The sequence below is a fragment of the Physella acuta genome, unplaced genomic scaffold (assembly GCF_028476545.2).
Source record: "Physella acuta isolate Inbredline_101_S28 unplaced genomic scaffold, ASM2847654v3 ptg000064l, whole genome shotgun sequence".
Taxonomy (NCBI): domain Eukaryota; kingdom Metazoa; phylum Mollusca; class Gastropoda; family Physidae; genus Physella; species Physella acuta.
Genome location: NW_026731584.1, coordinates 53,558 through 197,736, shown reverse-complemented (window position 1 = coordinate 197,736; position 144,179 = coordinate 53,558). Strand labels below are relative to the sequence as shown.

Sequence of the window (144,179 nt, the reverse complement as noted above, 5' to 3'; positions counted from 1 at the left end):
GGACCTAGACACCCTTAATAAGACAGTGGAAAACCCCGGTAGTTGCACCATCACTCCATATAAGGTATTATACAATGTCAAAATAAAAATGGAACCTGACTCGACCTAAGTAGGTCACAGGGGACATTCATATATTGACATTCATAAGTAACCAATCTGGCAATGAAAATACAAAAAAATGTTTTACAAATGTAGGCAATCAAAATCTTAATACCAGATGAAAATATCCCTGAACATAAAAGGGAAGTAACTCAAACTTTTACAATTGGTGAAAGGGGAGTAACCCTTCAAAAAATAATCATACATCAAAATCCCTCAGAATAGGGGTATTACAATATTCCATGTGGATATTAAAAGTGGTAAACCCGCCAGGGTAAGACCTTTATTTCAATGACTAGCTACAATATCAACTGAGTCATATGAGACATATTATCATAAAAGATTACATATAATCAAAAACCACCTTTAATTAAGTTTCACCTGAAAATAAACAAAATATTCAACAGGATTGGAATTTTGAACAAATCAAAACTCATACCACTCATTTTCATGTGAAAACACAACACTTGTGTATGGTCTTAATGAACCACAAAACATGTCACATGATCAATGTGTGCAATAAGATTTTACATCCTTGACAAACAATCAGCCACAACATTATCACTACCCTTAATGTGTGAAATTTCCAGATTAAAATTTTGGAAATATAAACACCATCTCAATATTCTTTGATTTGTCTGTCCTAACTTAGAGGTAAATTTCAGGGGATCATGGTCAGAAAACACTCTGACTGGATTGGTTGAAGAAGAGACATAGACTTCAAAATGTTGTAATGACAAAACCAAAGCTAAAGCTTCTTTTTCAATAGTAGAGTAATTCTTTTGGTTTTCATTTAACTTCCTGGAAAAAAAGGCAATGGGATGGTCAATTCCCATGTTGTCTTCTTGAAATAGGACTGAGCCAATGGCTAAGTTGCTAGCATCAATGGCAAGTTTAAAGGGCTTGCTGAAATCTGGTGCAGCCATAACAGGAGCATTAGATAAAAATGACTTAATGGTTAAAAAAGCTTCTTGACATTTATTTGACCATTCAAACTCAACACCCTTTTTCAATAATGCAGTAAGAGGTTCAGCAATAGCTGAAAAGTTTTGACAGAACCGCCTATAGTAACCAGCCATCCCAAGGAACTTTTTGATTTCTTTACAATTTTTGGGAGGTGGCAACTTTACAATAGCATCTACTTTAGCTTCAATGGGCCGAACTTGGTTCGTTCCCACTTGATAACCCAAATAGGTAATTGAACCTTTACAGAAATCACTTTTATGCAAGTTTACAGTAAAATTAACTTCAGACAATTTTCTAAAAAGGTTAGTCAACTGAACAATATGTTCTTCAAAAGTATTAGAAAATACAACTATATCATCTATGTAGGCCTCACATTGGTCTATGTCAGCAATGACAGAGTTAATGACCCTCTGGAAAGTTTGACCAGCATTTCGCATACCAAAGGGCATACGTTTGTATCTATAAAAACCATTAGGGGTTACAAAAGCAGATATTTCTTTTGCACGGTCAGATAAGGGGATTTGCCAGTATCCTGAAAGTAAATCAATTTTGGAAATTATCTTAGCTTGACCAACTTTATCAATAACGTCTTCTATTCGAGGTAATGGATAGGAATCAGCTTTGGTGAGCGCATTTACTTTCCTAAAGTCGGTCACAAACCTGAAAGATCCACCGTCTTTCGGGACTAGGAGACATGGGGAACTCCAGTTGCTGAAACTGGGCTCAATGATATCATTCTTGAGCATATAATCAATTTCATCTTTTATCAAAACAGCTTTTTCCGGGTTAACTCTATAGGGTTGTTGTTTGATGGGTTTTGCGTCACCTACGTCTACATCATGAGGTGGAACCTTCGCTTCTTTGGGGACATCCCCAAAAATAGAGGGAAATGTCTCAAATAACTGAGACAATTTATGGCTTTCCTCTGTGGACAAATGCATGAGGTGGACATTCAAATTATCTAAAAAGGAAGAATTTACCAATTTTGGGGGTTTCAATTTATCATGTATCACATCATGAGAAACATTTGAACATACAGGTAAAGTAATCTTAGCTGTGGAATGAAAATTGTTACAATTATCATAATACTTTTTCAGTGAGTTAACATGATACACTGTCTGTTTCTTTCTTCTGTCGGGCGTATTGACAACATAGTTCAAATCACTTAATTTTGAATGCACAGTAAAGGGTCCACAATATCTCAAGGATAACGCATTGTTCAGATTAGGCACTAACACAAGAACTTTCTCGCCTGGATTGAATGTTCGTTTACGAGAACTCTTATCATACAGTCCTTTCATTCTCACTTGGGCCTTTCTTAAGTTCTTGTGAGCCATTTCGCACACGGCTTTCAGTCGAACGTGAAAATCGTCAAAGTTTTCCACTGGATGATCACTGGTACCTGTCCAACGTTCGTGGATCAGCTTCAGGGGACCACGGACAGAATGTCCAAACACAAGTTGAAAAGGAGAGTAGCCTAAAGAGTCCTGGACACAGTCCCTCGCGGCGAAAATAATCCAAGGAACAGTCTCATCCCATTGGGTGTTACTATTAGCGAATGTTCTTAGCATGGTTTTGAGGGTTTGGTGGAACCTCTCAAGTACGCCTTGAGACTGAGGGTGGTAGGCTGAGCTGGTGATGTGGGTAACGCCTAGCTTGGCTAGTGCTTCCTGAAAATGGTGACTGGTGAAGTTGCTGCCTTGATCTGTTTGCACGATTCTAGGTAATCCAAAGGTAGTGAAGAACCGGGTCATGGCTCTGACTACAGTCTTTGCCTTAATGTTCCGTAAGGGAATCGCCTCGGGAAAACGGGTACTTGAACACATAAAGGTAAGTAGGTACTCGTTGCCCGCCTTGGTTTTAGGCAAGGGACCTACACAGTCCATGACGATTTTAGAAAAGGGTTCTTCTAATACAGGAATCGGACTCAAAGGGGCCTTAGGAATTTTCTGGTTTGGCTTTTCGGCCAACTGACAGTTCGTGCAACTTTTACAGTAACGCGACACATCATTTCTCATTTTGGGCCAAAAGAACAGTTCTTTGATCTTCGCCGTCGTTTTAGTGACTCCTGGGTGCGCTGACATTGGATGGTCATGTGCCAGTTTCAGTATTTCATGCCGATAAGGTGGAGGGACCCACAGCTGGTTTTTACCCAACCATGGTTCGGCTGGTTAGGCATTCACTGGTAGAGAGCGACGAAAGAAGAGGCCGTTCTCGGAGAAATATTCCCCATCGTCAGATGAGAGAGATTTTTCGACCATTGCCTTGAGTTCCGCGTCGACTTGTTGAGCTTTAATGATGTCTTCCTGAGATATCCTCAGGGGTAAGCCCAGGCTTGTGTTCTCTGGAAGCATAGACTCCAGTTTGGGAGTCGAATTTCTTGACGATGATAGGTGTAGTTCAGACGTTGTGTCAGCCAATTGTTTGGTCTGGCTTCTTGTCACCACACATGCAGGATACAGTTCATTATCATTATCTGGAACTGTTGAGAAAGGGTTTGGAACCGTACAGGGGTATACTTTGCTTCCCGCAAGGTCATTCCCTAGAAGTAGGTGTATTCCTGGGACAGGAATACTATCTATCACACCTAAAATGACCTCACCTTCGACGAGATGATGTTTCAGGGCAAACTTGTGTAGAGGGACGACAGTAGATTTTGTCCCCACTCCCTGGATAATGGAAATATTTCCGGTGTTCGTCTCTGGTGTAATGTCCATTGAACTTTTCAAAAGAAGTGATTGTGACGCTCCTGTGTCTCTTAGGACGGTGATATTCCGCTGAGACAACGGATCACCTGGTTTGCTAATGATGGCTTCGGCAATAAAAGATGAAAAGTCAACTTTTCTCGATCCCTCGAGATCGGTAGACTCGGAAGAAACTGGATGGTGGCGAGAACAGTCAAAATGTGACTGCACATAATGTGTGGAGACTTGACTACCTTCTTGCGGACACTTAGGGTTAGAGTCCTTTAGAATTCTAGAGTTCATAGTTGAACTGGCTGCTTGAGGGGATAGAGCATAGTGCGCAGAAGTACGCACCACCTCTCTGTTATATTGACGACGTTTGTAACAGTCCTTGACAAGATGACCAGGTCTTTTGCAGAACTGGCATACTGCTCGACGATTGAGAGTTGATCTTGGTTTCTCTCTGGACTGTGATGTCTTCACGTGTTGGCCAACAGGAGGATTGCTGCCAAAAAGGGGAAGCACGGGGTTGAGGCGTTTTCCTGACACTGGTGGTTTCTTATGCACCAACATATATGTGTCAGCCGACTCAGCAGCCTTCTGGATGTCAGTTATCTTGTTATCCAGTATGTGAAGTCGTATCTCTTCAGGCAGGGACGTTAAGAATTCTTCCCTTAGGATAAGTGACCTGAGCTTCTCAAACTCAGAAACTTCCTCAGAGTGTAGCCACCTTGAGAATATTTTCTCCTTTTCAAAGAGAAATTCCACATATGATTGAGTGGGTAACTTGCGGAGTGCTCGGAATTTCATCCGATAGGCCTCGGGCGTCAGTTCGTAGGCCTTCAAAATGGCAGTCTTGACCAAACTATAGTTATTTTGAACGTCGTGAGAGAGTGCCTGGTATGTTTTTGCAGCTTTCCCAGTAAGGACCGAGCTCAATAAAGCAGTAATGGAAGTTTCGGGCCATTCACATGTCTTCGCTAAACTCTCAAATGAGTTAAAGAAAACGACCAAATCTGTTTCATCAAATTTAGGAACTAATTTCCCAAATTTGGCAATCACTTGCCCCACCGACAACTTTTTTGGATCTACCAGAGAAGTGACATCACTAACTTTACCAAATTCTGATTCCAACCTCCTCCTATCTAAAGCAATTTTAACCTCTAACTCCTGTTCTTTTAATGCCTTCTCTAAAGCAACTTTCTCCTCACGGAGTAACACACCAGCCAACAAACTTTCATCAAATACTCCTTCATTATTAAAATGAACAACAATTTTATCTCTCAACACCTCTGACTTCTGCGTAACAGAATAATCCAATTTCAATTCTTTAACAACACTAATCAAAACTTTTCTACTCAACTTTTCTACCTCCTCAAAAGTGGGATTAGCCAAAAAGATTCCATAACACTAACTTTCAAAATCACAACAAACCTAGGTTCTCTAAATTAACACTGAGCGTTGGGCCGTGTACTTGACCTCCTATCGTGACACGTCTGGCTTTTGACCTAGATACCTCTAGCCTTGCGCGCGTTGTAAGAACACGGCGCTACTGGATAGAAAAACAACTAAATCAAACCAAACTTAGTGTTTCACTGATATAACCAACAACTGGAACGACAGATTAAATCCCGGACGGGCCCCCACTTTGTAACGTTTACCTATCCACCAGCCAGATAGAAGGTGAACGTCCCCGGATTCTTTTTTCTGGGTTATATGCAAATGACTAACAGCCTAAATGAATGAATACTAACTCAACAACACACTAGGGCTCGAATTCGACGTCTAGTGAAAACTAGTGATACTATTGAAGTTAACACTCATCCAATCTGCATACAACCTTTAATAAGCGAACACAGTTGTGGCAGAACACAAGGTTAAACTAGATTAAATATTTAATTTATTAAATAACAAAACCCAACTTACAACGCGTAAGAAAAAACACTATCACAGATTTCAACACTGTATAAAAATAGCCACAGGTCACACAACAATGCTATAGCTTCAAGAATCACTTGGCGACAAGTAATATTATACTAGAAGACTAAATCAACTTAAGAAAGCATAGCACACACACAGGACTTAAGTTCTCTCACGTTCAAATGGTCAGAATCTATTGCCGGACAATATGGACGGCCTGGTCTTAATAGACCGTTTGATCAAAGTAGACTGCCACGTGTTGCGTGTGTCTGATCCAGTTAAAGACTTATGCAACAGGGGAGGTTATCCTCAACTCATGTAGTCATTGGTTGGGATGGTCATCTGATCAGAATTAATCAATCAGATCTTTATGGAAAATTTCTGGGACCTAGACACCCTTAATAAGACAGTGGAAAAACCCCGGTAGTTGCACCATCACTCCATATAAGGTATTATACAATGTCAAAATAAAAATGGAACCTGACTCGACCTAAGTAGGTCACAGGGGACATTCATATATTGGTGACATCCATTCATTTGTGACATGCATACATTTGTAACTTTCATACATTTGTGACATTCATACATTTTCGATAATCATACATTTGTGACATTCATACATTTGAAACATTCATACATTTGTGACAGTCATACATTTGTGACATTCATACATTGGTGACATTCATACATTTTTGAGATTCATACATTTGTGACATTCATACATTTGTGAGAATCATACATTGTGACATACATACATTGGTGACATTCATACATTGGTGACATTCATATATTTGTGACGTACATACATTTGTGACATTCATGCATTTGTTACATTCAGACATTGGTGACATCCATACATTGGTGACATACATACATTTGTGACATTCATACATTGGTGACATACATCTATCGTTGCCATTTTCTATTGGTGAAATTCATTCAGTGGTGATATAAAGTATCTAGTTACATCCACTTGCGGCCCCCTAGTGTTGATCTGTTTCAGAGTGTAACGCCACATGTGGGCCTCTAGTGTTGATCTGTTTCAGAGTGTAATGTGGACTCTAGTTAGTGTTGATCTGTTTCAGAGTGTAATGTGGACTCTAGTTAGTGTTGATCTGTTTCAGAGTGTAACGACACATGTGGGCCTATAGTGTTGATCTGTTTCAGAGTGTAATGTGGACTCTAGTTAGTGTTGACCTGTTTCAGAGTGTAATGTAGACTCTAGTTAGTGTTGACCTGTTTCAGAGTGTAATGTGGACTCTAGTTAGTGTTGATCTGTTTCAGAGTGTAATGTGGACTCTAGTTAGTGTTGATCTGGTTCAGAGTGTATCGCCACATGCGGGCCTCTAGTGTTGATCTGTTTCAGAGTGTAATGACACATGTGGGCCTATAGTCTTGATCTGTTTCAGAGTGTAACGCCACATGTGGGCCTCTAGTTAGTGTTGATCTGTTTCAGAGTGTAACGCCACATGTGGACCTCTAGTGTTGATCTGTTTTAGAGTGTAACGCCACATGTGGGCCTCTAGTTAGTGTTGATCTGTTTCAGAGTGTAACGCCACATGTGGGCCTCTAGTGTTGATCTGTTTCAGAGTGTAATGTGGACTCTAGTTAGTGTTGATCTGTTTCAGAGTGTAACGCCACATATGGGCCTCTAGTGTTGATCTGTTTCAGAGTGTAACGCCACATATATGTCTCTAGTGTTGATCTGTTTCAGAGTGTAACGACACATGTGGGTCTCTAGTGTTGATCTGTTTCAGAGTGTAACGACACATGCGGGGGAGATAAGCGATGCTCAAGATCCGAAGGTTTCTGCTTGGATGGCTGCAAGCCAGGATACTTCGGCCTCTATTGTGACAAACGTAGGTCTCTATCGTGTTTGGTTTGTATTGTGAAAAATGTAGGTCTCTATCGTGTTTTGATTATTTTGTGAAAGGTTTAGCCCCCCTATTTTGAATATAGTTTGATAATTTTGTGTCAGATGTACGTTTTATCGAGTTTTTTTTTAATATTGTGACAAATCTATGTCTAACTTGTTTGATGATATTGTGACAGAGTTGTATGTTTATATAGTTTGATAGTATTCCACCCCAGTTGTGACAAGTTTTATAACAAAAGCATATTTTTCAATCATTGTCTAGTTATAACTTTGTGATGAAATAAATGGTAAACTGTTTTATTGATGTTCAACCGACATGTATGGAACGGCGTGCTCGAATGGTAGAGTTACGACTGCTAAACCGAAACTCTGGAGTTCGGATCTCGGGCTCGTCTCTGTAGAACTTACCTGAGCCCATCCAGCTTTTATTGGTACCTAGATCAGGTTAAGGAAACAAATCAGGCTGAGCCTTGTGCCATCTAAATTATCCCCTCTCCTACCGATGTCAGTGAAACAGGTTAACTCTACTTCATGGTGTGTCCTTGGGACACACCTCCAATCCTAATGATTGTGTCCTTGGGACACACCTCCAAACTTAATGATTGTGTCCTTGGGACACACCTCCAAACTTAATGATTGTGTCCTTGGGACACACCTCCAATCCTAATGATTGTGTCCTTGGGACACACCTCCAATCCTAATGATTGTGTCCTTGGGACACACCTCCAATCCTAATGATTGTGTCCTTGGGACACACCTCCAATCCTAATGATTGTGTCCTTGGGACACACCTCCAATCCTAATGATTGTGTCCTTGGGACACACCTCCAATGCTAATGATTGTGATTGAGCATCACGAGAGGTGTTTAAACTGACATTTACGTTATAATTCTAATAAAAATATTTTTTTAATTGGAAAAACAGTGTGTCATCTAAGGTGTAGCCTACGTTTTTAAAAAAAGTATTTTAAAAAACAAAGAAAAACACAAATAATAAACAAAGCAATACATCACACGAAACAAAACACACAACACAACGTAACACATAATACAATAAAAACCTATACTCATACATGCATGTGAGGTAAAGGCAATGCGGGGACGTATGGATTGGTTGGTTTGGATCCCGCTTGGTAAAAACTGCTCTGTCTTTACTCGGGCTATATTGTGTACCTGAGTCTTGCCTTGGCGATAAAATAACACGCTCTGTCAATATTAAGCTAAGATTCATCTTTAGACCTAGCGATTCGTTAGGGCAGATGAAGTAGAGTTAATGTTTCTTGACCTCGGCATATGAAGGGATAATGTGGAAAGCACTATGCCCAGTCGCCTTTACTTTCCCTAACATGAGTTCGGTACCCATCAGAGCTGGGTGGACTCAGAGACGTGAAACTGATTTAAACCCAGATTCGAACTCGATGGTTTTGAGTTAGCAGCCTAGCTCTCTATCTCTAAGCCACGCCGTCCCGTCTGCCAATGTTGCTATTAAACAAAAAAACCAAACCTGTCTCCGTTTTCAGCATGTAATGGGAAATGCAATTCGAAGCTAAATTGTGACAGAGATCACGGCTACTGTGACGAGTGTCAAGATGGCTACCAAGGTTTAGAGTGCGACATTGGTACATATATGTCCTCTTTTCTAACATTCTTATTACTTTAATCATTTCAAACTGAAGCTAAAAAGCTTATTACTTTAATCATTTCAAACTGAAGCTAAAAAGCTTATTACTTTAATCATTTCAAACTGAAGCTAAAAAGCTTATTACTTTAATCATTTCAAACTGAAGCTAAAAAGCGTATTATGTTGCTCGTTTAAAACTAAACGTAAGAAACTTATTACTTTACTCATTTTAAACTCAAATTCAAATTTATTCAAAGTTATTTAAAAAAAACGGTTACAATTGTAGGCACGAAGGCCTTTTTTCACATTGGCCGTTTAAACAAATAAAACAATTCAATAATACATAGCAGTAACATAGCACTAAAAATGTGGAATAAAGAAATAATGTTACATAGTTATAATACAAAATGAGATAAAAAAAGAGAATATAATAGATGAATGAGAAATGTTACAATGAGTCAGTTAGAGAGGTCATTAAATAATTGTAGTTTTAGTTTAGATTTGAATATATTTTCAGATCTAGATAGCTATATTTTATTAGGAAGATTGTTCCACAAATTAGAACCAGAGTAGGCGAAGCTATGATTTTGGAAAAAAGTTGTATATGGGAACGGTAAATTAAGACGACGATTTAATTTTATGTTAAAAGAAAATAGATCTGATAAGTAAGAGGGGGCTGTTTCGTGGAATATTTTATATAAAAAAATTGATTTAGTATATATTATCTTTTTATTTAATGGAAGTATTTTAGTTGTAATAAAAGAATCCAGACTACTAGACAAGCCAGTAACCAGTTTTATAGCCCTTTTTTTGTAAAAATAGAAGAGAACGCTGCTTAGTTATAAAGCTGACGCTCCACACTACAGAAGCATAATCCAACCTAGATTGAATAAAAGCTTCATAAAAAACTAGCCTGCTCCTATAGTCCAGAAAGTTCTTTAACCTTGCTAATTGAAAAGTTGTCTTTAATAAGGACATTCTTAGTAAATGAATATGACCGGACCAAGTGAGGTTGTGATCTATAACCAATCCTAGGCATTTGTAACTGTCTACCTGTTCAATGTTTGAATTGTCTATAGTAATGCGTAATGCGGTGGATGGAAGACGAAGGCGTTTCTGATGAGTTGTAATTAACATTGACTTGGTTTTATCGGGGTGAAGTTTCATTTTGTTTAATTTTGTCCAAGTAGCAAGCTAAACAGCGAAAGATCGTGTTTTCACGACAACTACAATTACTTGTAAATAAGTACAGGTGTTGCTTTTGTTGTTGTTGCTTTCGTATGTCATTTTCTAACGTCCAGCAATTCACGTACCATTCTAAAAAGGCCCCATCTCTAACTGATAATAAACTGATATAGATAACATTCTTCCCTGTCGCTAGAATGCCCAGATATTTGTATGAATGGAACAAGGTGTCACCGGAAGTACGGGCACTGTATAGATCACTGCCGGGTTGGTTACTATGGAGAAGACTGCGCGACACGTAAGTTGGGTGTATTGGGAGGTACGGCGTGTGGAGGGTGTGTACATTTGGGAGGTGTGGATGTGTGGATTAGTCTTATGGGAGGTGTGGATGTGTGGATTAGTCTTATGGGAGGTGTGGACGTGTGTATTAGTCTTATGGGAGGTGTGGATGTTTGGATTAGTCTTACGGGAGGTGTGGATGTTTGGATTAGTCTTACGGGAGGTGTGGTTGTGTGGATTAGTCTTATCGGAGGTGTGGATGTGTGGATCAGTCTAATGGGAGGAGTGTATGTGTGGATTAGTCTTATGGGAGGTGTAGAGGGGTGGATTGGTCTTATGGGAGGTGTGTACATCTGGTTTGTTTGGGAGGTGTGGATGTGTGGATCAGTTTTTTGGGAGGTGTGGATGTTTGGATTAGTCTTATGGGAGGTGTTAATGTGTGGATTAGTCTTATGGTAGGTGTGTACATCTAGTTCCTTTGTATGGGAGGTGTCCACTTTTTGGCCAGTATAACGTGAGGTGTCGTCGTGTAGGCCAGTATGATGGGAGGTGTGTACCTAACGTAACGCCTGTACCTAACCGTTGCACGTGTTTGACTCTACCTCCACAGCATGCCCTACGGACTGTGCGTCCAACAAAAGCTGTGATCGTCACACTTCCGGCTGTGAGAACGGATGTCAAATAAAACTTCATGGATATTACTGTGAACTGCGTAGGCCCTATTTATCGAAGTCTGCATAACCATATGAACTTTCAAACACATTGTCTTACGCAAACACATAGTCACGTATTATATATATATATATATATATATGTATATATAAAGGCCTATATAAGTACATAAATATAGAATTTTTATATTTATTTATTTATATTTTTTCAATATTTATGCATGTATTATATAAACTGTTTCTGTAATAATGCTCAGAGTGTGCAGATACTTGCGGCGGAGACGGTTCGTGTCACCAAAACACTAGTTACTGTGATAAATGTGATTATAACAAATGGGGCAGGTACTGTGAAAAAGGTGAGTACGGCAAGTCATTTGTCTCCATTTCACCTGACGCGTACTGTTACATTTCTACACGTCACTACAGACTGTTACATTTCTACACGTCATTAAAGACTGTTACATTTCTACACGTCATTACAGACTGTTACATTTCTACACGTCATTACAGACTGTTACATTTCTACACGTCACTACAGACTGTTACATTTCAACACGTCACTACAGACTGTTACATTTCAACACGTCACTACAGACTGTTACATTTCTACACGTCACTACAGACTGTTACATTTCTACACGTCATTACAGACTGTTACATTTCTACACGTCACTACAGACTGTTACATTTCTATATGTCACTACAGACTGTTACATTTCTACACGTCATTACAGACTGTTACATTTCTACACGTCATTACAGACTGTTACATTTCTACACGTCACTACAGACTGTTACATTTCTACACGTCACTACAGACTGTTACATTTCAACACGTCACTACAGACTGTTACATTTCTACACGTCATTACAGACTGTTACATTTCTACACGTCATTACAGACTGTTACATTTCTACACGTCATTACAGACTGTTACATTTCTACACGTCACTACAGACTGTTACATTTCTACACGTCACTACAGACTGTTACATTTCTACACGTCACTACAGACTGTTACATTTCTACACGTCACTACAGACTGTTACATTTCTACACGTCACTACAGACTGTTACATTTCTATATGTCACTACACACTTTTATATTTCTATATGTCACTACACAAACTAACATTTCAACACGTCACTACAGACTGTTACATTTCTACACGTCACTACAGACTGTAATATACTGTTCCAGTGACCGAACACATTACCTCTAATTTCAGATTGGTCCCCAAACTGTGCCAGTCACCGAACACATTACCTATAATTTCAGATTGCTCCCCAAACGAACACATTACCTCTAATTTCAGAATGCTCTCCGAACTGTGCCAGTCACCGAACACATTACCTCTAATTTCAGATTGCTCCCCAAACGAACACATTACCTCTAATTTCAGATTGCTCCCCAAACGAACACATTACCTCTAATTTCAGAATGCTCCCCAAACTTTGCCAGTCACCGAACACATTACCTCTAATTTCAGATTGCTCCCCAAACGAACACATTACCTCTAATTTCAGAATGCTCCCCAAACTTTGCCAGTCACCGAACACATTACCTCTAATTTCAGAATGCTCCCCAAACTTTGCCAGTCACCGAACACATTACCTCTAATTTCAGAATGCTCCCCAAACTTTGCCAGTCACCGAACACATTACCTATAATTTCAGATTGCTCCCCAAACCGAACACATTACCTCTAATTTCAGAATGCTCCCCAAACTTTGCCAGTCACCGAACACATTACCTCTAATTTCAGATTGCTCCCCAAACCGAACACATTACCTATAATTTCAGATTGCTCCCCAAACCGAACACATTACCTCTAATTTCAGAATGCTCCCCAAACTTTGCCAGTCACCGAACACATTACCTCTAATTTCAGATTGCTCCCCAAACCGAACACATTACCTATAATTTCAGATTGCTCCCCAAACCGAACACATTACCTCTAATTTCAGAATGCTCCCCAAACTTTGCCAGTCACCGAACACATTACCTCTAATTTCAGATTGCTCCCCAAACCGAACACATTACCTATAATTTCAGATTGCTCCCCAAACCGAACACATTACCTCTAATTTCAGAATGCTCCCCAAACTTTGCCAGTCACCGAACACATTACCTCTAATTTCAGATTGCTCCCCAAACGAACACATTACCTCTAATTTCAGATTGCTCTCCAAACGAACACATTACCTCTAATTTCAGATTGCTCCCCAAACGAACACATTACCTATAATTTCAGAATGCTCTCCAAACTGTGCCAGTCACCGAACACATTACCTCTAATTTCAGAATGCTCCCCAAACTTTGCCAGTCACCGAACACATTACCTCTAATTTCAGAATGCTCCCCAAACTTTGCCAGTCACCGAACACATTACCTATAATTTCAGAATGCTCTCCAAACTTTGCCAGTCACCGAACACATTACCTATAATTTCAGAATGCTCTCCAAACTTTGCCAGTCACCGAACACATTACCTCTAATTTCAGAATGCTCTCCAAACTGTGCCAGTGACCGAACATGTCGTGACGAGGATGGAAAATGTTTCCACGGATGTCTATCAGGATACTATACAGCAACATGTGAAAAACGTAAGTTTGTATAGACTCGGGCTACATATTGACAGATCAAGAGATAGAGAGAAGGTGGGGAGGAGGCAATGAGACACATTTTAAACCTTGGGTTGAGTCAATGAGACACATTTTAAACCTTGGGTCGAGTCAATGAGACACATTTTAAACCTTGGGTCGAGTCCATGAGACAACTTAAAAACCTTGGGTCGAGTCAATGAGACACATTTTAAACCTTGGGTCGAGTCAATGAGACACATTTTAAACCTTGGATCGAGGCAATGAGACACATTTTAAACCTTGGGTCGAGTCAATGAGACACATTTTAAACCTTGGGTCGAGTCCATGAGACAACTTAAAAACCTTGGGTCGAGTCAATGAGACACATTTTAAACCTTGGGTCGAGTCAATGAGACACATTTTAAACCTTGGATTGAGGCAATGAGAAACATTTTAAACCTTGGGTCGAGTCAATGAGACACATTTTAAACCTTGGGTCGAGTCAATGAGACACATTTTAAACCTTGGGTCGAGTCAATGAGACACATTTGAAACCTTGGGTCGAGTCAATGAGACACATTTTAAACCTTGGGTCGAGTCAATGAGACAACTTTAAAACCTTATACATTATTTGAGATACAGTGTGTATAAACAATCTTACAGCTTGCCCTGAAGGGTGTGTAGCCTACATGTGTATAGATAGACATTTAAGAATGTAAATAAAATCTTATAGCTTGCCCTGAATGGTGGGTAGCCTACGTATGTATAGATAGACATTTAAGAATGTAATAAAATCTTACAGCTTGCCCTGAAGGGTGTAAAAGGGGAACACCTTGTGAGCATTTGTCGGGAGCTTGTCAGGCACCTTGTAGCCCAGGCAGATGGGGACTTTCGTGTTCAGAAGGTAAATATTTGGGACTTTTAGAAGGTAAATATATGAGATTTTCATGTTCAGAAGGTAACTATATGGCACTTTCATGCTCAAAAGGTAAATATTTGGGACATTCAGAAGGTAAATATATGGGACTTTCGTGTTCAGAAGGTAACTATATGGCACTTTCATGCTCAGAAGGTAAATATTTGGGACATTCAGAAGGTAAATATATGGGACTTTTGTGTTGAGAAAGTAAATATATTGGACTTTCATGCTCAGAAGGTAAATATTTGGGACATTCAGAAGGTAAATATATGAGACTTTCATGTTAGAAGGTAAATATATGGGACTTTCATGTTTAGAAAGTATATATAAGGGACTTGCGTGTTCAGAAGGTAAATATATGGGACATTCAAAAGGTAAATACATGGACTATGTTGGCCGATTTATATGCTGACATGCGTGACGTCATTTTAGGTGACGTCATTAAAGAATTACTACTTTCTCCTAAACATCGGGTTATACAATATGTTTTCAAATTGAGAGATGTACCTTGATCCATTCGTTCACAGTGTACTTTTAAAACAACACTGAGAGTGACACTAAAAATGTCATTAAAATTTACTTAGAATGTCATTAAAATGTACCTTAAAACAACACTGAGAGTGACACTAAAAATGTCATTAAAATTTACTTAGAATGTCATTAAAATGTACCTTAAAACAACACTGAGCGTGACACTAAAAATGTCATTAAAATTTACTTAAAATGTCATTAAAATTTACTTTTAACACAACTAGAGTGACAAAACATGTCATTAAAATGTACCTTAAAACAACACTGAGCGTGACACTAAAAATATCATTAAAATTTACTTAGAATGTCATTAAAATGTACCTTAAAACAACATTGAGAGTGACACTAAAAATGTCATTAAAATTTACTTAGAATGTCATTAAAATGTACCTTAAAACAACACTGAGCGTGTCACTAAAAATGTCATTAAAAATTGACTTAATAACAACTCTCTGTGTTCAGAGTGTAGTTCGCAATGTGGCGGTGACGGATCGTGTCACGAGGATGACGAGTTCTGTGTCTATGGCTGTGTGCCGGGCTACTATGGCGAGCTGTGTCAAAGGAGTGAGTGGCTAAGTGGCTAACTGGCTAAGTGGCTAAGTGGCTAATTATGTACTATATATCAAGTGGATGAATGCCAGTAAACTCTTATGTTTTACCTGAAGTTCAGAAAAGTTATTTACCTGTCTGGTGCTATAAACATTAGTTAAATCACATTGTATTATGGCTTGAGTTTGCCTGCTTTATTATTTAACATTTGATCAAGTAAAGTCGTATAATAACTTTTGTTTACCTGGCTCGTATGATGAAATGTGTGATACTTTATTAAAAATATAATATTTGTTATATTGCGTCTTCTTTCTGTACAACCCTTGTTTGTCTATCTCTATCCACTACTGTACAACCCTTCTTTGTCTATCTCTATCCACTACTGTACAACCCTTCTTTGTCTAGCTCTAACCACTAGTCTATCTGTGTACAACCCTTGTCTGTCTAGCTCTAACCACTAGTCTATCTGCTGTACAACACTAGTCTATCTGTATCTACTGCTATACAATACATTTCTCCCTTCAGGATGTACGGGTAAATGCGGCGGTGACGGAACTTGTGATGAAGATATGTGTGTATATGGTTGTCAACCCGGGTTTTTCACTACCTCCTGCACTGAACGTAAGTCAACCATAGATTCTGCCCCATCCCTCCCTCATGTTCTTCTCCTCCCCCTATGGAAGTCTACCCCCAGATACTTCACCACGTGTGTTAATCTACCCCAGATACTTCACCACGTGTGTTAATCTACCCCAGATACTTCACCACGTGTGTTAATCTACCCCAGATACTTCACCACGTGTGTTAATCTACCCCAGATACTTCACCACGTGTGTTAATCTACCCCAGATACTTCACCACGTGTGTTAATCTACCCCAGATACTTCACCACGTGTGTTAATCTACCCCAGATACTTCACCACGTGTGTTAATCTACCCCAAATACTTCACCACGTGTGTAAGAGTACCCCAGAACTTAGTTGAACTTAGTTGGACAAGATTTTCCTGTGTGCTTATTTGTTTGAACTTAGTTGGACAAGGTTTTCCTGTTTGCTTATTTGTTTGAACTTAGTTGGACAAGGTTTTCCTGTGTGCTTATTTGTTTGAACTTAGTTGGACAAGGTTTTCCTGTGTGCTTATTTGTTTGAACTTAATTGGACAAGGCTTTCCTGTGTGCTTATTTGTTTGAACTTAGTTGGACAAGGTTTTCCTGTGTGCTTATTTGTTTGAACTTAGTTGGACAAGGCTTTCCTGTGTGCTTATTTGTTTGAACTTAGTTGGACAAGGTTTTCCTGTGTGCTTATTTGTTTGAACTTAGTTGGACAAGGCTTTCCTGTGTGCTTATTTGTTTGAACTTAGTTGGACAAGGTTTTCCTGTGTGCTTATTTGTTTGAACTTAGTTGGACAAGGTTTTCCTGTGTGCTTATTTGTTTGAACTTAGTTGGACAAGGTTTTCCTGTGTGCTTATTTGTTTGAACTTAGTTGGACAAGGTTTTCTTGTGTACTTATTTGTTTGAACTTAGTTGGACAAGGTTTTCCTGTGTGCTTATTTGTTTCAACTTCGTTGGACAAGGTTTTCCTGTGTGCTTATTTGTTTGAACTTAGTTGGACAAGGTTTTCTTGTGTGCTTGTTTGTTTGAACTTAGTTGGACAAGGTTTTCCTGTGTGCTTATTTGTTTGAACTTAGTTGGACAAGGTTTTCTTGTGTGCTTATTTGTTTGAACTTAGTTGGACAAGGTTTTCCTGTGTGCTTATTTGTTTCAACTTCGTTGGACAAGGTTTTCCTGTGTGCTTATTTGTTTGAACTTAGTTGGACAAGGTTTTCTTGTGTGCTTGTTTGTTTGAACTTAGTTGGACAAGGTTTTCCTGTGTGCTTATTTGTTTGAACTTAGTTGGACAAGGTTTTCCTGTGTGCTTATTTGTTTGAACTTAGTTGGACAAGGTTTTCCTGTGTGCTTATTTGTTTGAACTTAGTTGGACAAGGTTTTCCTGTGTGCTTATTTGCTTGAACTTAGTTGGACAAGGTTTTCCTGTGTGCTTATTTGTTTGAACTTAGTTGGACAAGGTTTTCCTGTGTGCTTATTTGTTTGAACTTAGTTGGACAAGGTTTTCCTGTGTGCTTATTTGTTTGAACTTAGTTGGACAAGGTTTTCCTGTGTGCTTATTTGTTTGAACTTAGTTGGACAAGGTTTTCCTGTGTGCTTATTTGTTTGAACTTAGTTGGACAAGGTTTTCCTGTGTGCTTATTTGTTTGAACTTAGTTGGACAAGGTTTTCCTGTGTGCTTATTTGTTTGAACTTAGTTGGACAAGGTTTTCCTGTGTGCTTATTTGTTTCAACTTAGTTGGACAAGGTTTCCTGTGTGCTTATTTGTTTGAACTTAGTTGGGCAAGGTTTTCCTGTGTGCTTATTTGTTTGAACTTAGTTGGACAAGGTTTTCCTGTGTGCTTATTTGTTTGAACTTAGTTGGACAAGGTTTTCCTGTGTGCTTATTTGTTTGAACTTAGTTGGACAAGGTTTTCCTGTGTGCTTATTTGTTTGAACTTAGTTGGACAAGGTTTTCCTGTGTGCTTATTTGTTTGAACTTAGTTGGACAAGGTTTTCCTGTGTGCTTATTGGTTTGAACTTTGAACAAGGTTTTCCTGTTTGCTTTTGACAGCGTGTGAGAAAACGTGTGGGGGTAACAGGACCTGTCACCAGAGCAACGGGGTGTGTGCGGAGGGTTGTGTACCCGGCAGGACGGGAGCACATTGTCTTAGTGGCAAGTTTATGTTGTTGTCTTAGTGGCAAGTTTATGTTGTTGTCTTAGTGGCAAGTTTATGTTTTTTGTGTCAGTTGCAAGTTTATGTTATATTCGTTTAAAATCTAAAATATCTGCCCCTAATAGCCGTCACTAATTCGGTCCGGTTCTACGATTATACACATTCGGCGTGAACCACAGCTCACCAGACTAGTAGGGGGGGGTGGTAGCGGTATGGTCTGTTTCCCATGCCTGGAATGCGAGGGAGGGGTGCGTAGGCCCTACGTGGTTGAGGTGTCCCGAATGGTCCAACGTAGAGAATTATATATATACGAGCCGACCTGCGGCGTATCATACGCCGCTGTTTAGTTGTTTTTTTTTTCTACTTTTCAGTAATTCATAATTTGTGAATTCGACAGTACCAACGCTGCCACTTAAACATTTTGCTTTAAAACACTAAAACCCTCATTTCCCCCAAACCCAACCTCTACCCCTACCCCCACCCCACCCTCGTAAAAGCAGCCTCCTCTTAGTTACCTCCCCTAAGTTTAAAATCGTTTCAAACTAAATTATCTGCCCCTAATAGCCGTCACCAAATCCGTCTCTACGATTGTAAACATTTAGCGTGAACCACAGCTCACCAGACCATGTGGGGATGGGGGTGGTAGCGATATGCCTAAAGAGGAAGAGAGGGGTCTGCTAGGCGTGCTTACAGCTTGTTTTCTAGGGTCTCCAAGAAGAGAATTATATATAGATAGATAGATGTGAGACATTGTGTAAAATGTGTTAGACTGTAAAGGACTGGAGTTGATGTGTTACACTGTAAAGGGCTGGAGTTGATGTGTTAGACTGTAAAGGGCTGGAGTTGATGTGTTAGACTGTAAAGGGCTGGAGTTGATGTGTTAGACTGTAAAGGGCTGGAGTTGATGTGTTAGACTGTAAAGGGCTGGAGTTGATGTGTTAGACTATAAAGGGTTGATGTGTTAGACTGTAAAGGGCTGGAGTTGATGTGTTAGACTGTAAAGGGTTGATGTGTTAGACTGTAAAGGGCTGGCGTTGATGTGTTAGACTGTAAAGGGCTGGAGTTGATGTGTTAGACTGTAAAGGGCTGGAGATGATGTGTTAGACTGTAAAGGGCTGGAGACGATGTGTTAGACTGTAAAGGGCTGGAGTTGATGTGTTAGACTGTAAAGGGCTGGAGTTGATGTGCTAGACTGTAAAGGGCTGGAGTTGATGTGTTAGACTGTAAAGGGCTGGAGTTGATGTGTTAGACTGTAAAGGGCTGGAGTTGATGTGCTAGATTGTAAAGGGCTGGAGTTGATGTGTTAGACTGTAAAGGGCTGGAGTTGATGTGTTAGACTGTAAAGGGCTGGAGCTGATGTGTTAGACTATAAAGGGTTGATGTGTTAGACAGTAAAGCGCTGGAATTGATGTGTTAGACTGTAAAGGGCTCGCGTTGATGTGTTGGACTGTAAAGAGCTGGAGTTGATGTGTTAGACTGTAAAGGGTTGATGTGCTAGACTGTAAAGGGCTGGAGTTGATGTGTTAGACTGTAAAGGGCTGGAGTTGATGTGTTAGACTGTAAAGGGCTGGAGTTGATGTGTTAGACTATAAAGGGTTGATGTGTTAGACTGTAAAGGGCTGGAGTTGATGTGTTAGACTGTAAAGGGTTGATGTGTTAGACTGTAAAGGGCTGGCGTTGATGTGTTAGACTGTAAAGGGCTGGAGTTGATGTGTTAGACTGTAAAGGGCTGGAGATGATGTGTTAGACTGTAAAGGGCTGGAGACGATGTGTTAGACTGTAAAGGGCTGGAGTTGATGTGTTAGACTGTAAAGGGCTGGAGTTGATGTGCTAGACTGTAAAGGGCTGGAGTTGATGTGTTAGACTGTAAAGGGCTGGAGTTGATGTGTTAGACTGTAAAGGGCTGGAGTTGATGTGCTAGATTGTAAAGGGCTGGAGTTGATGTGTTAGACTGTAAAGGGCTGGAGTTGATGTGTTAGACTGTAAAGGGCTGGAGCTGATGTGTTAGACTATAAAGGGTTGATGTGTTAGACAGTAAAGCGCTGGAATTGATGTGTTAGACTGTAAAGGGCTCGCGTTGATGTGTTGGACTGTAAAGAGCTGGAGTTGATGTGTTAGACTGTAAAGGGTTGATGTGCTAGACTGTAAAGGGCTGGAGTTGATGTGTTAGACTGTAAAGGGCTGGAGTTGATGTGTTAGACTGTAAAGGGCTGGAGTTGATGTGTTTGACTGTAAAGGGTTGATGTGTTAGACTGTAAAGGGTTGATGTGTTAGACTGTAAAGGGCTAGAGTTGATGTGTTAGACTGTAAAGGGCTGGAGTTGATGTGTTAGACTGTAAAGGGCTGGAGTTGATGTGTTAGACTGTAAAGGGTTGATGTGTTAGACTGTAAAGGGCTGGAGTTGATGTGCTAGACTGTAAAGGGCTGGAGTTGATGTGTTAGACTGTAAAGGGCTGGAGTTGATGTGTTAGACTGTAAGGGCTAGAGTTGATGTGTTAGACTGTAAGGGCTTGATGTGTTAGACAGTAAAGGGCTGGAGTTGATGTGTTAGGCTGTAAAGGGCTGGAGTTGATGTGTTAGACTGTAAAGGCCTGGAGTTGATGTGTTAGACTGTAAAGGGCTGGAGCTGATGTGTTAGACTGTAAAGGGCTGGAGTTGATGTGTTAGACTGTAAAGGGCTGGAGTTGATGTGTTAGACTTTAAAGGGCTGGAGTTGATGTGTTAGTCTATAAAGGGTTGATGTGTTAGACTGCAAAGGGTTGATGTGTTAGACTGTAAAGGATTGATGTGTTAGACTGTAAAGGGCTGGAGTTGATGTGTTAGTCTATAAAGGGTTGATGTGTTAGACTGCAAAGGGTTGATGTGTTAGACTGTAAAGGATTGATGTGTTAGACTGTAAAGGGCTGGAGTTGATGTGTTAGACTGTAAAGGGCTGGAGTTGATGTGTTAGACTGTAAAGGGCTGGAGTTGATGTGTTAGACTGTAAAGGGCTGGAGTTGATGCGTTAGACTGTAAAGGGCTGGAGTTGATGTGTTAGACTGTAAAGGGCTGGAGTTGATGTGTTAGACTGTAAAGGGCTGGAGTTGATGTGTTAGACTTTAAAGGGCTGGAGTTGATGTGTTAGACTATAAAGGGTTGCCGTGTTAGACTGCAAAGGGTTGATGTGTTAGACTGTAAAGGGTTGATGTGTTCGACTGTAAAGGGCTGATGTGTTAGACTGTAAAGGGCTGGAGTTGATGTGTTGGACTGTAAAGGGCTGGAGTTGATGTGTTAGACTGTAAAGAGTTGATGTGTTAGACTGTAAAGGGCTGATGTGTTAGACTGTAAAGGGCTGGAGTTGATGTGTTAGACTGTAAAGGGCTGGAGTTGATGTGTTAGACTGTAAAGAGTTGATGTGTTAGACTGTAAAGGGCTGGAGTTGATGTGTTAGACTGTAAAGGGCTGGAGTTGATGTGTTAGACTATAAAGGGTTGATGTGTTAGACTTTAAAGGGCTGGAGTTGATGTGTTAGTCTATAAAGGGTTGATGTGTTAGACTGCAAAGGGTTGATGTGTTAGACTGTAAAGGATTGATGTGTTCGACTGTAAAGGGCTGATGTGTTAGACTGTAAAGGGCTGGAGTTGATGTGTTAGACTGTAAGGGCTAGAGTTGATGTGTTAGACTGTAAGGGCTTGATGTGTTAGACAGTAAAGGGCTGGAGTTGATGTGTTAGACTGTAAAGGGCTGGAGTTGATGTGTTAGACTGTAAAGGCCTGGAGTTGATGTGTTAGACTGTAAAGGGCTGGAGTTGATGTGCTAGACTGTAAAGGGCTGGAGTTGATGTGTTAGACTGTAAAGGGCTGGAGTTGATGTGTTAGACTGTAAGGGCTAGAGTTGATGTGTTAGACTGTAAGGGCTTGATGTGTTAGACAGTAAAGGGCTGGAGTTGATGTGTTAGACTGTAAAGGGCTGGAGTTGATGTGTTAGACTGTAAAGGCCTGGAGTTGATGTGTTAGACTGTAAAGGGCTGGAGCTGATGTGTTAGACTGTAAAGGGCTGGAGTTGATGTGTTAGACTGTAAAGGGCTGGAGTTGATGTGTTAGACTTTAAAGGGCTGGAGTTGATGTGTTAGTCTATAAAGGGTTGATGTGTTAGACTGCAAAGGGTTGATGTGTTAGACTGTAAAGGATTGATGTGTTAGACTGTAAAGGGCTGGAGTTGATGTGTTAGTCTATAAAGGGTTGATGTGTTAGACTGCAAAGGGTTGATGTGTTAGACTGTAAAGGATTGATGTGTTAGACTGTAAAGGGCTGGAGTTGATGTGTTAGACTGTAAAGGGCTGGAGTTGATGTGTTAGACTGTAAAGGGCTGGAGTTGATGTGTTAGACTGTAAAGGGCTGGAGTTGATGCGTTAGACTGTAAAGGGCTGGAGTTGATGTGTTAGACTGTAAAGGGCTGGAGTTGATGTGTTAGACTGTAAAGGGCTGGAGTTGATGTGTTAGACTTTAAAGGGCTGGAGTTGATGTGTTAGACTATAAAGGGTTGCCGTTTTAGACTGCAAAGGGTTGATGTGTTAGACTGTAAAGGGTTGATGTGTTCGACTGTAAAGGGCTGATGTGTTAGACTGTAAAGGGCTGGAGTTGATGTGTTGGACTGTAAAGGGCTGGAGTTGATGTGTTAGACTGTAAAGAGTTGATGTGTTAGACTGTAAAGGGCTGATGTGTTAGACTGTAAAGGGCTGGAGTTGATGTGTTAGACTGTAAAGGGCTGGAGTTGATGTGTTAGACTATAAAGGGTTGATGTGTTAGACTTTAAAGGGCTGGAGTTGATGTGTTAGTCTATAAAGGGTTGATGTGTTAGACTGCAAAGGGTTGATGTGTTAGACTGTAAAGGATTGATGTGTTCGACTGTAAAGGGCTGATGTGTTAGACTGTAAAGGGCTGGAGTTGATGTGTTAGACTGTAAGGGCTAGAGTTGATGTGTTAGACTGTAAGGGCTTGATGTGTTAGACAGTAAAGGGCTGGAGTTGATGTGTTAGACTGTAAAGGGCTGGAGTTGATGTGTTAGACTGTAAAGGCCTGGAGTTGATGTGTTAGACTGTAAAGGGCTGGAGTTGATGTGCTAGACTGTAAAGGGCTGGAGTTGATGTGTTAGACTGTAAAGGGCTGGAGTTGATGTGTTAGACTGTAAGGGCTAGAGTTGATGTGTTAGACTGTAAGGGCTTGATGTGTTAGACAGTAAAGGGCTGGAGTTGATGTGTTAGACTGTAAAGGGCTGGAGTTGATGTGTTAGACTGTAAAGGGCTGGAGCTGATGTGTTAGACTGTAAAGGGCTGGAGTTGATGTGTTAGACTGTAAAGGGCTGGAGTTGATGTGTTAGACTTTAAAGGGCTGGAGTTGATGTGTTAGTCTATAAAGGGTTGATGTGTTAGACTGCAAAGGGTTGATGTGTTAGACTGTAAAGGATTGATGTGTTAGACTGTAAAGGGCTGGAGTTGATGTGTTAGTCTATAAAGGGTTGATGTGTTAGACTGCAAAGGGTTGATGTGTTAGACTGTAAAGGATTGATGTGTTAGACTGTAAAGGGCTGGAGTTGATGTGTTAGACTGTAAAGGGCTGGAGTTGATGTGTTAGACTGTAAAGGGCTGGAGTTGATGTGTTAGACTGTAAAGGGCTGGAGTTGATGCGTTAGACTGTAAAGGGCTGGAGTTGATGTGTTAGACTGTAAAGGGCTGGAGTTGATGTGTTAGACTGTAAAGGGCTGGAGTTGATGTGTTAGACTTTAAAGGGCTGGAGTTGATGTGTTAGACTATAAAGGGTTGCCGTTTTAGACTGCAAAGGGTTGATGTGTTAGACTGTAAAGGGTTGATGTGTTCGACTGTAAAGGGCTGATGTGTTAGACTGTAAAGGGCTGGAGTTGATGTGTTGGACTGTAAAGGGCTGGAGTTGATGTGTTAGACTGTAAAGAGTTGATGTGTTAGACTGTAAAGGGCTGATGTGTTAGACTGTAAAGGGCTGGAGTTGATGTGTTAGACTGTAAAGGGCTGGAGTTGATGTGTTAGACTATAAAGGGTTGATGTGTTAGACTTTAAAGGGCTGGAGTTGATGTGTTAGTCTATAAAGGGTTGATGTGTTAGACTGCAAAGGGTTGATGTGTTAGACTGTAAAGGATTGATGTGTTCGACTGTAAAGGGCTGATGTGTTAGACTGTAAAGGGCTGGAGTTGATGTGTTAGACTGTAAGGGCTAGAGTTGATGTGTTAGACTGTAAGGGCTTGATGTGTTAGACAGTAAAGGGCTGGAGTTGATGTGTTAGACTGTAAAGGGCTGGAGTTGATGTGTTAGACTGTAAAGGCCTGGAGTTGATGTGTTAGACTGTAAAGGGCTGGAGTTGATGTGCTAGACTGTAAAGGGCTGGAGTTGATGTGTTAGACTGTAAAGGGCTGGAGTTGATGTGTTAGACTGTAAGGGCTAGAGTTGATGTGTTAGACTGTAAGGGCTTGATGTGTTAGACAGTAAAGGGCTGGAGTTGATGTGTTAGACTGTAAAGGGCTGGAGTTGATGTGTTAGACTGTAAAGGCCTGGAGTTGATGTGTTAGACTGTAAAGGGCTGGAGCTGATGTGTTAGACTGTAAAGGGCTGGAGTTGATGTGTTAGACTGTAAAGGGCTGGAGTTGATGTGTTAGACTTTAAAGGGCTGGAGTTGATGTGTTAGTCTATAAAGGGTTGATGTGTTAGACTGCAAAGGGTTGATGTGTTAGACTGTAAAGGATTGATGTGTTAGACTGTAAAGGGCTGGAGTTGATGTGTTAGTCTATAAAGGGTTGATGTGTTAGACTGCAAAGGGTTGATGTGTTAGACTGTAAAGGATTGATGTGTTAGACTGTAAAGGGCTGGAGTTGATGTGTTAGACTGTAAAGGGCTGGAGTTGATGTGTTAGACTGTAAAGGGCTGGAGTTGATGTGTTAGACTGTAAAGGGCTGGAGTTGATGCGTTAGACTGTAAAGGGCTGGAGTTGATGTGTTAGACTGTAAAGGGCTGGAGTTGATGTGTTAGACTGTAAAGGGCTGGAGTTGATGTGTTAGACTGTAAAGAGTTGATGTGTTAGACTGTAAAGGGCTGGAGTTGATGTGTTAGACTGTAAAGGGCTGGAGTTGATGTGTTAGACTGTAAAGGGCTGGAGTTGATGTGCTAGACTGTAAAGGGCTGGAGTTGATGTGTTAGACTGTAAAGGGCTGGAGTTGATATGTTAGACTGTAAAGGGCTGGAGTTGATGTGTTAGACTTTAAAGGGCTGGAGTTGATGTGTTAGTCTATAAAGGGTTGATGTGTTAGACTGCAAAGGGTTGATGTGTTAGACTGTAAAGGATTGATGTGTTAGACTGTAAAAGGCTGGTGTTGATGTCTGACTCTGGAACTTCTCTCTCCCTGCCCCAGACTGCCAGAACTGTGCAGGGGACGGCAGCTGCAGTCAGTTCACACGGGAGTGCAACAAAGGCTGTATTCCAGGCTTTGTTGGTGACACCTGCGCTGAAAGTAAGTTTAATGGGGTGAATGGTGACACCTGCAATGATAGAAAGTTAATGGGGTGAATGGTGATACCTGATATGATAGAAAGTTAATGGGGTGAATGGTGATACCTGATATGATAGAAAGTTAATGGGGGGTTAGTTTTATCGCCTGTGGTGAAAGAAAGTTTAAAGGGTTAGTGATGATACCTACTGTGATAGAACGTTTAGCGGGATTGATGTTGACATGCGATGTGAGAATGTTTCGTGCCGACACTGGCGTTGAATCTTTAACAGGTTTAAGGGTGACACCTGCATTAAAAGTAGGTTTAACGGGCGGTGTTAGTGGTGACGCCTGCATTAAAAGTAGGTTTAACGGGCGGGGTTAGTGGTGACACCTGCATTAAAAGTAGGTTTAACAGGCGGGGTTAGTGGTGACACCTGCATTAAAAGTAGGTTTAACGGGCGGGGTTAGTTGTGACGCCTGCGGTGACAGTAAGTGTAACGGGAGTTATTGGTAGTTATTGTTTACTTATAAGTACATGCTGTACGTATCCCAGAACACATACATATATATATATATATATATATATATATATATATATATATATATATATATATTATATATATATATATATATATATATATATATATATATATATATATATATATATATATATATATATATATATATATATATATATATATATATATATATATATATATATATATATATTCTAACGGTGTGTAGCGGATGAGATCTCGTGGTTTCCTGCATTTGTTGCCATGCTAGTCATCATCTCTGTGGTAGTTGTGTGTGGAGAGTTCTGTATAGCAAGGACCAAGAAGAAGAAACCAAAGAACCCCGACACGGAGCCATTGGCTGAGGCCACTGAGGGTCCCCAGGCGAGGATAGAACACAAACATGAACCGGAGTCAGATGAATAGAGCTGCTCGCTCTATTTCACTCCAAAAAACTGTTATCTTTGATTTTTATCTTGTTTACTGCTTAACAAGTATTGCTATGATTGCTTCTTGGTTTTATTTTTTATATTTAATCTTTAATTTAAAAATTCTTTGTAAATATACAAAGGCCTTTTTACTTTGACCTTTTCACAGTCAAACTTTGTTATCCCTGAATTCTAAACACCAAGAAGACATTTTGTTTCTCTAATGTGTTGTGTTCATTCTGAACACAACACAATATTTCATATTATAGTAAACGAGCCGACCCGCGGCATATCATACGCGGCTATTTAGTTTTTTTATTTTCTACTTTTCAGTAATTCATAATTTGTGAATTCGACAGTACCAATGCTGCCACTGAAAATATTTGCTTTAAAACACTATCAGTAGGTCGTTAAGGACGATACTACCCCCACCCTCCTTTCCACCAACCTCTACCCAACCCCTCCCCCCCCCCCGTGAAAGCAGCCTCCTCTTAGTTACCTCCCCTAAGTTTCAAACTAAATTATCTGCCCCTAGTAACCGTCACTAAACCCGGCTTTACGATTGTAAACATTTAGAGTGAACCAAAGCTTACCAGACCATGTAGGGGTGGGGTGGTAGGGAGCGCGCTTACAGCTTGTTTTCTAGCGTCTCCAAGAAGAGAATTATATATATAGATATAGTTGTATGGATAAGTTACCAGAGCTGTCGTTTTGATTGCGAGATACCCAGCGACCCTCTGGAATTCATTACGCTAGATTGTCCCACCATAATTAAAGTTAAGTCTTAATAGTTGATTTTTCTATTACACAATAGTAATGAGGTTGTTCTTAGAAGATCTAGTTTTAATTAGTTGTTACGTATTCTTTAAGAATTATTTTTACTGACGTTGTACATTAGTTAACTAGTTTCTAATACCAAATGGTGATCAAAATTCACATACAATTTCTGTAAACAATGAGTTGAGTAATCTCATTCCACTCTGTAAACAGATGCAACTCATGTGATTGTTCCTTGTTGTGTTGACGATGGCTAAGTGTAGCTGTTGTTTTTTTTTTAATTTTCTATAACTTCTGAATGAATAAAATTACGGATTTTTTAATCAAAACTGAAACTTATTGATTATTTCATGGAATCACTTGAAACAAAATGATCTGTTATATTGTTTTGTCTATGAAAGTTCTTTATTTGATGTGTTTAGTTGTGTATGATTGGATTTATTACGTGAGAATTGCTTTACAGTGGAGTAGTAATCTTCCGTCGAGATACGACTCAGCTTTATAGATATAACTTGACTTTGTGCTCTTTACTTCTATTGAATGCAAAGGACTTCAACCATACTCTTCCACTGTGTGCGGTCCCCAGCTGTGTGTGTTGCATTCTCTCTAGACATCCCTGCAGTTTATTGTTCTTTGAGAAGATTCCGTGTCCAGGTCCTGCGCGCCTTACTGCAGGTTTGACGCATTGCGTCATAAGTCTCCTATGTGGAGCCTTGGTTCTTCCGAAGACTGGGGCCAATTCAGATCTAGTTTCTGTGATAATACTTTGTTTTAAGTATTTTGTTTTTCTTACTTTGTTTTAAATATTTTGTTTTTCTTACTTTGTTTTAAGTATTTTATTTTTCTTACTTTGTTTTAAGTATTTTGTTTTTCTTACTTTGTTTTAAGTATTTTGTATTTCTTACTTTGTTTTAAGTATTTTGTTTTTCTTACTTTGTTTTAAGTATTTTATTTTTCTTACTTTGTTTTAAGTATTTTGTTTTTCTTACTTTGTTTTAAGTATTTTCTTTTTCTTACTTTGTTTTAAGTATTTTGTTTTTCTTACTTTGTTTTAAGTATTTTCTTTTTCTTACTTTGTTTTAAGTATTTTGTTTTTCTTACTTTGTTTTAAGTATTTTATTTTTCTTACTTTGTTTTAAGTATTTTGTTTTTCTTACTTTGTTTTAAGTATTTTCTTTTTCTTACTTTGTTTTAAGTATTTTGTTTTTCTTACTTTGTTTTAAGTATTTTCTTTTTCTTACTTTGTTTTAAGTATTTTGTTTTTCTTACTTTGTTTTAAATATTTTGTTTTTCTTACTTTGTTTTAAATATTTTGTTTTTCTTACTTTGTTTTAAATATTTTGTTTTTCTTACTTTGTTTTAAATATTTTGTTTTATGTGGACGAGTCGTTAGCCCATGGCACAACCTCGAAGTTGGAGGACAGAGCACAATGTTATGGCCCCCTCCTAAAGGACCAAAGCACAATGTTATGACCCCTACCCACAGGACCAGAGCACACTGTTATGGCCCCTACCCACAGGACCAGAGCACAATGTTATGGTCCCTACCCACAGGACCAGGGCACACGTCTGGTCCCTACCCACACACCTGCTTGAAGCACTAGGTTCCCCCCTGCACACAAGCCATCGCAACACGCCAAGGCGGTGTGCTATTAAGGTTGACGTTTAATGATACAGAAAACAAAACTATTTTTATCCGGAGTTTAAAAAGACGAGTCAGACACAAACTGGAGTTTCTGGAACGAAGAGCATGTAGGAAGAGTTGAGGGAGGTGGGTCTAAAAACTGTGACGTGGTGTTTTGTTGGTATTCGTTGCGTATGGTACAACCTCGTACCCATAGGGTGGGAGTTGGATCAATTAGCCTAACGTCGTTTATGGAAGACACTTTACTAACTAGTTGTTTAACCATATGAAAAAGTGTTACATTGTCGTTGATAAAAAGAATAACCCAACACAATAAATTACACTATAGTAATCTACACTTTCAAACAATCTAACCTAACTAACCAAACAATATAACCTAACTAACCAAACAGATCTAGATTTGGCCATCGAACTACATAAATCAAGCCACACAACGAACATAGATCTAGCTCTAACAATATTTCACAACAAAAATTACAATATAAAATAACAAATGTATTTTATATAATCATCCATACAAAAGTGATCACAGACGTACAATCAGATATAGATGTATATAATAAGAAAAGTATCCTTGTAGAGTCTGACATAAATACGGCAGGTGAAGTAGAGTTCACCTGTTGTTAATATTCATCGCATATCTTCGTCTAGCTAAAGATACATCTAATACAAGAAGTGATCGTAAACAGGGCTATTTAAAACAAGTATTGAGATATTGCAGACAATCATACAGTGAGTTCAAGCAGATCTGTACTCTAGATCTGTACACAGGCAGGTAGTTTGATCCAGGTGTATCTGTACATTGATCTGTCTTGTAGTTGAATATAGTCTCTAGAGGTACGTAGATGGGTTTGACATACCCTGAATTTCGATGCCTTTGAAAACAAAGGAAACTAATTATAGAATGACAATCTTTTTAATAATAATGTCGATATATTTACATGTTTTCATCATACCACCTACTTTACCATACATTTAATGCATATAAATCACAAATACCGAGTAAATGACTGTTGTCTTTTATTTTATGACAAACGTATATTTATAGATATTGTAAACTAGGTGTTGATTTTTCAAGCAGATAGTGTAGTTAGAATATTGTTTGGGTTACAACTGAGGTTTAGGTTAAGTATGTTTATGCCTAAATTTTGATGCGTTATTGTAGACGAAATATGCTCAATATATCATATCTGGTTCAATAGTTCTGTTATAAATATAGATTTTTTATCTTTTCAGCATGTCTTGACGTGTTTTAGAACTCAACTAATTGATACATCACAGGTAATAGAATTTAGCAATTATGTAAAGACGTTTTCCAAACTCTCGTTAAATTACAAAAATCTATGCATGGGAAAAGGAATATAAAACTTATTTGAGTCTATCAATTTATAATGTAAAACTTCTTAATTTATATCATCTTTAAAATAAATAGGATATTTTTGAAAAACTTGACACAAATCTGACCTATAAATTATTTTTAAGTTAAATATTATAGAAAACTAAAATATGCTTCAACTTTCACGAAGTAGTAGTGTACTTATAATCTTAAAATAGACATTAATACGCTAAAGCTAAACATAACGAGATGGAGAAATTTCTATTTTACATCGGCAAGTGTCGTTTTACTTTGTGAATCAAGCTACGATTTGTGTTTGTTGAAAAATAAACCTGCCGCAAGTTGCCTAGTAAGAACAAGTGGCTGAGCGAGACCCACTTCAGAAAAGAAATGTCGATGAAATGAATAAGCTAAAAATATGCAATGCTAAAAACCTTTTATAAATAAGAACTATGCCCAGAGGCGTTGCGAGGCTGGGGAGGGGGTGACACCAATTGGTGTGGGTGGGTTGGGGTGATACCAAGGCAAATAAAATAGCAAAATATATAGAAGAAAAATGCTTTCTGAAAGGTTGCATTGTTAATTTTGAACTCGAATAATGTGTTGACAAATTCACGTAATTTGTCAAAATGGGGGGGGGGGGTGTGGGGGGGGGGGGGGCGACACCAATGGTATATATATATATATATATATATATATATATATATATATATATATATATATATATATATAGCCTATAATTTTTTTTATTTGGTGTGGAGGGAAGGGAGTGACACCATGAGGTGCCGCACCGGGTGTCTCCACTGACTATGCCAAGTTAACAAATATTACAAGCAAATATATTAAACTAGCTGTAACCAAACCTAATAATTTTGGAAACGTGGAGATTCGTACCTGAAATTCCATCCTGAGCCGAACCTGACCGCCAGGTGACAACCTGCGCATGGCTGGTTATTGCTACTGCAGGTGTGGTGGCTACTGCAGGTGTGGGACTCGGGGGAGTCAGCTCTTCGTTGTAATCTTTCACCAGCTTTGGTATTCTGACAGCGTCAATCAGCCAGCCAATACCTAAGAATCCTAGGGTAAAGATGTACAACACCCCCCAACCAGGGCGGTTTAAATAGAAGTTGTGAGCGCCCAGTAATCCAAGCGTCAACCATAGAAGGTAAGCTTCCTCGAGTACCAGCGTCTCTGGGGATCTCTTGCCTATAATCTCATCGTTAGCACGGGATACCAGCCAAGGCATGCGGATCAGATCGAGCACCCAACCTAGTCCAAAAACGCCCAGAGAGAGTTGATAACCTACCGACCAAGGACTACGGTTCAAATACCAATGATGAATCCCAAAAAAGCCTCCGGTTATACAATAAAGATAAGCGGTGTAAATATTTTTCTTCGTTCGCCTCAGTATAAGTTCATCTTCGTTTTTCATTTTCACTAATGTTGGTATTTGGTACAGATCTCTAATCCACGCTATTCCCAAACCGCCCAAACTAAATGTATACCGAATAGCCGTGCGTCCGTTACCCAAATAGTACTGGTGAAACCCAAGTAACCCAAATGGCAGCCATAACATGTAAGCTTCTGAAACCTTCCATAATTGTTTTCTTTTATGTGGGTAATTATACTCTCTGACCAGCTCTGGGATACGGAACCAGTCGACGAAATAACCAACTCCTAGAAGTCCAAGTGTGCACGCATAAAGTTTACCCCATATGCGGCGCTTCAGGTAAAAATGATGCGCTCCCAGCAAACCAAGGGGAGATAACGCTAACACATAGGCTAAAAATAAACTTTTTTTCTTGATAGGTGGACTGTAGCGAACTAGGGACTCAGGCAGGGGAGAAAATTGGTTTTGTCCATGGTGGTCTGCATTAGGATATGCAATGGTGTTTTCTGGTATATGTCTGAAAATATAAGTTATTATTTATGCATAGAATTTGCCCAATAAATTTTTGTGACTGTTTATCCTACAACATACCTACCACGACAGTGAAACAAAAATGCCGTCACAGTATAATTAATCTACCACTATAGTATATAAAATCTACCACCAAAAAAAAAAAAAAAAAAAAAAAAAAAAAAAAAAAAAAAATCTACACCCTGTAACCCTGTGACAGACCTACCACCACAGTATCCTATAACCAGTGTTTATTCCAGACATTTTTCTCCGGGGAGGGGGCACTTGAAATTTTCGGGGGGCGGTAGACTTTCTTCGGGGGGGGGGGTAGATTTTCTTCGGGGAGCCTCTACCCCCTTAAGAGATGCCTGGAAGAAACACTGCCTATAACCCAAAAATAAACAATGGGCACCTAACTAATAGCATTGCGAGGTCTTATTTGGCTGCCCACAACAAGTAATTTCATACCTTATGCTTAACAATTTCACCATTGTTTAAACAACGTCGCTTGTCAAGGGCAGTGAAGAATTTTTCTCTGAATTAAAACTCTCTCAATATCTGTAGCAACAATAATTAGTGTGTGTAATTTTGAACATACATACAGAGGCGTAGCGACCCTCCCAGCTCCCGGGGCGAACTTTCAGTTTAGCGCCCCCATATATATATGTATATATATATATATATATATATATATATATATATATATATATATATATATATATATATATATATATTTATAACTACTCTTACCTTTGGTTTGGATTCTAGAAATATGTTTCGTACACAGACCATCTACACGTCTTGGAATGCTCCATATTCTAGAAATGAGTCTGGCAATTGTTCTAGTTACACCACGTTCAAGTTTCAATTATATTTTGATACGTCTAACAGCATAACAATGATTTTAACGTGCCCAGTACAAGAATGCCGCGCTAGACTGAATATTTCGGTCAAACAATCCAACCAGGAAGTTACCCTTAGCAAAACAAATGACGCAAGCGTCTGCAGTCGCATTTGTCATCACTGTTGCAGGGAGATCATGTGATTGAGCCATCATTCCTGCGAGGTTAGCCAGTAGTGCCGGTATAAAAAGTCGTGACAGTAAGGAAACGCCATAATGTTATTTCTCTCGGGAAAAATCCCCTTAGCCAGTACACAAAGTATTCACGGTTAGCCTCTTGACTAACCAGAGATGATCGCCATGAATTGAATCAACAAAAATTTACAAGCTTTTATTTAGTTCGCAACGTCTGTTCGTTCGTTTGTTTGTGGGTTTGTGGCAAATCTTGTAACTTAATTTTGACCCACTTCGAATGCTGCGATTTTGTTCAAAATTTCCAGATACGTTCGACTTCGATGACAATACAAGTCTATTTTTTTTTATTTAATTATAAGTTCAATTAGTCATTAAATATAATTTAACGGTTTCAAAAGTAAGGAGAGATAACAAAATTAAATAACTCGATAGATTACTAATTTCAATAACAGAAGGGGAGATAAAAAAGCAAGACGCTATCAGGGTAATAGTCTGATAAACTGTGGTTCACGAAAATGTTTACAATCGTAAAGCCGTTCGATCTGGTGAAGGCTGTTAGGGGCAGATAACTTAAGTTTTTAAGTTATTTGAAACTAAGGGGGGAGGGGGTGGAGGGTAATAAAATCCACTTGATCTAATTGCTGTAGTCTGTTAACTGTCGTCACAGACAGCTGCTTTCACTAAGGGGGGGGGGGCTTCTTTCACGAGCTACTGATAGTGTTTTAAAGCAAATATTTTTAGTTACAGCATTGGTAGAGTAGAATTCATAGATTATGAATGACTAAAAAGTAGAAAATAAAATATGTAATAATTATCATTAAAAAAGTTTTTTAAAAACCCACGTTTTCTGATTGAACTAAAAGGTAGAAAATAAATGCTATACATCACAATAATGCAAGCGATCACTCTACTATAAGCGATCGCAAACTGCGTGCGCATTATGACAAAAAATGAAAAACGTGGTGCGCCGAAGTAAAAGTTTTTTTATCGGTCATTGTTAATATAAGATGTAAAAGTTATATTACTATTGATTAGATAATACTATTGAGTTTTATTAGGGAGCTTGTAGAGAGTCAACAGTATTAAAAACTGTAAGAAAATCACGGCGCCCCTCGTTTTTCATTTTTCTTCCCTGAAAATTTCAGCGCGCTAGCTAACTGGGAAATGCCCGAAATTTCGATCGCAAGATTTGATGGAAAAACAAACAGACGCGAAAGCAAGTTAAAGAAAACGTGGGAAAAAGATCTCATGAGCAACCGAAGCTTTTATGAAAGAAAGAAAATTAGTTTTATTTTCTTATTTTCAGTGCATTTAATTAAAAAGCTTGCAATTAGACATTTTTTTTATATTTGTTTCATAATTGTTTTCTTTAAACGTACAAAAATATTCTAAAACTACACAATAGTCGTAGAAATGATCTTTTACTAAAATTCACGTAAATTCAAACATTTTTTTTAAAAACGATGTAACAATCTTGAAACTTCACATATATGACAGAACATAGTATAGAATGTTCAAGCATATTAAGTAATTCATACTTCACATCACCACAGCATTGTAGGATACATTCAGTGGCTGACTATGAATAGACAGTTTTTAGCTTGTCTGTACTGTAAACCTTTGTATAGTCTGGTAGTTTTAATCCATCCATCACTGTCTGTACTGTAAACCTTTGCATAGTCTGGTCGTTTTAATCCATCCATCACTGTCTGTACTGTAAACCTTTGTATAGTCTGATAGTTTTAATCCATCCATTACTGTCTGTACTGTAAACCTTTGTATAGTCTGGTAGTTTTAATCCATCCATTAATGTCTGTACTGTGATCACGTCGAATGGCCATGTAGCTTAATACAGTAACTCGAATGACGTGGATGGGTTTGACATACCTTGAGTTTCAATGCCTTAAAAAATCAAACAAAAAAGTTATAAAGTGAAAATAATATCGATCTTTTAATTATTCAGTCCTATTTTCGTGAGTTTTCGTCATGTCTTTAAATCAACATTCATTCGATGCACATAGATCATTGGTACAAGAGTCAATAATTCTTATCTTTATCCTAAGACAAACTTGTAAGTGCGGAAATAGTAAATAAAAACATTTACAAGCAATTAATGTAGTTATAACATCGATGGGGTCACAAGTTCAGGTTTTTAAGAAAGATTAGAGTGCAGGTCAAAATTTCTATACTGATATAAGCGTTGCTATCAAAGAAACACATAGTTATCGCTATTAGTTCAGTGCCATGTATATATATATATATATATATATATATATATATATATATATATATATATATATATATATATATATATATATATATATATATATATATATATATATGTATATATATATATATGTATATATATATATAAATATATATATATATATATATATATATATATATATATATATATATATATATATATATATATATATATATATATATATATATATATATATATATATATATATATGCTGAAATTTCTCTGCACGTCTTAACGCGTTTTAGTAATAAAGTAATAGATATCTAAATTACATAAAACTGAACAATTTCTTTATTGGTGCGTTCTTAAAAGTATTAACTTGACACTGCATAATACAAGAATCTTTTGATATACGATCTGTCGAGCGAACGATATTTAGCTTTTAAGTTAAATGGAAATGAGCGGATTCTTTAAAAACAATCACCCCGACAACAATGTCCATCGGAGCTATGAAATTACATTGTCCTAACTCATTTCCACAACATTTTAAAACGATTTAGTAAAGAATACTGAACAGCAGCATATAACGTAAATTATATTCATAAAATTTAGTACTATTCCATAAAAGAATGGATAAAATGTATCATAGACGAATGTAAATGGTACTTGAATTAAAAAACGTAGAGAGATAAGCAGCTAGAAGTTGAACGAAATGAAGCTCATTCATCGTAAACCTCCACTACCATCTTCCGAAATCTTAAATCGGTTGATCTCCAAAGTAAATACATATTATAAAACATTTTTAATGCTCCTTTATTATGTTTTTATACATGACACATAGATGACATTGTGTCATGTATAAATACTTTTCTTATTAGAACAAGATGTGAAATAAAACAATTCTGGGATTCTTTTGGGGCTGGAACGGATTAACAGCATTTCACATAATTCCAATGGAGAGAAGAATTCTTTGACATACAGCAATTGGACGTGCGGCAAGGTAACGGCAGAAACTATATTCGTATCTCGAGGTACCCACTATACTCGTTAAAAATAACACTAATCTAAATATTAGTAGTCCCTGTGCACAGAAATGCCATTTAAAACCGTTCCAGATATATAATGTAAAACTTGATAAATATTATGTGTATTAAAAAATATCGATAAGTAAAATAAAAAGGAGTATTTCTGGAAAACAAATGACATACGTAAGAGTGCTTATATTTTAGGCTTTTAACAAACAAGGATCTGTGAGCCTTAACTAGAAATTATCTGTTAGTTAAGTAATATAAACTAATACAATAAAATATCCGAATTTACGTGAAGAAATAGTGTATTTAAAATTAAAGTATACAAATATTTAAACAACAAAACTACATCTATGGGGCTTAGGAAAACGACTCTTCAGTTTTCAAACCCGAGACGCACCACATCGTGAATGTTCTCGGTCTGTGTGGATGAAACTTCACCTACTCGCTTTTTGAATCTTACATCAAGTGAGCAGGCTAGCACTTACTAGTGTATAAGAGAGAATTATGTATGTGTTACAGTATTATATTGGCGAAGTTTTTAAATTATTTTTTTTGGTAAGAATTATGCTCAAGTAACAGGTATTACAGGTGAAAGCTATGGCAATTTATAAATTATTATACGTGAGTACCATTAGAAGCTTTTAAATATTAATGCGGAGCTAGATGTGGCAAAGCGTGATAAGGAGGGTAACATGGACGAGATTCTTACCTGAAATTTCATCTTGTGCAGAAAGCGACTGCCATGTGAATACCTGTGAAAAGCTTGTTGTTGCTACTGTAGGTATGGGGGCTACTGTAGCTATGGGGGCTACTGTATGTGTTGGGGCTACAGTAGGTGTGGGGGCTACAGTAGGTGTGGGGGCTACATTAAGTGTGGGGGCTACTGTATGTGTGGGGTCTACCGTATGTGTGGTGTCTACTGCATGTGTGGGCGCTACTGTAGAAATGGGGGCCTCTGAGGGACTTCGATATGCAAGCTTTTTGTTAAAATCCTCAACCAAATATGGCAATCGCACAAAGTCAACCAACCAACCGATGCCCAGGATACCGAGGGTAAAAAAGTAAAGGATCCCCCAGCACACACGATTCAAATAAAAGTGATGAAAGCCCAGCAAGCCAAAAAAAAACCAGAGCTGGTAGGCATCTACGATACACGCTGTGCCGGGTAATCTCTTCCCACTAATCTCATCGTTTGCATGCGACACTAACGATGGTATGCGGAAAAAATCCAGCACGCATCCCAGTCCCAGAAACCCCAGCGTTATTTGGTAAAGTATTGACCAAGCGGAACGCTTCAAATACCAGTGGTGAATCCCAAAAATACCGCCTGTTATATAAAGAAGATAAGCGATGTAAATGCTTTTCTTTTTATATTTTCGAACAATTTTCGGTGTATTTTTAGTTTTCACTAAAATGGGTATTTTGAAGAGATCTCTGATACAAGCAAATCCACAAAGTCCAAAGGTTAATGCATACGTTATACCCCGACTGTAATGACCCAAATAGAAACGATGAAACCCAAGTAACCCAAATGGCAGCCATAAAATGTAAGCTTCTGAAACCTTCCATAATTGTTTTCTTTTATGTGGGTAATTATATTCTCTGACCAGCCATGGGATACGGAACCAGTCGACGAAATAACCAACTCCCAGAAGTCCAAGTGTGCAGGCATAAAGTTTACCCCATATGCGGCGCTTCAGGTAAAAATGATGCGCTCCCAGCAAGCCAAGGGGAGATAACGCTAACACATAGGCTAAAAATAAACTTTTTTTCTTGGCAGGTGGACAGTAGCTAGTTAGGGACTCGGGCAGAGGTGAAAACTTGTCTCGCACATAGTAGGTTGAAGCAGGGAATGGGGGAGTGGCATTAGTTGTTCCTGGTTCTTCGGTGATGCTCGGTGGCGGCTCCCTGAAACCATACAATATGTTATTATTTTAATATGTGCTGTAAGGGATTGATGGGACGGAGTAGAGAGCTGGACTGCTGACCCGTAAGTCTAGAGTTCGAATCCTGGTTCAAGTCTGTAGACCGTCCCTCTCAGTGTTTCTTCCAGACTTTTTTCTCCGGGGGGGGGGGCACTTTAAATTTTCGGGGGGGGGGGAGGGGCGGTAAACTTTCTTCGGTAAAAAAATTTTGGGGGGGCTTTGCCCCCCCTTCCTCCCCGAAGAGATGCCTGGAAGAAACTCTGGTCCCTCTGATGGATACCTAACTCACGTTAGGGAAAGTAAAGGCGGCTGGGCATAGTGCTGACCACACTATCTCTTCATATGCCGGGGTCAGAGAAACAGGTGAACTCTACTTCACTTGCCCCATAGACCGTAAGGTTTGAAAGGGAAACTTTACTTACTATAAGGGATTGATTGTGCTATCTGCGAGCTGGGATATAAGTAACGAATCCACTTTAGATCTAGTGATCTATTGGGCTGATGAGGTAGAGTTCATGTGTTTATTGATCTCGGCATATAAAGGGAAGGTGTGGTCAGCAATATGCCCACCCGCCTTTACTTTCCCTGAGTTAAGTACCCGTCAGAGCTGGGTGGACTCAGGGACGTTCTATTGGCTCGGACCCTACTTCGAACTCGAGACTTTCGGGTTAGCAGCCAGCGCTCTACCTAAGCGGCCACACCGTCCCACAAGCGCTGGGGCACACAACTTAAAATTTAAAAATGAGACTACGTTATGCCGATGAAATTTAATTTAATGTCATAATTTCTTAAAGTGCTAATTTTAAATTTTATATAAATACATGCATGAAGAGCCCCCAACCAATAAATAAAACAGCATTCAGTAAATAAAAAAGCATTTGGTGTAACCAATAGACTTCATTTAGCATACAAGTAAAACTCGAACGGTCGCTAGTCATGTCATGCCTTCCTGTATGAATTGCGAGCTTGGACCCTAACGCAGACCTCCAGAGAAGAAGCCAGGCCCTGGATAGGAGATGTCTACGTAGACTTCTAGCTATCTTATACAGAGACCAAATAACTAATGAAGAAATCAGTAAAGTTATCACTAATGCGATTGGTCCATTTGAGAGGCTACTGATCACAGTCATAACAATAAAATTGAGTGCTATGGGCATGTCATTGTCGCACGAGCCAATGGCATGTCCCAAACAATAATGCAGGGTATTGTGCAAGTAAGGACAAGGATTTGAAGTAAACGACATCAAAGTTTGGACTAGGCTGCCCGTTACAGAACTAATCAGAGCAGTTGAAGAACGAGACAGATGGTGCAAAATTAAAAGGAAAAACAGCTGAGGTTCCCAAACTACTGAAGGTTAAGGGATGATTGAGTGACAAATTAACAAATATCAAATGTAGAAAAAGATTTTTAACGATGAGGTCAATAGCTCTTTAACAATAAATGTTAGCGCTATCGTGGAACGTGCTAAAAATAAGGACACCTAATTTATTTTCCTATTGGTAACAAGTTCTAACGTGTCTATAGATACATCAAAACAATACTGCACTAGACATGACAGCCAGGGTGACTTCAATACATTTACCAGAATTATCACACCTGTCTCAGTGTCAACAAGTTCTTACCTTATGTTAGACCATTGCGCCATCTCAACTATAATATCCAGCCAGGTTACGTAATGAGCTGTTGCATTAAAAACATCGTCTTCTCAACATCTAAACCAATTAAGTAATATATATATATATATATATATATATATATATATATATATATATATATATATATAGTCTTATATATATAGTCTTATATATATAGTCTTATATATATATATATATATATATATATATATATATATATATATATATATATATATATATATATATATATATATATATATATATATATATATATATATATATACTATATCTTACCTTGACTTAAATGCTTCCTTAACTTTTCCTACCCAACTAGCCAGCTATCATGTAACTGTGCTAGAAAGACGACATCCAACCTTAATGTTGCCCCACTGAATCCGCAAGTACTTAGCATTAATATTAATAAGCATACGTGCTACGCTTTGATGGATAATTCGGCCGGTCGATCAAACACGGATGTTGTGTAAGCAAAACATACGACGTGTGTAGAATAAATTCTTCTGTGACCGTTGGAGCGAGACGGCATGGTTGAGTGATAGCGGGTGTACATTTAGCTGACAAAAAAAGTTCCCATTCGTATCTGACAGTCTATGGGGCAGATAAAGCAGTGGCGTAGCGAGGAGGGGGCGGGGGTGCGAACTACACCGCTTGACACCATTTAGAGGGGGTGCCACCAAGGCAAAAAATAGCAAAATTTATAGAGAAAAATGATAATTCCACTTAATTAAGTGATTAATTCGAGTGTTAAATAGTCTTTTAAGAGCAAATTTGACAAACCCCGACAAGGGTGGATGTGGGGGTGTAAATCGAAAGTTTGAGGGGGGGAGGGGACGAATCGAAAGTTTAAGGGGGAGGGTGCAAATGGAAAATTGAAACTTTGTCCCCGGGCGCCGGGAAGGGTTGCTACGCCTCGGGGGGGGGGGGGTGACACCATTAAGTGCCGCACCGGGTGACACCCGACCTCGCAACGCCACTGAGATGAAGTAAGTAACATCAGGGTTGGACTCATGGACGTGATATGACTCTAACCAGAGAGATCCGAACTTAAGATTTTCGGGTTAGCAGTTGAATGCTCTACCATTTGACCACGCCGTTCCATCTCAAGCTGGACCTATAAGCGTTATGTCATTATGAAGGATACGTGATAACAATGAATTCCAGCAATGGGTATAGCTTTCTAATTATGCTGCTTAATTGGTCGCAATTAATGACATATTAATATTACAATGCTTGTAATTTCTATCAATGCAAAATAAAATAAACTCACAAATTACTTTATTATAGAAAGATAATTTTCTTTTAATGTAACGTGTTTTTGCTATGTTTTAAATTGTATAACAAGAGTTGCCACCATTTTTAATCCCTTTTCCGCCTTGTAACACATAGCCTCAAAAGTGAATCAGCCCCCCTGTGGTGGTGTAATGTGTATGAAAGGTGAATACGTGGAACGGATCACTGCGTGTGTGTATGTATCATGTAGTGAGACGCGAGGCTGGGTGTGTTGACGTGTATGTTGTTGTACGGAGTGAACGAGGGTACAAGGGAAGCGACTGGTCGGGTGACAGTGGCTGTGGTTAAGTTAGAGTCGATGATGTTGATCTATCAATTTTATTATATTATGTCCCCTCCATGGACATTGGTCACTGGCAAGAGATTTCCAGTGTTGCCAGCAGTGTTTTTTTCGGACATTTTTCAGATGAGTTTCAGTTGCCATACTCCTCACCCCCTCCGTCTTCCCCCCCCCCCCCCCTACCACAACAGATGAAAAGAACCAGATACTTTATGGGCGGTGTGTTAGGCGGTCGCTGATTAAATTATATATTTTCTACACAATTTCTATACATTTTTCTATTCTTCTCTGGTGCGGGGAGAGGGGACTTTGTCTCCAGGTCTTCCGTTTTTAAAGAAACCCTATTTATTTGAGAACCGCTGACTCAAATTCAACTTATTTCCGTGAAGGGAAATCACTCTAACTATTAATAGATCTTAGTCAAAACCGAAAGTGTACACAAACATTTTAATCTAAAATTCTAGGACTAAGATCTATTAATATTTGTATGAAGTAGGCCTAGTGTAGTATTTTGTTGTCGTTTAATACTCAGGAAAGTATTTATTATAAGTATAAGTTAATGAGACATAAAAAGGCTATGGAATTTTAAGCAGGCCTAGCTCACTGTTGAGTGATTGTTGGTTGACTGACTGTGTTCTCATTTGGCGATTTGGCAATGAAAGTTTTTCAGTTTTGTGTTTTGGTATGCGGAATTGCAGGTAGGCCATGGCCATAGAATCTAGATCTACTCCATAGGGCCTACTTTTTTAAGGCTTAGTTTATATCTAGATAGGGACGGAGTGGTCTAGCGGTAGAGAGCTGGACTGCTAACCCGTAAGTCTCGACCGAGTTTGAATCCGGGTTAAAGTCAGTAGACCGTCCCTGAGTCCACCCAACTCTGATGGGTACCTAACCCATGTTAGGGAAAGTAAAGGCGACTGTGCATAGTGCTGACCACACTATCTCTTCATATGCCGAGGTCACAGAAACAAGTGAACTCTACTTCACTTGCCCCATAGACCGTCAGGTTTGAAAGGGAAACTTTACTTTACTTTTATATCTAGATCTGGTAAAACTCCATTTTAGCGTATTTTATCCTCTGCTTCTTGTTTACCTCCAGTTGAGCGTATTTTTATTATAACCCAAAACACACCAAAACATTAGGAAAACACGATTTATTTATTTGTATTGTATTTTTGTTTTAACAAATGAAAAAAATGAATAAAAAAAAAGAGACTGGCTTTTTTTGGATTTTGATAATTTACTTTTGTTAAAACTTGAGAAAAATCCAAATTTAGAATATTGAATGTGCAATGTTCGTGTGTCAATTAGAATGTTCATGGCAAAGGGTGAAGTACGTAAACTTAACTCACAATTGCAAGGCTGTTAAATTTGTATTGCTACAAGTATCTTCCAGGCATGATACTATAAATAAACATTAATGTATGAACTTACAATGACCCCAAAACTGAGGCCAACATAATTTCAAACAGCTATTGCCCGAGCTATGACAATTGCTGATAATTAAAGTCAATGTAAACTCACGGTGAACCCGCAACCATGTAAGGATTTTTCTCCTGCTGATGATCACACGATATTTAATTGGAACAGTTCTAATGCTTTTTTATGTTGTTTTTTTCCCTTTTCTAATTAAAAATCACATTCATAAAAAAATAAGTAGATCTAGTGTTTTCCTAACGTTTTTGTGTGTTTCGGTTGTGTTTATAATAAAATACGCTCAACTGGAGGTGAACGTGAAGTGGGGAATAAAATATGCTAAAATGGAGTTTTCCCTAGATCTAGTTATTATTCATTATTTTTATTCAGTTAAGTAGCTAGATTGTCACTAGATTAAGTAGATTTGACCAAGAGACCAAGATTAATTATAATTTATTTTAAGAATAAGATCATTATCATTAGGCCTAACTTCATTAATTAAGTAAGTGATTAAAGTTAAGATGGTAAAGTAGTTAAAAGTAGAGTCAGAGTGTAGACTGTAGACCTAACTGTAGACCATTTGATGGAGATTTTCATATTTGTCAGTTGTATAAATTTAATTTAACAATCTTTGTATTTTCTTGTTGAAGCTGAACTCCAAGATCAGTTGAGATATTTTGAGGTCCTCAACCATGTAGACATCAAGGTCAGGAAGAAGAGGAGTATAGATAACCCTGGTAAAGAAAATAAAGATGTCAGCTTTTCTGCTTTTGGGAAGTGAGTATTCAAATTTGATTTTTACAAATAATTAATGATGAATAATTAATTATTAACAGGGTGTACTACTTGCTACGTACTTGTGCATATGTTGCAGAGTCCTGTTTTACATTAGCATATCAGTCTAAACTTCCTATGCAATTCCTATAATTTTATAATAATTTATATTTGTTGAACAATTTCCTACAAAACTCTAATATTATATACTTTATATACATATCAATTCTTGGAAAAATAAACTATGTCATTTGTTTTGTATGCCCCTTGACATCGCTACCATTGTATTTTAATGTTTGCTGTGCTGATAACACTTGTGTTTCCCACAGGAAATTTGACTTGGTCCTCAGTCCTGGCTCTCCTGCTATAGCTGGAGACTTCAGCGCTAAACTGGTCTACAAAGATGGGTCGTCCTCTCCGCTTTATGTCAATCAGAACGATTTTTACACTGGGCATTTATTAGGTTGGTCGGGCTGTGTACTGTCATAAAGAGTTTTCAAGTTTTATTTTAAGCTAATTTGTTTTCTTTTTAGTAACGAGCCGACCCGCGGCATAACATACGCCGCTATTTAGTTGTTTTTTTTTTCTACTTTTCAGTAATTCATAATTTGTGAATTCGACAGTACCACTGCTGTCACTGAAAATATGTGCTTTAAAACACTAACCCCCCCCCCCCGTGAAAACAGCCTCCTCTTAGTTACCTCCTCTAATTTTAAAATCGTTTCAAACTAAATTATCTGCCCCTAATAGCCGTCACCAAACCCGGCTCTATGATTGTAAAATGTAAACATTTAGAGTGAACTACAACTCTCCAGGCCATGTAGGGGTGGTGGTGGGGGGTGGGGGGGTAGCGATAGAGAGGAGGAGAGGGGACTGCAAAGGCGCGCTTTCAGCTTGTTTTCTAACGGCTCCCAGAAGAGAATTATATATATAGATTGTACATGTGTAAATCATATAAGTTAGTAGTTTTTTGTAAAGTTAATTTTTACACAAATAAAAACAGTAGACTGAAGTGAAATGGTAAAATGATTTTAGAGATAGATGCTCAAAGGTGTTTAACTCATTGCTTTCATTCACTAGGAAACAAAGATATAAAAGCAGATGCTTATACAGAAGATGGAATATGGAGTGCTAATGTTTATGAAAAAGATGAAATTTATTCTTTAGAAGTAAGAATTGGATGTTTAAGATCACTTCATTTGAGAGAGAAATAAGTAAATATTGCAATAATATTTACCCATTGTTTTATTTTGCTTATTCATTCATACTTAATCTATGTCATTTTGATTAATACTTCAAATAATGCTAATAAAGTTTGACAAAAATAAATTAAAATAGTTTAGTTTCTAATATAACTTTCATTAATCATATATAAACTGTTAACCTGTAATGATTTAAAATGACCTTTCCTTTGTTGTCTAGCCATCGTGGCGGCATCTTCCACCTTCAGACAACCACAGCATGATTGTGTACCGTACATCTGACATCAAATGGAACAACATCTTCCCAGATATAGATAAAAGCCCTAACAAAACGTATGTGCAATTATTTTAGCTTAGACTTGATAAATCTTAATGAGATATTTCATAATTGGATGCATATATTAAGATCAAATATTTTTTATGATAGAATTAATCTAATAAAATAATTTAGTTTTTAATTTTAGTTGAGTTTGTACATCAAATGGTTTAGATCTCCCATATTAGCCCATACATGTAGGTTAATTCTTTTAGCACATTATATATTTTAATTAGTAGTCTTTTTCTTCTTAAAATTCTTAGAATCATAAATATATGTGCATATACTGTAATGTTATGTGTTCAATGGCAGTGTGAAAATCAGGGTGTATTGTAATGTTACATATTTACTATGAGGGTGTATTAGGGTTTATTTTAATGTTATGTTTACTGACAAGGAATATTGTCATGTTATGTGTTTACTGTCATGATGTATTGTAATATTATGTATTTTTACTGACAAGGTGGAAATCATTGTGTGTTACTGTCATGGTGTATTGTAATGTTATGTGATTACTATCAGGGTATATTGTTAATTTTTGTGTTTACTGTCAGAGTGTATTGTAATGTTATGTGTCACTGTCATGATGTATTGTAATTTGCTGTGTTTAATGTCATGTCATGTTATATTGTAATGTCATGTGTTTACTGTCATGTATTGTAATGTCATGTGTCTACTGACAGGGTAAAAATCTGCCAATCAGCCCATGCTGAAGATGACCCTGAGTATGTGTCAGTCACTGAGGAACTCTTAGAACAAGAAAGGGAAAACAGAAAACGTAAGACTCATTAGATAAACTTGGGTTTGAAATCATACCATGAATGAGATAGCTTTTATTCATAAGATTTTCTTGGTCTCCGTTTAAAAGAAAAAAATGGATATTTTATTTCAAAATATCGGGCTGCTCTTTTGGCTGTATGTTTATAAAACTATAAATTATTTTATTCACCTATTTTTACATACCTCTCTTATTTATCAAGTATTAAATTTTTCATTTGCTAATGCATTCCTAGATACACTAGAATTCATTAACATGAAATCAGTTAGACAACATAAAAATATTGGTATTTTATATGCATCAAAAAAAAATATTTTGTTTCCTACATGTTAAAAAATTTCTTCTAAATATTATTCCTGTATATATTCTAATGTTTGTTTATATCATTAATGTTATATTATATCTAGATATACCAAGACGTGAGCGTGCGTCAGTTGCACAGGACACATGCCCCATCATTGCAGTAGCAGACTACACATTCTTCACTGGGCCTGGGGGTGGCTTCCCTCATAGGACAGCAAATTACATTGTAAGTGCCTGAGTCTTTATCTGGTTTTCTTATTTTTTTGTAATTTAAATAGTTTACATAAGTAGTTATTTCAAATACCACAATCAATAGTTGAAAACGTCCATTTTGTGAGTTTTCTTATTGTTTTGTAATTTAAATAGTTTATATCAGTAGTTATTTCAAATACCACAATCAATAGTTGTAAACGTCCATTTTGTGAGTTTTCTTATTGTTTTGTAATTTAAATAGTTTATATCAGTAGTTATTTCAAATACCACAATCAATAGTTGTAAACGTCCATTTTGTGAGTTTTCTTATTGTTTTGTAATTTAAATAGTTTATATCAGTAGTTATTTCAAATACCACAATCAATAGTTGTAAACGTCCATTTTGTAAGTTTTCTTAAAAGATTGTATCCAGCTGCCTTCTGTAATATGTTGATTAACTAGAATCACTCCAGGTTGTTGATGCTGATGCCAAACAGTAAATATTAAGTAAATTTCTGTTTTTGAACCGGATGGGCCATGGGGCAAGTGAATTAGAGTTCTATTTTTTTCGACCTTCAAATATGAAGGAATATTGTGGTCAGCACCATGCCCAACAGCCTTCACTTTTCTTAATGTGAGTTAGGAATCTATCAGAGCTGGATGGACTTGGGGACGTTATACTGACTTGAACCTGGCTTCGAACTTGAGATTTTTAGGTTATTTGTCTAGCTCTCTACCTTTAGGCAATGCTGTCCCCCATTATTCTTAAAAAATGTGTAATGTTCTGTGTGAGTTTTTAAATATATTTTTTAGATCCAAGCTATTCAAGCTCTCTACCTTTAGGCAATGCTGTGCCCCCCCCATTATTTTAAAAAAATGTGAAATGTTCTATGTGTGAGTTTTTAAAAATATATTCTTTAGATCCAAGCTATTCAAAAAGTGAACGCAATTTACAGGAGGACAGTGTGGAATGATGAGTTGCAACTTAAAGGCTATGGTTTCCAAATCAAAGAGGTAGGCTGCCATTTCTTTCTGTTTGTTACAATTTCTTCTTGTTTGCTACCATTTCTTTCTGTTTGTTACAATTTTTTCTTGTGTGTTGCCATTTCTTTCTGTTTGCTACAATTTCTTCTTGTTTCTTACAATTTCTTTCCTGTTTGTAACAATTAGATTAGGCACATTAGCCCACATCCAGTTAAAAAAGCTGACAAATGCCAACAGATAGAAATCAAACATAATTTAAAAGAATTGACTATAACACTTCACACATCTGTTTTACAACACTCACCATCTTTAAAGATCATCTGGGTTAGAATGGTTCTCTGCATATGTTTTTAACTGAATTTTCAATAAATTGTTGTATTGGTTGTAAAATTAAATGTAAGTGTTAAAATTTTGTTCTGACATTCATTGAATGTTTCCTTACTTGTTAATAAATTTTGTAAAACATGCAGATATTTTACCTCTAAATTTAGACTATCAGTTTTCAAGGTAGTTGCCTTACCTTTATTGTGTAAATCTTTTGTAAACGAGTACTGAATGTTGTCTACAGCTGAGGATCCACCCAGAGCTGACAGATGCGAGTCAGTACCACTCCAATGGGCAGCACTACAACATGAAAAATGGCACATGGCCTGACAACGATTTGCTAACGGTAACTAAACATTGGGTGTGCTAGTTTTAGGTAACTAAACATTGGGTGTGCTAGTTTTACGTAACTAAACATTGGGTGTGCTAGTTTTAGGTAACTAAACATTGGGTGTGCTAGTTTTAGGTAACTAAACATTAGGTGTGCTAGTTTTAGGTAAATAAACATTAGGTGTGCTAGTTTTAGGTAAATAAACATTGGGTGTGCTAGTTTTAGGTAACTAAATATTGGGTGTGCTAGTTTTAGGTAACTAAACATTGGGTCTGCTAGTTTTAGGTAAATAAACATTGGGTGTGCTAGTTTTAATTCAGTCGCTGTGAATGTTTATAAGGTGGTTCAGATGGAGAAGAGTCTGTTTCCACAACTACATGATGTATTGGAATGAAGTAGCCAGCAAAAATATGTCTCCAATACATTGGTCTCTATTTCTAGAATGTATAAAGTGGCAATCTCTATTACTAAATCTTTTCCCTATCTTGCTGTACATGTAGAGAACTGTATTTGCTCATTTATATCTTAACTGCTACATTTTATATATTCACATTTAGTTTATGTATGTTTTAAATTAAAATTTTAATTATTATCCAATTGATACCAGCAATTTGGTTTGGATAAAGATTTCCATAACTTTTGCTTGGCACATCTCTTTACACATCGTCCTTTTGCTGGTGGAGTTCTTGGCCTTGCCTATATTGCTTCACCCCGCAAGTATGCAAACGGTGGAATTTGTTCATTGATACGTAAGCATTGCCTATCAAAACATTCTTGAAATTACTTTCAATAAAAAATGTTCTCACTTTTTAAAACTTTGAGCTTGAACTTGTAATTCTTGAAAAATAGAAGCATATTTAGTATTTGGTGATTAAATTGTTTGGAACAATTAAAATGACTTCCTTAAATACATTCTTTTATTGATTGTTTTATTTCTTTTTAGGAAATAACCCAAGGGCATATAACACTGGTTTTAGCTCTACCATGAATACCAAGGGAAGCAATCTGTTGACACAGGAAGCAGTGCTGGTTACTGCTCATGGTGGGTTAACAAAATATGTTTTACATTGAAAATACGCAAATCTTTTTTTTTTTTATTATTTATTTTCAACAGTAAACTTTTAAATTTTTATTGTAAAACCTAAATAGAATTCTTTAATGTATATTTAAATGCTTTGTTAAAAAAATTTAATATAAAAAAGTTTAAAAAAGAATTTTTTTACAGTTTCTTTTAAAATAGAATTAGCTAATACATGTATAAACAAATTGGAACAGTATAAATACATTTATTTTCCTTTGTTTCATATTCCTCGATAGAATTTGGTAAGTAACTTTTACATAACTAATAATATTTTTAGATTTTATTTTACTAAGGAGGATAAAATTGATAAAATTTTGCTGAAGAGAGTCCTATAGTTAATAAATATAATCATTATGCAGACACTACTAAAATATAATATCAACTATAGGCCACAACTGGGGAGCTGAGCATGACGCAGACACTAATGAATGTGCCCCTAGTTCTTTCAACAAGGGAAGATTTCTCATGTACCCTTATGCTGTCAGTGGCTACGATGAAAACAACGATGTATGTTCACATTTCTTTCAACCTTTCCAACATTCATCTAAGTATTATCTAGTGTCATATTCTTGATTTACTTTTTTTTACGTCAATGTATATCTGATGTTAAACTTTTAAAATTACCTTTACTTGTGTCCAATGCTTCCATTATTTCCAAATGTTTGTGGGTTGTTTCTTCTTTCTTCTTCGTTCTTAATTGAGAATATGGTGGAGGATTTAGACAACAAGTCCAACTTCGTGAATGAACCAGACTGTGGTCTCCAGATCAGCAGGTGCCCCATATAATTTTTCCCTGAGTGGGGTGTGTAGGGGCCAGTCTGACTCGCGCCTGGCTATATAAAGAACATTCCTGAAGGACGTGCTCCGTATTTTCCGGGGCCTTGCCACAATTTTTAGATTTTTATGCATGTGTTGATTTAGTCTGTTATGGCCTGTTCTGAGTCGAAAGATTATGTATTGTTGTTTTCGTGTCAACTTGTATTATCCATCATCTTTTGTGGGTTTTTTTTTTTTTTTTTTATATCTTAAAATTTTTCCTTGTTAGGACTTCTCACCTTGCAGTAAAAGGTACATCACCTCAGTTCTTCAGACAAGATCTAGCTCATGCTTTAGAGGTAAGGATTTCTGTCATGTTTTTCTTAAACTTTCAGAAAAAAAAATCATTATTATATTAATCTGCTTAAATAAACAAAATAATTTTTTTTTTATTTTAAAATTGTTTTAAAAAAATGATTTAGTTAAGGAAATAGTTGATATAAAATAAAATTTGTTCAGATATATCGGCAATTAATAATTTTAGATACTATAAAAAAGTGCTATTAGTACATTTATGTTTAACAACAATTTATGTTGTATATTTGATATATTTTCTTCATAATAAAGATCTTAAAATTAAATTACTTAAAAGCCCTACTTGGGTAGATTTACAAATAAATTTATGTATATGTGTCTCCAATATCACCTTTTTTTCTGTTTGGTCACTGTTTACCAACCCTCAAAAACCTGGCCAGTGTGGCTTATCTCCCCTCACTATAAATGAGTTATAAATATTTTTCCTGGGGAGCTTGGCTGCAAACTTAACAAAAAAATAATTTCCTGTTCAGTTTTTTAAAAAGTTGTCTATTAAAATAAACATTTTAAATAAAAATTTATATTTAAGTAAAAAATGTATTTAAAAATAAATCTTTTGATTTTCTTTAAAAAGAAAAAACCATAAATTTAGACGATAATGGCAGCTGTTATTATTTTTTAATTCAAACAATTCTGGGTAGTTTGTATACATACTATTATAAACTTTCTTGGAAAGTTGCTTTTCTATAATACTATTTTCTTTGTATTTAATTGCTTTTAAAATAATAATAAATCAGTTAATTTTTGTCATGATAACTGTTGTATAGATGTCGATATCTCTGGATTGTTTTCATAATAACTATGTAAATCTTCTAATTTAACCAATGAACACAACTAGACTCTATTAGAGTCTACACACCTTGATGTAGATTAGACTAATCAATTTCTAAATAACTAATTAAACTAATTAGTTAGCTAGAGCCACCTAAGTAAACATTTGATATGTTGCATATTGAACAACTTAATTAGTTTTTGTTAATTAAAATAGATAATTTATGATGTTCAATCTTTAGCAATTTAAATATTATTTAACTGTTACAATTTTGTGGATGACAATTTAAACTCTCTTTATTATCCATTAAAAAGAATAAAAAAAAGTTTATGAATTGTACTAAGTTAAATTTTAAAATATCTTGTTCAGTATTTACTAGGACTAGGTAAATGGTTGAGAGATTTCTTTTTATTTTCAGAGAAAAATTAAAAGTTTACATTTTGAATAACAAGTAGCAGAATGTTAAAAGTAATCAAATGTTGTTTAATGTTTTTCTTTTGTCTTTTTTGTTTCAAGTTTTAAAAAGTTGAGTGGTTTAATTCAATTTAAATTGTAATATTATATTGGTTCCTAGTTTTTGCTTGATTTTAGCAATTTGGATTCTCTGTTTTAAGCAAATATTATCATTATCTATCCATTAATTAAATCTATCAATATTCTGTTACTCATTTGCATTTGCTAAAAATCAGATTGTAATTAGTTTAGCTTTTAATTTATTTAAAATACTATCAAAATAATACACCACGAAAACATTGACATAAACTTAAACATAATAAATTTTTCAACAATATTTTAATATGTAAGGCTAATGCTTCTGCTTATAAAAGCATGTAGCTCCTAATAGTTGTTAATTGTTAAGTAAGTAATAAAAATTAAAAGTATTTTGAAAAATAAATAAAAACGTAAATAATAAAAAAGATAAGTAAACTTCCCACTCAAGAAAAATTAAATAGTCAATAATTGTCTGCAATTGTTAGTGAAATAAATAAAGAGCAAATAATATTTAAATTGTGAACATTAGTAGCTAGTACACTTGTGTATTCAGCCATAGGTTCAGTAGAGGAAGCATGGCAACAATCACTCATGTTTGACCAATAAAAACCAGTTTAGCAATTGCTATTCAGTGTCCTGGGTTCTCACTGGCCAAACATTAAAACACAAAGTCTTGCCTTTAAAATATATAAATAAATATAACAACAACAATGATATAAACTTAAATTCTTTTACAATAAAAGTTATTTACAAAACAACCAAGATGCAGCGATCTTTAAAAAAATGAAACACTTAGCTGTTAGGAGTGACACTGGTACTTGTGTAAACCTTTTATTCATTGAATTTTTTCTTTGACACTTTGCCTTGTTGGTGTCCCCTGCAGAACCAGAGACGCAAAGTGACAGTAAGTGGCAGACGTTCCCTTTCTCCATCACTCACATCATTCATTTTCTTTGACAGCCTTTTAAGGTGGTTTCATTCATTCAGCACCAAATTTGTTGCCACATTTTCATTGGCTGGCTGTTCATTTACAAGCAATGTGGCCATTCTTTTTTTTTAATTTTAAATACCATGGTGTGTTATATTTACTAAATTTTGTTTTCCCATGCTTGGAAATACATTTTTTCACATTTAAAAAAAAAATTTAAGGTAGTGGTTTTTTAATACTTTTAAAATTGTACAACCTGTAATCAATAATTGGAATTAGCCTGTCCTTAAAAAGCTGTCTTGGAGCTGCCTTGGCTGTATAGTTTTTGCTTTAAGCATTACCTTTATCTAGCATTCTAATATGTAAACCCCACCATTATTTACCTGTCTATACAGTTACAGAGTTTTATAAGTACTTTTTGTTTTATTAATGAGGAATTTTTTTATGTGTTAACTTAATTTTAAAATTTTGAATTATGTAAAGTCCTGGGTCATCAACGTATGAAATCACACAAAAAATAGACAAATTTAAAGTAATAGTAATTTTGGGTTAATGATTTTTTAGTTGCAATCCTTTAGTATCTAGTACTATTGTAAAGTAGATATGAAAGTAATAGAATGTTCCAATTAACATAATATCTAATTAAATGTGTCTGACTTTTCAGGTTAATGAGGTTTAGGTTAATTATTGTAGGGGTAGATTTGTAAACTAAAAATATATAATTTTTTTTTAGATTTATTTATTTAGGTAGTTAGGGAATAAACAATGGAGAGAAGTGTCATAAGTCGTGAGAAAAAATAGTGTACACTTTTGAGGGGAGTGGGGGTATTTCAAAGATGGGTTGGCGGAACTGGGCTGTGCTATTTCAACAGCTTATGTTAATATTGGTATACAATTATGTGTGCTTTTATATGCAGATGACCACGCTAAACACAGTTAAATGCTTACAAAGAAAACCCATTGCCAATATTACTAAAGCCACTTCCAGCAGTAATTCATTAATATCTTGTTCAATTTCCCTGGTTAGAAAATGTTTTTTTTTACTTTTCTGGTAGTTTTTTTGCTTAGTCCTGCTAATTTCTGACCAAGTTTACATTTCTTCATTCTGCATGATGTAATTGTCTCCTAATTAACTCTGTTTCATAATTACAGGTGGACAATTTTTATGCTGTGAATTTATTCAGCAGTTTTAAGCTTGTTTTTTTTTGTCCAAGTAATGTAAAGGAATTGAAGACTTTGCTCTGAAAATATAAAAGATAATCCTTGGTTTATTTGTATTGAACTGTTTGAACCTAGATTAGTGTTTGAATAATAATTGCAGTGTCCTTGATGCCTTGTAATGCATTTAGGTTGCTGTTTGACTGGATTTTTTTACATTTTTTAGGCCTGCAAAGTAAGAAAGACACCAATCAAAATATCTATGAATCATTATTGGAATGTTATTTTAGAGCATCAAAGAGCTGATCAATTACAAATAAATCAAATCCAAATCAAAATATTGTTCTCATTAATTTTTATTTCCACTGATTAACCCAACTCTATTTTCTAAAATAATCAACACATATTAAAAAATTTAATTTTGTTACAGAACTTTTATCTATATTGATCAACATATTTTTATATTTAGACAAATTCCCTTTTTTCCCCAAATATATGATTGTATCTCATCACTGGTTTACATTTAAACATATCTGTTTATCAGATATTTGGCCTTCATTTTTTTTCTTCTAACAGCTTGAATAACATTGTCGACAGAGCATTGCCTTCATCATTAATCAAATCATCTCTACTCCTTATTATTAACCTTATTTACAACCTAATTATGTTTTAATTTCAGATGTTTTGGTTGACCTCTTATGCACACACCAAAAAAAAAAAAAATCACCATGTATAATTTCTGCTTTAATGTGTATACTAGGTCACCATGTTGAAATATGGCTTACATATTCTAAAAAATCTGGATACCTTGCTTCTCCATTGTATGTGTATAATCCAAATTAGGATATAGACTAGTATATTGCTTCAGGCATAATAACCTATGAAATTTATCATTTAATAATCTTATTTTTTAGCCACAACAAAATATAAAAGCATAATGGTGAAAAAAATATTTAGTCTCACCTATATGCCATCAATATTCTTAAAACTATAACTTTAGCAATATTTTCTATAAACTTAAATTCAACTTTTAAAACTACACTCTATATTTTTTTTAAATACTTGAACCCCACCCCCTTTCATTTTTGTATACAATGAAGTTTCTAAATTTTAAGTAATAAACTGTCTCTGGAACATTTCTGGATCTGACTGTTATTTTGTCTTTTATCTGTTGTAAATGCAGCTTCTAGGAATTATCTCCTATTTTTAAATTTTGAATAGTTAAAGTTTGACATTTCAACCTAAATTTCCCCTATTTTATTATGAACTAATAGTTATATTAATATTATTATGTTATTTGTTTTACTGAAGCTATATAATTTTAATTTTTTTCTGTCTAACCCGTCTGTTTTCTATCTATTTCATTCACATGGCCTGTACTATTTGTCTGTGTCTGATGAATTTTCTGACTTCTCTGATGACTTGTCTGTGTCTGCCTCTCCCAGGATACACAGCTAATGTCCCCATGTGTGGCAATGGCATCATTGACAAGGGAGAGGACTGCGACAGTGGTGGCCTTGGTTTAACTGACAGAGACCCTTGCTGTTCCTCTCAGTGCAAGTTTAAAGGCAGCGCCACTTGCAGGTAGGGGACTGTACTCTAAGTAGTTCAGCTAAGTTTCTTGTCTTCAACTTGTAGATAGGGGGGTTTACCCTCACTAGTTTGGCTAGAGTTCAGTTATGTCAAGTATCACATACCAGCAAATGTAAACATGTTAAATTGTATTTGAATCCAAACTTTTAGTTGCATTACAATATTACATGCAATAATATTTGAAGTCAAGTAGAAACATGATACTTTCAGTTAATGTTTTAAAAACAATGTAGGGGACATTATTGTTGCTGAATATACATTTTAAAATGTACAGGCACACAAAACACTTTGTTTAATTAACCAAATTAATTGAAAAGTCTAGTGAAACTATGTTTTAGTCAAATCATACAAGAAAAAAATAGTGTTCAACTGAAAACATAGGAACAAAAGTTTGGATGAATATGTTGTTTATTGGGAGTAAGTTACCATTACTATCAAAATGTACACACATCACTGACTATCAAATAAATTTACCATAAAAATGTGCACACATAATTGATTACCAAATAACTTTATATTACACACGTAATTGAGTATTAAGTTACCATTACCATCAAAATGTACACATAATTAACTATTAAATTTCCTTTACCAACAAAATATATACACAGAACTAACAGACTGACTATCAAACTACCATTACTAACAAAATCTATACATCAAACTACTATGTAAAATTGTTTTAAACTCTTTCAGCTCAACCAACTTTGAGTGCTGTGAGAACTGTCAGATGGCACCTCCAGGCGTCATGTGTCGGGGTCGGAGTGTAGAGCAGTGCCAGGAAGCTGCCTATTGCTCGTATCCTTTTACTGATGGCCTGCGTATACGTGGGACTTGTATGGGCATGGAAATTTGTTGTTGATGGTCCTACCACTTGCCTACATATACATGGGAGTTGTATGGGCTCGTTCAAGCTTGGCATGGTATTATGTTGTTGGTGGTCCTACTGCTGGCCTGCATATACGTGGGAGTTGTATGGGTTCGTTTAAGTTGGGCATAGAATTATGTTGTTGGTGGTCCTACTGCTGGCCTGCATATACGTGGGAGTTGTATGGGTTCGTTTAAGTTGGGCATAGAATTATGTTGTTGGTGGTCCTACTGCTGGCCTACATATACGTGGGATTTGTATGGGCTCATTTAAGCTGAGTATGGAATTATGTTGGTTGTAGTCCTACTGCTTGCCTACATATACTTAGGAGTTGTATGGGCTCATTTAAGCTGAGCATGGAATTTTATGGGAGAATGTTGTTTTTTCTATTCCTGGTCGAATATAATATAGTAGATGTAATTTGAATGGATTTTTTTAGAGAATGTTTTATTGAAACCCTCATTAGATATTCTTTGCTAAAATGTTAGGAATAGGTTTTTGGCTAGAATGATGCAGTTTGGTTGTTCCACCAGTAGTCTGATAAATTAAATGTAGCTGTTAAAACGTGATTAAAGCTGATTTGTGTATATAATTACTTGCGTCAACCAAACAGAGAAATTCTTTAACCAGACTGTAGTGGTCTTAGCCTGGATTGTCCACTTTCACCCCCAATAGCAGACTCACCTGTCACTAAATGTATAGATGAGTAAGTACAATAATTTTTTTATTTACCACTACTACATTATATATTATGGTCAAATAACAGATGAACTCTACTTTATGTATGAAATGGCGGCTTAACTTTTATACCAACATAGTGTAATTTGGATAGTTGTTTAACTAGTTATGCCAAGTTTTTAAACTGTATGTTTTTTGAACTATATAATCTGGTGTTACACAGGTTCAAACATCATGTATATTTAATGGTTGCTATACCATGTCAAACATGTATTTGTAGCTGTATAAACACCTTTTTTTAATGTTTGTTATACCATGTCAGACATATATTTTGCTAGTTTGTATAAACACCATAGTTTGATGTGCTTGTCTCCCCTCCCACAGAGGCTACTGTAAAGGGGGACGATGCTTGGACTATTGTGAGAGACAGCAGATAGGGCTACAGCCCTGCTTGTGTACTGAATCTGGTGACTATGCAACATTTATTGCTTTTGGAATTCAATAGGATAAACCTCTGTAAAATTGTTGGCTTTATGTATATGCCAGAAACAATTAATTAAGTCGATTAATTAAGTCGCATAGATAACTGTTTTAATGAAAACACAATCTTGCAAGTTGGGACGGGTGTAAGCTAGGATGGTGGTAACACCCTTCTTTAGTTAACTGTGAAATATGTTTGCCCACTTGAATTTTGGTGATAATTGTTGAGGAATAGTTATTTGTGTACAACAACCATTTCTTGCCTCTTAAATGGATGCCATAGGTTATTTCTTTTTAAACTTATACAGTGAGCTATTTCCCTTTTTATATATTCTATGAATTATTTCCCCTTTAACTTATGCTGTCAGTTTTTTTTGTTTTAACATATACCAATGAGTTATTTCCCTTTTAAATAATTTAGTGAGCTATTTCCTTTTGAACTTACGTCATGAGTTGTTTCCCTGTTAGCTAATTTAGTGAGTAAATTCCCTTTGAACTTATGCCATGATTTATTTTCCTAGGTCATGAGTGCTTTAGGTGCTGTAGGTCCTCTAATGGTACTTGCAGAAGTTATGGGGATGGAAAGGATCATTTGGCTGATGGTAGACCCTGTTCATTTGGATATTGTGTGGTAAGGTTTGAAAACAACTGACAGTAATCTCCCTTTGGATATTGTGTGGTAAGGTTTGAAAACAACTGACAGTAATCTCCCTTTGGATATTGTGTGGTAAGGTTTGAAAACACCTGACAGTAATCTCCCTTTGGATATTATGTGGTAAGGTTTGAAAACAACTGACAGTAATCTCCCTTTGGATATTATGTGGTAAGGTTTGAAAACAACTGACAGTAATCTCCCTTTGGATATTATGTGGTAAGGTTTGAAAACAACTGACAGTAATCTCCCTTTGGATATTATGTGGTAAGGTTTGAAAACAACTGACAGTAATCTCCCTTTGGATATTGTGTGGTAAGGTTTGAAAACAACTGACAGTAATCTCCCTTTGCATATTGTGTGGTAAGGTTTGAAAACAACTAACAGTAATCTCCCTTTGGATATTGTGTGGTAAGGTTTGAAAACAACTGACAGTAATGTGTGAATTTGACTTTAAACCTTGCCATTTTCAAATTTTAAATCTCTGCATTAATTCTGTTAGATTACAATGAGCTAATGTTTAAAGTAATTTTTATCTCTGAAGTGAATATGTTAGAAAAATTATTCTTTTTCAGGCTGGGAAATGCCAAAAGGGTAAAGCTAATATGATCCAGAGATTGTTTTCTTTCATAGAACAACTTGACACTAGTACACTAGGTAAGAGCTGTTTCTTAATTTTACTTTTCTTCTTCACAAACTTGTATGAACTCTACATGCAACATTATAATGTCATTGCATACATCCTTATCAATGGTTCTTATGTTATTTCTCTTAGAACTACATGCAACATTATAATGCTGTTGTCAGTGTCTTATCAGTGGTGCTACATGCAACATTAGTGTTGTCATAAGTGCTTCTCAGTCTATTCTTGTCTGTCTCTTGCACACTACTTACATTAACATCAAGCCTTCATACATTCTACTGCTTCTATGTCCATCACTTCAAATTTAACAATTCTGCTACAGCAGTGAAGAGATTTATTTGCAAGGCAAATGTATGTACAAGGCAGAAACTGGATACATTTTACATAGGCTGATAGAACTACACTCTGATAGAGTGGCATATGTAAAGCTGCAACAAAAATATTTTTTTTATATAATTAAACATTTCATTAGTAGGGTAAAAGCTATTTTGATTTCTGACTGCAATTTTCCCCCTTTTCTGACATGTTTGCTCTCCCTTAGTTGCCTTCATGAAGAGCAATATTGTTGGGACAATCATAGTGTTCTCCCTTGTTATTTGGATACCTGCCAGTTGGACTGTCAGCTGCATTGTAAGTGTTTTTACTTTATTTGCTGTATTGTAAGGTTTTTAATTTATTTAATTGGTACTATTGCAAGAGTTTTAATTAATTTTTTTTGCCCTATTGTAAGGTTTTTAATTTATTTTATTTGTACTATTGTAAGGTTTTTAACTTATGTTATTTGCTTTATTGTAAGTTTTTAATTTATTTTACTTGCAGTATGGTAATAGTTTAAATTTATTTTTATTTGCAATATTGTAAGGTTTTTAATTTATTCTATTTTTGATATTGTAAGATTTCAAATTTATTTTATTAGTGGTATTGTAAGATTTTAAATTTATTTTACTATTTATATATAATATTGTAATATGTAATTGTTTTTATTTATTTTGGGTATTGTACGATTTTTTATTTATTTTCTTTGCATTATTAAATTGTAACATATTAAATTTATTTTAATTGTGGTATTGTAAAATTTCTACAATCTAAATTTATTTTTTTAGCTTTATTGGAAGATCTTTTCTTTTTAATTTATTTATTAGCAGTATTGTAAAAAAAATTTCTTTAAAACATTTTAAATTAGCTGTATTGTTAATTATTACATTTTTGTTAGCTTTTTTATTCAAAAATATATAGGTTGTTTTATTTGAATCAATTAATTTTCTAAAAACCGAAATCCTCATTAACAATACTTTCAGTTCAGAGTTTAAGCAAAGGTTAGGCTTTATGGTTATGGTACTTTCTAACTTTTATTGTATTTTGGTACTTCCTAACTCTATATGTTTTTTAGTACTTCCTAACTCTATATGTTTTTTCTGTACTTCCTAATTCTATGTTTTCTGGTACTTTCTAACTCTAAATTTTTTATCTGTACTTCCTAATTCTATATGTTTTTTTATACTTCTTAACTTTATGTTTTTTGCCAATTGATGAGTACCAAACTGTTTTTTTTCCCCAGGACAAGCGTCATGTCAAGAAGACAAGGGTCTATGAGAACCGCTGGGTTAGTAACGAGGCACTTCTCAATCTCTCCATACAGGTTTGCTTGCTTATTGTCATGTAGCCCTTTCTTTTCTAACAACCACTACTGTAAACTTCATTCTTGCATGGTCATTTTATTCAAAACTAAAGACATATCACTAAAGTTCCAAACATTGTGAAATTGTACATTCATTTAGAGGATCTTTATAAATTTTAGTTTACGATGAAGTGCAACCATAAATGCGCTTTAAAGATTTTGAATAAGAGAAAGAATAAGGTTTACAGTATCCATAATACAATGGCACATAAGTGCGAGTGTTTCTGATATTTTTTGTTACCAAGGTTAGACTTTAAAAAAATAATAGTTTAACCATTGCAAGATATTGGCAAAATTTAATGGCTAATTAGTCATCAAACAGTGTATAAGTACAATCTATTCCATCTGTTTTATTTATAAAGAAAACAAACAGCTTTTCATTTGATGAACTTTGACCTTTAAAGTAAATATATTTTGGAAAAGTTTATAGTTCAATCTATAAATACAGTACCATTGTATTATTTTGTACTCTATTTTGTAAGTTTTCAGTAAAAATGGCATTAAGAAGAGTCATGTTAAATTCATTTCCTTTGTGTTGGTTTAAACTAAACCAGTTTAAAACAGAAAATGAAATAAATGAATTATAAAGTATTATTTATAAAATTACAGGGCAAGGCCATTTTTACTTGACTGCTGAATATTTTTTAATCAGTCACACATCTTTTTTTATCATAAAAAAAAACATAAAACAGGTTCAAAAATAGTTATCTTAAAATAAAAAAGTATGTATATTTTTATAAAGCTCAGTAAAGTCATTTTTTGGTAATCTATCGTTTTGGGTACGTAAAATCGCCCGCGGCTATTTATGTACGAAAACGTTACCTCATTGTCAAGGCTTTAATAGAAGTATATTGTCATATGTTTGTGTCAAATATTATAGATAAATGAATAATAAACCTAAATCAATGGCTAAATATATCGATATAGTCCAGAAATTAACTTTAAACAGCAGTGTCTGAGAGCAAGATTTGCTATATAATGTAATATAAACAGCAGCCATTTGTAAAATAGAGTGGCTTCCCCCTGAATCTGGCGCTAAAAGCTTATAAAAGTAAAACTTAGACAAGATGGCTGCTATAGTAAATGAGCATGGTTGCATCTGTTGGAAACATCGCTAGTCTTCATTTATTACGGAAAAGTTTTAATTCAATTGTTTAAAAAAAGGTACATAAATGAATCAAGGAAACATTATTGAATTTTTTAAAACAAAAATCCTCCTCAAAATGTGAAATAATTATTAAAATTTAAGGAGTCACCTGTTTTTCACACTACAAATCGCGGGCGATTTTACGTACCCAAAACGATAGATTACCCATTTTTTATTTGGATGTCTTAAAATAATCCTGATTTACACTTTAATTTGTTAAAAAATTGTTTCAGAAATTAAGTCAAAACAATTATTTTTTTTTAAAACTTATATCAGACCTCCATAGCTTAAGCAAATAAATGTGCCACTTAAATCATGCATGTCAAGCTTAACAACGCTGAACTGTATTTTATTATCTCCTGTTTGGCCAGCTTGTGACTCCCACTAATTTTAAAAACCTTTCCTTGTTCACAAATTTTTTTATTTCCATTAGCCAATAGAGGCATACAAGGTTGTTTTATCCTTTTTTCTACTTTCAAATTTAAAGTTTTTGAAACTTAATAACTTATTTGTTACAAGTGCATATGCTTGGTAATCTAGGTATTTATATGGAATACTTAAGGTAGGTTTTCTAAAAGGATTACACTAATTCTATTGGAATTCTTTTGTGTATATATGTACATAACTAACTTATTTCTTTTATAGTCTAGGATTTTTTGTTTTTTTCTACATCTTTTTTTATTATATTGGTGTAGGTATTTCTCAGTGTACTCATTTTAAACCAAACACTTACAATGTCCATTCTTTTTTTCTATGCTTTCTTAAAATAATTGTATTTTGTGGAAAGACATAGGGCTATAAGTGTATTTTTTTTTTTCAGAATTTATTTTAGTTCAAATTATGTATTTATTTTCTATTTATTCTTCAGTTATAGTAAGGCATGCATTTTTGAGTTTATTGAATGAAAATAGTCTGTTTATTGTTTTTTAGAATAGCTTTAAAAATGCAGGTTCTGTTTATAAAATATAAAAACATTATATAAGATGTCAGTAGCTGTATACTTTGTTACTTTATATACATATTTAAAGTATTTTAACTTTTTAAAAATTTTCTATAATTGAAAACTAAATCAGTAGACATTGCAACAACTACATTGTTTTGTTAATGAAACTAGAATTACTTTTAACCATTTATAATAACTTGGCTGTCTAGAAAAACTAGTAGAATCTCCTAACTACAGTACCAGATTAGAAAACAAAACTAACAAAGCAGGTGTTGAAATAATGCTCATGCCAAAATTATTTTAAATATTTTTAAAAGTTTGTACAGCATAAGTACTGGTGACATAGCTCAGGGGTTATGTACATATTATATAACACAAAACAGGACATTTTATCACACTATTGAAGGTGTGTCCTGCAGTTAACAGAATTGTCCTGCAAAATCACCCAAAATCTTTGTTTCGCTATTTAACATTCATCCCAGTTGTTTTAGCTGTATATTTATATTATCATGAAAATATATTTAAGAATGGATCGAAATGTATGAAAAGAGATTGAAAATTTCCATGTTTGCTATTTCTCATTGCAAAATTAGATCGTAACACATAGCGTTAGCAAAGAAAGCTAAAGAATCTAAAGAAATTTTAGCATTAAACAGGAAACAAGAATTGAAAATTGGAAAAAAAAGAAGAAAAAATTGTTACATAATGAAAGCTCTTGACCACAACCCACCTGATATAATGTTATTATTATAAGAAAATGATAAAATCCTACCCCACCCCTCTGTGTTATATAATATGGGCATGGTTCACTTACATATTGAGCACATTAAATATTAATCTCTGTTTAATTAATTTAAAAATCAAAGAAATGCGGTATGGAAAAGTTTAATGTATCACTAAATATTTCATAATTAAATGTAAGGAATTATTGGGAGCTTAACAATCTAAAATTAGAATTTCCAATCATAATATAATTTTTTGACTGGCCAATCTACAGAACACACTACTGGCCAACCAGTACAAAAACTACAACGTCAAGGAGGCAACACACAGACGGGTGGAGCCTTACCCAGGGCAGAGGGGGGCCAGGCCAGACAAGGCCAGGTTACCCTTACTGCAGTCAGTGGCGCCCCCACCTCATCGTGTCCAGCCACCAGAGCCTAAAGTGACCACTACCTACAAGTTCAAGGAGCAACAAGAGTTTGAGACCAGTATTTGACCATGTAAGTTGGGGCCAGTATTTGATCATGTAAGTTGGGACCAGTATTTGATCATGTAAGTTGGGACCAGTATTTGATCATGTAAGTTGATCTGTTGGGACCAGTATTTGACCATGTAAGTTGGGACCAGTAAGAGTATTTGATCATGTTAATGTAAGTTGGGACCAGTATTTGACCACATAAGTTGGGACCAGTATTTGATCATGTAAGTTGATCTGTTGGGACCAGTATTTGACCATGTAAGTTGGGACCAGTAGGAGTATTTGATCATGTAAGTTGAGACCATCATTTGATCATGTAAGTTGATCTGTTGGGACCAGTATTTGATCATGTAAGTTGGGACCAGTAGGAGTATTTGATCACATAAGTTGGGACCAGTATTTGATCATGTAAATGTAAGTTGAGACCAGTATTTGACCACGTAAGTTGGGGCCAGTATTTGACCACGTAAGTTGATCTGTTGAGACCAGTAATTGACCACGTTAGTTGAGACCAGTAGGAGTATTTGATCACATAAGTTGGGACCAGTATTTGATCATGTAAATGTAAGTTGGGACCAGTATTTGATCATGTAAGTTGGGACCAGTATTTGATCATGTAAGTTGGGACCAGTGTTTGATCATGTAAATGTAAGTTGGGACCAGTATTTGATCATGTAAGTTGGGACCAGTATTTGATCACATAAGTTGGGACCAGTATTTGATCATGTAAATGTAAGTTGGGACCAGTATTCGATCAAGTAAGTTGATCTGTTGAGACCAGTATTCGACCACATAAGTTGGGACCAGTAGGAGTATTTGATCATGTAAGTTGATCTGTTGAGACCAGTATTATGGAGTGATCAGTTCTCGATACAGTTTTCATTCCAAAATATTTTTTTATATTTTTATCAAAATGCATACCTGTAGTTAATACATTTTATGGTACCATCCATATTAATATTTTCTCAGCTAGTGAATACTGGATTAAAATATGACTTTTAAATTTTAATTTGTCGTGGACTTTTTCAATGACCTTGTATGGCTGTTCTGAATTGTATTTTATTCCGTATTTTCTTTCATCAGTTTTGTCAATCCTGAATTTTAATTTCCTCATCAGGTTACCAGGCTAGCACTACGGTAGCTTAGGATCAAGTATTGCATGATTTTCTGAATCAAACATTCTTCAATTGATGATGCCCTATGCTTCAAGTTCAGTCAGTTCCATTATTACAATTTGTGCGTCCATTTTACTAGTTTATTTCTATTATTTTAAATTATTTAATCTTGATACCCATTTCATAGATAAAAAGAATATGTTGTTTTGACTTCTAATTATTTTTTAAATAATTTTTTACAATCTGTTATTAATGGTACACAATTCTGATTTTCACTTTGTTTACAATGTAATTCTTTGATTTTTAATGTAACTTTCACCTGTGACCTTTCATCATAAAATGTCAGCTGTATGCTTTTTTGTGACTTTACAGTGTAACCATTGCACAAGACCTCTCATAGTGACCTTTCATTGTAACTAGTTCAATAGACCTCTCATAGTGACCTTTCATTGTAACTAGTTCAATAGACCTCTCATAGTGACCTTTCATTGTAACTAGTTCAATAGACCTCTCATAGTGACCTTTCATTGTAACTAGTTCAATAGACCTCTCATAGTGACCTTTCATTGTAACTAGTTCAATAGACCTCTCATAATGACCTTTCATTTTAACTAGTCCAATGTACCTCTCATAGTGACCTTTCATTGTAACTAGTTCAATAGACCTCTCATAATGACCTTTCATTGTAACCAGTTCAATAGACCTCTCATAGTGACCTTTCAATGTAGCTAATTTAACTGACCTCTCATTAATCTCCTTACTGAATATTGCTCAAATCAGCATTGTTATTAAATGTTATGTTTTTTACCTAATGTTATTCTTGATGTCATAATGTAAGATGATCGTATGTCGTTGTTTGGTGTCAAGCTTAAAAATAATGTCTTCTTTCTATAACTTTTGTCAGTGAAATTCATAATGTAAACATTCCTCACAAATTCATTAATGACATTTGACAGTATAGATCTATGGTAAACTTGACGTTAACCCAGTATCTAAGTACATTTAATGTTGATGATGTTCTTTTCAACAGTGTTTGATCATTTACATGACATGATGGTATACTTCATTTAACATAATCTCCTTGTGAAATTGACATTAACAACATCTCATATAGATAACATTAACTTCTGGTGGTAAAATTGACATGTATGGTAAACTTGACACTTTTTTTTGTAATTTTGACATTTCTGGTGTAGTTTTACATTGGCCGCACCTTTTGGTATCTCAGTGTATGTCAGCCGTCACCAGCATTAACTTTCATGTCAGCATGATGTAACACTGTTTGTTGAAACCTAGCTGGTGTTTAATTACTCCAGTAGTTTCTTTTACCATTGCCATAATCCAAATTTAGCTCTGAAAATAATCAATATTTTATACCATATGTTCTAATAATAGGCCTTATTATTGTTTTTCCAATTTTTCATACTTAATTTAGTTCTATAAATAACTAATATTTTTTAGATTCTACTTCTGTTTTATAGCTTTCATTATAAAAATTGATTTTATAATGTCTTGCACTGAATCATATTTACTGTTCATGCAATTTTTTTTATACTTCCTAGACTATATAAATTTTGTTGCTAGACTATTATTATAATAATTTTTATAATTCTAATTAATCAATCAAATATATGATAAGCTCTGCAGCTTTTGTATTTTGTTGTGTACTTTAATTTCCATGTATTTAAATATTCAGGTTTTTTAGGGTTGTGAATTTTCCTTTACACGTATATATAATATGAGTTTGCACTTATAACTGAACTTAACACAGTAAAATATTTCAGCATTGCTCTTGTGTTTTAACCTAACCTTTTCCATTGAGACTTTAAAAAAATAATAGTTTAACCATTGCAAGATATTGGCAAAAATTAATGGCTAGTCATCAAACAGTGTATAAGTACAATCTATTCCATCTGTTTTATTTATAAAGAAAACAAACAGCTTTTCATTTGATGAACTTTGACCTTTAAAGTAAATATATTTTGGAAAAGTTTATAGTTCAATCTATTGTGTCTAATTCATGATGAATTATTTAATTATTGTATAGATTTTCACTGAGTCAGTATATTTAATGCCAATAGTAATAACTGTTACTTTATAGGTTAGAATAAATCTAATGTTCATTGGTGGAACTGAGATTTAATTGGGGATCAGTTTTTAACTGGTAATTTGCATTTGTTTACCTCAATGCAATGAGAGCTCTACCATTCTCCTTCACTGATTGGTTAACATTCCCCCATGTGATCTCATGTGCCACATGGTTGCTGATAGTTTTTTGTTCTGCTGTGTTCTATTTATGTTTGGTTGACACCATTAGTCCTAGCTTTAACCCTTGTTTTACCTGCCATGTATTAATTGTGTGCACAAACCACAATCACAGCCAGAGGCGTAGCGACCCTTCCCGGCGCCAGGGGACAAACTTTCAATTTGGCGCCCCCCTCCCATACATTTTTTATATTTATAATCCAAAACTGAAGCTAAAATGAGCTTTTAATTATTTTTTTTCAACCCATTTTGGCGCCCCCTAGGGTCGGCGCCCTGGGACATATGTACACCCCCCCCCCCGTCTTGTTGCTACGCCTCTGGTCACAGCTATCCTTTGTGGGAGTAGCCTATATTGCTTCTCTAGAACCAGACTTGTAACTCCAGTTTTCAAAAATGTTCACTTAAATTCTTTCATGTTTTACTTTTTATTGTTAGTTTCTATATTAAGAAATGGAATTGCCATATAATAATGGGGACTGATATGCCCCATGCTTAAAACATTTAGAACTGTTTATAAATCTAGTTAAAATTGAAAAATGGAGTTAAACCTATTTGACTCCAGAAAGTGATATTCTAACTTAACATTTTAAATATTTAACTCCTGGAGAATGTGCATGTAGTCTTTGAATGTAATAATCTGTGGACTGTGACTAACTTAAACAAGCATGTTATTTAACATTCTAGATTTATTTTTAAATCCTCAACTGGTTTTACTAAAAAATGGCTCTAGCATGCTTTTATACCAATTATATTTTACATTGTATGTGCTTTGTTATTTATTATATGACAGTTTATTAAATTTTATCTAACAATTTATACCATTATCTCATTTTACTGAAGTTTCACTTGCACTTTCATTACTAACTCTTTTGAAGCCTTATTCAAATTATTTTTTTATATACGAAGTTTTACCATAATTTCTTTAAATTTACTATTAATTAAATTCTTTAACCAACATCAGTTACAACAACCTATTTTAAAATAAGTTTGAATATATCATATTCTATTTTTAGATTTTATCAGCATGTCTTTATAAATAGAATAGTTAATGATTTCTTTAGCCTGACAAAGCTAGGATAATAATGTGACATAAATAAAAACTAAGCAATGTTTATAATCCTAAGTAAAAGTGAAATCAGCTCCAGTCAAAAATCTAAATGTTCTGCTGTGTTGTAATCAAGATGTCTTTTTAAAAAATATATTAGATTGTGCCTCTGTATGTTTTAATTACATCTGTATGTTCAGATAATGAACCTAAGCAATAATTAAAGAAATGATTACTATATGTGTCTTGCTGCTTTTGTCTCTATTTTTATGTTATAGTAGTAATGTTGAACACTATAACTATATTAGTGTTGTTTGATCAATAATTTTAAAACTAAAAACCTAAAATGAATTTCTGAGCTAGAAAGAATACTCATAACATTAGGTAGAAATATCCAATATAAGACCACTATCTTTGAATTAAAACTTAATGCTAAAAGCAGCTATATTTATGAGCATTAGACACCAAAGCTGAATCTAACAGTTTAGCTCAGTTCATTTTCATTAAGTCCATAGAGGAGGTGAAGTTAGTAAAAATCATGTTTCTTTTTTTACCACTTCAAAATGAGGGTATTTTGTAGTCAGCTCTATGCCAAGCTGCCTGTTTTAAACTGTGGAGTCAGGTACCCATAAGATTTGGGTGGACTCAGGGTTATGTATTAGCATTCAAGTATTTTACCATTTGACCCTAGTCTCTTGATATAAATAGAAAATAATCTAAAACTGCACTACATCCACTAATATACATCATCTTTTCTCGTTTGTGCCCAATATATGTGGCAGATGAGGTAGAATTGGTCTGCTTCAGAGACCTCGGCATATGAAGGGATCATGTAGTCAACACTATGCTCAGTCGCCTTTGTTTTTCCTAACAATTAGGTACCAATATGAGCTGAGTGGACTCAGGGACATTCTACTGACATGAGTCCAGATTTGAACTCGACTTTCGGGTTAGCAGTCTCTCTACCGTAAGGCCACGCTGTCCGATACTAATAAACATAATGAATCCATATGGAAACTTTTGTTTGTTGCCATCAACTATGTGATCCTGGCTAACTAAAAAAAAATATGACCCTATACAACTCAACACATTCAATATTATCCTAATACTCTAGTTTTCAACCCAATCCAATAAACACTCAACCTAATCAGAATTATACAAAGCAACAAAACTGTGAGGAGAATGAGATTTATTCCAACCAAACTGTCTTTACAAAAAATAATCAAACAAGATCTGTATATAAATATTTGAGTTGCATTAACACACTGATCCTCTGTAACAGAACATTCAAATAATCTTGAGAGGTAAGATAAGTGTTCCTGATACTTGCACAAGTTTGGTCAGTTTTGGTGGGAAAAAAACAAGTTTGAAGGATATTTTTGTGTCTGCATGATTTTCATAAGACAAAAATGACAGTTCTTTGCTAGAATAGAATTTAAAACCAATATTTTAATAAAAATAATTAAGTCTTAGTTAATCAAGACCAATGATAAATAACAGACATACAAAGCTAAAGAAATTATTAAATCTAATTAATATGCTTCAAAATTTAATTATTAAAAATGGTAATCAAAAATAGTTTAAAATAGTTTTATTTTATCAAATGTTTATGCCAGATTGTGGACTAAACCAAAAACAAAAAAAATTATTTAAATCCTCAAGGCATTTTGTCTTACAAGCAACTAAAATACAAAACTCCACCACCCAAAGCTGTTTTGATTTGTTTTTTTTTTGCTTTAGTAATTGTAACTGTTAGTACATGTTTTGACATTTTATCAGCACTCCTGGGTTTGCTGAAGGCCTTGTCAACCCTCATTACTGGGTCAAGGTCAACTGGGCCAAGTTCACAAGCTGGGCTATGATGAATTGGCTGGAGTAAATTAAGTCATATCTACTTCTATTATACTTGCTATATCTATAATTCACACAAAAAAAATAATATCTAAAATTGTAAAATAAAAGTTACAAAATGTAAAACTTATTTTAATTATTTTTTTAAACATCACACTTTTAGTTTTAACACAGAAAGATTTTGTCTCAAAGCTGGCAAGTTTTTGCATTAACTTTATCAAATTCCCTTGATGAGATCAAATTTAACAGAAGGAAGTCTTCACCCAGCATATTTTGAACACCATGGTACAAGTTTAATCAAAACATTGTGCAAAATATGTGTGCTATATTATGTGCTCAGTATATGTGCTAGGTAAACCTCACATGTCATCTGACGCCACACCAATGTCACCTCACACCCATATAACACCTCACATCACCACACTATCTAGTTCACCCCCTGTCATTATTTGTAAAGCTCTTATTCAACTTTTTTCCCCAACTATTCTAGGTAAAGTAATCTCCAATGTGGGTAATAAATACACAATCTTTATATACAGTACAACACCAGGAATGACACACATTGTTTATATGCAACACAAGGTACATCAGAGCAGTACAAGATACATTTTTTGGGACTGGTAATAGCATAGAATATTTACACCTTACTAAAACAGGGGTCAACTCAAAGTTTAGACAGAGAGCCAATTTAAAAAGTATTTGGGCTGAAAATAACATTAGAAAAAGCAGATTACTTCTTTTGTTGGTTCTGATACATTGAACAACTGAAACAAAGTTACAAAAAATGTAGACTTCTGGGAAAAACTAGTTGCCTACTCCATCGTTGAACAGGAAATATTTTAATACGGCTCAATAGTGTGCCTTAAAATTATGGTCTTTGAATATTTTCAGAAGTAATAGACAGGCAATAGTGTAAGTGATAGGTCTAATAGCTTTAATTTTTCTTCATTTATTTGCAACAATCTCTAAATTAAGAAAAAAAGTTTTGATTCAATGAGTTGGATGCACTGAAGGGCAATAGGTTTATGATCCCTGTGCTAAGAAAGAGAAAACTTATTTGAACTATACCGCTCTATAAATTATTTAAATAAAGTAACTATGGGAATCTAATGGAGAATGTAATGCATACAGATCTACTAGTTACAATTCATTGAGATCTAGTCTTCTACTTTACAATGTATACAATATAGACTTCTATTACAATTGATATAATCTCTTGCAGTTAATGAACAAAAAAAACAATGAAACAGCACTTGTTTATAGAATATAAAATATTACACAATATATACCTTTCTTTGTGTAGAAGAAACTCCATTCATCTACTCTAGCCATACCCATTAAAGCATTTCAATACCAAAATTAAAAATCTAAAGCAATGTGCAGTGTCTGCATCAAAAAAATCAAGTAAAAATCTGGAGTGCTTTACACTGTAAAGAAATGGAGGCTTAAGTACAAAGCAAAAAAAAAAATGGTGTAGAAACTAGTGAAATAGTTTGATATTTGTTTATAATAAGAATTATTTTGAAGGAGAAAATTTGTGTATACCATTATTACCATGATTTTTAAAAAAAACTATATAAAAGTAATTAATATCGCAGTTATGAGCCTTGTGAAGAAGTTTGTAGGGAATTTATATGGGACACTTCTCAAGCATGACAAGGTCTAATAGACTTGAACGGTAGATGAGACTTGATGGTACACAAATCAAGCATAACCACAAAACTTGTACAGTAGATGGTACACAATTCAAGCATAACCACTAAACTTGCACAGCAGATGGTACACAATTCAAGCATAACCACAAAACTTGTACAGTAGATGGTACACAATTCAAGCATAATCACAAAAATTGTACAGTAGATGGTACACAATTTAAGCATAACCACAAGTCTTGTACAGTAGATGGTACACAATTCAAGCATAACCACAAAAATTGTACAGTAGATGGTACACAATTCAAGCATAACCACAAAACTTGTACAGTAGATGGTACACAATTCAAGCATAACCACAAAAACTTGTACAGTAGATGGTACACAATTCAAGCATAACCACTAAACTTGTACAGCAGATGGTACACAATTCAAGCATAACATAAAACTTGTACAGTAGATGAAAATCAACAATCAACATGAATTTGACTCCGCATGAGAGCCTTGCATTAACACTAAAGAATTGTTAAGCAGGAATAATCTCCAAGAGCTAGATATAATGTTTGCGCTGTTCACCCATACATTATTTCACTAGCAAGGCATTAATTGTTACAGGAACAAAATAGCACATGTAAAGTATTCTGAAACTTCATTCAATAACAAAGTGTTTCAGAATGTATGAGTATATTGTATAAATATTAACGAACCACATACATAATGTTATTTCTGCACATTTTACCAAGTTTTTCCAGGAGGAAATTGTTATGTCCAAAATATATTACTGTAAAAATATTTAAGTTTAAGTAAACCTTGTTATCAAAATGTTAATTTTGTTCTCAAAAGGATGGGATTTCCTAAGAAAACAAGTAAGTCAACTTACATCTCTGATTCAATGAGATTAATTTTTAGATTTGTATTTTAAAAGCTTGTTACATATATGTAATCATATGATGAAACTTAAAAAGTGTCTACACTTGCGACAAATATAATACATGTCTAAAAAAAACTTGTGACAAGTCGATGATGGATAAAATGATTTTTCCCATGGAATATGAATTCTTTCTTGCTACAAGTTTATTTTTCTAGACATGGATAGTATACTTGTCGCAAGTGTAAATACGGTGTAAGACTTCATAAACTAAATAGACATTTTTGTTTAAAAATTAAAGAGACAGACTTCTGGTACAAATAAGAAAAAAAAAATCAATAGGGTTAATCACAAGTAGATGAGAGATCACAATTTGTGCAAGTCTAATGATGGCAGCTGCAGTATTGAACTCACCACTACCACAAGCAGTTCGCAGCATAAATTCTCACCAAGTCCAGGCGGCAAGAAAAAACATCTAAACTTTAGAAAAATCTATGTCAACAATGCTAAAATTCACTGAATAAAGAGTTGCTCCCGGCAACATGCTTGCTGTCACAGCTACAGGCTAGATTGTATTTTTTATATAGCCTCTCTTAAATCTAAATCCAAACATTTAAAGCAACTCAAATTTAAAAAAAACCAAACATACTAACTTCAAACACAAGAGAATCAAGCAGGGACTCACCTGGTAACTCCTCATACAAACATGGACACCATAAATAGAATACTGTATTTACATAGGCTTGTAGATAATGAAGAATGATAAGGTTTTTGTCTCAAATCATCAGTTTTCACCAGTAAAACAAAAACTGGATACACAATTACAACTAGTAATCCAACAAAAATAAATCTACAATAATAACAAAAAATTAAAAAAATGGTGAATTATTGCTAGGAAATATTTCTTGGTCCAAATCTAATAAGTACCCAAATAAAACACTAGACACAACTAAGTATCATTTAGCTAACCTGTAAATCATGTTCCGTTCAATGATATGTGTGCTCGTATAGAAACATGTTAATACAAAAAAAAAATGTTGCAAACAAACTTGTAGATTCAACAAACAAAAAATGGAATTGTCTTTCAAAAACATAATTACTACACAAACTTAAAAAAAAACTTTAAAAATCAAATAAAACTTTTTAAAAAGTACTACAAATAATTAATGGTATAAGAATAAAATATTTTATTTTACTGATAAAAAATTCTAGTCTAGTATAGCTAGACAAAACATTTGCAACCCTTTGCAACAAGGCATCACAAGTAGATGGAATCCTAAGCTAACATTATAGACATTGTAAAAACATTCAACATGACCATCTGTGTGCATTCAAAGTCTACCTAATCAATAGCATTAATTTCCCCATCTTCAGCAATGTGCATTCAAAGTCTACCTAATCAATAGCATTAATTTTCTAATCTTCAGCAACGTGCATTCAAAGTCTACCTAATCAATAGCATTAATTTTCTAATCTTCAGCAACGTGCATTCAAAGTCTACCTAATCAATAGCATTAATTTCCCCATCTTCAGCAATGTGCATTCAAAGTCTACCTAATCAATAGCATTAATTTTCTAATCTTCAGCAACGTGCATTCAAAGTCTACCTAATCAATAGCATTAATTTTCCAATCTTCAGCAACGTGCATTCAAAGTCTACCTAATCAATAGCATTAATTTTCCAATCTTCAGCAACGTGCATTCAAAGTCTACCTAATCAATAGCATTAATTTCCCCATCTTCAGCAACATGCATTCAGAATCTACCTAATCAAAATCATGGATATCAGTCATCAACAAATTTTAAATTTATACTGGCTAATTTCCATAGCCTTATAATCATACTGTTAAAAAATAAAAATGACTGACTGCACAATTTTACATTATTCATTGAATAACTTATCTCAAGATTTAAGTCATGGGCATACTAGCAATGGACAAAACAGTTGGTCTATAGCAAACTTAACTTACATCTACCACCACCCAGGCGATAACTCATGGACTCAGAACACAAATGTTTATTCAATGTATCACATTCAATGATGTGATCACATATATATATATATATATAAGATAAATATTAAACATAAAAGATTTTATACTAAATTAATGCCAATATACCTCTGCTAAACACATTCAAAAGTAAGAAAAGCAGCTGCTGATGGCACATTTCAACAACTTTCTAAATATGTAAAATGATATCAAAACGTGTAAATAAAAGTAACATTTTTTTTACCCCTATATTGTCCACACTTTTCAAAATACAATCCATTTTTGAGAAAAGATCAGGTTTAGTTTAGCAAAGCACCAGCAGAAATCTGATGTTATTGCACAATAAACAACTACTAGACTTCTCCCATCAACTTTGATGCCCTGCCTAAATTTCTATGTATGTTTACAAGCCTTTCTAACGGAAACAAAATTTCTACCACAGTGTCCAATACCAACAAGTGTCAACAGGTACTGCTGAACTTCTAAATGATTGAGCCCCAATCAGCAATCACTAGACCAAATGTAGGAGAGAAAATAAAATTTTGACCAAAGTTGCAGAATTTTCCTGTGAGATTACAATTTGAGTATCAAAATGTCATAGGTAGAAAATGTGAAACAAATGTGAAAAAAAACATTTCTTTTGTATCACTCCTTGATGAGATTACAGCCAATCCGTGGAGTGTATTTAATAAATAAATACATAAGGACATGCCAATTCTAGGTAACAGTTTCATTCTTTGTTTCAAGCATACATCTTGCCTTCATCCATTCAGATACAACTGTGTCCTAAACACCACCACCACTCCTTTCAACTGTGATTTTCTTGGTCAGTGCTTCGTTATCCTCTAAAGCCTTAGCAAATCTTGAATTGACAACTGTTCCATGTTCTATGGCACACATAAGCTGAAAAGCAAGTAGTTAACAATATTTATCAAAAGACGTGGAAAATTAAATACTATTTTTTTTTAAAGAATTTTAAAACAGTTCCATTTATTATTAGATTAATACAATGGTTCATATATTTTTTATAAGTTCTTGATCACATTCACTGTAGGCAATGAGGAAAATGATACCAATGTAAAACCACTAGTTAGGTTGGGAGAAGGGGGGATGTATTAAAAATTAAAAGCAAATGCAGTTCAATGTAACTTGAGATAACTGAGTAAAGGACAAGGATGTTTATTATTTTCATACAGTAAATTTTAAAAAAGATAACAGAAAAATGATGACTCTAAACAGCAAACAGAATACATAAATACAAAGTTTAATTCAGATAAAAAAAAAAAGATGTTTCATAAAAAAAAAGATTACCTGTAGAAACTCCCCAATATCCACTTGTGCATTTCTATTGAGATCTACTTCACACAGAATATCATGCAACTGATCCTCTGGTATTTTCTCCCCTACATTCTGAAAACAAAATTATACATTCTTACCCAAAGCCACAAGTACCTTCACAAGACAGCCACTAAACAATGGAAATATTGCAGCAACAAAAATGAAAAGGAACTAACCTTAAAGTATCTGCGTAGATCATTGATGGAGATATAGCCCTTATTTTCCACATCCAAAGATTTAAACCGCCTAACATACATATTAATTTGATCTTTTGTAAAATTAAGTGGGGCATCTTTTTCTGTAGCACGTTTAATGTCTAAACCCATTTCAGCCCTAAGATAGCCTTCAGCGTGCTGCAACTCTGCCTGGAAACAAACAAATGGCATTCATTAAAAAACAGCATTATTCAAGTAAATTTATTCCATTGCTTATTCCATGATGTTACTTTTTCAATATCTTTAATTTAAAAATATTTTAGAATTATATCAAACAATAGCGTGTAAAAACAAAATAAGGGATAAACAGCAGAGTTACATTTTTGTAGTTGTAAGATTTACACATTATTAAAAAGGATCAAAAGGTTAAGAAAAAGTGATTAGATTGCATGTTAAAATTCATGTCATTTCACTGCATAGATCACAGTGAAGGTTGCACTGAAGACTCAAACTTGTGAATATGTTCTAATTATGCTAACAACAAAACAAACAATTGAAGATCAATCAACACAAAGTTCAATCAGGAAACTAAAAAGCAGATAGGTCAAACCTGAAATGAGTATTCAATCAATTCAAACCAACAGAGTCAATCACCCCCCAAAATAATAAATTACCCAATGGTAGCATGAAACTTGGTAAATTATGTTCAGGTGCTCTTTAAGCTCAACAAATATGATCAAATTATTCTTAAGACCAGAGTCCTCAGTATCAAAGTGTTGTCTAGGATGATCAGGTCACCCCCAGTGAGAATGGTCTACCTTCTCATACCTTCCCCTGCTCCATTTATATTACATTCAAGGAAAGGCCAGGCCATGCATTTTGTCAAACATTTGAAAGCCAGAGCTTGTGAAGTGAAAGCCAGGGCTTGTGAAGTGAAAACCTTGTTGAAGAAACAGGAAGGACCCAATCTTCTCAAGTGGTGCATCTTCTCAAGTGGTGCATGTCTAGAAGTGTTCTCACTAACAAATGGACAGGACAATGGCCATGGACAAGTCCCTCTTTGAAGTACTAATAAGAAGTTCAAGCTACTAATCAAACAACAAATTCAACATGAATGCATAAAACGTAAAAAGCAAAACAAAAAAAAAACAAATGCAACCAGCAACTTCAACTAGAAGAACCAAGACTCCAACAGGGAGCACTAACTAAGGTGTTACCCCTATTGTTTAAGAAAGGGAGGTTTGCAGGGTTTTTCTTGGGCTCGTCTACTGCAAGGGTCAAACCTCTGGGATGAGCCATCACCACAGGTCTTACATGTGCCACAGGGGTTAGGGCAGGTTTTACATGGGCAGGGATCTGGCCCCTCAAAGTCACAGGGCAGCCCAGGACATGTTGGGCATCTATAGCAGTTAATTATTGTCCTGGCCATATCATTACACAGATAACACTCCGCTTCTTCTAGTTCACGCTGAAAGTGATTCAATTGGTGGTTAACTTACACTAGTCTACAAAAATGTGATTTGATGGAAGATTAAATTATCCAAGTCTTTACAATAAATGTGATTCAATGGAAGAGTAAATTATACCAGCTTACACAAAATGTGATTTCACGGAAGATTAAATTATATGTCTATGAAAAAAATGTATTCAATGGAAGAATAAAATACACCAGTCTACATTAGCATGATTTCAGCTGGTTAAGTTATTCCAATCTACAAAAACATCAATAAACTGATGCTTAAGTTACACATGTCTACAAAAAAACAGACAAACCAGCCTACAAAAGGCATGATGAAAAGTTAGAATATATCTTCTTTAAGCACCGAACCCTGTGAAAAACCTAGAATAATGAAAAACAAAATAAATTTAGACTAGTCTCTTACCTTTTTGGTTTTTTCATCCCATTTGAGTTCCTCAGCCATGATATCAACAATTCTAGGCAGAGCTTCCTGGGCTGCATGAACATTGATGAATGAAAGGCGTGTTCGGCGAGCAACAATATCAATGGCCCTGCAGGCATATTCTCTGATTGCATATTTGACCTACAAATAAAAGTAATCATTTAACCAAGATATTACTAGCTAGTACATAACATTTGTAAAAAAAATAGCAAGTCATGAAAATCTAAATAACATAAAATGACACTTTGTACAACAACAAACCTCAGCCTCAATGTAAGGATATTCCTCATGAAGTCTTTTACCAATAATTGGCCATCTTTTGCCAGTCATCTTGGACAGACTTGCCACTTTGAAAGCTTTGTCACCATAGGTTTGAGCTAAATGTTGCGCAACCTTGTTTCAAATATAAATATTTCATTAATTTAAAAAAAAAAAACAAAAAAAAAACACAAAAAAAAAACATCTGAATTATAGAAGATTTAAAAAAAAAACAATTAAAAAAAAACAAAAAAACACCATCTGAATTATAGAAGATGTTCCACTTACAGCATTTTCTAAACCATAATCTTGGACCAGTCTGATGAACAGGGTAGGTGACCAGCCATGGGCTCCCTCCAGTAGCAGCCCCTTTGTTGCACACTCGCCAGTGGGCTGCAGACAGCATTCTTGCACAGCTCTGTCCACGGTTTCCTCTGCCATAGAGCGGTAAGTTGTCCATTTCCCACCTGAAACAGCAAGTTTGTCAGGTTTAGCTTCATTCACAATAATAATTACACCAGGATTGAGTCGTAAATTAAGAATTAAATTTTAGACTATTTACAAAGTAAAAATGCTGAAGTATATAACTTAAGTAAAAATGGCAATGTATACAGGTGTCTAAAAAAGGTGAACTCTACTTCAATGGCCTCATAGACCATCAGGTTCAAAATGGAACTTTACTTATAGAGCTGCCTCATTGGCCAATGTATACAGCTGACTAGCTTTCCAGTATCTGTCTAACTCTCTTGAAAAGGTATCAAATGAAAGGTTTTCAGATTAGTGATAAATACAGCTACACAGATCCACCCTCCCATTACAAAAATATAAACATAAGTGCTTGAGTATAATTAACAAACAAGGAATCAGCTTTGATGAAGTACTCACCAGCTATTGTGATCAGTTTATTTTTAGACACTTCAATAATGTGATTCCTGGCAATAGACTGGGTGTCATTTTTGTTGGGATCAGAGACAAGTGGACGTATACCACTCCAAGCAGATAAAACATCACCACGCCGAACTGCAAAATAAACCCAAACATTCAAGACATAGCTCAACGGTGATAAGAGATCAAAATGTAAGATATATAGCTAAACTTAAAAAAAAAAAAAATTATTACATGGCTGAATTGCTAAAAGAAAAACACTAAGGACATCTAGCAACCACATATTACAAAATTGGTTTAAAAAACTCACCCTCAACATCAGGACTGAGATAATTCCTAATCTCATTCAAAATGAATTGAATATCTTTTTCAGTGGGCATTGGATTGTCAGTCACACAACAGGGGTCATCAGTGGTACCTGGGTACAAGTTATTTGAAAGACATAGTTAGCAACTCGACTGGATTCTTCAAGGCATGTTGCTTTTGTCAACTAGAACTACACTGGCTATAAAAAAACTTGTGAGAGATTGCATCAAATACTTTCTTTTAGATGTTTTCATTAACTAGAAGTAACTACAGTGAGAGAAAGCATAAAATTATTATATTTAGATGTTTAGATTAACTAGAAGTAACTAAAGTGAGAGATAGCATTAAATATTTCTCACCCGCTAAGGTGACATTTTGCCACGGGAGAAAGAAAATAACTCTGCCGTCCGATGTTGATGGATCAAGCAGGCCCATGCTAGTGGGGCTGTAGTAGTCAGGCAGGACAATGTGAACACCAGCGCTGGGTTGGCAGATCTTCTGGACCTGTTTGTTGGCCATCTGACGAATGGAATCTGTATATGGACCTGTGGCGTTGATTACACACTTGGCTTTGATTTCGTACTCCTCACCTGAAAGCAGAATTAGTTTGTTAGAAAAGCAAACTTTTAGAATAATTTATAACATTAGCAGGACTTAACGCTTACATGTTTACTTGCATTGATAAACTAAATAATCTGTGCAGGAAAACAATCAATATATTAAACAGTCCAGACTGATTTGTATATGTTGTAAATATATGTAAAATATAGGTAAACTGTATCCCTATATAATGTATGATCAGTACACAACTGTGGTAGGTAATATTTGTTAATAATACATGAATATGTATTAATGATGCTTTCAGAAATAAAACTACATAAAACAGTGAAGAAGTTCTATCTTTAGCAAGAGCACCGAAAACTGCGCTTGTACATCCAAATTGAGTATTGATTTACCTGTGAGAGTGTTTCTCACCAGAGCCCCACACACTTTCTCCTTTCCATCCACACAGGTAGTCAACAGCTTCTCGCACTTGGTGTAGTTCAAACAATACGCCCCGTGGCGTACAGCTGTAATTGCCAGTGAGACCGCCATTCTTGCATCATCATGCTGACCTATTGGGCAGAAGTTCAAAAATGGGGTTTGCTTTAATCATATAGTAATACCAAACAACAAAGGTCATAAAAAAAAACATAAAATAAGAATCAAAAACAAATTTCTACAGTTACTAACTAAAAATCCATGGGTACTTTCTATATGAGTCAAAGAAAACAATTTGAGTAAAAACTATGACTGTCTTAAGACATAAAACCTACACTTACCATCATAATAAACAAGAGCAGCTTTTAGTTTGTCTTTCTTCAACATAGGGAATTCCTCAAGAGCTCTTCTTTTTGATAACAGATAACTAGGCTTAAGCAACTCGCTGCCAGCAACGAAGTCATAGGCTTTCACACCAGCCCAGTAATAAGGAACTTGCCACCACCTTATAAGAGTAAAGGGGAATTGGTGAAATAATGTAACGCTAGAATAATAGAATGATAAGAATACATTTAAACAACTTCCTTACTTGTAGACAGGCAACATTATAGGCAGTGGGTAGGCCAAATGAGGAGCAATTTCAATAAGATTGGCACGTTCTGCTAAAGCTTCTTTCACCATTTTGTACTGAGGGTAAAAGCAATACAGTGGTTGATAATATTTTCAAAACTTCTTTTTCATTTTTGTTAAGTAGAATCCTCATCGCAGATTTACAAACATGGTAACTAAATACTTATGAAAATCTAACAAACTAGTTCAAAGAGAAAGTTCAATTTTAATAAAGATAGATATGAGTTAAGAACTACTTTAGACCAATAAGCATTAACACCAAGGGTCATGTTTGCATGTATCATTTCTGTAGATGAGTTGGTACAATTTTCACGTGGATGGTTTTACATCAATTGTGATACTGCCCAAACTGTGACCATTTATTTTAAGTAAATGTATTTGCGTTTTAAAACACTGGCTTATAATAAATAATCAAGAATTTAAATATTTAGACATTACTAGAAATCAGTATAATTACCTGTTCGTAATCTAAATTGAAAACTGCTTTTTGGAGATAGCGCACTCCACCATGAATCAATTTAGTACTTCGACTGCTGGTGCCAGAAGAGAAGTCAAACTTCTCAACCAAACCGGTCTTCAATCCTGGTTACAAGTTTAATAAAACAGGTTATCTCTTTTAAAACACTACATTAATTATCTAAAAAGTAACTTTATTCTTAGGATTAGTGAAAAATGTGGTTTTTCTGTACCTCTAGTTGTGGCATCTAATGCAACACCAAGGCCAGTGGCACCACCACCAATAACCAAAACGTCCATCTCCTGGCATTTTATTCCTTTAATCAGATCTTCTCTTGTTGGCAATGGACAATTTATTCGTTGTAATTCATCTTTACTCAGCTCTCCTTCAACAGCAGGCTGAAAAGTATAGAAAAGTGAGTGCTAGATACCTGTAGTAGAATAAATGTGTTCATGGATTAATGTGGAATGTCAACAATTCAGTCAACACTGAAATTCTCCTTTCAACCATGTTGAAAAATATGTATGTTTATTAAGTAAACATAGATATTTGTTCTTAAAAGAAGTACATCACACAGAATTGGCACATACTCTATATTTTATTTTGAAATTTACAAAATTGAAAAAGAAAGATGCACATAAAAAGCAGGAAGTCAGTTTTGAACATTTTTCTTCTGTGTTACATCAGGTAAGGTGCTAGTAAAAAGAAGACCCACATTTCATTTTCTTAGATCTGGTTTTCATATAACACCAACATTCTAAAATGGTTGGGGGTAATATATTATAATTTTCTTTTAAATAAAACATAACTTCTACAATTATATCTAAAAATTCTAAAGGAGATGTAACAAGCCATTTTCCTTAAAAAAATGATACACATTTAAGTGCTCATTTGTGTTCCGTAATATATGCATGATCCTTAACGATCAAATATTAATGTATAAACACTTGTATTTACCAAATGACAATTTGAATGCACATAAAATTAAAACAATTTTGAAAATAGATACCTTTTTGTAGCGGGATGCCAATGATGGATAAACAACAGTAGCTCCATAGAAAACTCCAGCTCCTGCTACAGACAGAATAGCTAAGCGTTTTATTAATTTTCCTGCCTTCATCACGAGTGATTACTGTTCTTTCTGTTTCATGAGCCTATACATTGAGAAGAGTGATAATTCTTTTATCCTGACATTAAAGTTTTATAACCTAATAATCAACTGCCCAAAAAGAATCCACCAGATTCATGGCCAGCCACCATAACTTATGGTAAGATTAACCTCACCACATAAAGATATGTATACATTTTTAATGTCTAATGTGTTTGGTACAAAGTTAGATATATTCAGAAATAGGCCAAGCAGACAAGAGAGGTACATTGGTTCAAACAGCCATTGGCCAAGCAGTGAAGAGTAGTGAGATAGGATTAAGAACCAACAGATAGGAACCAATGAGAAGTGATGACAAGTTATGTCACAGTCAGCTGGTCAGTCAAAAGATATAGGGAGTCCGTCAGAGGAGCGTGCATTAGACAGATGAGTTGAGATGTTAAAATCTAGTAGGAGTTAGGTTAAGGAGTTTAAAGTTGAGGGATTGAGTGGAGATAAAGCTGAGAAGTTTTAGAAAGTAGTAGTGTAGTATAGTATACACCAGTAGGATATTCGGACTTATGCATATAATTAACTTGGCTACAATTTAACTTAGAACTGTGTCAGTGTTACTATATTTCTCACTGGGGAATTCTGTTAGGCATTAGAAGAAGGGTTGATCCCCTAACCTAATATACAAACAGTATTGAAAAACAGACTCGCACCACAAAATGCATTCATGCCCAGCTTGTCACATAAAATTTGTTTTGCTTTCTCCTAACCTTTAACATAAGTTTTCATCAAGCAGTGGTAGTGGTACCATTTGTAAAGAAAAAGTATTGGACTTGTATAATTTCACTTTCAAATTACATTGACAGATTGTAAATTAAGTTTTTTGACACAGAGTTGCTGTGTCTTGACAACATGTCTTCATCTGATGATCCATAATAAACTAACCATGAAGGCTTAGACAGATTGAAGTAGGTTTAATGTTTAATTTTAGGTAATAAAATCATATTTAATAAGATGAGCCTTAAAATAAGCTAAACATAATTAATTAATAAACTTAAATGTGTGGTTTGAATTTAAAGTTATGTGCAAATATGCATAAAATTAAACCGTGGCAATGCAGTTAGTCCAAATAGCCTTCACAACGCTGGTTGCCAGCATAAGAAAATATTTATCATATTCAGTTAAGTCAATTTGCATAATCACCTCATGAACTGTTTTTATAATTTTTTAATTTATTCTCTACATTATTTTCAATTGTTACACACTAAGTCTTTTTTTTTACATGACAAAAAAAATCCCAAGGCAAAAGCAGACATGCCTTATGCCTAACCCTGTCAGCCAAAAGTAGGAACAGTCATGCCTAAAAAGAGGGATTTGAAGCCAAAAAGATGAACATGCGCGGACACTACTAAGTCAAAAATAAAAATTAGTCTAATAGCATTAGTATGCTTCTAGTTATATATAACTAGTCTCTTGGCCACATGTAAATACTGCTTAATGTCAGCTTACATTTAAAAATTAAGTTAACCAGTAACCTGAGCCACCCCCCCCCCCCCCCACACACATACAATAAAAACCATAGCTTTGACATACTATTATTGATTTGATTATTCCTGCCTTGCTATGTTCTTAGGCTATATGAACAACAAATGCTAAAGGTTTCGAATATAGTATAAAATATAAGTGTTAAGACCTAGATCTACCTAGTATAAGTCCTAGTTACTTTTTACTAAGTTCTTCATAATAATAGTAGACTAATACTAGTAGACACAACTTATAATGTCTTACAAGATAGATCTGTAACTTAGTTAATCTAGTAGATCTACTATTTAGATCTAGAAATTATCGTTAGTGGTGATTTTATTGTATTTTTCTCCCTACATGTTATTTTAGGCATTATTTAAATCTACGATTCAATTACAAATACTAAAATAATGTTCAGAAGCTAGATTGCCCACATTATCTATTAGTAGATCTAGTATTAGATGATACTTGTAAATATTGTAAGTAAACTAGGAGACCGAAACTGTGCCAAAAAATATTTTTATTTATATCTGAGACAGAAATAATTAATTGATAAATAAAATTTCATAGGCCCTAAATTTACTTTTTTTTAAATCTACCTGGCAAAGAACATACATTACATTCACATTAGTAAGCCTTAGTTAATAGCTGATCTCTGTTCGTTTGTCCTTGTAAAATAGCATTGTGCTTTTAAATCTTTCTCGATTTTCTTTCTTTATTTACAGACGTGACATCACCGGCTCAGGAGGTGTATCCGATTAGCCAGGCAGGCCTCATACACAGCAAACTCTGACTAACTCAATAACTGGCTTGGATATTCGTTAGATTACCGTGTATTGATCGCTTCTGTCCTTTAGTTCTAAACAGGCATTTCTTCAACCCCACTGAAAACAAGATAACTTTGTACCCCACCATACAATACCAGAATCTTTCTCAATTTAACTTTAATAAACTCTCCCTACAGCAGTACTGTTTTATAAATTGGTTCACTATTAACTGGTTAATATAAAAATGATACTAGATTCTATAATTAACCAAAAGATAAGGGTATTCTCACATTGCTAGAATATTTGGTAATCTATCGTTTTGAGTACGTAAAATCGCCCGCGATTTGTAATGTGAAAAACAGGTGACTCCTTAAATTTTAATAATTATTTCACATTTTGAGGAAGATTTATGTTTTAAAAAATTCAAAAATGTTTCCTTGATTCATTTATGTACCTGTTTTCAAACAATTGAATTAAAACTTTTCTGTAATAAATGAAGACTAGCGATGTTTCCAACAGATGCAACCATGCTCATTTACTATAGCAGCCATCTTGTCTAAGTTTTATTTTTATAAACTTTTAGCGCCAGATTCAGGGGGAAGCCACTCTATTTTACAAATGGCTGCTGTTTATATAGCAAATCCTGCTCACAAACACTGCTGTTAAAAGTTAATTTCTTGCCTATATCGATATATTTAGCCATTGATTTAGGTTTATTATTCATTTATCTATAATATTTGACACAAAAGTATGACAATATACTTCTATTAAAGCCTTGACAATGAGGTAACGTTTTCGTACATAAATAGCCGCGGGCGATTTTACGTACCCAAAACGATAGATTACCGAATATTTTTCCAAGTATTTCATAGATTTCTAGGCTTACACTGCAATAATAAAAAGTAAAAAAAAAAAGTGGTAGGCAAACTAAGTTGAAGACTGGAGAGAGTCAACAATCTCGCAGTAGCTCTAGAATCTAGATTTCTAGACATAATCTAGGCAAACAAACTTCCAAAGATCCTGCAAAAACTAATCTCTAGGTCTTAGGATCTGGCTCTTGTTACAATGAACTAGGTACTAGGATTTGGCTCCCGTTTTACGATGCGCGGCGAGATTTTCCTCCCGTTACCCAAATATCGAGAGTTGGCGGACGCGCGAGTGCGAGTGTTTCGTAATTTTTATTATTCTCCGTTTTTGCCTGGTCAATTTTATTGCGAGGAGTATTATTTTGAAGAAAAATGGACTTAGCGCATTATATATTTTTTAAAAATATTTTCATGGACTTTTTTTTATGGAGTGTTTCATTGAAAATAAGGTAAGTTTGACTTGTTCCCTAAACTTCTCTATGGGCTCTACTTGAAATTTTATTGCATAATCTCCATTCTTATCCATTTTTCTCTATTACTGTAAAAAATCGTAATGATTGGATTTGTCTCTTAGCTGCAAAACGCTTCACAGTTTGGTGTACTGTTTGGGACTTTAACTGTTTACAGACTGGAAGTGAAAGTGAACCGGAAGTTGTGGGGTCTCGCTACTAACACTTGTGTGACTTAGTCTAGCTGATATGCTTGTATTACTGTAATTACGATTGTGGCGATCGTTGTTTTGACTCGGGCGATAGTGGCGAACGCTGTTTTGATTCGGGCGATAGTGGCGAATGCTGTTTTGATTCGGGCAATAGTGGCAAACGCTGTTTTGACTCGGGCGATAATGGCGAACGCTGTTTTGACGCCGGCAAAAGTAGCGAACGCCTTTTTTATTCGGGCGTTAGTGGCGAATACTGTTTTGACTCTGGCGCTTATGGCGAACGCTGTTTTGACACTGGTGATAGTACCGAAGGCATTTTTGACTCGGGTGTTGGTGGCGGGCGATGTTTTGACAATGGCGATCGTTGTTTTGACTCTGGCGATAGTGGGAAACGCTGTTTTACGCAGGCGATATTGGCGAGCGCTGTGTTGATGCTGGCGATTATGTCGAGCTTTGTTTTGACGCCCGCGATAGTGGCGAGCGTTGTTTTGACGCCGACGAGCGTTGTTTTGATGCCGGCGATCGTTGTTTTGACGCCGGCGATATTGGCGAACGATGTTTTGCCGCCGGCGATAGTGGCGAACGTTGTTTTGACGCCGGCGATAGTGGCGAACGTTGTTGCGCCGGCGATAGTGGCGATCGTTGTTTTGACGCCGGTGATAGTGGCGAACGTTGTTTTGACGCCGACTAGCGTTGTTTTGATAGTGGCGAGCGTTGTTTTGATGCCGGCGATCGTTGTTTTGACGCCGGCGATAGTGGCGAGCGTTGTTTTGATATTGACGGTAGTGGGGGGGGGGGGGGGGGGGGAGGAGAAAGGAAGGTCTGGTATTAACAATACACATTAAATATTTGGTGTATTCAGAAAACCTTTTTATTTTGATGGGAAGGCAAATAATGTACTTGTACTGTTTACTTTTCCAGGTAGAACCTACACTTCTAAAACCAGCACATCTCTACAATATGATAAGCAGTTATATGGCCTAATGGCAGTTATATTGTCTAATGATGGAACATGTAAACGAGAAATTAAAACTATTAAAATAAATAATGTGTTTATCTTTTATTTAGGCAAACTAATTAATTTGTGATTTGAACTATTTCCTTTAAAAACCAACCAATGTTGAACTTCTCCTGAAATGTAATATATTAATGAATAAGCAAAAACACATCTTTTTAAATTAAACTATATATATAAGTATACCAACAAGTTTATTACATTTATATGAATAAAACACCTTACATTTCTAATAGATATAATTTGCCTTTTTTTTTTTAAAATTTAAATATATGCGCTCAGTTTTTCAATGATGTCAGGTGTGTCGATGACTCAGCATTTTACATTTTTACCATCCTTTACCTATTTGTCAACTATTTAGATAGAACCATCACACACACTTATTTTAAAGCTTCACTCTAGTTAGTTGTTAGCTTTAGATTCAAATAGATTGAGCCTAAACAAATAGTGTATGAACAAATTTCGTATTTAAAAATAGGGGGTGTACCCTGTTCCACCCCTTATTTTTTGTCAAACAGATAGATTTAAATACATATTTTGATTGTTTCTGTTTGAGAATAGAGTCATCTAGAGCCAGGCAAATTTTGAGACTTAAGTGCTTAATAACTCAAATTTGCCATCATGTTGCATTTCACATCAACAGGACTTCGGTTTTGCGAAATTGTATAATTTATCAGCTTTGTAGCAGTTAAAACAAAAATCTTTTCAGTTATGAATATTTATTTGATTGTAATAACTGACACATCCATAGCTCATCATTCTCAGCAAGTTTGAGCTTAATTTTCTGAATAGTTAAAATTTTAACTGAGATTGTATGAATGCACTGTATATGAAAAATTAGGGGGGGTACCCTGTTCTACTTCTGTTTTTGTTTAACTCTGCCCATAAATTTCTAATTTTATTGTTTATTATCCTTGCATATATGATAGATAAAGATATTGCAAAGTTATAACCAATTTGACCATATGGTTTACAAGCTAGGACAATTTAAGTAAACGCTTAAAAAAACTCTATCACAGAAATTGGGAAAAAACCTATGTTAAAAAAATCACCTTTTTTAATACGAAAAAAAATCATAACTATTTAACCGTTTGAGCTACATCAAAAAGGAAAACTGTTGTGTTATTGTAATTTTTTGCTCCTTTTAACTGTAGTGGTTGTTTCCCTATTAAACCAATTTTCAAAATTTATCCTAGTACCTACAATGAACACTGATTACAAGTCAATGTGTGTTGATCTAGTCCAGGTAGACTAGTAGAGTCTAGATCTAGGTCTCATGCTCCAAATATTATTTACTATTTATTAGGCGACTCTTTTTTTATAAACTATTAAAAGTTTGCCAGACAGGAATCAGGCACCAGCCTTATCAATATCAGGGCGCTCACTGCCATTTTCTCAGACTCATTCAACGTATTTTCTTGTCAAAAGCATTTTTAGCATCAAATGTGTAGACGGTTGCAAAATAAATAAATATAGGGATAGGGTATACATATTTAATGTGAAATAAACTGAACATCAATGCAAACCTTGTTAAAATGGAATATATTTCGAAAATGTAGACGAATACCGTTACATCTATTTGTAACGGGTTCTCTATGTTGTTGCCGGGGTACGGGTGACAACTCCGGAAGTGTAGTTCTAATTAGCACGCAACGTCCTTCAAGGATGGGTGCTTTAAGGTATCGATATTTATCAGTATTTCATTTTTTTATATTTTTATCTGGCGAGCACCATCGTTGATTCGTTTTATTAACATACAGTGTTACTTATGTAGAATAAAAGTTTGTTTGGTTTAAGATCTATTACGTTCGTCATATAAATGTCAAAACAACAATTACGTGTAAATTCTGCCTAAATCTAGTAATAATATCGTTACAATAAGCAATTAATTTTCTAGATTTTCAAGCTAATATTGCCAGCAGGGAAGTTTCAATATATGATAGTCGGTCTATAATAAAATGAATTATTTAATTATATTATTTAAATTAGGGATGTTTTTTTTTAATTTAAAAACTATCAACTGTATTCTATTTAAAGTACTTGGCTATGGTAGTCGAACCTATATTAATCTCGATACTGAGAAGTATTGAATAAACCAACTGTCACCTTCACCTTTTTCACCTTTTTAATTGTTTTTAAAAAGTAGTATTAGAAAGTATGTAGATCAATTATCTAAATAAACAATCTATTAGCAAATATCAGTTCAATAAAATTGAACGAGATGGATTTTATATAGTAAACATACCCTTTTACTAGTGTCCGCCCCCCCCCCCCCGAAAATATCAAGTGCCCCCCCCCGGAGAAAAATGTCTGGAAGAAACACTGTTTACTTCTCAGTACTTCATCTTATACAATATACGTAATATAGGGGACTTATTTTAATCGGACAAAAATAATAAATCCAGATTTATCAAAATTTCGGCGGTTTACACGTAATCGAGTCGGAAAAGCTGGACTTTGCAATTCTGTCCGTGTGTGTGTGTATGTGTGTCTGTAAACACGATAATTTGAGTACCGTTACACGAAATTTCATAAATAAGTATTATATCAAATGTGTGGTTCCGTATCAACTTTTCAGCGATTTCCGATAAGCGGAAGTGGGACTTATTCAAATTTTAGTTTTTCAAAAGCCTGTAACTTGAGTACTGTTTCAGACAGATAAACGAAAGGTTTAATTTTCTGCCTTCTGTCAAATTTAGGGCAATTTTCGTTGATCGGAAGTAGTAATTTACGCTACTTCAGATTTCTCAAAAAAACAAACAAAAAAAACGAAAATATGTTTATAAAGTACTAATAATATTCCGCACTATTATAAGTATATTGTTTTCCATTTACTTGGTGCGCAATTCTTTTTTTCTACGAGATTCTTTTCTATTTTAAAAAGTTTAAGTGATTGATTACAAATCGTGTCAATATCCCGCGTTGCCATCCCCCGTAATGTGCATAAAAATATTCGAGAAAGTTTAGGGTAGATCACTCCCGGTTTATTTCACTAATATAATTCTTTAATACAATAAAGCTGCATGACTAAAAACAATTGCGCACTAAATGAACACGAAAATTGTGCTTAAAATAGCGCGGTAAATATTACTTTATATAGGAAATTTTAATTAAAAATTAATTAATCATCCAATTAAATTAAAATTGATGTGAGATTACATTTCATCTGGTCTTGACCAACCTGTCAAGTTTCAGATGAATAGATCAGTTAGAAATGATCGAAATTGAGCTCGCCGTTTCGATCCATGAAGACCGACAAATGCACGACAGCGGAAGCAAGTTCAATAAAAGCTTGTAAGAGGCGAAATTCAAATTTAATGTATTTAGAAAATATATTCATTAACCTATGTCCATCCCATCCTGAAAGTTTAAAGTGCCCCCACCCCTAAAAGAAACACTGGTCATGTCATTGTGAACTCTACATTTCATAAACATTGTAGTACGTGCGCTACTAATAACACAAGAATCGACTCAACAATTTTTAAGAATTATCTTTATCCTTATATTGGCCTACACATAGCTGCTATTTAAAACAATCTAGTCTTTTTATGTTATTATAACAAGGCGTCAAGAAGAAAAGCTAGGCCACAATGCTTTGATAGATAGATGTTGTAGACTTAATGGCCCGGGGGGCAGTGTTTCTTCCAGACTATTTTCTCCGGGGGGGGGGGCACTTGAAATTTTCGAGGGGGAGGGGCGGAGTAAAATTTCCAGGGGGCGGGGGGCGAACTGTTATATATTTTCTATATAAATTCAATTTCGTTCGCTCCGCCCCTGTTACGTCCGGGTTAGATTCGAATTCAAGAACGACTCGGGTTAACGTTCGATACGTTTATTAGGTCTCACATATCACATCACAACATAGCCCTCGACCTAACCCTGCCAACTAACTAACCCCTGACAACCATTCACTCCAGCTTTTATACCGCATTCGACCTTGGGATAACAATACACAAACACACCGGGGTTAACAATATTCTAGGGTAAACTCAACTCACACACTCACTCTCCCCTAATTCTAGATCATTCTATCCTATTCTAGTCTAACCTACAACTGACCTGTAACACTACCCCCCACCCAAGTATTTGTAGTACATACTACAAATACTAACTAAATCCCCAAATCCTAAGTTAACCTAGAGGGCGAAAACAAACAGAGACAAAATAGATAAATAAATAAATAAAATAATTTAAAAAAAAAAAAAAAAAAAAAAAAAAATAATGATTTGACAGGTATACTACACCAAGAGGAGAGTAAATAAATAATGCATTTATACATCTCTTTGTACATGAATCCAAGACAAACAACCGAGTAAAAATAACTGAAAAAAAACAGCAAAAAAAAAACAAACAAACAAATCTGTGGTTTAAATTATAATTTACATCTCAGACTCCCGATCTAAAATTTCTTGACAAAAAATCAGCTAGAAGATTATCCCTCCCCGGAATGTGTTCTATAGTAAATTTATATTCCTGTAGCAGTAAGGACCAGCGTGTCAGTCTGGCATTATTGAACCTACATTTATGAAGGTATTTTAGAGCACGCTAGTCCGTCTGCAGTACAAAGCTAGCGTTGTATAAATACAACGCTAGTTTGCCTGTGGCCCAGACAATTGCTAGGCACTCTCTTTCTATAGTAGAGTACCGAGTCTCTCTCGGTTGGAGTTTTCTACTGATGTATTTTACTGGTCTTAGGACCCCATTTCTCATTTGCATCAAGGCTGCCCCGATACCTCGTGACGAGGCGTCGGTCCTGAGAATAAATTGCTCATTAATATTAGGTAAAATAAGAAATGGTTCTGAGTTCAAGTGTTTCTGGACCAGTCTTAAAGCACGGTTACATTCATCTGACCACACGACCTTTTCAGGTTTGCCCTTTGCTACCAAGTTTGTCAGTATTGCGTTGGCCTCGCTGAATTCTGGTATAAATTTAGCATAATACCCTATAAGACCCACTAATGATCTTACCTCTTTCTTTGTGGTGGGTATTGCTACGTTTAAGATTTTGTTTACCTTGTTTCTCTCTGGTGTCAGTAGCCCCCTCCCCACTATGTGCCCTAGGAAATTAATTTTTTCAACCCCTAGCTCTAATTTGGTAGGTCTTACTGTCAGGCCCGCGTCCTTCAATCTATTGAACACCGCCTTTATTGCTATAAGGTGTTCCTCCCATGTCTCGCTGTAGATACAGATGTCATCAAAAAATGACACCACATTTTCCAAGTCTTTTAATACGACTCGCATTAATCTGGCGAATGTGGCGGGTGCCGTGCATAGGCCAAAGGGCAGGTAATTAAACTGAAATAGGCCCCAGGGTGTGACAAATGCGGTGAGTTTTTTGCTGTCATTTTGCATGGGGATCTGCCAATACCCTTTTGTGAGGTCGAGTTTAGTAAAATATTTTGCCCTATTTAATTTAGCGAACAGCTCATCTGTATCTGGGATGGGTTCCGCGTCGTAGACTGTGACTGCGTTAAGTCTCTTATAGTCTACACAGAACCGTGTCGACCCATCTTTTTTCTTAACTAGTACTACGGGTGCGCTGAAGTCGGAGTCGGACCTCTCTATTATCCCCAGTCTCTCCATTTCGTCCATCTCTTTCTTCATAAGCTCTCTTCGGGCGTATGGTATGCAGTAGGGTTTCGTTCTTATTGCTCTGGTGTTGGTCAGTTTTATTTTATGTTCTAGTAAACTTGTTTTTCCAGGTAAGTTGCTAATTACAGCTGTGTACTCGGATAATTTTGTCTAGATCCGTCCGCTGTGTTTTTGTCAGGGTGTTTCCTATTTTGATATCACTTAACTTAGTTTCCTCCAGTATGTCGGGAGTTTTTATTGTGTCCAATGGAATACCCGGTACCATGTCCTCCTCATCTGTTAGTGAAACTTGGTTTTCTTCTTCTGCCTCCACCACTCCTGACACTGCCGCTAACATGGGGTGTCCCTTGCTGTCGTCTGGTTTTTGTCTGTGATGGTACAGCATCATCCGATTTACATGGACCACCTTAGTGCTGTCCCCTGTTTTAATAACATAGTCCAAGTCTCCGATTTTTTTTAAGACTTCGTAAGGTCCCGCCCACCTTAGCTCAAGTTTGTTTAATAGTTGGGGCTTCAGTATCAGCACATGATCCCCCACTTTGATATCTTTGGTTGTGGCTGATCTATCGTAGTAGCTCTTTGCTTTATCTTTCTCATTTTCCGATTTGCGGGTTGCATAACTGCATGCCGTTTGCAACTGCTGCTTAAGGTCCAGCAGGTAGTCATATGCAGCTCTTGTCTTATATTCCCTTACTTCTCCTGTGAGGATATCCTTTAGGATGCTCATCGGGCCCCTAACTTTCCTGCCGAACATAAGTTCGAATGGCGGGTAACCAGTGCTTTCGTTTGAAACTTCTCTGTAGGCGAAAAGTGCTGCTGGGATGAACACGTCCCAATCGTCATCCTTGTCTATAGCTACTTTCTTTAGCATTTCCTTCAAAGTTCCATTCCATCGTTCTACCGCCCCGTTGGCCATGGCGTGATATGCCGAAGAGTGAATGATTTTAATCCCCAACATTTTAGACACGGTGCAGAAAATTTCCGACGTGAACTGTGTCCCGTTATCTGAGAGTATGACTTCCGGGAATCCCATCCTCGTGAAGATGGAGAGTAGCGCATCTTGGATCTCTGCTGCCGTTACACTTTTCAGCGGTACGGCTTCTGGCCACCGTGTGCATATGTCTACGGCTGTGAGTATGAATCTGTTCTTTTTTTTCGTTTGAGTTAGTGGTGTAACGGACACCTATCTACCAGCCAGATAGATGGTGAACGCCCCCGGATTCTTTTTTTGGGGTTATATGCAAATGACCTAAAGCCTAAATGAATGAACACTAACTCAACAACACACTAGGGCTCGATTTCGATGTCTAGGGAAAACTAGTGATACTATTGAAGTTAACAACTCATTCAATCTGCATACAACCTTTAATGAGCGAACACAGTTGTGGCAGAACACTAGGTTAAACGAGATAAAATATTTAATTTAGAAAATAACAAAACCCAACTTACAAAGCGTAAGAAAAAATACTATCACAGATTCTAACACTTTATAAAAATAGCCACAGGTCACACAACACTGCTATAGCATCAAGAAATCACTTGGCGACAAGTAATATAATATTAGAACACTTTAACAACTTAGGAATGCATAGCACACTCAGGACTTAAGTTCTCTCACGTTCAAATGGTCAGAATCTATTGCCGGACAAAATAGACGGCATGGTCAAGATGGACTGCTTGATCAAGGTGGACTGCCTCGTGTCGCCTGTGGGCGATCTAGTTAAAGACTTAGGCGACAGGGGAGGTTATCCTCAACTCATGTGGCCATTGGTTGGGGTGGTCATCTGATCTAAATCAATCAATCAGATCTTGATGGAAAATTTCTACGTCTTAGACACTCTTAGTAAGACAGTGGAAAATACCCGGTAGTTGCACCATCAATCCATATATGGTATTAACACAATGTCAAAATAAAACATTACTGGACCTAAGTAGGTCACATTGGCCCCACAATATCTACGGCGATTTTCTCAAACGGTTGTCCCACTACCTCAGTTCTACCCAGAGGCGCCTTGCCACCAACATTCTTTTTGCTTTTCTGGCAGACATCACAACTTTCGCAGTAACGCCTGATATCCTCCCCTGCCCCTGGCCAGCTAAATTGTGACATAATTCTGGCTTTCGTTCTTGCTACACCCATGTGCCCCGCCATAGGTGTGTCGTGTCCTAATTTCAGGATGGTGGGCCTAAGTCCCCTTGGGATTGCTAGTCTAATCTGATCTTCTGTTTTGCTGTGTTTTATGATCTTATATAATAACCCATCTATCGTTTTACATTGTTTGCCCTTTTCCGCGAGCTTCCACCACCTAGCCAATGTTTTGTCTTCGCTCTGTTGCATTTTAAAATCTTTCGATGTCGTTATTTGGTCTAAAATCTTATGCCCCGGCTCATTTCTCTGGTTGCCCCCTGCTCTAAGTTGTCCTCTGGTTTCTACCGCCGCTAATGTTAGCGAATCTTCCCTCGGTAATTTCGCGCCTGCTACATTCCCTATTATAAGTTCAGCGGGTGGATCATCTAAAAGGACGGCAAAGAACTCTCCCGTAAGGTATGGTGTTTCTATGTTGACTACAGCTCCTGGTACTCTTTTCTTATCTCCATCCGCGGTCTTTATGGTTATCCATTCTTTTGTCCATCTATTTCTTGGGACTAGAGCTTTTCGACAAGCTACGACTACAGAGCCCGTATCCCGTAGGACGGTCACCGTCCTCCCATCCAGTTTTCCTGCAACTATCGGAAGTGACCCTCTGTCGCTTATGAATCTCCGATTAGCTCCAATGTTCCCTACAGGGACAGCGCCCTTTACTTGACTTAGGCATTGTCCACAGTCGCCGCACTCCCCGCTGAACTCTGGTACTAGTCATATGTCTTGAATGTCCCTGAAGCCTACCGTTCTCCCTCTGTACTCATGTCCATTTGTCTACGATTGGACCGGCACCCCGCCGCTATGTGCCCCTCAGCCCCACAGTTAAAGCATGTGATTGGGCTTCTTCTGGGACTAATATTACTACTCGGCCTAGGTTGGACCGGGCTTTGTCCTCTTCTCTCCCGTTGAAGGGTGACTTCATTTCTTGTGCCCCATTCCTCTCTAATGGGGCTCTTAGATCTAGGTCTTAGGGTTCGTTTGTCCTTGTCCTCTCTAAAGGGATTCCTAGATCCTGATGCAAGTGCCATGGGGGCAACAAATGCGTCCTCTGTCACGTCGATCGGTTTTAATTTTCTGTCTGGGTAGATGTCAAAGTAGTTGTCACAGGCATTTTCTACGTCTGCTATTGTCCTCGGGTTTTGTCTGAGGATGTGCTGTCTTATGTCTTGTCCGACTGTTCTCACTATTTTGTCTTTTAAGAGTAGGTCAAACAGTCCGTCAAATGTTTTGTCACACTTGCTAGCTTCGACCCATCTTCTCAAGTAGTGTCGTACCCTCTTAATGTAACTCCCTGCTCTATCTTGTTCTGATGGTTGGGCGCTATTAAACTTATCACTGTATCCTTGCTCCGTCAAACCAAAGTGTTTTAGGACCTCCCTTTTCAGCTTCCCATAATTCTCTTCTGCTCCCAATTCTGTTAACCACGATTCGCAGCCTATATCTAGCAGAACTTTCCTAAACTCGTGGCACCAAAACTTATCTTCTAACCCTATTTCTCGGGCTTCCCTTTCAAAAATGTCAACCACCACCTCCATATCTGTTTGGTCCCTACTGTTTCTCAGTCCAGTCAGCTTAATTCTTGGGGTCTGTGCCCTACCCCTGCTCTTTATGTCTTCCTCCCTGTTCCCCTTCTCCATTGCTAGTTCCAGCTCCTTCAATTTTAGTCTTTCTTCTGATTCAATTTTAGCCCTAGTTAGTGCCCTGTCTGCAGCCCTCTCGTCCCTTTCAGCCTGCTGCCTAGCCTTAGCCTCCGCCTCTAACAATTTAGTCTCAGCCCATTCCAACAGCTCCCTTCCCTCTAGTTTACATCTTTCCCCTAACGCTATAAAATGCTCTAGCGTTAAGCCTTCGCTAGCCATCTCACCTTATCCACTTAGGATTGGATGCCAAAATCGTAATACCCAATATAATGTTAGGCAAGGGTAATCCCCGGTTGTGAGTACCGTGCCCCAGACTAATTCAAAAACACTTACCTCAAATACAAATCTCTTGTAGTAGTCCCTTCCACTACTTTAGCCCTTCGAAAACAATGGTAAATCCTGTAATGGCCGGGTCATGTGAAGAAAAAGACCTGGAGCGACAAAGACAAAAGTCCTGTGACGGCAAGGCTCTGTGCTGGTAAAATCCCAGGATGGTAGAGTCCAGTGATGGCGACTTTCTGTTCTGATAAAGTCCAAGGATGGTAGAACCCAGTGATGGCGACTTTCTGTTCTGATAAAGTCCAAGGATGGTAGAATCCCGTGATGGCGACTTTCTGTTCTGATAAAGTCCAAGGATGGTAGAACCCAGTGATGGCGACTTTCTGTTCTGATAAAGTCCAAGGATGGTAGAATCCCGTGATGGCAACTTCCTGTTCTGATAAAGTCCAAGGATGGTAGAACCCAGTGATGGCGACTTTCTGTTCTGGTAAGGTCTCAGGATGGTGACGTCTAGTGGTGGTGACGTCCAGTGGTAATGACGTTCTGATTGCGACTTTCTGTTCAGGTAAGGTCCCAGGATGGTATAGTCCAGTGATGATGACGTCTAGTGATGGTGACGTCTAGCGATGGTGACGTCTAGTGATGGTGACTCCCAGTGGTACTGACGCTCTGATGGTCCCAGGATGGTATAGTCCAGTGATGATGACGTCTAGTGATGGTGACGTCTAGCGATGGTGACGTCTAGTGATGGTGATATCCAGTGGTAATGACGTTCTGATGATTGCGCTATCTTTACTTTAATACTGGCCACCAGTTGTTACGTCCGGGTTAGATTCGAATTCAAGAACGACTCGGGTTAACGTTCGATACGTTTATTAGGTCTCACATATCACATCACAACATAGCCCTCGACCTAACCCTGCCAACTAACAAACCCCTGACAACCATTCACTCCAGCTTTTATACCGCATTCGACCTTGGGATAACAATACACAAACACACCGGGGTTAACAATATTCTAGGGTAAACTCAACTCACACACTCACTCTCCCCTAATTCTAGATCATTCTATCCTATTCTAGTCTAACCTACAACTGACCCGTAACAGCCCCCTCCCCCCGAAGAAATGCCTGGAAGAAACTGGGGGAAGGGATGTCGAGCACTGGTTAAATTATATATATTTTTCTATTTAAATTATTTGCTTTTTACTATTTCGTCCGGGAGGCGGCGTCCTCGAATGAAAATATGCAAGTGACCAGTCAACATTCTGCTAAAAGAAATGACGATAAATCCATTTCACAAGTCTGGAACTAAACTTCAAAACTCAAAGATCAAAACATGGAAATTCAAACATCTAAATTGGCGCGACAAACAAAATCTAAACATTCAGTTAGCTAAAGAAAATGTCGCTGAACGGAGGAAATCTGTGACTAACTGTCTAAGGCAGGGATCGGCAAGCTTTGGAAACGGAAGAGCCAAAAGTTACAATCTACAAAATTTCCCAGACTTTAAAGAGCCACTAACATGTGTATGTGCACTTCGGTAGTGGAAAGCTTGGAACCATTGCTACAGAGCTGGCCACAGCATAGTTGTGGGGCTGGGCATAATGCCCTAGGCTGTCAACTGTCCATATACACTCTACTCCACCTATTCTCATTGTTTTTTAATTTCGTTTAAAGTTTTTGTTTTTACAGTATATTTTTTTTAGTTTCTATAATAAAAGAATATAATTATTATATAACTAGAGAGCAGCATATTGACATCGAAAGAACCGCATGCAACTAGTGAGCCGCAGGTTGCCGACTACTGCGTGCGAGTAATTTAGTTAACACAAAAAATCTTGTAGATTTTTTTTTTATGAGCATAGTTTTAAACGACTAATAACAATATTCACTTTAGAGTTCGTAAAAAAAATCTTGTAGATCTATATATATATATATTTTTTCTTTTTTTAAAATACTTTTATTTTCAAATATAAATAATTACATCAGCATATACAAATAGTTCAAAAATTTACAAAAATTATCATTACATGAACAAAATGGTGAACATTACTAAAAAGGATTTGTCGATCAACAATTCAAATGAAGATTACTAGAAATAAAGAAATACAAAAAAAGTATTTTTACAGTGATAGGCTTATATGTTTTTACAGTTTTGTTGAGAATGTTTTTTTTTTTACAATTTTTAAAAATATTATTAAAGTTACCAAAACAATTGTAAGTATTAATTTAATAAAATGAATACATATAAAAGAAGGAGGGGTCGTTGGGGTCTTTTTGTACGTTGTGGACCAAAGTGCAATACATACAAGATAATAGTAAAATAGTGTCAAATAATGTCTTTACCATGTTTGTTTGTAGGCTGTGTAAATAAAACAATACACAAATAAGCAACAATAGGAACCTTAATGACAAATAATAAATTATGCGAAACGAGGTAGGGACATGGGGGTGGGAGTCAAATTTATGTTGTTGGATATGTATTTTGATAATACATCATCCTCAGTATTTAGCATAGTATTTCAACAAGGGGGTGTGGTCATGGAGACGAGGGGGATCAAGTTATGTGGGCAATATAACATGGGGATACTTGGCTTAGGGGAGGGGGCGGGTAGGTGTGACGGTTGAAGTTGTGCCGGTTACGAAAACCTGTATTTTTTTTTTTTTTTTTTAAATACTTTTATTTGCAATTAAAACAAGTACATCAACATCAAATTTATTTTTTAACATAATTTTGAACACCAAATGAAAACGAAAGGTTTTGCAAATGTACATAATGAATATTTACATGATGTCATGTATTTGATTATAAAAAAAATTGCAAAGGATGACAGTAAAAGGGGTGAAGGTCAAATGAAAGTGTCAGAAGTCTGGGTGGGGAGAGGAAAGGAAATTTTTCAGAGAGGGTCAATGGGACAGTGAAGCATTTTCTATGTAGGGAAACAACTTAAGTTGACTAGTTGAAAGGGTGTTGTAGTGGTCGCATTGAGTTTTCAAAAGGTTGCAGTGTGAAAGATGAGGGGAAAGAGACAAGATTTAGAACTTTAAATATGTTCTGGATATTGATGTTGCGGTGGGTAGTGGGGTCGTTGGAACAGTTAAAGGGATTGTGGGGTTATCATGTCTGGGGGTAGGGTGGATAGAGGGGGAGAGAGGAGGGGGTAGATTTTTTTAAATTTATATATTGAGATAACGGGCAACATCTTTGTCACATTAATTGAAAATAAGGAATTCATTTTATTAAAACAAAGTTATCTTACATAATTACAAGTTTCGTAATTTAATTAGGGGTATTTTTTCTATTAATATCAATAAACTTTTAAAGGCAGACAAAATTAGTACATACAATTTATTAATACTTATAGAAAAGAAATAAAAATCAACAAGGATTTACACAATTATTATATTTTCACTGGGGTATTGGTATTTTTTGTCAATTTGATAACACAATTCTAGTTGTTTCCCTTATTTGTATAAACTAGTATATGGGAAGTAACACAAAAAAATACAACCCGTATAATACATATCTATCAAGTTGCAACATTGCTGTGTCGTAAAGAACAGGGGTCGGCAACCTTTTGAGACAGAAGAGCCAAAATTCACAATTTACAAAATTCCCCACCTTTTAAAGAGCCACTAACATTTTAATTTCAATATTACTATTACGATCTTTGAATAGGATAAGGTATATGTATATATATATATATATATATATATATATATATATATATATATATATATATATATATATATATATATATATATATCTATAATAATAGTTTCGCTGTCTGTCTATCTATCTATCTGACAAGAACGCTCTAGAGAAAACACAAGGAAAATAAAAACATGCACAGTAATTCGAAAAACGAAGTATGACGTCGACACATTTAGCGCACAGAGTAGAAAATAATCTCAAACCCAGAGAGTGCTCAAAGTTATATGACGTCATTGATTTTCGCGTTAACATTGAATAAAAAGGAAATGTTGTCTAATCTTAATGGTTTGCGTGAAGAGTTTCTTGCATACAATTCTTCGGGTAGGGGCGAAGCCCCACCCCCCGCGTAAGAATGTCTGAGACCCCCCCCCCCCCCTCGGGGAGGGGGCGGACACTGGAAAAAGTATATAATTATATTTCGTTGAATGGGACGGTAGACATGTTTTTTTTTTGGGGGGGGGGGGGGGGGGGGTGTGGTGTGTGTGGGGGGTGGGGGGTGGTGTGTGTGGGGGGTGGGGTGGTTTTAGTTTAGACTTTTTCCTCCCCAGAGAGGGGTGGGGGTACTTGAAATTTTCGGGGGCGGGGGTAGAATTTTCGGGGAAGGGGCGGACACTGGAAAAAGTATATAATTATATTTCGTTGAATGGGACGGTAGGCATGTTTTTTTTTTGGGGGGGGGGGGGGGGTGGAGGGGTGGGGGGGGGGGTGGTGTGTGTGGGGGGGGGCGGTGTGTGGAGGGGGCGGTGTGTGTGGGGGGTGGGGGGTGGGGGTGGGGGGTGGTGTGTGGGGGTGGGGTGGGGGTGGTGTGTGTGTGGGGGGGGGGGGTGGGTTGGTTTTAGTTTAGAGAAAAGAGACAGCACTATCAAGCTAGCGCCCGGTGTATCCTTCCTCAACGGGCCATTTTTCTCGTATATATATATACGTGCGGCGTCAAACCGGCCCGTGACAAAACGGCCCCGTCAAAATAGCCCCGTCAAATCGGCCCCGTCAAAAGGTTCATAGACAAATGGATCCCGTCATTTAGGCTCCAGTCAAAAGGGCTACCGTCGATAAGGCTCGCGACAAAAAGGCTCCCGTCAATAAGGATTCTAACAAATAGGCTCCCGTCATTACGACAACCGACAATTTGGCTCATATCATTTAGGCTCCCGTCATTTAGGCTCCAGTCAATTAGGCTCACGACAAAAATGGCTCCAGACAAAAGGGCTCCCAGCAAAAGGGCTCCCGTCAATATGGTTCCTGATAAATGGGCTCCCGTCATTTAGGCTCGCGTTAAATTGGCTCCCGTTAAATTGGCTCATGACAAAAAGGCTCCGGTCATTAAGACTCTCGATAAATTGACTCCCGTCTATGTGGCTCCCGTCATATAGGCTCCCGTTATTTAGGCTCGCGACAAATTGGCTCCCGTCAATATGGTTCCTGACAAAAAGGCTCGTTATTTTGGCTCTCGTCAATACGGCTCCCGACATAATGATAATGGCTCATGTCAACACCCACCATTCCTCAATGGACTACAGAAATAAGACTAAGATAATAAAGCGTCTTTAGCTTTAGGTCGCCATGTCTTAATTTTTTAAAAAAAGTATTTCTTGTACTGTATTAATTTTTAGTTTAGTGGTCATCTGTTACATTTTTACTTAGGGGTGTAGGATGCTGCAGCCCATTATACACATGAAAGGTTAGGGTCCCTACGATACAATTACAGTCAATATGCTTCCAGGTTATTAAAAAAATATGACTTCTTTGACTCGTTGCCCCCTTTTGATAGCCAAATAGAGTACACGTAACTGTTTGACTGATCCTCCAAAGTGTACTGTGGCGGATGGGGCAAGGGATGGGCACCAACTAGGCCGAGTTCTATTTCCCTACAACCAAACACACGCTGTCGCCGGCAAAATTCTTTAAAAAAAAACAACAAAGTCCATGGCACGAGAAGCCGCTACATATGAAGTAGGCTTTCGTGATGCGCGGTTCTTATTTGCGGCATTTGTTAGGGACCCGAAATCCATTGTACATTTTTCAATGTTAAATAGGTGTTTGTGATAGTGGTTGAATTTGTATCCTGTACTATCTTGTATCCTACAAAAAATTAAAAAAAATAATATAATACTAGAAACTTCAGTTTTATATACGTTTACTTTTTTTTTGTTTTACAAGAAATATAATAGTAAACTTTTATGGCCTATACTTGGAATTATCTCCCCTTAGTAAGTTTTACAAAGGGCGATGCTGACGTACATAAACGCTTTGTTGTCTCTTTCAAGTTTTTTTCCCGAGCCGACCCCCATCTCACCCCTCTTTTTAGCCTCGCAAGTATCGAGTAGATAAATGTATCGTTTATGAACTATTTCCTAGGCTTGCGATTTAAAGTAGACTAACACATTGCTCAAAAGGCATGCATAATGTATTGACCACCCCCTCCCCCACGCCTTGTAATACTAGCTAGTATGATAGTTAACATCTTCGTTTGTTATTTTTGTAGTCCAGGGATCAATTTTTCAAAAGCATGTTTTCTAGCCGTCATCCTTTTATGACGTCAACATGGTGGGTGGATTGTCGATTAACATCGACTGTTGTGGACTGGGAAGGAGGGAGGGGGTCCATGTGGACATCCGTACATTGAAATTAACATGTGAAAAACCTAGACAACAAACGCAAAATGTGTAACAGCTGAGCTTGGGTCGTGTGGCGTAAACAACAGCTCAGCATGCACTTAAATCAGGTTAATATAAAATTACACAACTCGAAACTTTGTAGAAAGCGAACTGTTTAAAGATAAAAATGTGATAACTCCTCAGAAAACGGTTTCATTGTCGGGAAGTGTTTTAAGTCGGGAGTTATTTAACCGGAGCCATTTTATAGTGAGCCAATAAGTCGGGAGTCATTTAGTCGGGAGCCAATATGTCTGGATTTCTTTTGTCTAGAGTCCAATTGTCGGGAGCCATTTTGTCTGGAGCCAATATGGCGGGAGTCCTTTTGTCGGGAGCCCAACTGTCGGGAGCCCATTTGTCGGGAGCCAATATGTCGGGAGCCCAATTGTCGGTAGCCAATATGTCGTGAGTCCATTTGTCGGGAGCCCATTTATCGTGAGCCCTTATGTCGGGAGCCAATATGTCGGGAGCCCATTTGTCGGGAGCCAATATGTCCTGAGCCTATCTGTCGGGAGCCAATATGTCGGAAGTCTATTTGTCGGGAGCCTAAATGTCGGGAGCCCATTTGTCGGGAGCCTATATGTCGCAAGTCATTATGACGGGAGCCCATTTGACGGGAGCCAATAAGTCGGGGCCCTTTTGACGGGGCCATTTTGACGGGGTCGATTTGACGGGGTCATATTAACGGGGCCGTTTTGACGGGGCCGATTTGTCCCAGGTCCTTTTGACAGGGCACCATATATATATATATATATATATATATATATATATATATATATATATATATATATATATATATGTTGGCTGGTACCAAATTGTTGATTCTTAAGTAAGCATGTTGGCTGGTACTATATTGTTTATTTTTAAGTAAAATGGTAACTTGGGTGCTTATTAAAGGGGCTAAGGTGACTAGGACTAGTTACGGAAACCCAAGGGGTTAATCTAAGATATTGGGGATGAGCAGGCCAGGGAAATCTAAATTTTAATTAAAATGTTATCGGCTCACTCTGATCGTTAAGGGCTACGAGCTCTATGCAGGTGCATGAGTGGCACGTAGTGATGGGAAGACACCCGAGGTGATTTATGTCTAAAGTTGAGTCCGGGCATGCCGCTGGACGTCCCGGTAGAATCATTACTCATGATCTCTGTTGTGGTCAGTTGTTAGGTGTGAAACGCGGCGGGAGTGCCGTGTGGCCATACGTTAGCTCGAGCGGTGTATGACACGATAGTTAGCCCTGAGACTACGGGAAGATCTATAGCGGTCAGTTATCGGGTGTTCAACGCATGGGTGCATAGTGACCGGTGTTATCTCGAACGTCGAGAGATGGGACGGAGCCCAACTCGGGTTCTATAGCTCTAGGGAGATGATAAGGGGGGTGAGACTAACCTATATATGAGGAAGGGCAACTATGTTGAGGTCTCTCTCTCTCACAGACACATAGGCTAGACACCATGGTCTAGGCCTCTGATGGTGGCAGCCTTGAAGGCTGGCCACTAAGGCTGGATTATTGTCCCAGCCGATGTTTTGTTGCTGTACATATGTGCTTCGTTCCAGATATTTACATATGTGACCTATGTTTATACATGTGGCCAATGTTGTACCAGTGGCCAAACGTCTGCCGTGTAGATATGTTGTTCGTTCCAGTGGCCATTATCTTTGTGGCCAGATGTTTGTACCAGTGGCCAGATGTTTTATTCCAGTGGCTGGAAATCTTCCTGCCGTGTAGATATGTTCTTCGTTCCAGTGGCCATTATCTTTGTGGCCCAATGTTTGTACCAGTGGCTGGAAATCTTCCTGCCGTGTAGATGTGTTCTTCGTTCCAGTGGCCATTATCTTTGTGGCCCAATGTTTGTACCAGTGGCTCAATGTTTATTCCAGTGGCTGGAAACTTCCTGCCGCTTGAGTGTCGAGCTAGATTGTTGTGAGTACTGATGAGTATTCATAGATGAACTTTAACCGTGTTTGATTAGTGGGATCAGAGTTAGTGATGATAACATTTACCCGTGTGATTCTGGGATTACATAACAGTGCAAGTAGTAAAGTTAGAACTAGAGACGATGTCTTTTAAGTTTTTGATTTTGAGATTACATAGCAGTACAAGTGAAATTAGGACTAGAAAGAATAACTTTGACAAGTGTGATTCTGAGATTACATAAGCAGTGCAAGTATTTAAGTTAGGGCTAGAGGATATGACATTTGTGAATTCTGAGTTGTGTAAATGTAGATTTGCTATTCACACTTATATGTGTGTTTTCTATAAATTAATGTCAGTTACCACGGTGACTAATTCTGCATTGAAATGTAAGTTTGATTATTATATTTGTCTTTTGGACTTGTATTAGAAATTCAAGTGCTGTTTTCTTGAATATGAAAGACTGGCCAGGTCTTATTTGTATTGTGTCTTTGCTTTTAACATATAAACCTTTGTGACGTCAAACAAAGATAAATAAATGCATATTATGTGTGTTTACTATGTTTTATTTTTAGTTTAATATTGGTGTTGTATAGATGTAAATTAGTTTCGCTCAGGTCTATTAGACCCCTTTGTCACCACGCAAAGGTGCACGGATGAGTGAATAAGATCACCTCTCGGTTCTCCCCTTACATTTGGTGTCAGAAGTGGGATGTAAGATATTTATTTCTCGACGAACCCCTAACATATATATATATATATATATATATATATATATATATATATATATATATATATATATATATATATATATATATATATATGTAACTAGTGTAGTTACTAGAGACGATAAGAACGCAATACAGTCTGTCAACTAAAGACACGATCAAGGCCAAACTGGGCTGATGCAACTGATATACAGGGTATGGACTGATAACGAACACAAAGCCGCTGCGTAGTTCATAGTCTGATGCAACGAATAGGAAGTATTGCGAATACGTGGAATATAATAGGACGGCACGACTGGTAGAGAAGGGCAGAACCCAGTTGAAGACTGATATGTGAGGACGTGTTGTGGTTTGTGAGGATAGGAACGATGGACACGTGCATTCTGATATGTGAGGACTAGTGAGGACGGTGGGGGTCAGTTGGTTCATTGTATTCTTGTGGAACATTGATGCATTGTTATGTGGAGCATTTCTATTGATTCATGTAATAAAGAGATCAATGTAAACCTGTACTTTCGAGTATCTGTATTGTGGTCGATGTTGTGTGCTGGTCAAAGATAGCACAAGTAAATACACTCGGTAACATTTGGCTTGCGGGTAGATACTCTTGGTAACATTTGGCGCTGTCGGCAGTGGAGGTAACATTTGGCGCTGTCGGCAGTGGAGGTAACATTTGGCGCTGTCGGCAGTGGAGGTAACATTTGGCGCTGTCGGCAGTGGAGGTAACATTTGGCGCTGTCGGCAGTGGAGGTAACATTTGGCGCTGTCGGCAGTGGAGGTAACATTTGGCGCTGTCGGCAGTGGTAACATATATATATATATATATATATATATATATATATATATATATATATATATATATATATATATATATTAGAAAGTTGTTGAGAATACTTCTGGCGAGTGATCTGTAAAAATATAAATCAAATTCGCAGGGGTGGCGCTCCGGCAGGGAGCGATTCGTTTTATGACAAATTAAAGTTGATTGCGGATTGACACTTTTTATCCGATCGTCATGAAACTTTGTGGAGTTGATGAGAAAACTCCAGGAGAGGTTTCTGCAAAAAAAAAAATTCTTATGGGCAGCGCCTGGGAGGGTGCGATTTCCGTCAATACATTTTTTGGCGCCCATAGTTCCAGAGCGGATATGTTAGCACTTGGCATCCCTTAATCGGGCCTCCTACATAGTGGGTAAGGGGTATTACTATATTCAGCGGCAAAACTGCAACAGGCGCAGCCGCCGACACCTCGTCGATAGCGCGACTTAATCAGTGTGTTCCTGTGTTATGACTATGTTAAATGTGTCGGATTTTTAGCTAATAAGTTATTTCTTTGCTTTGTCACTAATATCGTTTAGCCTGTAGTAAAGCACATTGCGTTTTCACCAATAACTATTTCATAAATTATTTTCTTATTAAACAAGTACATTTTAAAATATATAGGCCTATAATTCACGTGAATAGCGAGTGTTTATTGTTTACATTTATTATTATCTGGTTCATTACCGAGTGTTGCAGACCAATAATTTTATGAGTTTTAAAATAAAATAAAATAATTATTAGTCTTTGTGTAGGGAGCTGAAGAGCCGCACCTTGACATCAAAAGAGCCGCATGGGCTCGCGAGCCGCAGGTTGCCGACCCCTGGTCTAAGGGGTCGTCATAAATGACGTCATACTCGTAAGGGGGGGGGGCGTAATGTTGTGACGGTGTGTGGTGAGGGAGGAAGGGGAGTTCAGATTTTGTGACGTCACGCTTTTGCATTATAAAAAAGCAATATTCGAAAACGAGTTTTAGCCGTTATTTCGCGTTTTAGAAAACTGTTTAAATAAATTGTAATAGGAATTGATTAAAATACTCTTGACAGAGTTCTGACAAGATTTTGGAAAAATATCGATGTTTTAAGAAAAATTCAGCTGAAACTTGGGGAGGGGGGGGTGATGGATTGTAGGTTGAGGTGTGACGTCATTTTAGTGAAAGAAACACTGCACTGTCTCAGGAAGCCTGTATCCATCTTAACAAGACGGCCCTCACCTGGAATCCATGGGACAAAGGATAAGAAGCTGAGTAAGGACAGAAACGTAGCGACCCTTCCCGGCGCCCGGGGACAAACTTTCGATCTGCATCCCCTCCTTCGGGCAGATGAGGCTCGTTAGCTGGGGACAGCCACTCTTCTAGGAGAAACAACTCCAAAATCAAACAACTGCTGCCTTGTAGTTTGTTCTTGGTTGGACAAAGGCTTTGGAAGCAAATCCAAAAAGAAAAGCAGACTGAAATCGGAGTCAATGGCCTCAATGGCGCATAACCAGTTGACACGTAACGCTTAATTGTGATGGAAGCATGGTCGAGTCGGCAAAGATAAGGCTCGATCCCTTCCATACTAAAAATTAAGAACGAAGAAGAAGAAGAAGCATCCCCTCCTCGAACCCTACAATTATTATTCCTCTTTGAAGAAACAAACATTTTACAGATTGAAGGTAAATAAAAAACTTTTTTGAGTCGAATTGTTGGTTAGAGAGGTCTATATCTAGTTTTAGACCACAGTGGATGGTGTCGACGTAGATTAAAATAAAATCATCACTAAATGTAGGCAAAAAAGTACAGACAGTAACAAAAAAAAATAAAATCGAAATACTATACTTTTTCACTGAATTAAAAATTATATAACTTACGCATAATAGTTTTTTCTGGCAAAGTTGGCCAATAATTAGATTTGACAATTTTCTAGATCTAGAATATGCCTTTTGTTTTTGATACCATTTATTAAAAAACAAAATAAAGCTATTTAAAACAATTATAGACAAAAAATGTTAAAACTAAAATGTTTGTATAAAACTCAGAGAACCGAAATTACTTAATAATAATTATGTTGGTAACGATTCGATTTAGGGCTAAAATTGTATTGTTTTATTGAAGTCTGACTTAGATCTATATACTTTCAATATAATAATATAGCATTTTATATATAACGCTAAAAATTATATTAAATTTATTTTTTGTGTGCTAAAGGACTAGGGTAAAATGTACATATTTTTTAAAAAAAAAGTCTTTTTATTCCCTCCCCTTGCAATCCAATTAACTTTACATAATTAGCCGGCGACCGCTCATCATTTTACTTATCGTTTATAAAAAAACAACTCACTTCCGCAATAACAAAGTATTCAAGCAATACGATAAACCACCCCTATCCCCGTTTTTAAGTTACATAATTTGTTTTCGATCACTTACATATCATCGACTTACGTGCGATATTTTTAGGGCAAGTGTACCAATTAAGTACACAACACTTTGAAAGCACTTGGGCTGAATTAATTGACGAAAAAATAAATTGTGTACCAAGTCATACCAGAGTTATCCTTGATCGCTGAACCGATTACTGGTGCTCTCACACTCTTAGGCTAGTGAGTTGGACTTGAAGTGTGAGGGGTTATGTTTTTTACATGCGGTTCTTTATGCAGCTGTTGTTTCGTTCTTTAGTTGTTGTTTTTTTAAATAGGAGAAGGGGTGTAGGATTTATATATATACATAAAAAATAAATAAATAAATAAATAAATAAATAAATAAATAAATAAATAAATAAACAAATAAATAAATATATATATATATATATATATATATATATATATATATATATATATATATATATATATATATAAGATACTTAATACAGATGCATAATTTCATTTTTACAATTCAAAGTCACTTGTTCAGTTGTATTTGAAATTCATTTTTTTCCAATAGTTCTATGGTATACAAAGATGGGGGGGGGGGGGGGGGGGCGGCGTGTTCGAATGGTAGAGCATTTGGCTATTACTCTTAAGGTCTCGAGCTCGGATCTCGGTTTGAAGTTGTGAATGTAGGGCGTCTCTGAGTCCACCCAGCTCTAATGGGTACCTTACTTGACTTACGTTGAACAAAGTAAAGAAACACGTGAAGTCTACTTCATCTGCCCAACGGATCATCAGGTCTAAGGAGGAACTAGGTCTATATCAATGCAACATAACGTTAAAAAAAACTGGCTTTTGTCCAGTTTCATGAGTCTCCCGATGACCATTGACATATATCACATTAATTATTTCATCAGGACCAATAGTTTTGATTTGTTTAACCCCCCCCCCCTCCTCACCCACTTCTCTAATGGTTAATGCTTGTCTGTTTACCGTGTGTCGACTAAAGAAAACAAAATGTTGGATCTTGTTTGAATTTCTTTTATTAACCAAAGAAAGAAATACTAATACAAAGATCAAATCTGCAGAAATAAAAAATGAACAGTTAAAAAAATAGAATAATTTTTTTTTATTTAAAAATAATTTTAATTTTTAAATTTTAATAATCACATATTTTAAAAACACGGCGTATGTCTAAATTCTCTTTTGGGAGTTTTCTGGGCACTTGGCTTTAACCAGGGCGTTTAATGTTTTAAAAATCCTGGTAAATTAAAATTATGAAAAAATATGTTTCTTAGAAAATACGAGAAGAATGATTCAATAAACATTTCATCATCATTTCCGTTCGTGCTCAAGACATATGGGGCAGATGAAGTAGAGTTCATCTGTTTCAAAGACCTCGGCATATGAAGGGATACCGTGGTCAACACTATGTCCAGCTGACTTTGTTGAGTACTTATCGGAGCTGGGTGGATTCAAGGACATTCCACGGATTTGAACCCGGATTCAAACTCGAGACTTTCGCGTTAGCGGTCTAGCTCTCTACATTTAATCGATCAGTTGAGTCTTACACCAGGGGTCACTGTCAGTAAAACGTCCCTGAGTCCGCTCAGCTCTAATAGGTATCGGACTCACGTTGATAAAATTAAAGGCCGCTGGGCATACTAATGACCGCATTACGGCGTAATATGCCGATTTCACAGAAACATATGAACTCTACTTCACCTGCGACATGGACGGCCAGGTTCGAAAGGGTACTGTAATTTTCACTCAACAACCCCCCCCCCCCCCCCCCAAAAAAAAAAAAAAAAAAAAACAAAACAACAGCTTATTGGAAGTAATTCCATTTTTGAATCGGAAAAAATGTTTGTCCGCTCTGGAGCTATTTGAAATTCATACTGAAATAAAATATCTAATAATCTTATATCGATAAATTTACAAGTTGTTTATTTTTCAACGCAAAGTAGTAAGGTTATTTATTAGTATTATTACTCTTGTGTTGGACATTTTTTTTATTGGGGAAAGTAAACGTACGGGGAATTCCCGCAAATTAAAATAACTCATACTAAAGTTGTTTGTCATTGGTTACTTTGTCTGACCTACAAGTCTTTTGTAAATAACTTGTTGTCCACTGGGAATTAAACGGGGTTATGTAACCTGATTGTACTTAGCGAGTCACATGACCTTGAATCTCGCTCACTGATTACATGTTATATTGATGATTTTTTTTAAAATTCTTTCTTTTGGCAGTCAAATTTTACCTGTGTGAAATACTCCCATAAATATTGTGCGAATTTAGACAAACAGGTGAATTTAATTATTTTATTTGTAAACAGTGCGCAAACGGTATCCCATACTTCCTCTTCCATAAAGATCAGTAGAGGCGATCGACCAAGTGGGCGATGCCATTATTCATCCGGTGCAAACACAACTTGCTCCCAGCCGCCCCTACACTCAAACCTACACATCCCGCAGCCTGCCACCCCCCGACGCTGACAGTGGACGCGCCCAAGACTGTTGCGTGCTAGCTCGAGCCTGCGCGTGCTCGCTAGACGAGTTGATTTCACTTGGCCACCGCGCCTCACCCCGGTACCCGGCTAATATTTACCAATATTGCTGTCTGTCTTCCTCGACTAGTAGGAAAATGGCTGGCGGGGGAGGGGAGAGGGGGTGGGGTAAAAGAGGATGGAGGAATGAGGGAATGGAGGAGGGAATGAGGGGAGTAGATGTGAGGGGAGGGATTTATGCTGGACTAGCCTAGGGAAGTAGTGATGTTCCACCCACCCCCTCCATCCACACCCTCCACCACCCCCCCACCCCTGAATAGCAATGTATTGTAAGCCACCAAGTTTTAGGCCGCTGCCTTAATCAAGAGCAGAAAAGATCCATAAAGCTGGATACCAACAAAGAACCTAGATCTGTATAGATTTATTCGTATAATCTCATATTTCGTATAACTAATGCTGTATTCCAATATTCATTAATCACACACTAATAATTTCTACATTGCTTATATATATATATATATATATATATATATATATATATATATATATATATATATATATATATATATATATATATATATACATACATACATACATATATATATATATAGTATTTTTTAAAACAGATGTTAACCCTGATAGTTAAGAAAGCGATGGGGGTGGGGGTGGGGGGGAGGGGTGTTAACATTTAGAATGATGGTGTCAACAAACCTCACCTGCTTATGACTGGCACTGAGAAAGGATAAACGTAACATGCATCTGCAGGTACAATAACTTGGGATGTTAAACGTTTGAATGCTGGAATGTTAAGCTTAAGGTGTTGTCTGCTAGGATGATTACCGTTGAATATTGGGATGTTTACCTATAGACCTTGAATGCTGTGATGTGTACCATTGAGATTTGGGATGTGTGTTATTGACCATTGAATGCTGGTATGTGTACTATTTGTCCATTGAATGCTTTAATGTGTACAACTGAATGCCTGAATGTGTACCATTGAATGCTTGAATGTGTACCATTAAATGCCTGAATGTGTACCATTGAATGCTTGAATGTGTACCATTGAATGCCTGAACGTGTACCATTGAATGCTTGAATGTGTACCATTGAATGCCTGAATGTGTACCATTGAATGCTTGAATGTGTACCAATGAATGCCTGAATGTGTACAAATTGAATGCCTGAATGTATACCACTGAATGCATGCCTGAATGTGTACCATTGAATGCTTGAATATGTACCATTGAATGCTTGAATATGTACCATTTAATGCCTGAATGTGTACCAATGAATGCTTGAATATGTACCATTGAATGCTTGGATATGTACCATTGAATGCTTGAATGTATACCATTGAATGCTTGGATGTGTACCATTGAATGCTTGAATGTGTACCATCGAATGCTTGAATGTGTACCACTGAATACCTGAATGTGTACCACTGAATGCATAAATGTGTACCATTGAATGCTTGAATGTGTACCATTGAATGCTTGAATGTGCACCATTGAATGCTTGAATGTGTAGCACTGAATGCTTGAATGTGTAGCACTGAATGCTTGAATGTGTACCATCGAATGCTTGAATGTGTACCACTGAATGCCTGAATGTGTACCATTGAATGCTTGAACGTGTACCATTGAATGCCTGAATGTGTACCATTGAATGCCTGAATGTGTACCAATGAATGCTTCAATGTGTACCATTTAATGCCTGAATGTGTACCATTGAATGCTTGAATGTGTACCATTGAATGCCTGAATGTGTACCATTGAATGCCTGAATGTGTACCATTGAATGCTTGAATGTGTACCAATGAATGCCTGAATGTGTACAAATTGAATGCCTGAATGTATACCACTGAATGCATGCCTGAATGTGTACCATTGAATGCTTGAATATGTACCATTGAATGCTTGAATATGTACCATTTAATGCCTGAATGTGTACCAATGAATGCTTGAATATGTACCATTGAATGCTTGGATATGTACCATTGAATGCTTGAATGTATACCATTGAATGCTTGGATGTGTACCATTGAATGCTTGAATGTGTACCATCGAATGCTTGAATGTGTACCACTGAATACCTGAATGTGTACCACTGAATGCATAAATGTGTACCATTGAATGCTTGAATGTGTACCATTGAATGCTTGAATGTGCACCATTGAATGCTTGAATGTGTAGCACTGAATGCTTGAATGTGTAGCACTGAATGCTTGAATGTGTACCATCGAATGCTTGAATGTGTACCACTGAATGCCTGAATGTGTACCATTGAATGCTTGAACGTGTACCATTGAATGCCTGAATGTGTACCATTGAATGCCTGAATGTGTACCAATGAATGCTTGAATGTGTACCATTGAATGCCTGAATGTGTACCATTGAATGCTTGAATGTGTACCATTGAATGCCTGAATGTGTACCATTGAATGCCTGAATGTGTACCATTGAATGCTTGAATGTGTACCAATGAATGCCTGAATGTGTACAAATTGAATGCCTGAATGTGTACCACTGAATGCATGCCTGAATGTGTACCATTGAATGCTTGAATATGTACCATTGAATGCTTGAATATGTACCATTTAATGCCTGAATGTGTACCAATGAATGCTTGAATATGTACCATTGAATGCTTGGATATGTACCATTGAATGCTTGAATGTATACCATTGAATGCTTGGATGTGTACCATTGAATGCTTGAATGTGTACCATCGAATGCTTGAATGTGTACCACTGAATACCTGAATGTGTACCACTGAATGCATAAATGTGTACCATTGAATGCTTGAATGTGTACCATTGAATGCTTGAATGTGCACCATTGAATGCTTGAATGTGTAGCACTGAATGCTTGAATGTGTAGCACTGAATGCTTGAATGTGTACCATCGAATGCTTGAATGTGTACCACTGAATGCCTAAATGTGTACCATTGAATGCTTGAATGTGTACCATTGACTGTCTGAATGTGTACCATTGAATGTAGAAAGCCCCAACACATTGAAACATTAACATGCACCTGTGTGTCACGTCCAACTGCGAGGAATGACCTGCACATCTACGTGCATGCATGCAGTGAGCTGATTGACCGTCATAAATTACAACACGATCGACAGCCATCCCTACCGAAAGTGAGTGAGAGGGTGGTTTAATTTTTTATTTAAAAAAAAAATAATTCTTTCATCATATGCTTAAGGAATATCAACGACCTTGAAAACAGACACCTCAGAATGAATATGTAGCTTAGATTCTCGATGCTTCAACTTCTCTTTTACATCGCGGGTGGAAAAAAAAATCCCCCCCCCCCTTTTTTTTTTCTTTCATGCCACGCAGCTTGTAGAGTGTAGCCGCTGCCTGCATTCGCGCGACAGAGATCCGCGCTCTAGAAATTCAAGATGGCGTCCGACTCTTGCTCGATCATGTGAAGATGTAGAGATATAAAATGGATGCATCCTCCTGGCTTTGAGCTCACGACGTGCTAGGCTTCGCGCGCCTTCCTTCACGTATGCGGAGGTTCTTGCCTATGTTTGTATTCTTTCAAGTGACGGTCTGCGCTTAGGTGTAGAACTTGAGGTGGATATATTCGAAAGCTTAAGTAGTTAATGCAATTCTTGGTTGATACTAAGTCCTCTCCCAGACTTCGGAAGTTTAGATTTTTTTAATTTTTTTTTCCTAAACGTGTGTGCGATAAAGATTAATTTTTAAAATTGCTTGTAATGTTTAAATAAATTAAAAAGGTTTGTTTTATTTCGGTAATATTTCTGTGTGGAGTGAATTTCGTACTCATCGAAAAGGAGAATATACATTTTTTTTTCGTGATGTTTTACAAACCAGCATCACGGATGGTCAGATGATCGCCATTCAACGACTCGCTTCTACGCAGCCATATTGAGGAACTCGACAAATCCGTGTTGGGTCAGACCTTGGGTAAACTTATATCTTCCTTGTGTTTGTGTTCTGCTTACAATCATCATCTTATATTCTTTATTTATTTTAAATATATATTTTTTTGGTACTTGCGATGCTAGGCCATGTACCATGCTCAACATTCCCCTCATGAATATTTATGTTGTTTGTACACCATCCAACCACTCTACTCAAGCAAAGGGACGCAATTCATTCCGGCTGGTTTATCGTCCATTGATCTAGCTGCTATGACCGATAGACAACACCACTGACAGGCACACTTTCACCACGAGACTTGAGCGTTGGTCAATTCAAATCCCATCCAGTTTTCTTGTACTACATAGGCATTATATATATATATATATATATATATATATATATATATATATATATATATGTAAAATGATATATATAATTATAAATAGTTCTATACATACAGTATACATACGAATAGTAACACATACGTTTAATTAATATTAAAATTTATATTAAAAAGAATGCTAACATTTTAAATTAGATATTTAGTTTCTAAGTTAAGTGAACCATTTTAGAGATCTTTTACCATGATTTTGACACCCCTACCCCCCCCCCCCCCCAATGTGGTTTACAATATTGATTTACAATCGATTTAAAAAAAACGATGCCTTCCAGGCTCATCACTACACCTCATGTCTCCACTTCCCTCATCCCCCCCACCCCCCCGCCCCCCCCCCCCCCCCCCCCCCGAGTTCTGACATTCAGCCACTGGGTCCAACACTGCAGGTCCGCTGCGCTGGGCATAAGCCTATGCAATATTGATATCAGCATTGGGGCTGTCGGGTCTTAGAATATTATATAACGCTAGTTTGTGAAGTGGGGTGAGATGGGGGGGGGGGGGGTCGGGAGAGGGGAGAGAGAGAGAGAGAGAGAGAGAGAGAGAGACAGAGGAGTGCAAATATTCATCTGAATGGAGACTACTTTCTGCCATTATTCCATAATAACGTGAAGTGATTTGATTTTTAAAATTCTCAAAACCGTAATTTGATATGGTGTATGGAAATAATTACAAATTAATTACACGCATTTTGGTGATTGTTGTTAGCGTTTTATTATAACCTAGATGTGATTTGCCTATTATTTATCTTTCATTTTGTCTTATAATTTTATTGGTGAATAACTGTAATGAATTAAAACTTTATTTTTTTTTTGATGTGGTATTTGTGAATTTTTTTTGTGTCGGGGGATTTTCCTCTTGTCCTACTACTCACTATGCCCACTCTTCGTCCCTACTCATCCTCTCCACTCCTTCCTCCAACTGTTCCTTTCTATTATTACTCTCACTTTTCCTCACCACTATCCATCCCCACTCTACCTCTTCTCTCTCTCTCTCTCTCTTCATACTCTCCCTGCGCACTCTACCTCTCAACTACCCCCTTCCTTCCCCACTCTCCCTCCCCACTCACCCTCCCACTCGCCACAATCCCCCTCTCCCTCCCTCCCCACTCACCCTCCCCACTCACCCTCCCCACTCACCCTCCCCACTCACCCTCCCACTCATCCTCCCCACTCACCCTCCCACTCGCCACAATCCCCCTCTCCCTCCCTCCCCACTCACCCTCCCCACTCACCCTCCCCACTCACCCCCCTACTCGCCACAATCCCCCTCTCACTTACTCCCTCCCTCCCCACACCCCTCCCCACTCCCACTCCCCATTCCCACTCCTACTCTCCACTCCCTCTCTCTCTCTCTCTTTACTCCTACTACCCATTTCTACACATCTCCGACGGGAACAGTCATCAACAGGTGTGTAATCTACAAACCCCACACAATGATTGTAATCTACAAACCCCACACAATGATTGTAATCTACAAACCACACACACTGATTGTAATCTACAAACCACACACAATGATTGTAATCTACAAACCCACACACAATGATTGTAATCTACAAACCTCACACAATGATTGTAATCTGCAAACCCACACACAATGATTGTAATCTACAAACCCACACACAATGATTGTAATCTACAAACCACACACACTGATTGTAATCTACAAACCACACACAATGATTGTAATCTACAAACCCCACTCCAAGATTGTAATCTACAAACCCCACACAATGATTGTAATCTACAAACCCCACACAATGATTGTAATCTACAAACCACACACAATGATTGTAATCTACAAACCTCACACAATGATTGTAATCTGCAAACCCACACACAATGATTGTAATCTACAAACCCCACCCAATGATTGTAATCTACAAACCCCACACAATGATTGTAATCTACAAACCACACACAATGATTGTAATCTACAAACCCCACACAATGATTGTAATCTACAAACCCCACACAATGATTGTAATCTACAAACCCCACACAATGATTGTAATCTACAAACCCCACACAATGATTGTAATCTACAAACCCACACACAATGATTGTAATCTACAAACCCCACACAATGATTGTAATCTACAAACCCCACCCAATGATTGTAATCTACAAACCCCACACAATGATTGTAATCTACAAACCCCACCCAATGATTGTAATCTACAAACCCCACACAATGATTGTAATCTGCAAACCCACACACAATGATTGTAATCTACAAACCCCACACAATGATTGTAATCTACAAACCCCACACAATGATTGTAATCTACAAACCTCACACAATGATTGTAATCTGCAAACCCACACACAATGATTGTAATCTACAAACCCCACCCAATGATTGTAATCTACAAACCCCACACAATGATTGTAATCTACAAACCACACACAATGATTGTAATCTACAAACCCCACACAATGATTGTAATCTACAAACCCCACACAATGATTGTAATCTACAAACCCCACACAATGATTGTAATCTACAAACCCCACACAATGATTGTAATCTACAAACCCACACACAATGATTGTAATCTACAAACCCCACACAATGATTGTAATCTACAAACCCCACCCAATGATTGTAATCTACAAACCCCACACAATGATTGTAATCTACAAACCCCACCCAATGATTGTAATCTACAAACCCCACACAATGATTGTAATCTACAAACCTCACACAATGATTGTAATCTACAAACCCCACACAATGATTGTAATCTGCAAACCCACACACAATGATTGTAATCTACAAACCCACACACAATGATTGTAATCTACAAACCACACACACTGATTGTAATCTACAAACCCCACACAATGATTGTAATCTACAAACCCCACCCAATGATTGTAATCTACAAACCCCACACAATGATTGTAATCTACAAACCCCACACAATGATTGTAATCTACAAACCCCACCCAATGATTGTAATCTACAAACCCCACACAATGATTGTAATCTACAAACCTCACACAATGATTGTAATCTACAAACCACACACTGATTGTAATCTACAAACCACACACTGATTGTAATCTACAAACCACACACTGATTGTAATCTACAAACCACACAATGATTGTAATCTACAAACCACACAACGATTTGTACTCTACAAACCACACACAATTCATACATCGACACTTCGTACCAAATGGTCATCCAGTTACCGTAATCACCAGACCAGTGGCAAGCCTAACATCTATCCTTGCTTGTATGCACTAACCCTAACATGTATTGCTGATTCTATTGACTAACCCTAACGTGTATTGCTGATTCAATTGACTAACCCTAACATTTATGGCTGATTCCATTAACCCTAACCTGTATTGCTGAATCCACTGACTAACCCGACCATGTATTGCTGATTCTATTGACTAACCCTAACGTGTATTGCTGATTGAAGATCGATGTTTATGTTTGAACTACGTCGTGGAACCCAGTTCTCAGACCACTGGGCGGACTGGAATCGACCAGCTGACTGGCACCGATACTTACATCATGTACGGTATCGATTTTCATTCATCTGGTCTGCGTAAAACAAAAAGAGTCGCGCTAGGCCGGCCTTAGGCTAGATTCATGGAGTTGTCCGTTAGGCTAGTTGAAGGCTAGATTCATGGAGTTGTCCGTTAGGCTAGTTGAAGGCTAGATTGATGGAGTTGTCCGTTAGGCTAGTTGAAGGCTAGATTCATGGAGTTGTCCGTTAGGCTAGTTGAAGGCTAGATTCATGGAGTTGTCCGTTAGGCTAGTTGAAGGCTAGATTCATGGAGTTGTCCGTTAGGCTAGTTGAAGGCTAGATTCATGGAGTTGTCCGTTAGGCTAGTTGAAGGCTAGATTCATGGAGTTGTCCGTTAGGCTAGTTGAAGGCTAGATTCATGGAGTTGTCCGTTAGGCTAGTTGAAGGCTAGATTCATGGAGTTGTCCGTTAGGCTAGTTGAAGGCTAGATTCATGGAGTTGTCCGTTAGGCTAGTTGAAGGCTAGATTCATGGAGTTGTCCGTTAGGCTAGTTGAAGGCTTGATTCATGGAGTTGTCCGTTAGGCTAGTTGAAGGCTAGATTGATGGAGTTGTCCGTTAGGCTAGTTGAAGGCTAGATTGATGGAGTTGTCCGTTAGGCTAGTTAAAGGCTAGATTCATGGAGTTGTTTGTTAGGCTAGTTGAAGGCTTGATTCATGGAGTTGTCCGTTAGGCCAGCGGCCTTTACTTTCCCTAAAGTTAGTCAGGTCATCTACCGTTCTTCCACGACGCCTCCGCTAGATAAACGATTGATTCCTATTGTCTTTTGAAGTCGTCCACTACGTTAGCCGAATACTTGATTCAAGAAACCACATCAACTTTCCCTCAAACTGAAACCAGACATTTCCCCGTCACCAACTCCCTTAATGCGCCTGCTTTATCTTCCACCATCGTCTTTATCTTAACCTTTGACCCCCACTTCCTGCCCCCCCCCTTACTTCCGGAGTTTCTCCTGATTATCGTTACCTGCAGGTTAGTGCCAACTTCGATCTTTGTCAGAGGTGGAGCTTAGGGTATTTACAGAGCTAAGCTAGAGTTGAGCTTAGAATATCTACAGAGCTAAGCCAGAGTTGAGCTTAGGATATCTACAGAGTTAAGTTAGAGAGTTCAGCTTAGGATATCTACAGAGCTAAACCAGAGTTGAGCTTAGGATATCGAAACAGCGACCAACGAGTTGGAGCTCGGGATATCTACAGAGCTAAGCCAGAGTTGAGCTTAGGATATCTACAGTGTTAAGTTGTGGTTAAGCTTAGGATATCTACAAAGTTAAGCCAGAGTTGACCTTAGGAAATCATCAGAGCTAAGTTAGAGTTGAGCTTAGGATATCGAAACAGCGACCAGAGAGTTGGAGCTTAGGATATCTACAGAGCTAAGTCAGAGTTGAGCTAAGGCTTTCGAAATAGCTAAGCGAAGGGTTGAGCTCAGACTATGAACAGAGTTAAGGATGTAGGTTGAGCTAAAGCTATAAACAGAGCTAACCTTAGGTTTGAGCTACGGCTAACGAACGAGCTACGCCGAGGGTTAATCTAAGGCTGAGGGTTGACCTTAAGCTGTCAACAGAGCTAAGGCAGAGAGTTGAGCTTAGGCTATCAACAGAGCCTAGTCGTGGCTTTGTTATTGTTGGATCTAAGACTGTTTGCGTCCTTTATGGAGTTTGGAGATAAACAATTACATAACTTAAAAATTCTGATATATAAATATTATTATTAACTCATATCTATGAACACACACACATAGACATACACACATATCCATCTACATTTTATATATATATATATATATATATATATATATATATATATATATATATATATATATATATATATATATATATATATATATCGTCTATACAAATACATATGCATACATATGTGTATGGGCAGCGACCATATAGACCATGTCTATAAGTTTCTGCAGTTTTTCACATACTGTCTTCGTTTATTTAAACACATGTTTATCAAAACTTTTATATCCATAGTATAAAATGTTGAAAGATTATATTCACTCTTTACAATTGATGTGCTATAGTGCACTTATATATGTCAGAAACTGACTGCATTGTGCACCTATCTATCTGGAGATACTAGAACATCGTTGTTGAATATGCATTACCGTTTGAAGCTACGTGGAACCATTGCAAATGTTTTTTTTCACCACGCATGCTTCACTTTTTGCAGCGAGACATCCAATTTTGCACAGGATGCCCATAAAGACCGCAGTTAGGGCTGGTATGTTAATTACTTAGACGCCAACTTTCTCTCACACTTATTCACGCCTTTTGCTCCTGAAGATTTAACAAGCGTTTGAATTGTGTAGCTAGATTTCGTTTCATCTTCAACAACACACACCACTGATCCAGAATTGTGTTCGACCGAACAGTCATTGGCTGTGTTCGTTGAGCGAGGTAACAGTCATTGGCTGTATTCGTTAATAGAGGTAACAGTCATTGGCTGTGTTCGTTAAGAGAGGTAACAGTTATTGGCTGTGTTCGTTAATCGAAGTAACAGTCATTGGCTGTGTTCGTTAAGCGAGGTAACAGTCATTGGCTGTGTTTGTTAAGCGAGGTAACAGTCATTGGCTGTGTTCGTTAAGCGAGGTAACAGTCATTGGCTGTGTTTGTTAAGCGAGGTAACAGTCATTGGCTGTGTTCGTTAAGCGAGGTAACAGTCATTGGCTGTGTTCGTTAATCGAGGTAACAGTCATTGGCTGTGTTCGTTAAGCGAGGTAACAGTCATTGGCTGTGTTCGTTAATCGAGGTAACAGTCATTGGCTGTGTTCGTTAAGCGAGGTAACAGTCATTGGCTGTGTTCGTTAAGCGAGGTAACAGTCATTGGCTGTGTTCGTTAATCGAGGTAACAGTCATTGGCTGTGTTCGTTAAGCGAGGTAACAACATGAACCACACCAGGTGCCTAGTTATCATACTAATAACATCGAAAGCTGGTTGAATAAAGTTTTTCAAGCAGAAACGAAGGTTCGCATTTTCATAAATGTTGTAGTATGTTGTCGCCGTTATTTTGTATACACTGTCAATCGGGCAGTTTCGTGTGTGGTATCTAACTAAGTGTAGCTATATCGATTGATCAAAAAAATGTATGGGGACAGGTTGTTTCTTGAAGAAAAGCCTTGTTATACAACATAGTGTCGCTACATACAGGAGGCTTTTTGGGTCAAAGCAATTCATTGTTATTACTGTATAACATAGTGTCGCTATATGTAAAGACAGGAGACTTCATGAAACTATTTATTGTTATATAACATAGTGTCGCCATATGTAAAGACAGGAGAATTCTTGAAACTATTCGTTGTTATATAACATAGTGTCGCAATATGTCAAGACAGGAGACTTCTTGAGTTGAAACTATTGATTGTTATATAACATAGTGTCGCCATATGTAAAGACAGGAGAATTCTTGAAACTATTCGTTGTTATATAACATAGTGTCGCAATATGTCAAGACAGGAGACTTCTTGAGTTGAAACTATTGATTGTTATATAACATAGTGTCGCTATATGTTAAGACAGGAGGTTTCTTGAAGCTATTCATTGTTATATAATAGTGACTCTATATTCGTTGTTATATAACATAGTGTCGCTATATGTAGAGAGACGGGAGGTTTCTTGTTATATAACATCTTTCCATTATACAACTTTACCAAGAAGTATGGAGGCATGAAGGTGCTTTGTGGTTCTACACTGTGTATAAATCTCTTCAATAACGTTATTCACATTTTCTTAAACTATTTTAGAAACCGTTGCTTGTGGCTAACTATCCCCCGTCTCCCCCCACCCCCGCCCTTCTTTCTACTGATATTCCATCGCTTTCCTAAAGCTGAAACATCACGAACTATCAGTTTTAATTGTATATTTTACTGTTTTCATATCGTAAGCAAGATTAGGCAAATAATTCTTCTCGATGATTTTAAGGGTGGGTGGGGTATGGAATCTAATCAGAAATGTTAATTTAAGGCATTGCGCAATGGTTTGACACAATATGAGAATGGCACTGGTCTCAGGCATGGGCAGAGCGATGCTGAATGACCTACATTGAGGCTCGTGGGAAGGGGATATTGATTGCCTGGCCGCGTCATCTCATATGTAGCCGGCTTGAGCAAGGTTTGTGGTGGTGTTAGGGTGCTGGAGTCTTGGGGTGGTATGTTGTGGTGGTGTGTTGTGGTGGTGTGTTGTGGTTGCGTGATTGTTGTGATGGCGTGTTGTGGTAGTGTGTTGTGGTGGTGTGTTGTGGTGGTGTGTTGTGGTTGCGTGATTGTTGTGATGGCGTGTTGTGGTAGTGTGTTGTGGTGGTGTGTTGTGGTGGTGTGTTGTGGTGGTGTTAGGGCGCTGGCGTCGTGGGGTGGTGTGTTGTGGTTGCGTGATTGTTGTGATGGCGTGTTGTGGTAGTGTGATGTGGTGGTGTGTTTGGTTGCGTATTGTGGTGGTGTGTTGTGGTGGTGTGTTTGGTTGCGTGTTGTGGTGGTGTGTTTGGTTGCGTGTTGTGGTGGTGTGTTTGGTTGCGTGTTGTGGCGGTGTGTTGTGGTGGTGTGTTTGTGGTGGTGTGTTGTGGTGGTGTGTTTGGTTGCGTGTTGTGGCGGTGTGTTGTGGTGGTGTGTTTGTGGCGGTGTGTTGTGGTGGTGTGTTTGGTTGCGGTGTGTTGTGGTGGTGTGTTGTGGTGGTGTGTTTGTGGTGGTGTGTTGTGGTGGTGTGTTTGGTTGCGGTGTGTTGTGGTGGTGTGTTGTGGTGGTGTGTTTGTGGTGGTGTGTTGTGGTGGTGTTTGTGGTGGTGTTAGGGTGGTGGAATTATGGGGGAGGGTTGTGGTGGCGTGCTGTGGTGGTGTGTTGTGGTGGTGTGTTGTGGTAGTGTGTGTTGTGGTGGCGTTTTTGTGGTGGCGTGTTGTGGTGGCGTATTGTGGTGGTGTGTTGTGAGAGTGTGTTTGTGTTGGTGTTAGTTAGTCTGTGTCATGGTACTCACGTTGTGGGATGGTGTGTTTGTGTTGGCGCAACTGTTTGTGATTTTGTGTTGCGAGGGTGTGTTGTACTGGTGTCTTGTAAATTCTGTCTTGTGTGTTTTGGTGGTGTGTTTTGTTAGTGTGTTGTGATGGTGTCTTGTGTTAGTGTGTTGTGTTAGTGTGTTGTGGTTTTGTCTCATTATGTCGTCTTGTGATTATGTCATAGTGTCACTGTCACTGTGTCTTGGGCTTGTGTGACATGCTGGTGTCTTATCATGATGTCAGAGTGTCCGTGTCTTTGTGAAAATCCGCTGTACTCTAGTACTGACGTCTTGTGGTGCTGTCAGTGGTATCCACTGCGAGTGTAGCGTCTTTATGGTGCCACACACGAAACATACGTGTCAGTTGGTTCCTATCATCGTCAACAATTGAAAAGAAAAATCTATAATCTGTTTTTTATTTTATCACTGTAAAAACTGTGGACTATGTACTTATAGCTAGCTATTGTCTGTAAGGTTGGAGACATGTCTTTGTTATCTGAAGACATTTACTGATGAAAAGAAGAACAATAAATAACTGTATATCAAGAACCTACTTGTAATAATTTCTCTTATCATCCTCTGCCAAGCACATAACATCTTGGGAACCAAATGCTAAAGAACATCTTACACGTAACTTACCTATCTTTGTAACCACACACTAATAGCAGAGATCCCCTTACTTTACTTATGTTGTCCCATATAAGACCAAAGATACCTTACACGTACCTTACCTATCTTGTCCGCTAAGACTACCTTACCTTACACCTACCTTACCTATCTCGTCAAAATTAAGGCCACCTTACCTTACACGTACCTTACCTATCTTGTCCGGCTAAGACCACCTATCACCTTACCTTACACGTACCTTACCTATCTTATCCGGCTAAGACCACCTATCACCTTACCTTACACGTACCTTACCTATCTTATCCGGCTAAGACCACCTATCACCTTACCTTACACGTACCTTACCTATCTTATCCGGCTAAGACCACCTATCACCTTACACGTACCTTACCTATCTTATCCGGCTAAGACCACCTATCACCTTACACGTACCTTACCTATCTTATCCGGCTAAGACCACCTATCACCTTACACGTACCTTACCTATCTTATCCGGCTAAGACCACCAATCACCTTACACGTACCTTACCTATCTTATCCGGCTAAGACCACCTATCACCTTACCTTACACGTACCTTACCTATCTTATCCGGCTAAGACCACCTATCTCCTTACACATACCTTACCTATCTTGTCCGGCTAAGACCACCTATCACCTTACCTTACACGTACCTTACATATCTTGTCCGGCTAAGACCAAAGATACCTTACCTTACACGTACCTTACCTATCTTGTCCGGCTAAGACCAACGATCACCTTACACGTACCTTACATATCTTGTCCGGCTAAGACCACCAATCACCTTACACGTACCTTACCTATCTTATCCGGCTAAGACCACCTATCACCTTACCTTACACGTACCTTACCTATCTTATCCGGCTAAGACCACCTATCACCTTACCTTACACGTACCTTACCTATCTTATCCGGCTGAGACCACCTATCACCTTACACGTACCTTACCTATCTTATCCGGCTAAGACCACCTATCACCTTACACGTACCTTACCTATCTTATCCGGCTAAGACCACCTATCACCTTACACGTACCTTACCTATCTTATCCGGCTAAGACCACCAATCACCTTACACGTACCTTACCTATCTTATCCGGCTAAGACCACCTATCACCTTACCTTACACGTACCTTACCTATCTTATCCGGCTAAGACCACCTATCTCCTTACACATACCTTACCTATCTTGTCCGGCTAAGACCACCTATCACCTTACCTTACACGTACCTTACATATCTTGTCCGGCTAAGACCAAAGATACCTTACCTTACACGTACCTTACCTATCTTGTCCGGCTAAGACCAACGATCACCTTACACGTACCTTACATATCTTGTCCGGCTAAGACCACCAATCACCTTATACAATACTTACCTGGCCCCCACACCTGGGTCTATTGTTTACCTCACGATGCCGGGGCAGCCACGGGCAGCAGGGCACCAGGTGCGAGAAACTCACCAGACCTGCTCCTGGTGTAATCATCCTGCCACACGTGCTCAGAGCCCGGGCTCCTACACCACACGTCAGATGGTCCTACACCATACATCAGAGCCCGGATGGTCCTATAACGCACTTCAGATGGTCCTACACCACACGTCAGAGCCCGGGCTCCTACACCACACGTCAGGGCACGGATGGTCCTACACCACACGTCAGATGGTCCTACACCACACGTCAGATGGTCCTACACCACACGTCAGATGGTCCTACACCACACGTCAGATGGTCCTACACAACACGTCAGATGGTCCTACACCACACGTCAGATGGTCCTACACCACACGTCAGATGGTCCTACACCACACGTGTCCTACACCACACGTCAGATGGTCCTACACCACACGTCAGGTGGTCCTACACCACACATGTCCTACACCACACGTCAGATGGTCCTACACCACACGTCAGATGGTCCTACACCACACGTCAGATGGTCCTACACCACACGTCAGATGGTCCTACACCACACGTCAGGTGGTCCTACACCACACGTCAGATGGTCCTACACCACACGTCAGATGGTCCTACACCACACGTCAGATGGTCCTACACCACACGTCAAATGGTCCTACACCACACGTCAGATGGTCCTACACCACACGTCAGAGCCCGGATGGTCCCACACCACACGTCAGATGGTCCTACACCACACGTCAGATGGTCCTACATCACACGTCAGAGCCCGGATGGTCCTACATCACACGTCAGATGGTCCTACACCACACGTCATATGGTCCTACACCACACGTCAGATGGTCCTACATCACACGTCAGAGCCCGAATGGCCCTACACCACACGTCAGATGGTCCTACACCACACGTCAGATGGTCCTACACCACACGTCAGATGGTCCTACATCACACGTCAGAGCCCGGATGGTCCTACACCACACGTCAGAGCCCGGATGGTCCTACACCACACGTCAGAGCCCGGATGGTCCTACACCACACGTCAGAGCCCGGATGATCCTACACCACACGTCAGATGGTCCTACACCACACGTCAGATGGTCCTACATCACACGTCAGATGGTCCTACATCACACGTCAGAGCCCGGATGGTCCTACACCACACGTCAGATGGTCCTACACCACACGTCAGGTGGTCCTACACCACACGTCAGATGGTCCTACATCACACGTCAGATAGTCCTACACCACACGTCAGATGGTCCTACACCACACGTCAGGTGGTCCTACACCACACGTCAGATGGTCCTACACCACACGTCAGATGGTCCTACATCACACGTCAGATGGTCCTACACCACACGTCAGGTGGTCCTACACCACACGTCAGATGGTCCTACACCACACGTCAGATGGTCCTACATTACACGTCAGAGCCCGGATGATCCTACACCAGACGTCAGATGGTCCTACACCACGCGTCAGGTGGTCCTACACCACACGTCAGATGGTCCTACATCACACGTCAGATAGTCCTACACCACACGTCAGATGGTCCTACATCACACGTCAGATGGTCCTACACCACACGTCAAATGGTCCTACATCACACGTCAGATAGTCCTACATCACACGTCAGATGGTCCTACACCACACGTCAGATGGTCCTACACCACACGTCAGATGGTCCTACACCACACGTCAGATGGTCCTACACCACACGTCAGATGGTCCTACACCACACGTCAGATGGTCCTACACCACACGTCAGATGGTCCTACACCACACGTCAGATGGTCCTACACCACACGTCAGATGGTCCTACACCACACGTCAGATGGTCCTACACCACACGTCAGATGGTCCTACATCACACGTCAGATGGTCCTACACCACACGTCAGGTGGTCCTACACCACACGTCAGATGGTCCTACACCACACGTCAGATGGTCCTACACCACACGTCAGATGGTCCTACACCACACGTCAGATGGTCCTACACCACACGTAAGATGGTCCTACACTACACGTCATAGCCCGGTTCTACCAACTCACAGACAGGAAGTCGGGAGGAAATGAGACTTTGATTTAATTAGAAGACATTTTTAACGTAATTTACTTACATCTAATTAATTCCATAGCGTGGGAGATAAATGAGTTCTTGCTGGAAACTTCCGTAAGGTAACACATTATCCCATCGAATAATTATAATGCAGTAAAGATTTGGTTAAAGGCTAAGGCAGACTAATTGATTGGGCTAGGGTACACGCTAAGTGGTAGGCTAAGGGCTAGGGTAATGGAATATAGGCTAATTATTCTTAGATATATTGCCAATGCTAGAGAGATTAAAGAAAAAAAATCTCTTTAGACATAGCGATTTATTGGGCAGATGAAGTAAAAGTAAAGTTCCCTCTTCAAACCTGACGGTCTATAGGGCAAGTGAAGTAGAGTTCACTTGTTTCTGTGACCTCGGCATATGAAAAGACAGTGTGGCCAGCACTATGTCCAGCCGCCTTTATTTTCCCTTACATGAGTTAGGTACCCATCAGAGCTGGGTGGACTCAGGGACGTTCTACAGACTTGAACCCGGATTCGAACTCGACACTTAGAGGCTAGTGGTCTAACGCTTAAGCTACACCGTCCCATAATGCTGGAGTACTGTAGCGATACAACCACCCCACAATCTCCCTACACACGCCGATGAGGGTACATCTGCCGTTAAATAACAACCATAATTGTTAACTTCAATAATATTAAACCCATACCTCTGTGACTATCGGAAATGACGTCATCAAAACCTCAGCCATAACTCCGTGGCAGTACTTCCGGCTGTAAGTGGACCCGTGTCAAGGAGAAAGATTAAACAAACACACGGCTTCCAGAAAATCCGCACCAATCGACACCTTCATTGCCGTCGCCTTTTCCGATTGTTCTCCGATAATTGCCGTCTTTACCTTATCAGTTTAGCAGCGCGCATATTTGAAAACACTTTGGCGATGGCGCGCACGCCAGCTGGGTCTATACTAACAATGGTTTAATCAACTACAATTTGCACATCGTTTTGAAATCGGTATCGATTAGCACCGATGCGCAGGGTGGAGGTGCGTCTAATGATGGGGGAGTCAGCGCGCGAGCATTGATTATACATGCAAACAAGTTTTTTTTTTAAATATTTGGAGTCAGTTGACTTAGATATGGATTATTTAAACAGGTGGATGAAGTTGACTTTGAAATAGTTTAAATATTTTGAGTCAGTTGACTTAAACACCGAGTGTTTAAACAGATGTAGTCAATTGACTAGGACTTTTTGAGACATAGATTGTATACATATTTGGAATCAGTTGACTTAGACAGGGATTATTTCAACTGCTAGATCAAGTTGACTTAGACAACTATTATTTTAAATACTAGATCAAGTTGACTTTGCCATAGTTTGAATATTTATATTCACTTGACTTAAACAGTGAGTGTATACAATTGTGGAGTCAGTTGAATCTGACGCTTGCAGACATGTAGTTTTTGAACAGTTGGAGTCAGATGACTTGAGTAAGTCATCGTGAACAAACTGATCAGTCAAGTTTGTATGTGTTCAGTAAATACCGACGCCTCTGTAAAACATCATCTACATTTCATACATTGAAATTACCAAAGAGCTTTATACCATCCACATTTTATCCTTTGAAATTGAGTATCTACTTGTCTAGCTCTACATCTTTCTAACCCCGAATAAATGTATGCTGCAATGTGAAGCAAAGCACTTCAGTAATCAGGAACGACTGTTTTCACATAACAGAAACTTAAAAGAGATGGATTATCATCAACGCGATTACGATAATGTCGGTTGTATAAACAAGTACTCAAGAATATCGATCCCATTCTCTCTTCTCAGCGATTCTGATTACATTAAAGAAATCGACTTCGATTACAGCTAGGCGGTCAACTTTAAATTAAAACAATATTTTGATATTTTTCTTTTTAGTTTATAAATGTTTTCAATAAATGGCTTTAATGTAGTGTTAGCGAGTGGCAGTGTGTACCTTGTGTACACGTTTATTTCACTAAGTGCAATGGTCATATTTTGTTGTTGGTTGAATACAAAAAGTTTGTTTTTATTCAATGTTTAGTTTATGTTAAGAATCTGTAAAAAAAAATATTTGCTGAAGGAAACTAATACAGAGAAACCAGGAAAACTTGCGGGGAAAAAAAAAACTGCTGTTGTTGATGTTACATGTTGATGTTTGATATTGATGTTAATGTTTGATGTTTGATGTTTGATGTTTGATGTTTGATGTTGATGTTGATGTTTGATGTTGATGTTTGATGTTGACGTTAGAGTCATACGATGTGTTGATGTTTGATGTTTGATGTTTGATGATGTTTGATGTTGATGTTTGATGTTGACGTTAAAGTAGGTCTACTCTACAGTCTCTGATCTGTTGTTGTCATACGATGTTGATGTTGATGTTTGATGTTGATGTTTGATGTTGATGTTTGATGTTGATGTTTGATGTTGTCGTTAGAGTAGGTGTACTCCATTGTCTCTCATCTGTCTCTCATCTGTTGTTATCATACGATGTGTTGATGTTGATGTTGATGCTAGATGTTGACGTTTGAATAAGTCTACTCAACAGTCTATGATGTGTTTGAGTTTGCCGCGATGCAAGGACGTTATGTGTAATCACAGTTAAGCCTATGTTGCTCTCACAGAACCGAGCTATCAACCCATGCCGTGTGGGTGGTGGCCATCCCTTACGTCGTGTCGGCACCGTAGAACTGTTACCACTCAACAACCAGTACCAAGGCTCACGATATCGTCCGGTAGACCCAACACATTCACTATGATCATGTAAAGTAAACTAGCAACGCCGTATACATTCAACTAAAATATTGATTTTCTCGCTTACTGTGTTCTTCCTTAGCATCTTGTGACTCAATGCTAGCTCACGATAACATTTCACGTTCGACACACAAATAGCTTCGAACAATAACTTTTATGTTATATACAGAAATAATTTTATAAAACACTTACACAAATAACATTAAACAATAACTTTTGTTATATACACACATTTTTTCTTACAATACATACACAAATGATAAATGGATTATAACTTTTGTTATATACACAAATTGTTTCTTACAATACATACACAAATGATATATGGATAATAACTTTTGTTATATACACAAATTGTTTCTTACAATACATACACAAATGATATCAAACAATACATTTTACGTAACATACACTACTCGAGTTGGGAGCTTGCCAAAAATCTTTCGGCTACATCTTCGTTACATTGAATTTGACAGTCTTCTCGTATCATATTTTAACATTTACATTGTGTAAGTTTAATATCATTAATTAATGTTTCCAACACTCAATATTGTCATTTTTCAATTCCTAAATTTCAAAACTAATATCTTAAATTTAGTTTTCAAACAACAAAAACATATTTCACAAAACAACAACATTAAAAAAAAACATTCCGAAAATTCCTACCACTCCAAGATGGTCAGATACCCCAGCAAGGGCAGCAACTCTTCACGTGTGCGCAGGTAGAGATTACACCCTGACCACAAAGGTCTAATTATCCCCCCTGCAGGTTTTGGACCGTCTCTCACCACCCCGAAGATTGCATCTCTCAAGGTTCATTTCCTGCTATACTTTCTGTTTATGTTTTAATAAGTGCACAAGTGCATTGTTGCCAGATTTTTTAATGCACTTGTTAACGTTTACACTCCTTAAGGACCGGGGTTTATAATGGGTGCTGGCCCTTTTAGAATAAGGCTCTCCAGGTAATTTAAATTCCTGAGTTATAACCACTTAAAATCTACTTCGTACATGTATATATATATATATATATATATATATATATATATATATATATATATATATATATATATATATATATATATATATATATATATATATATATACTCTATATACATATACACTTCCCAAAACCAGATGGGTCTAAAGCAGGGGTCTCCAAACGTTTCAGTCCGAGGGCCGCATTAACTATCAAATTTCAGCTCGGGGGCCAGTTTCTTCCAGGCATGTCTTTGATTTTCCTGGGCAAAGTTCCTCAGCCATCACCCACAACCGTTTTTTTTCTGTGGACAAAAAAATGTCCGCGAGCCGGATGAGAGGACCTCGCGGGCCGTAGTTTGGAGACCCCTGGTCTAAAGCATTTAATCTTTTTCCAGATTTATACATCATTATACTCTTAATCCACCCATGCACCTGGCAGACAAACTCTTAGCGATATCTTTCGCCTTTATCCATACAATATTTCCACTTTACTATTGCTCAATATTGAAATGTTAAAGATGACACACATTTTAAATAACTGTTGGGAACATTTTTGAAAATTTGAGTTAGATCAGTCTGGTTCTAGGGAAATGACATATATTTACGGGTAAGGGCGTCGGGCTTAATTTACAGTAAAACATATATTTGTAAGTGGGGCTAAAGACGGGATGTGACATCCCTTTTGGTCACCTTGTAAATCCGCTTAAAGTTAAAGCTGGCTTCCCTCATCGCTCCTGGTGGCACACTGCGCATCCTGTGTGCGCAGGTGTGTCTGATGTCACGCAAGATGGCGCTGGTGCACAGTTTGACAGGGAATTTTTATCAAGTCCACCACGTGAAAGAAAATGAAATTGATAAACAGATCCTGAGATGCTGGGGAGGAAGTGAGCGACGCAGGAACCTGGGACCCAAGTATTTGTTTACTCACAACTCCGCCATCTTGGACGGGGGGAAGGTAGACTAGGTCACGGGGAACTCAGAGTTTGGATGGGGGGGGGTGAGCTGACAGGCGCGGGGGTGGTGGTTAAGTGTTGACGTAGGACTTAAACAGATAAAGTAGATTGCAAGATTGCTGGTACTGTGTTTTTATCTACGGCGGCTGGAAGTCAAGGGCATGGGGGTTTAAAGGTCAAGGACGTTTGTCTAGTGGTCAAGGACGTTTGGATTCTTAAGGTCACAGTTATGTATTCTTCTGTTTAGATAAGGAGTATCGGTTACTGAGGTATCTGATTTTTTTGTTTTTTTTTAAGGCAAGGACTTATCATTTCAAGTTCAAGGACTTTTGTGTTCTAGACTAATGTCTTAAGTTCTAGGGGTCAAGGACTATTGGTTTCTTGAGGTCATGGATTTTTTTTGGCATGACTTTCGATTCAATGACTTTTGGAGATTTTTAAGGTCAAAGACGTTTTCCGTTTAGAGCTAACGACTTAGGTTCTAGAGATCAAGGCATTTTGGGCTGTAAAGGTCAAGTACAAGTTATATCGACAGGACTTCGACCTAGAACTTTACGTTTACAAATTTTACTGTATTGTGGCTCTCAAAATATTTGTTCAATAACTTCTCTTGTCTAATACGTGTCTTAATAGTTTTGCTTCTTCTGCATCAACTCAATTATAAAACATCAAACATCTTTCTGTTAATGACTGGACGGCCAATATTGAAAACTTACATACCGTAGATCGAGACTGTCAAAACTGAACCATTGATAAACTGATTCCAACCCATGATTTACGCACTTTGAGAGAGCTAAAATACAGGTCAAGATCAGCGTTTCTTTCAGGCATCTCCCCGAACGAGATAGAATTTATATAGAAAACATATACTTTTACCCGTGTCCGCCCCCCCCCCCCCCCCCGGAGAAAAAAAGTCTGAAATAAACACTGGTCAAGATATTTCATAAGTTAGTGAATAACCTACGGTGGAACACGTATGGTTCTAAGCAACAAGGCTGGCTGAGTTATATAAGATAAAAATCAGTATATAATGAGATAAACTTTATACCTTATTATTTCAACTCATATTGTGCTAAAGCCTGCTCCATAGCCTACGTCAAGATTGTTTATTATTTAAATAAGGAGATTCGCCAAGATTATAACTAATTGGCTTTACGTTCTAATTATTATTTTATTCAATTATTATTTTAGGGAAGAGCTAATTATGACTTTCGTTTTCTTATACTGCTTTTTTTTAGAACACAGGTATTTAATACTTCTTTAAAAATATAGATTTGTAATAAATATTTACTATATGCATCTTGATTATATATTTTTCAAGTGCATCTTAAAATTTACCGAGTGCGTAAATAATGATGATTTAATCCTAACGATGTCATATCACTAATTGTGAAATAATTAACTCACAATTTTAACGGTCTGGTCATAATTAACTTGTTGAGCACGAAGAATGAAGTTTTGCCCCGGATAAAGATCAGTAAGAAGATAACTTAAGATAACTTAAGATAACTTAAGATAACTTAAGATAACTTAACATAACTTAGGATAACTTAAGATAACTTAAGATACCTTAAGATACCTTAAGATACCTTAAGATCCCTTATGATACCTTAAGATACCTTAAGATACCTTAAGATAACTTAAAGATCAGTAAGAAGATAACTTAAGATAACTTAAGATAACTTAAGATACCTAAAGATACCTTAAGATCCCTTATGATACCTTAAGGTACCTTAAGATACCTTAAGATAACTTAAAGATCAGTAAGAAGATAACTTAAGATAACGTAAGATAACTTAATTAAGCTTCACAGATTAGCGTTAGGACATAGAAGACCGAGACATGTGTATGCATCTTCACGGAAATATGTTACAAACAGCTATGTCATTGTTTTCGTTCAGATCATGAAAGAAACAAAAAGTGTACAAACTTTTTTCAGTTTTAAAAAAAATGTTTCGATAAATATAGGTAAATAAGATTTTACCGAAATTTTACTGAAACTATTGTTGATTTTTTTCCCTTATACTTTTAAATGTACAGTAACGACCGTCATGTTATTAACAATGACATGAATTAAGTCCAAATTATTCCACACTAAAATAATCTCCTAAGATACCCCATCACACGTGATTTTCTCAAGGATTTTAATCTAAAACTCCGAAAGGCAGTCACAGAAGTTTTAACCGATCTATCAACAATCTTCAACTCACTGACCAAAACAAATACAAATATAAACAATGAGATGTAAACAATGAGAGGTACGCAGCAAGATGGAGAGATTCAGCTGTTTAACTACACGAAACAGTTTAGATGAAAATGTGCGTTTAAGTGTTAAAAGATGCACGCTACTCAAGCTGTCATTTAATTCTTAACTTTGTTGGTTGTTTACTCTAGATATATAAGCTGGCGTGTGTGTGGGGGGTGGTGGTGGGGAAAGGGTGGTGGGGGGAGGGAAATCGTTGTCACTTTTTACGTAGTATGTCAAGTCAATACCTGTTTACCCTGTCACATTCGTTACAACCACACACACACACACACACACATACACACACATGTATATATAGTACATTTATAGTAAAACAAATAATGGCTTATTTCTAACTTAAGGCTGTATAAACTTAACCCCGCAAATATCTGAACCTGAATAGCTAAGCATTTCCAAGTAGACACTGCCAGATATTCTAACTACCATGAAGATAGCTGCCATCTCTCTACCCTCATTCACCATCTTTACCATTTTATCCCACACCCCATCGTCACCCCATCAACACTTACTACTAAACAAACCCCACCTCCACCTCACCATCACTACCACCACCACTCACACCGCACACTTATCACACCCACACCCACCCACACTTACTCCTACAACCACAATCATCTCCACCTCGAACCTACTACCTCCCCCACCCTACACTTACTACTACCCCTACCCCGCCCCCACCCCACACTTACTACTACCCCTACCCCGCCCCCACCCCACACTTACTACTACCCCTACTCCGCCCCCACCCCACACTTACTACTACCCCTACCCCACCCCCACCCCACACTTACTACTACCCCTACCCCGCCCCCACCCCATACTTACTACTACCCCTACCCCCACGCCACACATCAACCCCCACAATCATCTTCCATCTCTAATCCACACAATGCGCAGTAAAGTACAGCGCATTGCTTGCAAATAATGTGTTCCCCTCACAGGTACCCATTAGTTTAACTCGCAACCACTCACTCTTAAACTTGAAAGTAATTTAATAATGCATTCCACCGTTTTGGGGGTGTATGCCAAAAGTTAAATTATAAACCTGACCTCGCTGAGTGTATGTTCGTGTGTGCGAGAGTCTGTGTGTGAGTATTGTGTGCGTGTTTGTGTGTTGCCTAAAGGTAGATTATAAGCCTCCTCCCGTTTTGTGTCTGTGTTTGTATATATGTGAGATGGTGTGTGTGTGCATGTGTGTGTATATGTATTTATGTAAGTGTGTGTGTTAGTGTGTATGTATGTATATATTATGTATGTGTATGTGAGTGTATGTAAGCCTGTCTGTATGTATGTATGCATGAATGTGTTTGTGTGTGTGTATGTATATCTGTATGTATGTATATAATATGTATGTGTGTGTGAATGTATAAATGTCTGTCTGTATGTATGTATGTATGCATGTATGTGTGTGTAAGTGTATATATGTCTGTATGTATGTATATATTATGTATGTGAGTTAGTGTATGTATATATTTATGAATGTATGTACGTAAGCATGTATGTGTGTGTGGGCGTGTGTGCCGAACTGTAGATTATAACCCTAACCCCTAGCGGTAAGTTTCCAACAAGAGTTAAAACCGTCACGAGAAACAAGGAAGAAAAAAAAAACAGGAGGCAAAAAAGCTTCGAGTGAAATTATTGCAACAAACATCCTGTACTTCTGGCTTAAGACAGGGAGTCTAGGGTGAAAGTAAGGTCATCTGATGAATGGGTGGAATCATACCGTTTACCGGCCTGAATTTCTGCCATGTGCCTTAGTTCTTATTTGGTTTACAATTAGATACATACAAATAGTTATGTATCTCTCTCTCACTTAATCTCTCTGTCTCTCTCAAAACACTCACACACACATATATATATATATATATATATATATATATATATATATATATATATATATATATATATATATATATATATATATATAATTCATACTATGTAGACATGCTTTACTTCCAGTCACAGATTCGGGCATGAAAACGGTTTTCATCAAGTTTTTAGTTTCGATGCAGACACGGTGTAATTGGTTGCCTGTATTAAGATAAAACACAACACGATAGAATAGGTGGAATGTACTGCAGTTACACATAACTTGACATCTCGCCGGCAAGTTTTAGAAATTGCCGGGCGTCTTTATGTTCAGCTCAATGGCTAGCTGTGTTGTTAAAATCGTGGCGACGAACAGTCTTAGACTTAAGCTCTATGCAGTACTATGTATCGATGCTGAACGTTTATTGTAAAACTGCTGAAAGTTTACTATAAAACTGCTGAAAAAAAGTTTATTTTAAAACTGCTGAAAGTTTATTGTAAAACTGCTGAAAGTTTACTGTAAAACTGCTGAAAAAAGTTTATTGTAAAACTGCTGAAAGTTTATTGTAAAACTGCTGAAAAAAAGTTTATTGTAAAACTGCTAAAAAAACGTTTATTGTAAAACTGCTGAAAGTTTACTGTAAAACTGCTGAAAAAAAGTTTATTGTAAAACTGCTGAAAGTTTACTGTAAAACTTCTGAAAGTTGATTGTAAAACTTCTGAAAGTTTATTATAAACCTGCTGAAAGTTGATTGTAAAACTTCTGAAAGTTTATTATAAAACTTCTGAAAGTTTATTGTAAAACTTCTGAAAGTTTATTATAAAAGTGCTGAAAGTTTATTGTAAACCTGCTGAAAGTTGATTGTGTTTAAAATGTTGCAGCCCCCACATCACACGACGGAGCTGCTATCTTATCGCCCGGCTCTGCGCCGCTTCAGCTCCCTCTGCGGTGCCAGAAAATCTCCGTCTGGCCGCCGACAGGGCCAATAACTGGGGGCCGATCGCGTCTTTATGTCCGGATCAGACGGGTTATCTGTACTTACCTCGTCCTGCCACGGCAGGGAGATACCTGCCACGGCAGGTAGATACCTGCATATTGCTGCTGATTGCGTCTTAAGTCATTTATCTTACGGCGTCAGAGTCATGCGTTGGGGGTATTGTTTGTTGGTGTTTGTGTCGGTATGTGTGTCTGTGCATGTCTTTTGTGTGTGTACGTGTGACGTCGTGTGTGTGTGTTTGTGTTTGCATGTCTGGGTGCGTATGCTTGTGCTTCTTGCGTGCGTGTGTTTGTATGTCTTTGTGTGTCTGCGTGTGACTTCTTGTATCTGTGTGCGTGTGCTTGTGTTTATTGTGTGTGTGTTTGTGTTTGTGTGTCTGTATGCGTGTGCTTGTGATTCTTGTGTGAGTGTCGTTTATGTCTCTATGTGCTTGAGCCTCAGTATTATAGTAATCGATGATATGTGTGTGTGTGTGTAACTGTAATGTTTATGCCCCATTGTAAGAGGTATGCTTCCTCGGTGTGTGTGTGTGTTCGTGCTGTAGTGTTTGATATATCAGTCTTGGCAAAATTTCTATTTTTAAACAGTTGTTTTACATTCTACAATAAACAATATCAAGCGTAAATCAAAACACGTTTTCAAAGAAATGTTTTGAGAAACCCTCTTGTGGAACCATGTTCGCCTCCGTTTCGCTCTATCTGATAAATTCACAACTCCCGCTAAAATATTTTGATCACCCGCTTGAGTTTATTATCACATTTGAGTGACAGCTCAATGTAAATTTGACATCTAGAAACCTGTGAATGGGAGGTAACTCAGCTACACGGTGTCCGGACTTTAACTGTGAAGGTACACATAAAATAGCAATGGGTACAGGACAGTGAGAATGTTTTCAAAATACGGCAGTGTTTTAAGCAGAGATTCGTCTTGCGTTTCGATAGGATATTTAAGATATTTTTTTTGCAAATTACGACATATTTAAAGATATTTCTTGGAAATTTTGACCAACATTTAAAACATAATTAGGTTTTGCAAATATTGTTAAATATTTCTTGCAAATTTCAACAAAATTTAGACTTAATCATGTATTTTTTGCTACCTGCTACATGTATTTCTTGCAAATTCGACAGTTTTTAAGGTATTTCTTGCAACTTTCGACAGATATTTTAAGATATTTCTTTGGAAATTTCGACAAACAATTAAGAGACAATTATGTTTTGTAAATTTTGATAGATATTTAATTGCATGTTGAGACAGATATTAATTATATTTATTGCTAGTTTCAACACAATTTCTACATAATGATGCTTTTCAATCTGCAACATATATTTCTTGCAATTTCTTATCGTTATTTAAGATATTTCTTGCAAGTTTAGACAAACATTTAAGACACAATCATGTTTCGCAAACTTTGAGAGACATTTCTAGAAAATTTCAGCCAAGTATAAAAACACATCCATATTTTGCTAAAGAAGACGTGTTTTCGACTGCGACAGTTTTTATCCATTGGACAACGTTTAAAGACAGAAAAATGTTTGTAGTTTCTTACTCTGAACATCATGCAAAACAGAGGGATCTGATAAGACCAGTGGCGTAGGCAGGGGGGGGGGGGTTAGACGATCCTGGCTACGCCACTGGATAAGACGTGTTATGAAATCTATCAATAGGTGTCAAGTTCATAGTAATTCAAGTTTTTATTTTTTTATTTACGTCGAATGTTTTTAAAAAAAACCGACCGAATCGGCTGTTTTCGTCACGATTGTGTAGTCTACATTAAAGTACAAAACTAAGAAAACTGGAACTTTGCATATTTTATGTTAAGTAGCTTTCAGCTACACATTGTAGTTGTTATATTTAGAAAAAAAAAACGTATTTCTTTTATTAAAATTATTTTAGTCACATACTTATCATAACCTGTTATACTTTTCAATCAAACATGAATTGTCACATTATCCTAATAGCCAATGGTATCTCGCAAGTTACTAATCAACAATTACACCAGAAGCAAAAAAACTTTACATCACTGCTGATTGTTTCATTTAAAATTCTACTATACATTGTGTCTTCGGCATTTACTTTTAAATAGCACCTTTTTTAAGCTACTTATAGCTGTTACTAAATACATTTAGTTTGAACATACGCATGCATTGAAATAAAATTAATATCCAATTAAATTATTAAATCATACGAGCTTCATGTCAACAGTTATATTCCTGAGTTTCGATGTTTTCTATGTTAAGTTGTGGAGATTAATTCGTTATCCTAATTCCCCAATTTGTTCATTACGGGCCGTGTTAATGAATACTTAATGATTTAATTAGCGCTTCTTTTATTTTGTTTGATTAAATGAATTATGTAAATCCTATGTTGGAGGCTACGCTATTGACAGGTGATTTTAATTCCTTTTGGAGGTAAAATTAGATCAAACTCACTAAAGAGAAATACCATTGATTTCAAAAAAGGTAAAAAAAAAATCCACAGAAAATCAATGAAGCAAGACAACCTCAAATTCAGAGTTGCAAAAAAAATTCACCAAATCAATGATACGAAAAACCTTCCATAAGCATTGAAATAATCTTTAGAAAAAGAAGGTAGAAAACTAAACCGAAATAAATGAAACAAGATATAACAAAAAACTGACTCCCCCCCCCCCCCACCTAACCACCAAAACCAGAGAAAATAAAAATATAACCATTGCTCTCTTGTACGGTGAAATTGTTTGCTAGTTTGTTCCAAATTTTGTCCTGCTTGTTTTAACGTCCAGATGTATCTAAAATCTCAGTAATAGACCGTATTGAAAGATAATGAAATAGTCGATACTTCATGCCCTGTAGATAGTAATGGAATCGATACTTCGTGCCTCATAGAAGGTACAGCATCGATACCTTATGTCCCATAGAAGGTAGGGAAATCGATATATTGTGCCGGGTAAAGGCTTTGGAATGGATATATGACCTATCAGAGAATTGAAGGCATAAAATCGATATATTGCAAAAGTTAGAGCTTAGGACAGAAGTATTGATAAAATGGTTGTGATGGGACGTGACTGTGGCGGGTATTTATAGCACAGCCAAGCTAGGGTAAAACATAGGCTGTCTTTTGCTGAACTGAACAACCAAGGTAGCGCAGAGAGACTTTGCAACGGCATGGTCGGATGATAGAGCATAAGACTGCTAACCCGAGAGACTCTAGTTCGGATCCTAGGCTTGAGTCTCTGGACGTCCCATAGCAACCCATATCTTATGCACCTGACTCATTAAAAATAGAGTAAATGTTGTTACGTATTGTGCTGACCACACTATTTCTTCATGTGTAGATGTCACAGAAACACGATGCAGGTACAGTTTAGTTGCGTCATAGGCACGGTGCAGGTACAGTTTAGTTGCGTCATAGACACGGTGCAGGTACAGTTTAGTTGCGTCATATACACGGTGCAGGTACAGTTTAGTTGCGTCATAGACACGGTGCAGGTACAGTTTAGTTGCGTCATAGGCACGGTGCAGGTACAGTTTAGTTGCGTCATAGGCACGGTGCAGGTACAGTTTAGTTGCGTCATAGGCACGGTGCAGGTACAGTTTAGTTGCGTCATAGGCACGGTGCAGGTACAGTTTAGTTGCGTCATAGGCACGGTGCAGGTACAGTTTAGTTGCGTCATAGGCACGGTGCAGGTACAGTTTAGTTGCGTCATAGGCACGGTGCAGGTACAGTTTAGTTGCGTCATAGGCACGGTGCAGGTACAGTTTAGTTGCGTCATAGGCACGGTGCAGGTACAGTTTAGTTGTGTCATAAGCACGGTGCAGGTACAGTTTAGTTGTGTCATAAGCACGGTGCAGGTACAGTTTAGTTGCGTCATAGGCACGGTGCAGGTACAGTTTAGTTGTGTCATAAGCACGGTGCAGGTATAGTTTAGTTGCGTCATAGACACAGTGCAGGTACAGTTTAGTTGTGTCATAAGCACGGTGCAGGTACAGTTTAGTTGCGTCATAGGCACGGTGCAGGTACAGTTTAGTTGCGTCATAAGCACGGTGCAGGTACAGTTTAGTTGCGTCATAGGCACGGTGCAGGTACAGTTTAGTTGCGTCATAGGCACGGTGCAGGTACAGTTTAGTTGCGTCATAGGCACGATGCAGGTACAGTTTAGTTGCGTCATAGGCACGGTGCAGGTACAGTTTAGTTGCGTCATAGGCACGGTGCAGGTACAGTTTAGTTGCGTCATAGGCACGGTGCAGGTACAGTTTAGTTGCGTCATAGGCACGATGCATTTACAGTTTAGTTGCGTCATAGGCACGGTGCAGGTACAGTTTAGTTGCGTCATAGGCACGGTGCAGGTACAGTTTAGTTGCGTCATAGGCACGATGCAGGTACAGTTTAGTTCCGTCATAGGCACGGTGCAGGTACAGTTTAGTTGCGTCATGGACACGGTGCAGGTACAGTTTAGTTGCGTCATAGACACCGTGCAGGTACAGTTTAGTCGTGTCATAGGCACGGTAAAGGTACAGTTTTGTTGCGTCATAGGCACGGTGCAGGGTGCAGATAGGCACGGTACAGGTACAGTTTAGATGCGTCATAGACACGGTGTAGGTACAGTTTAGTTGCGTCATAGGCACGGTGCAGGTACAGTTTAGTTGTGTCAGAGAGTTGTTGCTAGCTAGCAATGATACTGTCATAGGCGAATGTCGATGGGTCGGGCATGTCCTGAGAAGATAAAAACATCTGGAAGCAAATGTTGGCCTGGAACTCACAGAGAACGTGGACCTTCTGCTTCTGAAGAAGAACTGTGGCAAGCATCACAAGGACTGTGAGGCTCACATGGGCTTAACTAAAGTCAGCTGTCTAAAGCATAGTTTGCTGAGGAGATGTAGCTTCCAGAGGCGTAGCGACCCCTCCCGACACCCGGGGACGAACTTTCAATTTGGCGCCCCCCCCCCACATGTAATTTGTATGTTTATAATTCAAAATTGCAGCTAAATGAGCTTTTAATTATTTCCAAAACATTTTGGCCTCCTAGGGTCGGCGCCCGGGGACTAATCCCCCCCCCCTCGCTACGCCTCTAGTAATTTCAGCCCTTTGTCCCACAGGAGTTTTCACATGTCAAATGAAGAAGGTCTTTGATACCTGGCCTTTGTTTATAGATGGTTGGTTAGGTTTAGGGTTAGATCTGAGTTTATGTCTAGGGTTAGGGTTAGGGTTAGGGTTAGGGTTAGGGTTAGGGTTAGATATGAGTTTATATCTAGGGTATACTTTCGAATGAGATTACAAAT

General features: G+C 37.2%; 6 protein-coding genes and 1 long non-coding RNA gene across 9 annotated transcripts in view; 2 read left to right on the top strand and 5 right to left on the bottom strand.

Annotated features, from left to right (window-relative positions):
* The window catches only part of LOC131951029 (multiple epidermal growth factor-like domains protein 6), a 49,620-nt gene extending 30,952 nt beyond the window's left edge, over window positions 1-18,668 (top strand). Inside the window, exons 22-31 of the mRNA XM_059313294.1 lie at window positions 7,427-7,528; window positions 9,065-9,163; window positions 10,547-10,648; window positions 11,240-11,341; window positions 11,558-11,656; window positions 13,806-13,907; window positions 14,689-14,790; window positions 15,799-15,900; window positions 16,411-16,506; window positions 18,544-18,668. Coding sequence (XP_059169277.1) covers window positions 7,427-7,528; window positions 9,065-9,163; window positions 10,547-10,648; window positions 11,240-11,341; window positions 11,558-11,656; window positions 13,806-13,907; window positions 14,689-14,790; window positions 15,799-15,900; window positions 16,411-16,506; window positions 18,544-18,668 — 1,031 coding nt within the window. The remainder of the gene's footprint in view (window positions 1-7,426; window positions 7,529-9,064; window positions 9,164-10,546; window positions 10,649-11,239; window positions 11,342-11,557; window positions 11,657-13,805; window positions 13,908-14,688; window positions 14,791-15,798; window positions 15,901-16,410; window positions 16,507-18,543) is intronic.
* Window positions 18,669-30,025: 11,357 nt separating this feature from the next.
* On the bottom strand, window positions 30,026-33,229 carry LOC131951020 (uncharacterized). Its single transcript, XM_059313280.1, has 3 exons — window positions 33,207-33,229; window positions 31,733-32,745; window positions 30,026-30,377 (listed from the first exon to the last, which is right to left on the bottom strand). Exons 1-3 carry the CDS (start codon window positions 33,227-33,229, stop codon window positions 30,334-30,336), a joined length of 1,080 nt encoding a protein of 359 aa, XP_059169263.1. The 3' UTR covers window positions 30,026-30,333.
* Window positions 33,230-35,176: 1,947 nt separating this feature from the next.
* Window positions 35,177-37,851, bottom strand: LOC131950978 (uncharacterized). The gene is made up of 2 exons (XR_009388376.1): window positions 37,721-37,851; window positions 35,177-35,676 (listed from the first exon to the last, which is right to left on the bottom strand). It is a non-coding gene; the product is annotated as an uncharacterized LOC131950978 (long non-coding RNA).
* Window positions 37,852-37,853: 2 nt separating this feature from the next.
* Window positions 37,854-41,039, bottom strand: LOC131951012 (uncharacterized; the record flags this gene model as incomplete). The annotated part of the gene is made up of 3 exons (XM_059313269.1): window positions 40,866-41,039; window positions 40,560-40,649; window positions 37,854-38,919 (listed from the first exon to the last, which is right to left on the bottom strand). Coding segments are annotated over exons 2-3 (1,089 nt in total), but the record flags the coding sequence as incomplete, so codon positions are not given.
* Window positions 41,040-42,580: 1,541 nt separating this feature from the next.
* Window positions 42,581-68,880, top strand: LOC131951007 (ADAM 17-like protease). Its single transcript, XM_059313254.1, has 25 exons — window positions 42,581-42,857; window positions 44,226-44,352; window positions 44,679-44,812; window positions 45,430-45,518; window positions 45,772-45,884; window positions 46,551-46,645; window positions 47,053-47,174; window positions 48,062-48,154; window positions 48,693-48,794; window positions 49,387-49,528; window positions 49,723-49,821; window positions 50,249-50,367; window positions 50,906-50,992; window positions 52,133-52,148; window positions 53,139-53,159; window positions 55,787-55,925; window positions 56,631-56,732; window positions 57,440-57,508; window positions 57,865-57,947; window positions 58,482-58,591; window positions 59,188-59,269; window positions 59,797-59,885; window positions 60,814-60,894; window positions 64,021-64,246; window positions 65,342-68,880. The coding sequence occupies exons 1-24, from the start codon at window positions 42,815-42,817 to the stop codon at window positions 64,240-64,242; spliced, it is 2,379 nt and encodes a 792-aa protein (XP_059169237.1). The 5' UTR covers window positions 42,581-42,814; the 3' UTR covers window positions 64,243-64,246; window positions 65,342-68,880.
* Window positions 68,881-74,187: 5,307 nt separating this feature from the next.
* On the bottom strand, window positions 74,188-89,493 carry LOC131951143 (glycerol-3-phosphate dehydrogenase, mitochondrial). Of its 3 annotated transcripts, XR_009388390.1 has the most exons (17): window positions 89,381-89,493; window positions 82,932-83,076; window positions 82,155-82,320; window positions 81,923-82,047; window positions 81,425-81,522; window positions 81,177-81,340; window positions 80,811-80,969; window positions 80,214-80,444; window positions 79,859-79,966; window positions 79,549-79,683; window positions 78,952-79,130; window positions 78,667-78,798; window positions 78,388-78,546; window positions 76,526-76,714; window positions 76,323-76,421; window positions 74,734-75,914; window positions 74,188-74,362 (listed from the first exon to the last, which is right to left on the bottom strand). XR_009388390.1 is itself a non-coding variant. In XM_059313437.1 (16 exons), exons 2-16 carry the CDS (start codon window positions 83,040-83,042, stop codon window positions 75,798-75,800), a joined length of 2,172 nt encoding a protein of 723 aa, XP_059169420.1. In that variant the 5' UTR covers window positions 83,043-83,076; window positions 89,381-89,493; the 3' UTR covers window positions 74,188-75,797. The 3 variants fall into 3 exon arrangements, 2 of the variants coding, with proteins under 2 accessions (XP_059169420.1, XP_059169432.1); XM_059313437.1 differs by having other exon boundaries at window positions 74,188-75,914; XM_059313449.1 differs by lacking the exons at window positions 74,188-74,362; window positions 74,734-75,914; window positions 76,323-76,421 and adding an exon at window positions 77,722-77,972 and having other exon boundaries at window positions 76,579-76,714.
* Window positions 89,494-142,118: 52,625 nt separating this feature from the next.
* On the bottom strand, window positions 142,119-143,180 carry LOC131951001 (uncharacterized). Its single transcript, XM_059313240.1, has 2 exons — window positions 142,248-143,180; window positions 142,119-142,166 (listed from the first exon to the last, which is right to left on the bottom strand). Exons 1-2 carry the CDS (start codon window positions 143,178-143,180, stop codon window positions 142,119-142,121), a joined length of 981 nt encoding a protein of 326 aa, XP_059169223.1.
* Window positions 143,181-144,179: the final 999 nt, after the last annotated feature.

What these genes read in the sequence shown, in the direction of transcription:
- LOC131951143 (XM_059313437.1), bottom strand. Translation starts at nt 83,042, where the DNA reads ATGAAGGCAGGAAAATTAATAAAACGCTTAGCTATTCTGTCTGTAGCA. An exon ending in TGCTCTTGTTTATTATGATG is followed by an intron (nt 80,970 to 81,176) that starts GTAAGTGTAGGT and finishes TCTGCCCAATAG; the next exon opens with GTCAGCATGATGATGCAAGA. An exon ending in GGTGAGAAACACTCTCACAG is followed by an intron (nt 80,445 to 80,810) that starts GTAAATCAATAC and finishes TTCTGCTTTCAG; the next exon opens with GTGAGGAGTACGAAATCAAA.
- LOC131951001 (XM_059313240.1), bottom strand. Translation starts at nt 143,180, where the DNA reads ATGCATCGTGCCTATGACGCAACTAAACTGTACCTGCACCGTGCCTAT. An exon ending in CTAAACTGTACCTGCATCGT is followed by an intron (nt 142,167 to 142,247) that starts GTTTCTGTGACA and finishes TTAATGAGTCAG; the next exon opens with GTGCATAAGATATGGGTTGC.
- LOC131951020 (XM_059313280.1), bottom strand. Translation starts at nt 33,229, where the DNA reads ATGGTGAAATTGTTAAGCATAAG. An exon ending in GTGAAATTGTTAAGCATAAG is followed by an intron (nt 32,746 to 33,206) that starts GTATGAAATTAC and finishes TTATATTTTCAG; the next exon opens with ACATATACCAGAAAACACCA. An exon ending in GGCTCAGGATGGAATTTCAG is followed by an intron (nt 30,378 to 31,732) that starts GTACGAATCTCC and finishes TTGTTTTCAAAG; the next exon opens with GCATCGAAATTCAGGGTATG.
- LOC131951007 (XM_059313254.1), top strand. Translation starts at nt 42,815, where the DNA reads ATGAAAGTTTTTCAGTTTTGTGTTTTGGTATGCGGAATTGCAG. An exon ending in TTACACTGGGCATTTATTAG is followed by an intron (nt 44,813 to 45,429) that starts GTTGGTCGGGCT and finishes TTCATTCACTAG; the next exon opens with GAAACAAAGATATAAAAGCA. An exon ending in CAGGAAGCTGCCTATTGCTC is followed by an intron (nt 56,733 to 57,439) that starts GTATCCTTTTAC and finishes ACCAGACTGTAG; the next exon opens with TGGTCTTAGCCTGGATTGTC.